This window comes from Miniopterus natalensis, chromosome 1 (assembly GCF_054644295.1).
Source record: "Miniopterus natalensis isolate mMinNat1 chromosome 1, mMinNat1.hap1, whole genome shotgun sequence".
Taxonomy (NCBI): Eukaryota; Metazoa; Chordata; class Mammalia; order Chiroptera; family Miniopteridae; genus Miniopterus; species Miniopterus natalensis.
Window position 1 is genome coordinate 2,203,255 of NC_142081.1, and position 117,987 is coordinate 2,321,241.

Genomic DNA, 117,987 nt, shown 5'->3' on the forward strand with positions numbered 1-117,987 from the left:
ACACGAATGTTTTCTCCGCATGAAAAGTGGCCACTTCATCAGGGCACGTGGTCAACTAATTTCTCTTGAAGGCGTTTTGCTTACAGCGTTCAACCTGTCCTGAAGAACACAAATGAGGTCACCTGGAAAGGTTTCCTCAGCGGAAAGACAGGAAGAACAGGCTGCAGCCACACCTGTGCTGGGCAGAGGTCCACGTCATCTCACAAACTGCAGGGTGACAGGAACACAGGCCAGAGCTGGGCTAGCAATGCCTGACACAAAGGCCAGGGCAGGGGAAGAAAGTGGAAATGCCCCCAGAGGAAAGAGGAGGGGAGGGGTCCTATTTATTTACTTAATAAAGAAGGATCCAAATGCTCCAGTAGATGAGTAAGATGTGGTCTACACTCAGCCCTGCCATGCTTCCCAGTGTGCCCCCCTTCTCCCAGCTCCAGTGGCCCCCAGGCCTGGGCTCCAACCCCCTCCCTGCAAGCTCAGCCTCCTCTCCCCAGGGTTTCCCTCAGGGTACCTGGGGCTCAGGACTTGTCCTCTCTCTTCAAGTGAACTTCTCTCCCAGCTTTAAACAGGAACCAAACACCTGCTGAGGGCTCCCAGGGTCTCCAGTCTCCACCTGGTGTCAAAACCTGCCCTCCTTCCCCGCCCAGACCAAACTTCTCCACAGCCACCTGCTGCCATGCAAGAGACAGCAACCCCATTCTTTCTGGTGCTCAGGCTAGAAATTGAATAGTTGCCTTCGGCTTTTTCTCACTCACCTATATCCAACCCTAGAGCAAATGCATTTGACTCTGATTTCAAAGCATATCCATAAACCAGCCATCGTCTCACCAGCCAGCATCTCTTGCCTAATCACCACCAAAAGCCTCCTAATTCCCTGGCTTCTCCTTGCTCCCTAGGATGAGTCCTAACACAGCTGCAGTGCAGCCCTCTGAAAACCTGAGGCTGTGCCACTCTTCCGTTGGAAACCCCCAGTATCTCCCATGTCAGAGTGAGACATATCTGTAATAACCTTCAACAAGGTTCAGTGGGTGTCTCAGTGCCATCTCACACCACTCTGCTCCAGCACACGGGTGCGCTCTGGCCTCGGACCTCTGCTGGGTGCCTCCCTGGAAGCCCAGTCCCTGCTCAAACTTCCCACCCAACCCCACCCATCCCCCTACTGCACACAGCGCCTGTCCAAACCCCAGGACCTAACCCAGCACTGCGATTTTTTCCACGGCATTGACCACTCTGCTCCACATCAGGTACTTTACTTACTACTGCTGACTGCCATCTTTTCATAACATAAGATTTAAGAGACTAGGGCTCTCTGTTTTGTTCATGGATGTGTCCCAAAGACATTAGAACAGTGTCCTGCCATGGCAGACATAAGTGTCTGTGACTGAGTGACTGTCCAGACTTTCCTACTGTGACCAACAACAAACCCAGAGGCCACACAGCACACCAATCAATATGACAATTTCCCTGAGAGAGCAAAGCGTCAAACTGACCGATGAGTTCATCACCCCTCTTATGACCGGGGAGGTGCTGGAAAAAGCTGTCGGTGGAATTCATATACTGAATCACAAAAACTAGAGGAAAGGGACATACTTCGTGGAGAGGAAATCTGGAACCATCAGACCGTGCTGCACACAGGAGTGCTGGGCTCCTGAGGCTGAGGCCGAAGCTGCAGCCACTCCCAACTCCCTTCCTTCTCAGGTCACCAGGAGGCCGTCTTCTCCCTTTACTGCCTTTGGGGAAGAAAGATGCTCATAATCCTAAGATGTAAGGATCCTGCTAAGGACAAAGTGGCCCCAGGCCTCACACACTCTCCATTGGCTCTGTTCAACTTGCTGGTGAAGGCAAAAACTTGGATTCTCAGTCACTGCCTTAAACTGAGTCTTAAATACAGTACAATGCGAGGTTTTACTGAGAAAAAGTGAATTTTTAATTATCTTGTGAATCTACTTAGAAAAACACACAAGCAAGGTTCACAACTATAAATTTAAACCTTTTGCACTAAAAAAAACACACGAAACAACAAACACAAAACCACAGGCATGAACTGTAAACCTGTATTAATTATCAACTAGTCTTAAGGTTAATTCTTGGTAGTAGTTCAGTTACTTTCCTCCTTGGCAATTTTAACGTTTTAGCACCAATGGCCTCCCACAGAGGCACTGGGACAACTCTGGCAGCCAGGGCAGGGAGGTGCTTCCGTGTGCTACCCCACGCTCGCGGCCCGCTCATACCCACATGGGGCACATGGAGATGAGGTCACACGCCGACCTTCAGGGCAATGCAAATAAGACAGAGGGCACACGTGTCACACATCTTTAATGTAGTGCATTCGTAGAAAAGAGGCCAGCTTTCGCTCCCAGGCGTGCTCTCGTCCTTATATTTTAATATCATGATTTAGAAGATGCAGACGTTATTGCCTAAGTATTACCCTATACATTCCCATCAGTGTTCAGGAAAACTTTAGACTGCTACTTTAATTTACACCATAATTACTGCGTTACAGCTTTAGCTCATTGGCAATTTTGGAAGCAATATTTTTGAAAGCTATGGATGTCCCTGATATCCGCTTGAACCGGACCCCATTCAGAGACAGTCTTGGCAGCTTGCACACCTCCATCTCCCACTGCACGAGGTTTTCCGCGTGCCCGTCGCCGTGGACACAGAAGAGTAGGAAGCGCTCTCTCTGTTCATAGTCGCAGTTATTGGCGTCCAGCACTTTGCGGATTTCCCGCATCATGTCATTGGGATCCATGGAACTAGTGGTTTTCATGCTCCAGGTAAAGCGCAGGGAACGAGGTTTTGCTTCTTTGTTTTCATCCTTTTGCTCAGCAGATACGTTGCGACTGAAATGCACAGTGGCAGGTTTATTTTTATTTGCACGGGACAGCCTACCCTTTCTTTTCTAGCTAGTGCCCGGTTGACTCTCCACACAGCAAGAGAACCGACCCCCACATTTTCCTGCACAGGCTCACGTGGTTATCTGCTCCTTTTCTAAGAAGAACTCATCTGTTTGCTCCCCCCCAAAACTATAAGCCACACATGCAGAAAATCTACCTGGCTGTGAAACCTCACCGGTCATGTGCTTACTAAAATTAACAAGATAATTTGTTAAATCAGGCAAAGTAGAAAGAGAGCCGAGCATGCATCCAAGAGCTCAGCTCTGCCCTCCAGGCTGAGTGCAGGCGGCAAGGAGCCACCAGGGCCTCTCACAGGCCCAGCCCCGCTCAGCTCCTGTGATGTTTCTTTTTAACTTATCACAGCTTGCACTGTAACTACTACTTTGGATAACTGGTGATTCAACAGTTTAAAACTGCTTTCCCACCCGGCCAGGCGTGGCTCAGCGGTTGAGCATCGACCTAGGATCCAGGAGATGGAGGTTCGATTCCCAGTCAGGGCACATGCCCAGGTTGCGGGCTTAATCCCCAGTTGGGGGCGAGCAGGAGGCAGCTGATCAATGATGGCTCTTTCTCATCACTGATGTTTCAACTCTCTCTCCCTCTCCCTCCCTCTCTCTGAAATCAATAAAGGTATATTTAAAAAACAAAAACAAAACACTGCTTTCCCTGCAAAAGGCTCCAGAGGCTGAGCACATAGCCACTCTTTCAATCCCCTCCACCCACCTCAGTATTTTTTCTATTTTAATGTCTAGCTTCAGTTTAAAAAAATTCTTAGGTGACATTATCTTACCACTGAAATAAAAAAGTGAAGTGTTAAGGCTTATTTGTTGCTGAGTACTAAAGTGACCTGTTTGAATGCAAACTATGGATTCACAAATACAAGCTGTGGTCCCCAGGCAGGTTTCTCTTGGGAACCCCAAGAACAGACCTCTACTACCTTACTGTTCCAAGGAACTTAATCATTACTGACACAGACCGTTACTTACATGCTTCTGTATGTATACCTGGATGGTGAATACCTAACACTCTTGTGCATTAAAAACATCCAGTATAGGATATTAAATACACTTAATCTTATGGCAAATATATCAGAGCTGAGGGTAGGCCACAGAATTTACTGTGCATACAGTTCTCCCTGTTGCCAACCTGCCAGGAGAATATTCCATTGGAGTCACATCCACCAAAATTGATTGGAAGCTTCCTATGTATAAAATGCTGTGTTGGATACTAAAAAGGTTATAAAAATGAGCAAAAGCTCTCAAACTAATTTGGGATTAGGAGAGAAAAGACTGCCTCATAAGGAAACAGCAGTGACACAGGAAAGGCACAGGCAGTCACTAGACTAGGGTCCCAGGAGAGGGACCCGGCCCACCTCCTGGGAGGAGTGCCAGGAAACGAGGGCAGGATAAGGAGGAGATGCTTCCTGGAGGGGGTGGCATCTGGGAAGAGCTCTGAAGAGCCGATGGGTTTCACCAATACTGAGGAGGTGAGGGAAGCATTTCCGTGTCGAGCAGAGGGAGTGTCAGCAGAGGCCAGGAGGCTGGAAGGCACAGGGTATTTGGAGCTGATGTGATCAAGTGTACAGACTGACTGACCGGGGGCACAGTGCTCCCATGCTGTTGTTACCACACCAGGAGGCAGGGCCTATCACGGACTGGGGAGCACGCTCTGGACGACTAGAGCCTGCTCCAGGCTGGAATGGGCGGGCCTGGGGTAGACTGCTGCCTGGCTCTTACCCCAATATTCTGCCTCAACCGGGGGTGGGTGGCTGCTGAGGCCATATAGGGCCTTGCATGGACATGGTCAGGCAATGGGGCCACTGCAGGTTTTCATTCAGAAAAGTCACATGACCAGAGCTGTGCTTTAGAAAGACAGGAAGGGGGCCGATGGGCCAACGAGGACCTGAAACAGCAAATGGCAACCACCAGAAAGGGCACAGAGGGTACCAATCACGGAGATGGAGTTCTAGGCCCAGCTCTCTTGCCCCACACCTGAGCAATGACAGCTACACAACATGTAAAAGCAAAACACTCGACTACATAATCCTCCTTCTAAAGATCTAACCTGAAATATGTGAACATTCTACTCACTGCTTTCATTACTTGAGACCAGAACTATGTGAGGGGTCACTGAGGTATCGGGAGTGCTCCCACCAACTTCCAGACCTAAGTTCCGGTCGTTAGGGCAAGACAGGGGGCACTGTATTTTAACGCCCATACGCCAAGGTGAAGCCCAGGTCAGTTGGGACCAGGTGGCAGCACTCTGGCGCCCTCCTGTGGTCCTGGAGGGCAACGCAGCTCTGGCCCAGGTCCACCGCCAGGGGACAGCAGTGGCATTTGTGCTTCCCAACCACACAGTGCGGACCCACCAAGCAACCCACAGGGCAGCAGGAAACAGCACTGCCTCTGCCACAGTTTTCAATATAAAATATATTAAAAAAATAATTTCCCTCACCTGGAGCCCTCATATCTCCCGTTCCTCTCATATTCGGTCGGAAGCCTCAACGAACAGAACGCAGAAGCAGAGAAGTGGGAGAGAGAAAAGAGGTCTTACACAGCAGCACACGACGCGCAAGACAAACACAACACCGCAAAAACAACAAACCCAAAGTCACCAGTGAGCTTAGGGCTCTTTCAGTGGTGAGCCAGCCAGCGCTCCACCTCTCCAGGCATCTACAGGCCAAGCAGGTGGCAGGCTGCACACCTGCTTCCCAGATGCGACAGGTATCCTGCCCTGCTCTGCCCTGCCCTGGCAGCAGAGCACTCATGGCCTTTGACTGGAGCTATGCTGACCAATCACTCCCCAAAATATAATGGGTTTCCATGAAAGGGAAAATGGATTTATCAGTTGAATTCTACATTCAAATGCAATTTTTTTCCCCCAAGGAAAAACCTGGCAACTGGGACAATCAATTCAAAACCACCACGGAGTGGACTTTCCCTCAGGAAGAAAGCAGTCTTCCCAGTTTTTGAAAAAGAACTCACATTAACCAAGTCTCTCAGGGAACCACTGGTTTCATCACCAGAAACCATAGCCCAGACTTCTGGTGAGCGGAGAGGCACAGGCACAGTGCAGCTTCAATGGCAGATTTTCTGCCTCAGACGTTTGTGGGTTTTTTCTGAGCAAAGTTAATCTTTTTAAATTTTTTTTATATTTTTAAATTTTATTTTTGTTTAAAATACTATAGATGTCCCTTTTCTCCCCAATGACCTGTTCTCAGATGTGTGTATTCCAAGATAGTGAGCAACACTATTGGTCTCTCGACTGTCAGCATAAAAAAATAGTCATCTTGCCTGGCAGGTGTGGCTCAGTGGTTGAGCACTGACCTAGGATCCAGGAGATTGTGGTTCGATTCCCGGTCAGGGCCCAGGCCAGGGTTTTGGGCTCAATCCCCAGCAGGGGGCGTGCAGGAGGCAGCCGATCAATGACTCTCATCATTGATATCTCTACTCTCTCTGATATCAATAAAAACATATATATTTTTTAAAAAGTTATCTTGTCCTGGATGGTGTGGCTCAGTGACTATATCATCGTCCCGCACACTGAAGGGTTGTAGGTTCAATTCCTAGTCAAGGGCACATACCTGGGTTGCAGGCTCGATCCCCATCTCTCCCCCTCCTTCCCTCCCTCCCACTCTCTCTGAAAATGGAAAAAATATCCTCAGGTGAGGATTAACAAAACAAAAACAAACAAACAACTCCTGGCCCCAACGCTCAGTTGACTGGGCACCAAAAGGATGAGGGTTTGATTCCCAGTCAAGGGCAAGTACCTGGGTTAATGGGTTTGGTCTCCAGTTGGGGTGCATATGAGAGGCAACCGATCTATGTTTCTCTCTGACATCAACGTTTCTCTCTCTTCCCCTCTCCCTTTCTCTCACTCTTAAATCAATAAATTCTCTGGGTGAAGATTAAATTAAAAATAAAGTCATCTGGTAGGAACAGCATTTACTAAAGCGCTTTAATTAAAAACGAGATGTGCTTTCGTCAGTGGCTGGTGGGAAGTGGCTTTCATATATACTACTACTTACTTTTCAACTCTGAAAACATTACAACATTTCTGCTATGCAGCTTCCCAAGCCCAGACCTAGTAGGCTGTAAGTTTGAATTTTATCACAATACTAGCTCATTCCCTTCCACTTCAGAGCCTTTTGCTAATTCAACCCTCTGTGAAATGAAAATGAACACAATCACCACTTACCTTTGCCCACCCATGAAATGTACATCAGTGTTACTGCACATCTCATTCCTCAAACAGAAGCATGCTAAGTGTTATTAGTATGAAGACAGAATTATTTGGATGCTAAATAATTCTACCGAAGAAAGAAAATGCACAGAGCATGCGTAGGCCTCTTGTTACATGGGTGCCACATCCCTTTAAAAATGCCTGAAAGAGTTAATCTATTTCTTTCCAGTTTCCTTTCAAAGAAATAAGTATTTAGTTCTCAGCAGGAAGTTTAGTTTAAAAAAAAAAACACAACAACAACAAAAAATAAGGCTAGAAAGCCAAACCTGATGTTAATTGCAGGAGCCAATTTGGGGTGAGGATTGGAAAAAAAAAAAAGTGTATATATAAATCCTACCTTTTGATAAACCTGAATGACATGTTTCTAAAAGAAATTAAGCCAAAAAAAAAAAAAAAATTACTTGCACAAATAAAATATAAAATCCAGTCAGTTATAAAGAGAAACAACAAATAAAACAGGGCTCCTTCTCTGTCCAATGAACAATGAAAAATGAAACAGTGATATATGTTGAAAAAGCAAAATTATTACAGATAATTGAGTATGTGATCTTTTAATTATAAATATATCTGTACTTGTAAACAGAAACTTAGCAGTGAACACTGACATTAGCTGTAATGAATTTTTTTAAGGCTCTTCACATGGATATGTTTTATGATCATAAAGTCAACATCCTGTTTTAAATAAATGACTTAAGGCATTTGCAATGAACTAGTAATAAGACAACATTTCTCAATTTTCTACAGAGTATCTTATGAACAAAAATTTCATGTTCTTATACAGAAACATTAGAAATTTCATTATAAAATGTTTAACCATTAAGAGAATCATTACTTCAGGAAGATGATTTAAACATTAACAGTAGTTATGAAAAAAATAAGTTATTAGGGTTTAAAATGAAGCAAGCTTTTCAGTTTTAGATACTGAAGTGAGTGAAAATTACATGACGATATAACAGTAGGCGATGCATTCTTATGTTTTAGTAATGAACTGAATTTTTAAAAAGTGCTTTGGTTGTTAAAAATTTTTAAGAAGATGCTTAGGGTGCACTGGACATTTCACACTAAGGGTCAGGCTGGTGTGGCCATGTTGTCAGCGTTCCTGAGCACGTGTAGCCTGGGCTTGTCAAACTACCTCTAATGCCCAGTTCTGTGACTGAACACAGGAGGCACGTGTATGTATCTGCTGACTGAATGAATAAATCCCTGGATTTTTTTTTCTAACTCGGGTAACTTTGGCATTGCTTGAGATAGTGACCAATTAAAAAAAGTTTCTAACTACTCTAGGTAACCACCAACCACTTCATAATCAGATCAAAAGTGGTACACAGCAGGAAGAGAAGATCATGCATTGAAAATATTTTTTAAATAATTAAGCACTACATAAAGGCAGTATTACTCAAAAAATTGTTTTAGCTGAAGGTTGATTAAAAAGTCTTTAAAAAAGATACTTTCATTTCCAAGTTTTCTACATGACGAAAGGCAGTGTTATTGGTTAAGGACCATAGGACTGCTTCTCAACTTTTCCTCTCATGAACCCCTGAGTTATAAAGAGCAGGAAGCTGCGGTCTGAGATCCTGCCTCGCTCCTGCTGACTGCACAGGGCCTCAGAGGTGGCAGGGCCCACAGCTCTCCCAAACAACAGGGCATCCAGGGCAGAGCAGGGTGCAGAGAGCAGGTGTGCTGGCGCCGGCTCTCTGCCCACCACGTCAGGGCAGGTCTCCTTTGCAGTTCTAAGTGCAAACACCCAAACTTTTCAGGCACCAGAACGGCAGTGCTACAGTTACAGCTGGGGAGGACCAGAGGCTGACAGGACTAAGGCAGCAAGGACTGACTGTCTTTAAGAATGAATTGGCTACAGCTGAAGTATAGCACCAAGGAGACTACAGACCTCAGCCTGCAAACTTTCAAACAGAAGATGACCTTTCTGGAAAATGTGGGGGTGGAACTGTAAAATAAGATGACCCCCTAGATTTTTAAACAAGAAACCTTAACCTCCAATTCTGATTCAGATACATGAAATAAATTTAATTAGAAAATGCCTACAACAGTCCCTTTACAGTTTTCTGTAGGGAGCACAACGTAGTGGCTTCAAGAGATCCGGCTCAGCACTTTTTTGCTGTAGGGTCTTAACCAGGTGCCTTAATCTCTCTGAACCTCTCCGTTTCTTCTATAAAATCGGGTAATATCTACTTCACAGGGTAGACTGTGGAGATTGAGTGTTTGAGAATGTGTGTACATACACTTAGTGCACAGCAAGCATTCAATAAATGGTAGCAGATACTATTTTTATCAATGATAGTACATATATTAAGATGAAAAAGAAAAAAAAAGGAGCACAAAGGAGACAAATAAATTCAAGGGTTTTAATGATGAGTCTACTAGAGGGCTACCAAGCTGACTGCTGTGACCAGCACTCAGCCAGACCTCACTGCTGCATGTGTATTCCATGCTCAAAGGGCAAAACACCAAGTGATACGAAGCAGAGTCAGGACGGTGAACAAGCAAGTGAATGATACCCAGGCTCCACATCCTACCATCCAAGTTTCAGAGACAGATTCCATTTCAACCTAGTCCCCAAGGAAGGAGCTGGGGGACAGGGCAGCCTGGGATGACATGGAAAGGAAGAAGTGAATTACTCTGGGGAGGGGGGGGGCAGCAGGCTCTTCTTGGATGGAACTCCAAATCTGGCAAGACCTTTTAAGGCATCTGCTCTTCTGCCCAGTCTGGAGCGAGGTGTCTCAGCAAAGGGGCCGAGAAGAGAGTAATAGGTAGACCTTTTGACTGCTCTTACCTCTGGTCAATGCTACTGGATGTCAGAAGTCCTGCCTAATCTAGTACTCAATGTCCCGTCAACAGATCATCTGGGGAAACAGTGTAATGTGACTCATCTAACTTTTAGATGATTGATCTAATTTATAAAACTATGGGAGGAATCAAGGAGACTGAAAAAGTGGTACAGTACTTAGCTTACAGGTTAAATACAAAGATGGCGTGAAACTAAGCAGCAAGCTAATGGGCCAGAGGGAGTGCAGAGACAGGAGGAGGCGTCAACCACTCTAGACTCTGAGAGGATCCACTGTTGTGCTGAGTGAGACACAGGATGAACAGGAGGGTCTGAAACAGGCAAACCTGCAGGACACTCAGACACACTAATCCAGAGCAAGGTGCACTCTCAGTTTCTCTGGGCATCCTGGACATGCAGGGATCTCAGCTGTCCTGGGCAAGATTCTGGATAAAGGTGCCTTTGGCTATTTGCTAATGGTACAAAGTGGATCTTTTCTTTTTCCTCTGGAAGCAGCCAATATTTCTAGGCTTTTGCAACCTCTAGCTAGATAATGGAAATAAAATTTAAATACTTCAAGGGCACCATAGAGATTTCCAGAGATTCCCAAGGCTCCAAATGACAGCCTACTGGACACATGAAGATTTTATACACAACCAGATACTAGTTTCTTTCTGAGAAGAAACCAGGATTTTATCTCCATAACTCTATTTCAGAAAGTTGCCTTGTTCTCACTATAACTCACTGAGACCGAGAGCACAATTTCAAGATTCCTCAGTGACAATGAGATGAGAGAAGAGGAAGTGTGTCTTCCTCAATGGCCGCTCACGGGGCGCCAGCCCATCTACCCTGGTCTGGGGCCCTGCTCTGCCGTAGAGACCATCCATGCAGACAAATGTGTGATGCAAAGAAATAGCAACTAAAGACACCCCCACCCCCCAAAACTTTTACCAGGATATCTCTCCTAAAAGATTTTAAAGTCTAGTTAGATACATAAACCAGAAAAACATGAGCTAAAGACAAAATGAACCGCAGCCAGTAGTGGCTTCACACATAGAGAAGACAGGTCTCTTTTTGCTCCAAACCACCAGTTCCACCTGGCACTTACCTCCTTGTGAGTTTTGAGGTTAGTTTACTGAAAAGATTAGTGGAGCCTCGGCTTCGAGTCTGTGACAATGGCGTGGCTTCATGCGACAGGCTGGGTGAGGCGGGTGGGCCGTTATACGTGGCAGTCCGCCGCTCCCGGGGCTGGCCATGGAAAGTGCTACGACTGGCAGTGCCTCTTGGGAAGCGGATTCGATCCGGGGTGGCCGCACTGCTAATACTGTGTGTGGATGCGACTGGAGTTCTCTGATCAGGAATAGTGCTACGAAGTCAGAAAATACAGATCTTTACATTTTTGTTTATCAAATCTGGCTTTGTGGCAAACATGGCACACAAAAATTACAGTCACAATATACCTTTTATCTAGAGTGGAGAAAACCAGTTTTAATAAATCCAGACCCAAAGAGTATTTCACAGGTCTTAGGAGCAAAATAAGTTAAATGGGAAAGGGGACCAGCGGAATCACATATAATGGAACAAAGCCTTGTGAACTTTAAAAGAACAGCAGACCTATTTTCAGGACAAGATAATGCAGGGAAATTCTAGGACATAGAATGGCTTGAAACTCAAGCTTTTTTCCTTTGCTTCCCTCTCAAATGGCTCACATGCAGAGAACCTTGCCGATATAAAGGAAAGAGAGGCTACACAGGTGAAACTGAAGAACAGGCAACTGAAAGTTTTGGAAGCACACAAATGGCATAAATACTGTAAAGCTCCACATGCTGATAGCAGCCTGCAGAGGAGGGGAACTCTCATCCCCTCTGTACTATGCAAAGGCACGAAGACAAACGGATGACCGAGGACACCACGAGGGAGGATGTGCGGAACTAAAACCACACATACGAGGAACACTGTGGATAACCACAAGGAAACTTTGGACTATAAAACCCACCCATGAAATTAAGCAGTAGTGGGCACACGTTAGCTAGGAGGGATATGCATTTTTCTTACACAGCCCCGACGTTATCGCCTCCACTGTCTACTGGAGCTATTGCCATCTTGGGGTGACCAGAGGCCGACATGGACATTGACGCCTAATGTCTCAGCCGACAGGTGGAAGGTGTGGTACAAACCGAGGCAGGGCTAGCTGCGTTAGCCAACATTTATGCCAGGCTGGGAGGGGGCTTGGGTTCAGGCAGAGGCAGAAACAACAGGATGGTGGACCAGTGACAAAAAGAGCAACCTGGGGTTTAAAGCACTCACCTTCCTCCCCAAACCATCTCATTTCTGTCAAAATACAAAATCTTAGACTTGTTTTGCGGATTGTGGAGCAACTGCTAATTTGTAGCTGCTTTTTTAAGCAATAATTTTAAAAGTGTTATCAGCTTTAAAGAAAAGAAAATATCTTACATGTTTGGCTATTTACGCCAGAGGGACAATATCTTCTGAGCTGTGTATAAAATAAAACCTACCCTAAAAGTCTCCATGCAAACTGAAGTGGTCACGTCAATCTAGAGCACAAACACACTGTGCTCCCGATCTGTTCCCAGAGCAGTGACTAGTAAAATGAAGGAGACTAGTAAGATCACGAGCCTAGTAACTAGTTATTAAATAGAGCTGAAAATCTTCCTACTCAATGGACATTCACTTCATAAACAAGCCAAAATTCCTTAGGGGTCAAGGGGCTCCCCTTTTCAAGGTGGAACTAAATGAGAGAGCAAATGAGCCGTTTACAGAGAGAGAGGCAGAAGTGGCCGCACGCCTGCAGTGGCACCTGGCACACACAGCTGTCCTTAATCCCAGCTCATCCAGTGTGTCCTTGGAATACCCAAGGGACAGTTTCTTTCCTTTAAGGACAATCAGGATGTATAATTCTGGCTATACTCTTTCAGGGTCTTTCTGCAGAAATACTTTCAGGAACTGCTGGTTCTTTCCCTCCTGCCCCACCCTCCAGAGCAGCCAGAGCAGCTGTGGCATCTTGTGGGTGTCAACCTCCGAATAGCGGCTTCAGCCAGCCCCACCCACCTCTCCGATCCCTTCACAGGCAGGGTCTGAGCGCAGAGCCTTGTCTGTCACAGGTCCATTCCAGTTTTCACTGGTACCCTGGCCTTCGCCCACACACCCTCCAACCTGTCCACCACACAGCTGAGCTGCCAAAAATACAAACCCAACCTTGTCACTCATAACCTTTCAAAATCACAGTCTTCAGGATGAAGTTCAAACACCTTGCCCTGGCACCCAAGTCGCATCCTTAAGCACCCACAGCCTAGGCCCTGCCATCTCTCCAGGCTCTACCTTCTGCATCACCTCCCAGAACTCGATTCTCTGGCCCTCTTGGCAACATGCAGTCCCTTGGTCATGCATTATCAGGTCGAAGAACTTGTGCAGAAACTGTTCTCTGTGCCTGGAGGTGGGCATCTTTCTATTTTCATTCCATTCTGTGCAGCTGGTGAGCACACCTGCTGTTCTGCACCCGTTTCTCAGTGACTCTTCCTGCTTAAGTGCCCTGAAAGGCAAGGCCTGCACTCCCACCTGTGTCCCGTGTCAGCAGAGAGCCTTGGCTACAGCAGGTGCTAAGTGTTCTCCTAACTGAAAAGGGAAGTTAATGAAACGAGCATTGGAATTTTGAAAGTCTCAGTATGAGGGGGGCGGGTCTTTACAATAAACCGCTTAATAAGACCTGCTTGTCCCTGAATTTTTGTTTGAGAATTCTGCCCTCTGACTTGGGAGAGTGGCTCTACCATAGTCCTAGAACTACTGGAAACAAATGCCTTAGAAACAAAAATAGATCTGGTTTTGTGTTTTTGTCACTCAGCACTCACTCTTTCTCTGTGGCAACAACACTTGAATCCTGCTCTGCGGGGGAAGGCTCCCGGGCCCTATATGTTGCTGACTCTACCCCAGACTTTCCCAGCCTTCCTGGCCAGTGACAGGGTTAGAGCCAAACCAATGGGGATAGAGGACACACCCCTAGGCTCCTGTTTGAGCAGAGCTGAGTGTGGGAAGATAGTCTGATACTGCCGGGCCCAACCAGGGACCGAGGACAGGAATCAGAACAGAACAAGGAGCTGTGCCCTGACTCCTGTCCCTGAATTTTCAAGTTGCAGGGACTCACAGATGACCTGTTTCATTAAAGCTTGTTCACCTGAAACATACCTGGCTTGTTCCCAATACATACAGACAGACATATACATATATACATATAATTTTATTTTAACAAGTTAAGATAAATACAACTCTTTCTGCTCTATTGTCTGTTCAGGACAAGGCAAGGGGCAACACACTTTATCCCTTCTGCCAGCTGCTGACACTCCCTTGTCCAAACTGGCAGCTGGATCAATGGATGCATTAAGGAAAGCAGGGCAAGAAGGGGAGGTAGGGGTTGTTTGGCTTCTTCCCTGGGGAATTATAAATGGTCCAAAGGCTCTGGGGAAGGACAGGGCTTTGAGTGAGATACTGAGCAAAAGCTGCTGGATCTATTCCCCACAAGGCACACTGCCACTGGTTGAACAGTGCATGCAAGGTCTACAAGGCATGTAAGCAAGGCAGGAGTCTGGATAGACACCTTGCAGCAAAACAGAAGCTTGATGAAGTTAGAGATCTTCCTAAAAAGGAATTGTAAATGGATATTTTCATGAAAAATTATTAAATTTTTTGACATACTAATCTTAAAGGCAAATAGTGAATTATTTTTTAGAAATTTAATCCACGTTGCACCACAAAGCAAGCAACAAAACAGATGAGTTGCAGGCTCAATCCCTGGCACCCATCAGGCACGTGTGGGAGGCAGCCAATCCATGTGTCTCTCTCACACTGATGTTTCTCTCCCCACCCCCCTCTCTGCAAAACAATGGGGGGAAAAAATCCTCAAGGATTAAAAAAACAAAAAACAAAACCAAAAAATCATCATCCCATGCTCAAAGTAGAATGCTAAAGACAGCTAAAGAAGAGCTTGTCTAAGATTATATTTAATCTTCCGTACAGTTTTTATCAGCCATAATCATTCTCATGTTGGAATTCTGTATAAACGTTCACACATATAAGAAAACAGTCAAACATATTCAAGGCTAAAAAGAGAACTTAATGTCCTTTTAGAAGTTAGCACAGACCCAGGCATCGTGAGCTCACTGGTATTTTGTCAAGGACTAAGATGTCTATGGGACAGGAAGAAGCATCCCTCGGTCTAAGAAGTCACCTGTCCACAGAGAAGGCTCAGTGCATCTAATTGATGACTCATGCATCTACTTTAAGGGTGAGAAAGTTGCCACATTTACTGCCTTAAGTGGAAATCCGCTTTCAATTCATTTGTAAGATAGAAAGAAAATCCAGTTATTATTAAAATTATGGGCCCCGTCTCGTGTGGTTTGGCGCTGAGGCTCTGTTTGGTTAAAGGTAAAGACAACACCTTGAGAAGCAAAGTGTTGTGATGACTGATGCTATTAGAAGCAATGAGGCCCAGTCAGGACAAGAAGTAGTCGGCCCCAACAAGGACGGTACCTGCAGGTAAAACATAGTCAGGCGATGATGTCTCCAAAAAAAATCTGAGAATTCTTAAAACTATTTCCAAGGAGTGAACTGAATCACTATAGGAAAGGGGAAACAGAAGAGCATGTGCACAAACATAAAAAGGGGGGAGACAGATCCTGATCTTAACAGCCTCTTTAAACAGTGGCTGTACCTCAGAAAATTAATTGTACATTTTAAAGTTCAAAAGGAATCTGATAAATAGCTCAACAACTTCAAGAACTCATGAAAAGAGAGGGTCATGAAACATTTTTATAGCTCTGTAGACTAAAATATATATTAGAAGCTTCTAAGTGTTTTATTGATATCTTCTATTAAATACTCTGAACTAGAAGAAATTTATAGATTTGAGAATGTAACTGTAATAAAAAAAAATTTACCAGGACAACTATTTAATAAATATATCAATCAGTATTTGTAAGCTGTCTAGCCCAGTTGCCATATAAGTCATTACTAGTTTTTAATCATAAGGAAAGAGACAATGTTAAAACAAGCACACACATAGGAATCAGCAAAGAGAATACTGGAATGTAAGTATTTCTAGAAATTCAGTGAATAATTTACATAACCTTACATAACAAGCTTTTACCTTCATATCAATTCAAATTTAAGTGGTCTGTGGAAGAGGGAATGATATAAAGCATAGTCTGGTCTTAAGGATGGAGGAGAAAAGAACAACTTTACTTAGGCTGTCACAGAAGTTAGTGATCCAACGTTTCATGTGATTAATGAGATCTACAGGAAAGAGAAAGCTTACGGTGCCATTTCAGAAAGTAAATGGAAGAAAAAAAAGAACCAATTTTGATGCTGGACCTGGGAATGACCAAACAGTGCTCAAGTGAAGAGGTCGGGGACGACCAGTGACGCAGACTGATCTAGGCCTCCATGCAGACGCCGCATCTGCTCAGCACACTGGGTTTGGTGTGAGCAGCCGCTCGTCTGGGCGGAAGAGGACCCACGCCGCCTGGGAGCTGTGCTCTGTACAGGACTAGTTACCTGCTCTACCCATCCATCTTCTCTCCTCCCCCCCCCCCCCCCCACAAACTAGCGCTACCCTCAAGGTCTCTGGACCCACTTCCTCTCACTTTTTCAACTCTATTTATTGTGTGACCCCAAGAAAGCTGCATGACGACTCTCTCCTGACATATTACCGTGTGTTCTAAATTATGCTTGTTCTAGGTCTGCTCGCCTTTCCACCAGGTTAAACACTCAGAAGATACACACTCATTACTCTGCGATTCTCGAGTAGGTCTCTTTTAGGGTGGAAACTATGGTAATACTCATCTACCTGGCACCTTTGGCAAACTGCTGGCCTAGAGCTAAAGGCTCACACACCCCTGTCTCCACTTCATGATCTACGGCCCTCAGAAGCACGGCTCCTTATTGTTCTCCCTTTTGGTCTTGATCAAGTTTTATTAATGTGCACAAAATAATCTTGACTTTACTATTCTACAATTAAACCATAGCTTACTATCTACCTCCTGCAGGAAAGCTCCCTGGTTTAACTCAACCCTTTTAATAATCATCAACAGCCGGGCGGAGGATAAGCTCTGGACGAGAGGAATTTGGAAATCTAGTATCTCACTAAAAATTCACATTCAAATTTAACTTACCATTAGAGAATACTTACCACTATTATTTGAATTTTGATTATAAAAACTGAGAAGTAAATACTATGCTTCTATTTCTCTTGGGAAAAACAAACTTCTTGCAAACAGGTAAAATTTCCTACCTGTTTTCTTTGCCATTCTGAATTACTGAATGTCTGTCAGCTGTCGTTCTTTCACTGCAAACATAAGTATTTCGCCGAGTCATTCCGCCAGATGCTGTATTACTCTATTTAAAAAAAGGGGGCATTTTTGTCTTAAACTGTTTAGTAAGCATAGTACGAGAAAAAAATAACTCGCTTAAATAAACATGAATACCCAGTCTTTAAATAAACCTACACTAAAATATCAACAGTACTGGCTAAAAGATCAGAAAGGGAGTGAAGGGAGCACCACGCCCCAAGGCAGAAAAGATGAAGAGTGGCTATGCAGAGTGACTGTGAAAAGCTGGCTGCTATAATCCATCAATAATTCACAGATTACTTAGAGTACAAAGACAGATCCACTGTTTTCAAAGCTAACACTTTCAAACAAATTAAAAAGCAAGCGTTATAAATGTAAGGTAAATATACAAATAAAAAATACGTAAACAAAAGAGTTAAAACTATAAAACTAGCCCTGGCTGGGTGGCTCAGTTGGTTGGAGCATCGATCGTCCTGTACACCAAAAGGTTGCAGGTTCCATTTCCAGTCAGGGCAACATGCAGGTTGCGGGTTTGATCCCTGGCTGGGGCACATACGGGGGGCAACCAATTGATGTTTCTCTTTCACATCAATGTTTCTCTCTCTCTCGAATCAATGAAAAAAATATCCTCCAGTGAGGACGGGGGGGGGGGGGGGGATATTATCAAGAATGTGAAAAGAACCTACAGAAGAGGAGAAAATATTTGCAAATCATATTTTTGGTAAAGGCTGAATATCCAGGCTATATAAAGAACTCTTACAACTCAATCACAAAATGACAAGCAAACCAATTTAGAGATGAGCAAAGGACTTGAATAGATGTTTCTCCAAAGAAGGTCTACAAATGGCCAATAAGCACATGAAAAGATGCTGGACAAGCACTGGTCACTAAGAAAATGCAAATCAAAACCACAACGAGGCACCACTTCACACCCACTAGGACGGCTATAATAAAAAACAGAAAATAAGTGTTGGCAAGGATGTGGAGAAACAGGGATTCTCATATAGGATAGGAATGCAAAATGGTGCCACCGCTGTGGAAAACAATTGGGCTGTACCTCACAAAGTAAATACAGAATTACCTCATGACCCAGCAATTTCATTCCTAGGTATAAACCCAAGAGAAATGAAAACTAAGTCCACATAGAGACCTATACATGAATGTTTATAGCAACATTATTCATAATAACTAAGAAACAAGCAAAATGTCCATCAATGAAAAGCAGTCGCTTGTTAAAAGGAACGAAACACTGACAGAGGCTATAGCTTGAATGCTAAAAACATGATGCTGAGTGAAACAAGCACGTCACAAAAGGCTGCCTATTGTCTGAGTCCAATTATAGGAAATGCCCAGAACAGGCAACTCCACTGGGAGAGAAAACGGCCAGGGGCTGGGGGGAAGGGGGATAGAAAAGTGATTACTTAATGGGCACTGAAAAGTTCTGTGTTTCTCTGCTGTGCTGAAAAGTCTGGGAACCAGAGGTCAGTGGTGGTCGCATAACACTGTGAATGAACTAGATGCCACTGAATTGTACATTTTAAAATGGTTAATTATATGTCATGTTAATTCCACACCAATTTTAAAAGCTTTACTTTCAGGCTGGCAGGTGTGGCTCAGCAGTTGAGCAACCATCCAGGAACCAAGAGGTCACAGGTTCGATTCCAGGTCAGGGCACATGCCTGGGTTGCAGGCTTGATCCCCAGTAGGGGGCTCTGCAGGAGGCAGCTCAGCATTGATGTTTCTGTTTCTATTTCTCTCTCCCTCTCTCTTAAAATTAAAATAAATAAATAGATATAAATAAATAAATAAAAAAGCTTTACTTTCAAAATTAAAAAGGAACAAAAGTTATAACTAAGGAATTTTATCAAATAAGAACAATTTTTAAAAAAAGATAAACCCTGGCCAGGTGGCTCAGTCAGTTGGAGCATCATCTGGTACACCAAAAGGTTGCGGGTTTGATTACCGACCAGTCAGAGCACATATCCAGGTTGTGGGTTCGATCCCTGGTCAGGGTACGTACAGGAGGCAACTGATCCATGTTTCTCTCTCTCTCTCACACTGATGTTCCCCCCCTTCCTCTCTCTCTAAAAGTCAATGAAAAAAACATATTCTCAGGTGACGATTAAAAAGAAAAGAAAAAAAAGATAAAAGCAGTCACCTTTAATTAGCTCAGCAGACCATGTATACTAAACTCCAAAGACTAATGGAGAAAATAACAGTAACGTTAGCTTTTCCTTTGTGGATAATCAAATGTAGGTGACTGATAATGCTTGGATATAATCTTCAAAAGGGAGGTGTGCAGATGAGTAGGGCAGCAGGGAGGGAAAGTTATGAAGGCTAAGAACAAGGTTCTTACCTTCCTCTGGAGACTGTCACCAAGAGTTGGAGGCTGAATTTAAACTGCAGGGCTAAAGAATAACAATCCAATTTGATGGCATTAGGAAGCCAAAAGGAAAAACCCTTTTCACACAGGGTTTGCTGGGATAAAGCCCAAGATCAGAGGATGAGCAGACAAAACCCTCTGGGCTCCTTTATGAGTACTCATATCCCAGAAGGCACAGACAAGACTCTCCAAGGGAGCAGCAGAGCCCCCCTGGTCCTCACTCTAAGTTTTTATCTGGGGTGGAGGAGGGCTGTGTTAACTGTTCAGTTTGTAGAGAAGAGCATGGTTATAGAATATCCTTAAAACTGTTCTTTCTCTGTGACTTCTTCCTAAAATGCCTTTAGAAGTGCTAGACGGAATTACTACATTGGGTCAGATAAGACACATTTTAATTAATGGAAAAGTTTCTAAAGCTGAACAGATTCTATTTAACAAATACTACTTGCTCACTGGGGAGATTTTATTAAAGGCAGGGATTAACAGGTGGATTCAGGTGATTTTAAGCAATAACCTAACTTTTCTTCACCTTAAAATTTAGCTAATACACAAAAAAGCACCTAGCACAGCTCCCAGCACATGGTAAGGATGCAGTCAAAGTTCTTTATTGTAAGAACTCTGAAAATGCAGTGGAAACCCCCTCCCTGGCCCACAGGCAGGCAGAGCCCTCAGTGCTGTGTATGTGATCACCTGTCTGCACTATCATTTGGTTTTCTTTCCTGTTCAACTATGAGGTCTTTCCATTTCTCAGCCTCTGACACAGCCTAAAGCTCAGCAAATGTTTGTGGAATAACTAGAAACCACCCTTGACATAAAGGTCTGACTGTTCACCTAGGGGGCAGATGAGCACATAGGAACACTTCACCCTACCATCCCCGTGGTGCTCTAGAGATCAAAAGCACTTACACTAGGGACAGTGGAGCTTGTCTTGCGTTCAGGAATGTCCGCCTTGTTGGGATTGCTCGCATTCCCAAGCATGGGACTGGCTGGAGCGATCCCCTTCCCTCCAGTTGCACTGCTGCCTGACCTCCTGGAGGGAACACCATCTTCTTTAAGGTCACTGTCCGCAGTGCTGGTCTGACTTCTTTTTGGATACGCCACAATGGAAGGAATAGCTGGTCCAGCTAAAATAAAGAGTTCACTCTTTAAAAGTCAGAATATAGTTTCACATTTTATTCTGTGAAAATAAACACATTGTATAAGATGACCTAAGATTGCTATTCATCTAAAAAATATAAGACGGTAAAATCCATTAAGATGTGTCCCATTCATGTATAATGTTTTCTCTATGTAATGAATTCAATTTTGAAATTTCACTATTAGTCCCTAACTTTCTACGTAAAGTTTTTTGGTTGGTTTGTCTTTTGTTAATGCTCGCTTGAGGATATTCTTTCCATTGATTTTTTAGAGAGAGTGGAAAGGGGGGGAGAGAGAGTGACATTGATATGAGAGAGACACATCGATTGGCTCCCCCCCCCCCCCGGCCAGCCCGAACCTTCTATCCAGGTACATGCCTTGGACCAGGAATCGAATCCATAACCCTTTGATGGGTAGACCCACACTCTAACCAATGAGCAAGATCGGCCAGGGCATCTATGTAAAGTTTTAAAAACTGATTATTAGGCATGTACAGTTATCCTTCAGAAACCTCTGGAGGGACAGTTACTGTACAGATAACTAATCAAACTGACTTTATGCACACAGCCCATCCAGAATGAACTGACTCACTTGGTACACATGAGAGCACTACATCCTTCTGTACAAGAGATGCCATCACCTTCTGAAACAAAACAGTCCAGATTTATGGGCCACTCAAGCCTTCTAAATCAGGGGTGGAGAACGTTTGGCCTGTGGGCCACGTACAGTCCTCAAAATCATTTGGTCTGGCCCTGCCAAGTCAACTGCAGGTGGGACTAGAAATAAATCTAGGAGCTTTATTCATAGCTAATTTTTAAGTTGATAATTTTGAATGGCCAAGAATGATGTTATAAATATCCAAATGGCCTTTAGCAGAAAAAAGGTTCCCTACCCCTGCACTAGAGGTATGAGAAAACTCCATTACCAGCTTTCTTCCAGGATTGAGGAACAAGTCCCTTTAAATTGGATGGTTTGGAGCAATATGTAGGCACTTCTGCTAATTTCCCGGCAGTCCACAGGCACTGAAAAACCCTATTAGCAACCAGTATGAACACAAGAGACAGAGACCCAGATGAATACTTGGTCTACAACTGCCATGAGCACAAATCCTGGAGCCAGATGGGTTCCAAGCTCTCAGTTAAGACCATCAAACTGCAGACATATAGGCAGTTTACTGGCAGTATCAGTATAACGTGCTGCTTCAGCCCAAACCATGTGGACAGATGGCATCAGCAGAAAGAGAAATGGAAACCGATCAAAGTGTCATCACTTTTCGTACCAAACCCAAGCTGTCCACACCTGGAATGCTCTGTGCAGTTCTAAGTGCCAGCTCTCAAAGTGAAAAAACGGAGGTGACAACATCCAGAGAAGGGAAGTGAACTGAACAGAGATAAATGGATGCTCCATGTGAGGATGTATTTTTAAAAGTTAGGACCAGGCCAACATAGGTTTGGTTCCTGAATCCTAGAATAATGGACTTAAAGGAAATACCTGCAACATTAACATTCACAGTTACAGGCAAATAAACACCCAAATGCTACAATGTCTGGATTCCAACACATGGGACTGCCTTGAAGGCAGACTGTCAAGTTGGGTAACCATACCCTTGAGGGTCCCAAGTCTTATAAGAGATTCACTTCTATGGTGAAAATTTTAAGAGTGAGGGTGTTTAGACACATCAACAGCTAGAGTGTGGCTGAGAATGACGTGTGTCAAAACTTTAAACCACTAAGAAAAAACTGGGGTACCAAATATTCTTCAGGGCCATGCTATCCAATATGAGCCATTGGTCAGATGTGGCTGCATAAATGTAATTATTAAAAAAAAACCCTGAAAACCATTTCCTCAGTTTATGTGCTCAGTAGCCACATGTGGCTAGTGGCTCCTCTACTGGACAGCAAAGACAGGACATTTCAACACTGTACAAAGTTCTACCAGACAGCAGAGATGGAGGGAATGAACAGAGAACTACAGACTGCAGCAGGGGTCCCAGAGGGGCAAGTGGTAAGGTTTCCACCCAGCTAGGTCTTATCCATCAAGAGGCACAGAATGCACCAAAGAGACAGAGCCTGAGAGAATCATGTCAGCACCTAGAGGACGGCGGAAATCAAGCCCAACCCAGCCCCAGGAGGCCCTGCTCAATGTGAGAAGGCCTCTTGCGTAAGGGGAGACGCCCGGAGAACACATGGGGATGGTCTCAACTTACCATGGTCACTGTATCGCCTCTGCTTCTGGCTTGAGGAAACACTTCGCTGTACTTTGTGGTGAGGAGACTGGCCAGTGCTGTTGTTGAGGTCACTGCTTGGCCTAACCTTAGCAAGTGAAAGATTGCTGCTAGAACTGGAGTCACTAGCATCCAGCTAAGAGAAAATGAGAAAAACAGAGCAAACCACACACGAATCCAAATGGTTGGTTAGGAAACTAAACTCATAACACACAAACCTCTCATAAACAGATCATTTAGAGAGAAGTCTCAAACATACAAATACGATAGCCCTCATCTCAGGTAACAGCATTGTTCTGACTGCTGGAGAAACTCACAAAAGGACAGGAGGTATTTACCATCTTCTTTCTAGGCTTTTCTGAAATGACTTAAATGCTCTATTTACTTCATCTGATATTTTACACCATTTCTAAACTATGAATAGCTATAGGTTAACCTATGGAAGCCAAGTTTGTGACAATATCACCATTAAGATTATTGTTATTATTTTTAACAGTATAAACAACCCTTATTGGTTGCAACGGGAAGTGGAAAAAGGGGATACAAGAACTCTGGCTCCTAGGGCAGCTTCACAGACATTGTGGCTGCGCCCTGAAAGGCTATTATCTTAAAGTTAAAACAGTAGCTCATAAAGGTCAGAAGAGTTGATTCATTTGCAGATGAACTAAAAAATGATATACCAAGAGTAAGAGATATTAAAAAAATAAAAACTAAGAAGACACTTTACATACACTGGTAATTTACACAAAGAATATTTTAGTTTTTTCTGATTACTCTTACCTCTGAAGATTTTCTCCCCAACAACAAATACGTAGCTGTGATTTCATCATATTTCATTTTACTAAGAGATTCTTGAATTTCTTCTTGTGAATATCCCATTCCCACCATAATATCTAAAAAAAAAAGGCATATAGTTTATGTGTTTTGTTGGGTAAGAAAGCACTGTGTTATAAGGTAAAATAATTTCCTTTATTTGACCCAAAAGATTACACATTTCCTAACAAAGATGGGCAGCTGGCTTATTTCTAAGGTACTGAGTACTGTTATAGGAAACAACAGAAAAGTTCCCAAACATTGCAAAACAGATAAGCTGATTCATATAGCATGGGAGTAAACAGAATGTCACTGCGCACACAGTATGCAGTACAGAGTGATTACCTATTCTCTTCTGGTCTGAGATGTCTAGTTCTGGCTCGACAAATGGTTTAAGTTCGTCGTCCTCGTGCCCTGCGTTGATCCACCTGTCCTTCATGATTTGCTGAAAGGCGAACTATTCATTAGTAGCAGAAGAGAGACTATTCTCATGATCACAATATTTAGGAAAACTTACTTTCAACATTTCATTGATTACAGCTCAAAGGGTAACTTAAAAAAATGTTTTTAATGTCTCAAATCCTGCTTTAAAAGCCCCAGGACAGTTTTTAATACAGTTTTCAAGCCAAGCTCTAAAAATATTTTAGAGAGTCTCCAAAGTTGTTATATATTACCACTTATGCGATTACCTCCAGAGTGCCTCGTTTTATTGGATTTAGCACCAGGAAACGTTTGAGAAGGTTTTCACAGTCTGTAGACATGTAGAAAGGGATTCTGTACTTTCCTCTTAATACTCTCTCTCTCAGTTCCTTTGTGAAGGTAGAGAGGAAAGAAAACTAGTGAGTCGAGTTTGAGGTTAAAAAAGAAACCCCATGCTCCCATACTGACATAACATTAAAACAGTAACAGTCATCATTTTATAAAATCCTTCCAGCTTTCTCATGAACCTGGATGCAACTGCTTCTTATACCTTTAGGTTCTGTCCATCAAAAGGGAGCGACCCGCTGACCAGAGTGTACAGAATGACACCGAGGCTCCACACGTCCACTTCTGGCCCGTCGTATTTCTTGCCCTGGAAGAGCTCTGGGGCTGCATATGGAGGACTACCACAAAATGTATCCAGTTTACTGCCAACAGTAAATTCATTGCTAAAACCAAAGTCAGCTATTTTAATGTTCATATCAGCATCTAACAATAGATTTTCAGCCTAGAGGGAAAACATCAAGACAAAAATGAAATTTAACCAAAATATAATTAGAACTATGATAGAATTAGGCATTTCATAAAAGCCTTTTGTAATGATATAAAGTTAATACATACTAATGAGTAAAATGAGAAAACATTCTTTCCAGAAAAAAAGAATATAAATCAGAATTTCTACTTTTTTAACATTAACAACCAATAAGAGACGAGGTATAAATGAATTGTAGCACTAATTTAAACAACAAATGCCCCGTGATAAGAAAAAACAAAAAACTTTTAATAAACAGCCTTTTAAATTAAGAATAGGAGGCTTTAAAAAAATGAATACTAGCTTTAAGTGGATAGCCACCTTTCATAAAACCGCTAAACAGCTGTATAATGGCGATTATTGGGGGACATAGGGATTCCTAAACCTTACTCAAGAATCAGATCACGGTGATTTCAATTGTTTCAACAAACATTTGCCTATACAACTACACACCAGGGGTTATGTCAGTGTCTGGATATATGATGACAAACAAGGGTCTCTGCCCTCAAGAAGCTCAGGGTTTAGAAGGATGAAGCCGAAAAATAAGCGGCTGCACTCTCAGATCTAACTGCTGTGGCAGAGGAGGTGGGGAGCCGTGGCCAGCCCTGAAAGGGGCAGGACAGTTTCCTTGAGGGGGTGAAGTCAAAGCTGCGTCTGAAGGTTTAGTTGACAGTAGTGGGTATGTTGCCGAGAGATGAGAGATATTTCAGGCAGAACAGACAGCCTGAAAACCCAGAAGGTGAGAGAGAATGTTTGCTCAAGAAACAAAGACAGTGTGTGGGGGAGAGATGCAGAGAGAGATGGCTGGGGACGCGGCCGTGGCTGAATCACAAAGGGCCAGCAGAGTGACCAGTAGTCAGAAATTTGGGTTTTCAACCTCAGGGAAGAGTTTGTTTAAGCAGGGAAACAACAATCTTATTTGTGTTTGCAAAAGACCATTCTAGCTGCAATGTGGGAAACACAGGAGGGAGACACAACACTGGAAGCGGGGAAGACCAGGCAAGAAGCCAGTGTGCTAATCAACTTCAAGGCGCTGGTGGTCTGGACCAGGACAGTAGAAACAGGCACAGGAAAGAACCGGTCAGGAGACATTTAGGGAACAGTAGCAAAAGGACCTGGGGACTGAGGAGATGGTATGGCAAAGGAAAGAGAGGCACCTGGATGAGAAATTAATATTCCAGTGTAGGAAGAAAGAGCTTTAGGCTGTGAACTTGCTGAGCCTGAGGTGCCCAAGGGATGCTTAGGTGAAGGTGTCCTTTTGTCAGCTAGATATTGGATAAGAAGGGAGCTCTGGCTAGGAATGGATTGAGGTCAACATACCGGCAGCCACTGCAGCTACCAGAGCGGATGTGAATGCAGCAAGGGTGGGTGTGGAGAGGAGTAAGAGAGTTGATCACAATTATATGAGGAGAGAGGAAGTGAGGACTGAGTTAAAACAGAATCTAGACAGTGTTCAGAGAAATATGGCTGTGAAGGTGAGAAGAGAAAAGGCGGATCTAGAAGGAAAATTGGGGCAGAGAGGTTTTTCGGTAAAAGATAGAACAGAATTGAGCATGCTTTTGTAAATGCTACTGCTGAGAATGTAGCCTGGGGGGGGGGGGGGGATGGGGGACAGGAGACAGGGCCCAGAACACAAAGGTAGGGCCAGCCCCATTGTCCTGTAACAAGACAATTCTGAGAGGTGAAGGTGGGTGCAGGTGCAGCTAAGTGAGGGCCTGCTGGGAAACTGAGGGAGTTTCTGCCCAATGTTTCTAGTTTCTCTGTGAAACAGGAAACCGTATCCTATGCCAAGAGCGAGGGCAGAGGTGGAGGACTGTGAAGGGGGTCTCAAACAGCCACTGCTGCTGACAGCACAGAAAGGGGTGCCAGGTGGCACTGAGGCCCTGTGTCCAGGTGAGAGCGTGCATGTTGGGAGGCCACTATCTGCTGGTGATAATTTTTCTCCAGAAACCAACTACAAGCTTCTTTAGCCGTGATGCAGAATACTTCTAAGAAACTGATTTTTCTTTATTTTTAATGCTGCTTACTGTAACTGGATTAAAGGATTCAATTACTACAGGATGTATTTTGTTGCACGTAACGGCTCAGTTTAATTCATGCCTTCTCCGTGTCACAGCTGCCAGGAGAAGTGAGCCTGCAGGAACAGAGTGCTCTGGTAAGGGTCCTGGGGCTCACCTTGAGGTCTCTGTGAACGATCCGCTTTTGGTGGCAGTACTGGACCGCAGACACTATCTGGACAGGAGAGATGCAATGTTAACAGTAATCGCTGGTGCAGATTTGTAGTTGAGATGAAAATATGTCACTAATGTTCGCACATGCTAAACACTCAGTGAACACTTGAACGTCTGTGTGGATCTCTAAATATAACCTGCTCATGCTCTGAACTTTTTAGTTTGAAGAAGTTCAGGAGTGAGGGCAAGAGATGGGTGCAGAATGACCCTACTGCTCTCTCTAGTTTAACTGGAAATTCTGCCTCTTCTGGGGCCCTGCCCCTCAACATTCCAGTACTTTTGAGTGCGGCACCAGGGCCCAACAACCCACCAGGATCTGGGGGACCCTGGCTGCCCCTGGGCCCAGGACCAGATGTCTCAGGTACAACCTTACCACACCCCTGTAATCAACTCCAAACCAAACCAGCAGTTCTAGGCATGGCCAGGTGCTCACCCAGGTTGCTTCTCCTGTTAATTACTTTCCTTCCAGCCACTCTACTCCCTACAACACTCTCCCCTCCTTTTAGCTGATGTGGGTTTAAGGACAGCAAAGTTACTTCCCTTCTCTGAAGATCAGTTTTCTCTTCCTTCAAGTAGAAGGGTGTGTGATATACGTGAACCTCAAACCATGAAAACCATTCCTGCTCCACCAACAAGGACCCCTCCTACTCTCAGCAGATGCTATGCTTTCAGAAAGTCAGCTTTTCATTAGTCCTATGACTAACACTGTGAAACAACTGTTTTGCTAAAATTTTACACTTACTAGTAATTCTTTCAAAAGTCTCCTTTTCTAATTATAAAAGTTTATATGCTCATTGTAGAAATTTCATGAAGTACAGAAAAGTTTATACAAATATGTAAAACACTACAATTAATAAATAATAAAAGAATACACTTTCATGTGCTCACCACTGTAAACCTACTTTTGCCCTACCCTGTATATGCCCGTACTACCACCAGATAGAGATAGCTCCTGTATTTTGGTGCATTTGCTTAAATAAACAAAACTGGGGTTATAATGAAAATACTACTACTTCTCCAAATCGTTTTCTAATTTTAATTGTAAGCCTCATGCACTCACCTACCCTGGACATACAAACTCAGAAGGTTGTGATGTTTTGGTTTCGTGGGACAATACGAAGTGAAGGCCTCAATCAGCAGCTTCACACTTCATCACAAAGTGAATATTCAGGAGCTCAGAGCTCATCAAATCAACATAGGCACTAAGACTCCAATGCCAAAGTGTGGGTTTAAGAGCATCGGATATTTTGGAAATGCTGTTTCTACTCTGTCAGCAGGAAAACTGGGAAAGTGAAATAGCTTTGTTTTCCCAAAACATAGTAACAGGTTTATTTCCTAGGAAACAGGTAACTTTTACCTGACTTCTGCCTGACCCAATTTCCCTCGGATTTCCCCCCATACTGACATTTCTCTCGAAGGTCTGCTTCTGAATCAGATTTCGCAATATCCTACACGTTCTCAAGAGATCAAAAAATTTTCTTCTTTTACCAAGAGCTCAAAGCTAAAATAATGCCACAATAACCTGAAAATACTAAATAAATCGGTGTGGGTTTTTTTTGGCGTTCTACCTTTAAGCTAGAAGCAGTTACTTCCAAAGCAGGCTGAGAACCCAGATGTTCTCCAGGTTGGAATCTGAACACAAGCCTAATTCACTCCCAGTAACACATGACAGGACACAGGCAGCAACGTCACCAACCCTCCAAGGTGGCGGTGAGGGGGGACGACAGAACCAGGAAGCTAGTCTCCTCATTTGAAAAGAACAAGAACTCAGCCAAAAAGTTAAAACAGCATAAGCGAGCCTGGCTGGGCGTCGCTCAGCGGTTGAGCGTTGACCTAGGATCCAGGCGATTGGGGTTCGATTCCCCGTCAGGGCACATGCCTGGGTTGTGGGCTCGATCAATGACTCTCTCATCATTAATGTTTCTCTCTCTCTTTCCCTGAAATCAGTAAATATATATATATGTTTAAAACAGCACAAGCGATAACTAGGATGGGACTGGTGAAGGACGCGGGAAGAGGAAACCCATCCGCTGATAAATAAGGAAAGAAGGGCAGACTTTATACAGAAAACAGATCGTGCATAGTGTACTTTGTGCGAGGCATACCTTCCACTTTGTCATAGATAGAAAACTTTTAATCTAGTCATAGTAATGAGGACTTACACACGTTTGGGAAGCCTGGCAATTAGAAACAGAGAAAAAGAGAAACACCCTTATCATGCTCGGTCCTTCCAGGTCTGAATAAGCCATCGTAAGGAACTACTTACATCTACATCGTAAGGAGAATTACTATTCACTGTAAGCACTATAAGTCATGTTGCTAATTGTCAAAGCCCAGAAACGACCTTTCCTGGATGTAGAGAGCAAGAGCAAAGTAGACTTTTTGGACACTTTTGACAATGCAATATGGAGTCACTGTCAGCCATGATAGTTACATCAAGTGCTATGTCAAGACTGAGGTAGTGGGGTGTAACGGGAACACCCTTATGAGGGCTGGAACACCCAAAACCATAAGTCTGGACACTTAGATAAGGACTTCATCTGGACATGGATATGAGTGGGACCTCTGCTCGATGGGCTATAGGAAATCAGAGCTCCAACCACCCAGTGCTCCAGCTTGGTTGTACCATGGGTCATGCTCAGAGTCTTGCCAGACCTCCACTCCAGCAGTCACATGCTATCATTATAGCTACCTGGCTTGAGACCAACACCCACCCCTCCACCTGTAGATGCCACCAGGGACTGGGACTTCGTGCCAGACACTCACTCTGCTCGTTTCTATCACATAAGCTCCCCCCCTCTGTTAGTAACCTGTGTGTGACTCTATTAGCTTATTGGGGAGATCTCCCCTAATAAATTTGACATTATGGAAAGACACAAATGTGTGTGTGACTTGTTTTGGGGATACTCCCTTGCTCATGACACTGGACCATTAAGGTTCCTCAAATAAAGGCTTCAGAATTCCTGAAAGAAATTAAAAATCAAAACCTGGGGCCCAGCCAGTGTGGCTCAGCAGTTGAGCGTCAAACCAGGAACCAAGAGGTCACTGGTTTGATTCCTGGTCAGGGCACATGCACGGGATGCAGGCTAGATCCCCAGTGGGGGGCATGCAGGAGGCAGCCCAGCAATGACTCGCTCATCATTGATGTTTCTATCTCTCTCCCTCCCTCCCTCTCTCTGAAATCAATAAAGGCATATTTTAAAAATAAATAAAATGAAATAAAAATTAGGAGTACAGCTACAGAAAGGGCCAAACAGACTTGTTTTGTAATCAAGAGCAACTGGAGTTTCCTTCCATAGACAACAGAATAAAATAACAACTGAAAAGAACTTCAGAATTCATCAAGTATAACTTCCTTTTTTTATAACTAGAAAAACTGATGATCAGAGACGTCAAAAATGATAGCCAAAACTTAGTTTCAACTTTGATATTTAATAGGTTTCAATTCCAAGTACCATTAGTATTTTTAAGCTTTTTAATTTAAACTTAAAGAACAGCAGAAGTTAAGAAACTCATAAATAAGCCCTTAACCATAAAGACTAGACTAAGCAAATCAAGAGAAATCCTGAAAATCAGCTAACAGTGCCTTTGCAAACACTGTGAAACCCTAAAGGCTCCTGTCTGTACCTTCCTGGACAGCCTTGAATGTGAATAACACAAAAACTCCAAAGTGCTAGAGAAGTGAGGCTACTGGCCACCAAACAAAGAACTTGTAGCCATGGGAAGGCAGAGCCAGTGTGAAAGTAGAAAGTAGCCTGCTTCTTCCCTTTCCCTACATCAGGATGGACAAATCATGCCTGTAGGCTAACACCGCCCACCACTTGTTTTGGTAAAGAGTTTTGTTGGCCTGCCCAGTGTGTCTCAGTGGTTGAGTGTCACCTGTGAACCAGGAGGTCAGGGTTCGATTCCCAGCCAGGGCACATGCCTGGGTTGTGGGCTGGATCCCCAGTAGGGGGGGTGCAGGAGGCAGCTGATCAGTGATTGGCTCATCGATGTTCCCCACCCCGGAAATCAATAAAAACATAAAAACATTTAAAAAAAAAGACAATGGACTTTATTCAGGTGGTAGATTTTACCCCTAGCAGCAAGTCCTTTAAAAAAAAAAAGAGAGAGAGAGAGGGAGGGAGGGTGGGAGGGAGGGTTTTGCTGGACACAATCAGGTGAACAAATCATTTACATGTTGTCTAAGGCTAGGTCTACACTACAACTTCTGAGTTAAGCTGTTGCACAGAGACTGTATAGCCTACAAAGCCTGAAATAGTTACTCAGTGGCCCTTTACAGAAAAAACTTGCTGATTCCTAGTCTATTAACAGCACAACATAATGAGTAAAAATTTGAGTTTCAAAATCACAGGACCTGGGTCTCAATCAATGGCACCTCTGCTATAAAATTTGGGGGAAATTATTTAATCTGCCAGTGTTTCAGTTTCCTTATTTTTTAGCAAATGGGCATAATATTCCTTAACTCACAAGGCTGCTGGATTTATGTTAATGTACGTAAAACACCTATCCCACTGTCTGGCAGGTAGTGATCAATCAATAGTAATTATTATTAATAAAGAGTTAAGTCACCTTTATCCTTAAAACCTGCTTATTAAAATGAGTGTCTCTTTAGAAGAGCAGGGTAAAGAAAAAACTAATGATAAGTTTTGGACTGTGACACTTATTGTTAAAAACTTGGAAATGGTTTTAATTAGTATAATCATAGATACTGTGAAAGGCTCTGGTTTTTAAAGGCTCGACTATCAAGAACTAAGGCGAAGTGTGAGGCTGAAATCGCAATCACAAAGCCAGAAGAACCCAAGCTTCTCCAGCACAGTGCCTTAGGCACCGAAGGCACTGAAAAAATTTTTGTTGAACAGAATACTGAATGGCCAACTGCCTGCTCCATCTAATGGGCCCTATAACCATTTATATGTGCAAACACTTGTTTGCTTCAGAGTTTAAGTGAGATAACTTTACCAGATTAACACACCAGAGGCAGGTTAGTTCATACCTGTCTAAATTTAGCTCTCGCTTCTTTTTCCTTCATTCTTCCATGTGCAACCAAATAGTCAAACACTTCACCTGTAATTGAGAGAAACAAAAGTAAGCAGAAGTCCTACTTCTGAGCATTAATTTTCCACAAATTGATGATGTTTCATTTTTAGCAATGCCTTAATTTTATTTTTAAATATAGGTATGAAGATAAACAGAAATATGTGGAATTTAAACTAAGCCTTTAGTTTAACTACAAGCAAAGTTCATCGACAAAATCTTGAAGCTAGAGAAAAGCCCTGGAATTAAATTATCATGTTTAAATTGTACAACTTTTATTCTAAAGATTGTTTTTAATATGCTTTAATAAAAACTTAGCAATGAAAATTGAAAGTTAAAATGGGTAAGTTATTTGTGTTAAAAGAGGATGCCTTCACTATAGGACTATAACAAAGTAGGAGACTTCCTAAATATATTTGTCCATTCAACAAACATTTATTGAGTGCCTACTAACTGCCAGGCACTGTCCCAGGCTCTGGGGAAACAGAGCCGTGAACAAAGCAAAATCCCTTTTCTCATGGAGTTTACATTCTAGTAGGGGAGGGCGAGAACAGACAGACAAATGAATATACAGCATGTCAGATGATAAGAAGCACTGTGGAGAAAAATGGGGAAAGGAACAGGGAGTGTGTTGTGTGCAAGCATTTTGTTGACCACTGTGAGCACAGAGCAAGGGTGGCAGTGGATGGGCAAAGGAGCGGGTAGGAGGTGAGGTGCTAAAGAGTCTGATGGGCTTTGGTAAGGACTCGGGCATAGCTCCAAGTGAGAGCCGAGGAGAACATGAAACGACTGGCCTCTTACAAGGGCCACTCTGGCTGCTAGAGGGAGGAGCAGGTTAGGGGTGGGAAAGGGACAGGATGAGAGTGCTGGGCCTAGACTGGGACAGAGAAGTGATGGTGAGAAAGGGGGAATCAGGACAAAATGTGGGGATAAAGCCTAGAGAACGCGTTGGTGGGCATTGACATGGTAGTTCCCACTATTCATTCCTTGGGGAAGAGAGGTGACATTCAGAGAATGTATCAGTACTGCCAATTGGTTATCAATCTGGAACAAATGGAATACTACCATCAGTGACAACATTTAACTAAAATATTTTGATACTTAAAAACAGCTCATTCAGAACTTAACAAATATTTTTGAGGAAAAAGTCATTCTGAATTGTAATTAATATCTCTGATTTTTAAACTTTTAGCCCTAACTCTGAATAAATTTTTAAATAATGGAGAATAAATATTTTTAAGTTATCTAACTTGAGTGCATAATAATATTTTAAAAGGTATTACATATTGTTAATTTACACCAAACGATTCATTTAACTCTGATGACTCATGAAGTTAAATGTCAGCATTTCCTAAGTAAATGGCCTTTCTATTTACAGAATAGTATACAATGTCAAAACAAGTAGTTAAAAAAAATGAATAGATTAGCTCCACTAGTTGTAGTAGGTCTGTCCCTTCTTTACCTCTAACCTGCTTCTCCCTCTAGCAGCCAGAGTGACCCTTGTAAGAGGTCAGTCATTTCATAGTCTCCTCTGCTCTCACAGATAAAGTCCAAGTCTGTCAATATAACTTAGAAACATTTCTATAAATTCAAATACAATATAAACCTCTTAAGAGATTTAAAAACCATTAAAGTCATACTCACAATTACTAAGTTATAAATCAGGAATTCAATCCAGATGTTTTTTTCTTATTAAAAATGTATAAGCTCTCAGATTAAGCACCTAAACTGAAAACCTCTAAAGGCTATCTCTTAGAGAAAAAATAGCAAATGGTGCTCTCTCCACCCAGATCAGGGACCCTGTGGTTGATGGAATGACACTAGACAGGACAGTTGAGAAAGACCTTGGATGAAGGTTCAGGTCCTGCCACTAGCAATGGCAGTGTTAGCATAGAACCCCTTTCAAGGCTTTGGTTTCATCTGTAAAAATTAGGTAGGTGTCCTGGATGATTTCTAAGATTCCTTCCAATTCTATAATTCTATGACTCTACTAAACTGAAAAATACCAGGCTGAGAAGTAGGTAGTAGATCTAATGAAACACATAAACAATCAAATAGAGGTCCTGAAGATTGACAGCGCTTTGTTGAGCTGATTAAAACAAACAGCCCAAGCCAATAAACTAACACCATTGATTAACGCTTTTATAATGCTCCTCAGAGGAGGGCTATGTTAGCAAGTCACTGAGAAACTCAAGAGATACGTAACTTATGTCACTCTGCCACCTTTCTTTCCCAAAGCCCATCCCCTTTGTACTAAAACTGGATGCTCCTCAGATGTTTTTGTTTTGCCCCTATAGAAGAAGCACCTCTACAACACTGTTACCTACAATAGATGGGAACAGAAAGCCATGACCAGCTAACAAAACCAGGAAAGGTTACATAGTGCCAGAAGGCTGGGCTCCAGGCCTAGCAGAGAGATCACAGCAAGACTTCGCGGCCTCCTTGCCTCAAAGGTAAAAGCCCATCACTTCCTGCCAGGCCACAGTGCAGAGTCTTTGTGAAAGTCAAGGAAAGATCAGTAAGAGAAGGCACTTGTGCACAGTGGAGGCTACACAAATGAAAAGGTTATGAATATTTACTCTGTAAGATGAGTGGAAAGTATTAGAACTCCATACAGATTTTTGGTTCTTCAATTAACCTTCAGTTCTTTCTATTACTATTCAATTGTGAAAATCCCAACTAAATTCTCCAACCACACATTTAAAACAGAAATCACACAACTTATAACGAATTAGGAGTATGAAAAAGTGGTGTCAGAGGTGTGCCTACTAGAACTTATTCTTGCTCACAACAGGCTTATTATCTGTTATTTAATGGTTAATTCACTACAATGGGGCTGCAATTCAACTTTCAGTCTCCAGATTTTCTAACCTGGATCAAAGTGCCAATGAAAAACTGAAACTCTAACCAAAACAATTTAAGCTATACTATAGAGTCAAACAGACTATGTCCCCAGTAGTTCATAATTTTATAAATTCAATTCAATTCTTATTTGTTGAGAATCTACTGTGTGCCAGACACTGTGCTAGAGGCAAGGAATACAAAGATAAGCAGGAAAGCTTTTGACCTCCACAGACAAACTCACGCATGGTCCAAAAACTACAAGCCTACCTCAAACCAACCCTAAAATGAGAACCTTCATAAAAGAGAACCGCTATATATATTCATTTCAGAAAAATGTCTACATTGACATAACCCTGCAAGCAAATAATTACTAGTCCCTAATGTTTAAGGAAAATCTATATGTATTACACCCACTTCTGGCCTAGGGAAAGGTGGACACCAATGACATTAAAATCTGATAAGGAGCCTGGGCAGCATGGCTCAGTGGTTAAGCATTGACCTATGATCCAGGAGATCCAGGTTCAATTCCCGGTCATGGCACATGCTCAGGTTTCAGGCTCAATCTCCGGGGGGGGGGGGGGGGGGGGGGGGCGCGCGCATGCAGGAGGCAGCCGATCAGTGACTCTATCATTGATGTTTCTATGTCTCTCCCTCTCTCTGAAATTAATAAAGATATGTATTTTAAAAATCAATAAAAATTTAAAATGAGCAAAAAAAAAACTAATAAAGAAAAACACATTTATTTCAAACAAGCTAATGCAGTGTTTTATTTAAAACTCCAAGTACTTGGAATAAATGGTGGTGTACGTGTGTGTGTACACACACACACACACGAATATTATTCAGACACACACACACACACACACACACACACACACAGGAATATTATTCAGCCTTAAAAAGGAAGGAAATTCTGTCACATGCTACAACATAGATGATTCTTCAGGACATTATGCTAAATGACACAGGCAGTCAAAAGGACAAATACTATATGATTCTACTCATATAAGGTCCCTAGAGCAGTCACATTCATAGAGACAGAAAGCAGAACGGTGGCTGCCAGAATCCGGAGGGGGGAGTAGTGTTTAATGGGACACAGCTAGTTTTTGCAAGATGAAGAGTTGTGTGGATAGATGGTGGTGATGATTACACAACAATATGTATTATTTAATGCCACTGAACTATACACTTGAAATGGATAAAATGGTAACTTTTATGTTATGTATATTTTACCAGATAAAAAAATATATAAGTATTTGGATATTATCAATTAAAAATGCTAATAGTGAAACAACAGCAACCCACAGAACTGCTCACAGTCAGCTTTTCTGATTCTCATTCTAGCATATTATGACTGGATATGAAAGAAACCTCAACAACGATCAATGTGGGCAGCGTGACTATGGCTTCTTCCACGGGGAGAAAGAAAAACATAGAAATTTCTTACCTCCACTTGCATACTCCATGATTAGGTAGAGTGTTTTGTCAGTTTCGATGACTTCAAATAACTTCACTGGGGGAGGGGAGAGGACACAGGAGAAAAAGGAACAAATGTTTATACGCATATACCATGTACATATGAACTGCAACTACAAAAAGTAACGTTTTTCTGTTTAAGATTTTAATAGCTGGCCCTCTAAAAATTGCTTTCAGGGCATTTATCATATATTACAACAGAAAGGATTTTGTAAAAGCATGGAATTCCATAAAAATAAAATATTATTTCTGGGTGCTGGGACAATGTTCCTCAGCATGCACTCAGAAGCCTGGTGGAGAGTGTCTGGCCCATCCCTCCATCACTGTCTGGTAGTGGGTCCAGACTGACTAGCTGCCTTCCCACCTCAGGAAAAGCATTCTTATTTCACATTTAAACTGCAGCGACTGCTCAGATCTACTCTACTCCTGCAAGTGCAAGTCCATTCACTTGTAGTTCTGGCTTCAAGGGTATATATAATTCCACCTGAGGCTTTTGTTGCTTGAGAAACATCACAATTCTCCCAAAAACAAGGTTCCTTTGTTACTATTCTGAAGCCAGAGATGGAAAGAGGTAGAAGGGATTATACTATAATTAACTGAAAGAACTTTTAAAAGAATTATTTTCAGTGGGTAATTTTGCTGTACCAGATTCTGTGACAGAGAGAAACAATATTCCTATTACTGCTAATTCTTAAAACCATTTTAAAATAATCAAATATATATATATATTTTAAATAAAAATGAAGTAAATTTCTAAAGCCATAAAATCACTATTTTGCATATCTACTTAATTTTGGTAATACATACTTTAAAATTAAATTTACCAAGGGGAGGGGGAAAGCTAGTCTTTTTTATTTTGGGCTATTTTCTCATGTTTTAACATAGAGTAATAGACCAAATAAAGTGCCTAACATAGTATTTAATATATGTTTGTTGAACTAATGAATAAAATGATATTACTAAGATAATATGTTTGGTTGTTAAGAAAAATCACTGAAAGAAATCTTTAAGACATATATGCTGGTAAACCATCAACATATGAACAAAACCTTTCTAAAATTCCAATGCAAATATTAGGTCTCCTGGGAAAACTATTTTAATCCAACAGGAATTTAAATCTTTTATCAAAGATACGTCAGTTAGTAATACGTAGAGAGAACTCCAATCAGGGTACAACTTAATTAGTTAAAAAATAAAATAAATATGTTTAAGTTTGCTAGTTTTAGGAAATAGTAATAAAGTGTTTTGGATGAAAAGTTAGAATTTAAAATCCAGAGTTGGCTAGCTAACCCAAAGGGTTGAAACAAAAGTGAAGAGAGGTTTTCTTCCCACTATTATATCCCTTGTTATTTTTCTTTTCTCCAAACATCTCACATTTTACTGATTTTAAGTTGTACATTTTTTCACATTCTAACTACTATCACACTGATAATGGGATGATGGCTTGTGGCATTGTTTTTTTCTTAGTAGTTAGTAAAACAATACTGCCTTTTAAATACTGACGGCTCAGACAGGATGAAACGGGGTATAAGCTGCTTCTTCCTTCCTGCACCTCCAGGGTTCTTACAGGAGATCCTTAACATCAAACGTCCACCCCTCCCACCGCCCAGGAGCCATGCTAATAGTAAACTGGCCGTCTTAAGAGATATTTCATGTTTGCTTTTTGTATTTCACTATTCTTCTAATCGCTTTTACTAAATGTTCATTATGTATACGATAAAAGAGGTATTTCACTCTTGAAGTAGTATTTTTAGACTGCAGGAGCTATCACTGTAAAACAGCAGTTATATTATTTTTAAAGGTCTATTATGATATGAAGGATCAAAAGGTCAGGATTAGGTAATCTGCATACTTTTATCCTGGTCCTACAATTATGATGAGGGCAGGACCATGACCCTTCCTCATCTTTAAGCCCACACATCACACTTAGCAGAGCTGTGCAGAGACGACACATAAAACAAACCTGTGCCATATAAAGCAATTCATGGCAAAATTCCAGTAGATAATTATGCTGTCTTTAAAACAATTCAGTGTACAAATATTTTCTTAAGATACACAGCTACAGCAAAAGGCATTGTATCTTTGAAAATCTTAATTCTGACTTAATAGAATTCCCTTCTCTCTATGAATTAAATACAATTATATTTTCCAATATATTAAAAATTAGAATATTACGATCTAATTATAGATGTTTCTACTGTATTAAAGCTTTAAATTCAGAAGTTTAATATCTAAGCTTTTAACCTGTCTTTAGTAATTTCAAAAAGTTAATACAAATGATAAACAATCTGGATATATACTTTATCAAAAGTGTACCTGGGCTGGGAGGAGGGAAATCTCCTCTCCCTCCTGGACTACATGTTTAGCTTTAAGACATCCTTTTAAGAATGTGTTTAGACCCAAAAGTATTTAAGAAAGCAGAAAGTACCTATGTTTGGATGATTTAAAATCTTCATTATTCTTACTTCTCTGAAGAGCTAAAAAACAAACACACAATCCCCCCAACACAGGTTAGTACACAGGTTATTCCACTGTTGCAATATAAATTTAAATTTTTACCTAGAGAACCAATGCATTGGTAAAGTTCAGTAATCCCACCTCTAAAACTAACATGAAAGCACAACTATGAAGTAGCTTTATATCCCAATACCAAGCGCTTCAACTTTATCTTGTGAAAAAGCAGAGGTGCCAGAGGAGAACGATACCACAGTTTTAATTCTAATTTGCTATCTTGAACACATAAGATCGGAATCAGGCAAGAATAGTTTGTGACTAAACTTAGTTTGACTCAATATCTAGCCAAGGGTTCTAATTCTGCAAATAAAAACTTGTCTAGTCCCAGTGAACTACATCATGAGTGTATTAGATTTACAATTCCAAGTAATTCTAAGAGAGATTTTAAACAAAACTACTACAGGAAATCCCCACTGGAGTTGGTAATTTAGCAGGGACACTGAGAGACTTACATTAATGGCTCTAACCAGTACTGCCTCACAGGCTCACACTTTTGTACCGGCTGTGTGACTTGCTTTGGCCAATGGGACACTACAGAAATGGAAGCAAGCAGGGGCAGGATAAAATGCTTGCAGAGCGAGGCTTGCTTTCTTGGATGTCGCCATAATATGAAGATGAAAGACTGTATATAGAAAGAGGCCCACTGTTCCAACTGAGTGCAGCCCCCACCAACTCGCCAACTGAATGCTGCCACACGAGTGAACCCAGGGAAGACCATGAGATAAACTGCCCAGTCAAGACCAGCAGAGCCGCCCAGCCATCACACAGAGTAAGGAGAAATATTAAATTGCTGTTGTATAAACAGATGTTGTGAATTCTGAGGAGGATCACAGCATTATGGCCTGGACTAATATAAGATGACCTCAGAAAATAACAGAAATTTAGAGGCCATCCTACCCAACCCTCTTGCAAACAAGTAGAAACTAGAAAAAGAGAGGAAAGTCTGTGGGAGTCTGGCCAGACCCAGGTCGGTCTCCTAACACACAGGTGAGGAGGCTGGCTATGTGGAAAGGAAGCTGTGAGAAATCACAAGGCTCTCACTGTGCTTCTCCTCGCCCACCAGATCTAATCTAGAAGTGAATTAGCAGCTAACACCTGAGAGCATGGAGAGAGAGAGACGGATATATCTGACCTATGAACTGAGCTCAGAACTTAAAAACATGGAATCAGATGCACAGACTTCCTGTCTGGAATACTGAATCATCTCCAAAGGCAGGGGCACTTTCATCACCAACACAAATACCTCTGGTTGCTACTGCAGTCATTCCCACATTTCATGTTTCAGATGAGAAGACAGCCACCCTGACAACCACTCAGCATGGTTCTTTCTTAGCTCCCCTCTGCCACCTAGCACAGAAATCCTGTTCCCACCTGTTGGAGTTGAACCTGTAGCTACAGTTTGAATTCCGTTATTCCCACAACAGCTATGTTAGAAGAGCTCCAGGTCGTACACCACACCACAGCTTAGGATACTGCATCTGGCAGGTTTCTCTGAAAACCATGCCCAAGTTGGTCCCCTCTGCTTTGCAGCATTCTTCCCTAGGATGCTTCCAAGCTGTGACGGTACATTTTGGGGTATCTGTCTCCTTTCCTCCCATAGGTGAAACCAAGCCTGGAACACACACAGGGACTCATCTGCTTGATAAATGCCTGCAGGAAAGTACTAACTCCCGAGAAGTGTGGTGTGAGCAAGCCTCCTTGGCAGTCTAATGAGAACCCTGTTCTTACAGAGCTATTATAGTTCTGCTGGAAGGAGAGCAGAGGGAAAGAAGGCAATTGTTTTTTAAAATTTCTACTAGCAGTACAGCAGTGAAACAAAGTAATTGGAACTAAAAAGCAAAAAAAAAGACGCACTATAAGAGGAGTTCAACAGAGGGAGAGCTCACGTGTTAGAGGGTACCATGTAGGTAACTGGACTTTGCAGGACCTAAAGAAGGGTGCTACAGTAGAAAATGGGCTGTGTGCTCCGGGTACCTGAGCAGAGATGGAAGTGTGACCAGTGAGAACTACTTACGGAAGACCAAGTGACCTGTCTGGCAGACAAGTGTGTTTCCAACGTGGGCCCAGGCCACCTGCATCAATCATTAGGATGATGATATAAACTGCAGGTTTCCAGGCCCACCTGTCACTAGATCTGAAGTGGGCCTTGAGAATCCTATTTTTCAACAAACACCCCAGGTGTGGTAGTTTTTAAGTATGTCCACAAATTCCTTGACAATTCTCCCTCAAAAGGAAGAACTTCATGTCCCTCCCTTTGAGTGCAGGGGGACTCAGTGACTTGCTTCTTTTTTCTTTTTCTTTTTAAATATATCTTTATTGATTTCAGAGAAAGGAAAGGAGAGGGAGAGAGAGAGACAGAAACATGAATGATGAGAGAGTCATTGATTGAGCCCGCAACCCGGGCATGTGCCCTGGCCGGGAACCGAACCCCGATCGCCTGGATCCCAGGTCGATGCTCAACCGCTGAGCCACGCCCAGCCGGGCTCAGTGACTTGCTTCTAAGAAAGTAAAGCAGAAGCAATGGTGGGGAGCTTACAACTGACCTGGCCAATAAAAGGTACTGTGGCTCCCTCTCTGCTCTCACAGATCACTCGCTTGTGTCATGAGGACATTAAGCTCCTTGATGGACAGGCCCAGATGGCAAGGAGAACTCATGCCCACAGCTGGTGAGCAACTGCAGTCTCTTGACAGCAGCCAGGTGAGAGGGCCCTTTTGGAAGCAAACCACCAGCACCAACCAAATCTTCGGGTGCCTGCAGCTGTGGATCTTACCAGAGAGCCCTTGAGCCAGAACCATGTAGCTAAGTCACTCCCAAACAAATGACTCAAAAACTGCGAAATAATACAACATTCTGTTTAAGTTGCTAACTTCTGGAGTAATCTGCTAGAGAGCAGTAGATAACTAAAAGACTACAGACAGCACATGGAAGTGTGAGAACTCCTGAATTACAGCACAGGTCACACCAAGGGATGAGCTGCGAAAACACAGAGGAAAGGTGTTGAGATGAGGAGTACAAGCTTAACCGTGCAAGCAGAAAGAGCAAAGTTTCCCTAGTAGGGCAGTGTCCGGACATTACCTCTATCAGAATCACGTTATCAGGAAGAAATGAGTTAATAAACTCTACACCAAGCTAACCAAGAGGGGGAGGAAGCAAGAAGCTAACAGTTACCAAGTGCTGACTGTGCCTGAAGCAGAACCAGATGCTTCACACCTATTATCACATCTAACTGAATTTTCCCAACCCTGTCAGGTGACTCTTAGTTAAGAAACTTGTCCAAGGACTTCCCCCAGATTGGAGGTGCCAGAGCCAGGACTCTGAGCTGTCTGACTCCAAAGTCCACACGCACCCCAGGATTCCACGGAAACCCCTTTGAAATTTTCATGTAAAATAACTGACAGAGAACAAGCTGCTGATATAGAAAACACAGCAACAGGTGGGCTGGCATAGAACTTTTTTTTTTTTTTTTTTAAATATATCTTTATTGATTTCAGAGGGAGGAAAGGAGAGGGAGAGAGAGAGAGAAACATCAATGATGAGAGAGTCATTGCTCGAGCCCGCAACTCGGGCATGTGCCCTGACCGGGAATCAAACCCCGATCGCCTGGATCCCAGGTTGACACTCAACTGCTGAGCCACGCCCAGCCGGGCTGGCATAGAACTTTTAAAAAAGTCAACAACTTGTGCCCTAGCCAGTTTGGCTCAGTGGTTAGAGCATCGACCTGCAGACTGAAGGGTTCCAGGTTCGATTCTGTCCAAGGACACACACCTCAGGTGCAGGCTCGGCCCCAGTCGGGGAGCATGCAAGAGGCAACCAACCGATGTGTCTCTCTCACATCAATGTTTCTCTCTCTGTCCCTTCCACTCTCTGAAAAGCAATGGAAACGATATCTTTGGGTGAGGGTTAAACAAAGATGGTGATCATTCTTACTTAAATACTGACCATCTGTCCTATTAACTGCCTGAGTGTATCTTCTGATTATTTCTACTAGGTTCTATACTCCTGTTTCTTATCAATATACAAGACCTTTATATAAACAGTTGGTCTTTGAATGCGGGGTTAGGAGCACCGACCTCCCCACAGTCAGAAATCAACATGGAACTTTATTTTTTAAATTTTTATTTATTTATTTTTTTACCACTTTTTGTCATAAAACTTTTTTATTTTAACAATGTGTATATATTCTAGGAATAAGGAAAAATACCAGTAAGTAGAATTTTTTAAATCACTCATAATCCTACCAATGAACTTTTTTGCATTTCATCCCTCACACGTTTTTCTGTGTATATATGTATATACAAACATACTCTTCCCTTTTAAAAATATGATATTCACATATTCCTTAGTAACATTTTTCATTTTATATCCCATCAGGAGGACCTCCTTCTGTAAAATGAGTAAAGCTCTCTCTCCCATTAAATTGCAGAAACTTGGAGATTGGTTCAAAATATGATAACGAGATGTAGAAACGAGATGCATCTAAAAACCACTAATAGCAACAAGTTAGTAGTAGAAAAATGGACAAAGGTTTATCAGAAAAATGCAAATCACATGAAAGCTATATGGCAACGCTAATATCAGAAGAAATAAAAATCAAGGCAACTACATTAAATAGGGGTAAGGATGGTTCCCGGTCAACCTTCCAGCGCTTCACCCCAAGTGTGTTTCTTACTCTCCTTGTCGCATCAGTCTCATTCACCTCCCTGAACACTCATCCCTGCTTCAGTGCCCGCTGCGGGAGTCTTCTTTAGATGCCTGGAGAGACTCAGTCCGCCTTTCTCTAAAAGGTCCTTCTGGCTCCTCCCCCTCCGGCCCCTCCCCTGGCTCCTTCCCCTCTGCCCCTCCCCCTCGCCGGCCCCTCTTCCTCCTCTGACCCCTCCCCTCCTCCTCTGGCCCCTCCTCCTCCTCTGACCCTCTCCTCCTCCTCCTCCTCCTCCTCCTCCTCCTCCTCCTCCTCCTCCTCCTCCTCCTCCTCCTCCTCCTCCGGCCCCTCCTCCCTCTCAAGCTTTGGTTCGCTCTCGTTTCCCGGTTTTCCTTCCATTTCCGACAGGGCTTCTCCCGCCTGTCCGCTGCTTCCCGGGTCTCCACTTGCTCCTGACTACAATTACTCCAGTACTGACTCAGTCGGATCCTTCCCGTCCACTCCAGCCTCTGGGCAGTGCTGTGAACGACAGACTTGCAGGTCTGCCAAGTCCAGGCCAACTGACTCTTTCTCCTTCCTTGGTCTCAGGCCCGCTGTCGAGCCGCAGAAGGAAGCTGGTACCCAGGCGGGAACTCAACATGGAACTTTTTAAAAAATTTTATTTATTGACTTTAGAGATAGACAGGAAGGGGGAGAGAGGAAGAGGGAGGGAGAGGGAGGGAGAGAAAGGGAGAGGGGGAGGGGAGGGGGAGGGAAAGGGGGAGGAAGAGAGGGAGAGAGGGAGGAGGGAGAGGGGGAAGGTGGAGAGGGGGAGGGGGAAGGAAGAAGAGAGGGAGAGAGGAGGGGAGGAAAAGGGAGGGGGGAGAGGGAGAGAGGGAGGGGGAGAGACTTGTTCTGATGGGGGCCGGGGATTAAATCTGCAGCCCAGGTACATGCCCGTAACTGGTAATCGAATCCGAGACTCTTCCGTGTGCAAGCTGACGCTCTGACCACAGAACCATACCAGCCAGGGCCACGGGTTGATTCTTTTATGTGTCCTGACCGGGGACTGAACCCGCAACCTTGGTGTATCAGGACAGTACTCTAACCAACTAAGCTACCTGGCCAGGGCCTGGGAAATTCACTTCTAACTTTTGACCCCCCAAAACTTAGTTTTCCCTCTGTATCTGTGGGGGATTGGTTCCAGGACCCCCAGTGGATACCCAAATCCGCAGATGCTCAAGTGCCCTATATAAAATGGTATAGATCAAAGCATACAGTAGGCCCTTGGCATCTGTGGATTCCCAACCATGGATGGAAAATAATACGGGTGTTTGTTGAGTGGACCTGCCCAGTCCAAACCTGTGTTGTACAGAGGTCAACTGCATGAGGAAATAAGACCTCTGTCTGCCACAGCAGACGATGTTGGGTACTTATCCAAAGCCACCAGGCTCCCCCTTTCCTCGCTGACTTTGCAGGAGCAATCCTTTCAACTGCTGTCACTATTTTATCTACTATTTACCTACATATTACTAAAAAGCCAGAACACACTGCTTTCTTGATTTTCCAGTTTTGTGTCCTCCTACTTTGGATTTAGCTTTCCTAAGCCCTCCCAGACACATTTATGCTTCCGTTTCCCATCCTCTTCACGAGGTTCTATCACATTTTGGCTAAATAGATACTGTTTTCTAACCTTTTTTAATCCTCGCCCGAGGACATGTTATTATTGATTTGAGAAAGAGAGAGGGCGAGAGAAAGAGAGAGAAACATCGCTCAGTTGCCTCCCATATGCACATAACTGGAGATCAAATCTACAACCTCGGTATGTGTCCTGACCGGTAATTGAACCCACAACCTTTTTGGTGTATGGCACAAGACTCCCACCAACTAAGCCACCCAGCCAAGGCACTTTCTAATTTTTATTTATAAAAATAGCACAAATTACAGTTTTAAAATTCAAACTATTTAATATAGTATCTTTCTCCACCCCCAATCCTTGTTCACAAGGGGAAGCACTCTCAACACTGGTATTTGCTACCTTACTTCTAAACAGCATGCTTGTGGTGCTTTTCAATGACTGTTTAGCCCCTGTCTCATGTTATCTACTGACTTCTTCATGTGGGCAGTGAAGATCTGGCTCTTATATCCTGTCGTCTGTCCAACCCACATAACCGTGCCTCCTTCCTCCTAATAAGTTATCATAATATTTGGCTAAATTACTGCTTACATCATATAAATATTATTTAGAGCCATGCTAGAAATTTATTTCCATTTTAAATTTCCTTGGAGCTAATAACTGCCTCAGTTATTTTATTCACTTAAGTTTTCTATATACCTGTCACTTCACTAATTCACCCTTAAACTCTGTGGCAGAGGTGTACCTCTCCTCTCAATAGTCAAGTAATCCTTTTTTCCCTTGTAGGTATTCATACTCTGGAGGCCTTGGTCCTGTGTTCTCCAAGGCCACTGTGTGGATTTTCTGCCCCGGGTCCCATGCTTTGCTCTTTCCTGGTACTTTCTCCTGTGGTGAAATCTGTATCACCAACAGCTACCGTGCAAGGGAAGGTGAATGGTTACTTTTAAGACCCTGCATAACTCCAGATGTTTTGATTCACGTGACTGGGTAAAGAATTCTAGGTTAGAATTCTTTTCTCTCAGAAAATCCCCACCCCCACTGCTTTAATGAGGTATAACTGACATAGAATACTGTGTTAGTTTACAATGTGATAATCTGATACCCCCTGCATATATTGTGAGACCTTTACCACAACAGGGTTAACATGTTCATCACCTTACAAATGACCATTCTGTTCTTACTGTTACGGTAAAAACATGTACGATCTACTCTCAGAGCAGCCTGCAAGCCTACAAAACAGTATTGTTAACTATCATCACCATGCTACACATTAGCCCCCCAGAACTTATCCATCTTATAACTTTAACCACCATCTGCCCATTTCACCCACCCTGCCACCCACCCCTGGCAACCACTCTGTTTCTATGAGTTTGGTTTTTTAAGAGTACACATATAAATGATACATATAGTATTTGTCTTTCTCTGACTTAACTTAGAATAATGCCCTCAAGTCCATCCATGTTGTGGCAAAAAGCAGGATTTCCTTCTTTTTTTATGGCTATATCAAGAATATTCCTGTGTGTGTGTACTTTTTGATTTCTGCAAATGAGTCCATGCTATGTCCTAAGTTTAACCTATTTAAAATATTGGCTTTTCAGTGACTTTTCTAAAATAGCGCAATGAATCAGTGGTACAATTAAAAATAAATTCTAGCTTAGCCGGTGTGGCTCAACGGTTGAGCATCGACCTATGAAGCAGGAGGTGCCCGGGTTTTGGACTGGATCCCCTGCAGGGGGTGAGCAGGAGGCAACTGGTCAATGACTCTCTTATCATTGATGTTTCTATCTCTCTCTCTCCCTCTCCCTTCCTCTCTCTGAAATCATTTTTAAAAATGTTAAATAAATAAAATTAAATACTAATATTCTCAATTCTCAGTCTACTCTAAATATCAAGCTTATTATTATTTCCTGCCAGAGAAAATAAGTCTGGCAATAATGAAAAGTTTCCCAGAAAGCAGCAGCAACGCTGAAGCTGGATTTTCTTCCATTTCTACTACCGCTTTTGAAATCTGACAATAAAGAAAGATACATTTTATTCTCAATAGGTTAAATATGTATAATCAAGAAGGGCTTGTCTTGCTTGGCTGGCGTGGCTCAGCGGCCGAGCATCGACCTATGATCCTAGCGATCACGGTTAAATTCCCAGTCAGGGCACATGCCCGGGTTTCAGCTTGACCCCCAGCAGGGGGCGTGTAGGAGGCAGCTAATCAATGTTGATGCTTCTCATTGATGTTTCTAACTCTCTATCCCCCTCTCTAAAATCAATAAAAACATCTTTTAAAAAAAAGACACGCTCCATTTAAAAAAAAGGGCGGGGGGGCTTGCCCAGCCAGCGTGGCTCACTGGTAAAGAATCGACCTAGGACCCAGGAAATCACAATTCGATTCCTGGTCAAGGCACATGCTCAGGTTGTATATACCCCAGTTGCATGCTCAATCCCCAGTAGGGGGAGTGCAAGAGGCATCTGATCAATGACTCTTGTCATTGATGTTTCTACCTTTCTCCTTCCCTCCCTCTCTCATTGAAATCAATGAAGATATATTAAAAAAAAAAAAAAAAGGGACTTGTCTTCAATTTCACTTACCATACTCTGTTTCTATCAGTGTACCAGATCCATTACACTAATCCGAATACAGATGCCAGACTGTCAGTAATATTCAGGACTCTAACACCCACCTTTTTAAAATATGTTTTTCCTAGGAATATGTTTTTCCTAAAATATGTTTTTCACAGGAATCAAACCGTGGCCTCCTGGTTCATAGGTTGACACTCAACCACTGAGCCACGCCGGCCGGGCTAATACCCACTTTTTCTAATGACCTGAACTGTTAGCCTGCTACAAGTCAACATGAAAAGAGGAAGGAGTTAAAACAGGAAAAGATGAATAGACTTGTTCAATGAAAATGATCTGTGCTTCACCTGACGGGGAAGGAAAGAAGTGAAGATACTGGGTATGAAGTCATTCCCAGGAGACTTGGAGAGAGTAGCAAACAGCCAGCAATGGCAGCAGTCTAAGACTTAGGACACTGGAGGAGATTAGCTTTAGGAAGGGAAGGGAAATTACTAACTTTAAGGGAAACCAAAGAAAGTCTAGGGGCCATTCGCGCCTGGGTTGTGCACTGGGGATCTCTCAGCCTCACCCTGGAGCCATCAAGCCAGGACCTCTGGGGGTCTTGAAAGGGGCATTTTGGAGAAAACATTTCTTTCAAGTTTGTATGGTAACTTCATTTATTTTTTAATTGAATTTATTGGTGTGACATTGGTTAATAAAATTATTTAGGTTTCAGGTGTACAATTCTATAACACATCATCTGTATATTATATTGTGTGTTCACCACCCCAAGTTGTTTTGGGTTTTTAAAATTCTATAGATGATTCTAATGTACAGCAAGGATTGAAAAATGACTGATTTAAGGAGACTGAAGCCAAAGTGCCCCAAATAGCCCAGTGGTGGCAGCAGCAAAAGTAATTCCATCATGGACCACATAAAAAGCATGAGCTGGTTCTCTGCCTTCAAATTATATAGTTTCCTGACTTGTTCCACGACTAAGATTTCCTTGAGATGCCAAAAAAGGCCACCACTGTTACAGAGCTCTAAGCATTAACAGTGGCTCCAAAACACACACTGGTTTTAAAAAGAAAAAAGCCTGAGTGGGTGTAAGTAGGATTTTTCCACAAAAAAAAAACCAACCCTCATAAAAGGAATCAGGAGTTGATAATGCTTCAATAATCATTTGGCAACCTACTATATACTTAGCAGACTTGAATTTAATGGTTTTTTATCCTCATTAATTTTGATTAAATTTTTAAAAACACAGTGACTTCCCTTTCTCTCGGACTAAAAGTCTGTTTTTCAGAATGGTGTCTGAACCTTACTCAAAAAATGCTTTATTATTGGGCCAGCAGGATCAACTAAAGGATGGGCTCCCACTGAAGAGCCCTGTCAGGTATTCTGACTGGGTGAACTCGTCCTTAGCCAATCTGTACAGCATCGAGCTAGAAGTGACAGCTAACACAAAGACTCATCACTAGAAATACCCCAACAGGTGGCTCAGCGGTTGAGCACTGACCTATGATCTGGAAGATCACAGTTCGGTTCCCAGTCAGGGCACATGCCCGGGTTGTGGGCTCGATCCCTGTACGGGCATGCAGGAGGCAGCCCCTCAATGACTCTCATCACTGATGTTTCTCCCCCCCCCCCTTCCTCCCTCTGAAATCAATAAAGATATATTTTTTAAATAAAAATACCCCAATAGGCTGGAATTATGGCAGAAAACCAGTATTAGCAGAAATCAAATGAATTCAGATTAAGGAAAAAAACAACACACATGAAATAAACTAGGCCTATGTTGAGGGCAATTCCTGTGGCTGTCCCAAGAAGCTGAATATTTACTTGGAAGACTGAACCAAGACCCAAAATAAGCATGCTATGTTTGGAGTAGTAGATTTAACCTCTATAAGCTCCATATAGCAGACTAGAGAACAAAAAAAAAGAAAAGCACTGTAGAAGTTTCTAGAAGACAGATGCTAGGGCAAAAGGAAAGAAGAAAATCTAGAAACTAGAGCATCTGACATTTGAACAAGATGGCATAGGAAAGAGCAGCCTTCGTTCTTAGATGGGTTTAGAGCTGCTAACTAGCTACCATAAATACACATTTAAAAAAATCAATTATCTCATTACACATTACAAATTTCTTATTTTTAATTAAGTGGTTGCAGTTTAAGAAAGACAGTACTATTTAAATTCATTGTGTCACAGTATGCTGACAATTAAATTTCTGCTACCAAGATGATTGATAACAAGATCTTAGTCATAAGAACCCAGGGGAATGTTAGGGGGGAATCACTGAAAAGTTTATTACACAGACGACTGTTCCTTAAAAGGGCTGAGGCATTCAAGGCGCCTGACCCAGCCAATGTAACCTCCGGCTCATATTCCTCCAGCTCAGGGACCTGCACTGCTCTAAAGATCAGGCTACGTGTACACCGACACTGAGAACTCCCATGTCAACACTGCAAAGACAGCTGCAACGGTCTTTCCATTCTTTGTTATTTGGTGAAAAATATTTAGATCCTTCCAGGCAGAGGTAAAATTTACTGCAGACCACATGGGTTCACTGAGTCGGGGGCCTTATGTATCTCTTCATCCACTGTTATCACATCCTTTACTATCGTTTGCAATAAATCAGTAATCGAATGAGTAAACAGCTTTTCTTGAGTTCTGTGAGCCAAAAAGGGGATCGTTGGAACCTACAATTTGTAGCTGGTCAGTCAAAAGCACAGGCACCTGAAGTGGAGGGCAGTGTGGTGGGATTAAACCCTTTACCTGCGGAATCTGATTCTATCTCCGAGTAGATTGGGTCAGAATTGAGCTGAACTCTCAGACAGTGCCTGGCATTCAGCAGGTGTTTAATAATAAGTGTCTGTTAAATAAATGAGTGCGCAAATAAACAAACCTGCATAAAAACATGGCTTATGCAATTTTTGGAAGGGTAGGTAAGGTAAAAGACCTGCCTCTTTCTTTTCAAAATTTAATTTATTGGAGTGATACTGGTTAACAAAATTATACAGGTTTCAGGTGCACACTTCCACAGCACATCTGTGCACTGTATTAGGTGCTCACCACCCCAAGTCAAGTCTCTTTCCATCACCATTTATCCCTGCTATACCCCCCTCCAGGCCTGCTCTCTTAAGCACTTGCAATACTCCTCCACACCTGAAACGGCTAACTTCTTTACAGCTCCTGCAAAGGACAGCCTTGGGTTAGTTCCCATCCAAGTTTTTACAAACCCTGAATGAGGGCAACTTAACTAATTACAGTAAAGTGGCATAATGGGATGAAGAGAGCCCATACTTCAGAGTCAGACCAGTATTTGTATCTTTGTTCCATCACTTACTGGCTGAAGAGTTAAGACTACATCCACTTCTCAGTCTGTCTCCTCACTGGAAAATCAACATGGTAATAACACTGAAGTAACACAGTATGAAGAAGAAAAGATCCCTATCAGATCAGCTGCTGTGGAAAAGTTTAACGCCTATATATGTATGAGCATGGGAGGCACAGGCTCTAGTATTGATGACGATGAACTCCTATGTACTTATATACAGTAGTGATGCCAGGTCACTGCTTAGCACAAGCGCTCCACCATCTGAACTGTGGCAAACATGTTTCATTTAGAATTCATCAACGCTTGACTCAATGCTAACTAAACCTATCAAAGAATGACTGACTAAGTATCCAGTTTGGGGACTTTGCACAGGTTAATTTATCTCCCTGGCATCTATTTCCTGAATAAAAGAACTTTACAACCTCATGAAACTGGAAAGATTAAATGAATACTAAGAATGAATTTTGTCTCCCACAAATTCACATGTTGAAACCCTAACTCACAAGGTGATGATATTTGGAAATGGGCATTTGGGAATTGAGTAGGTTTAGATGAGGTCATGAGGGTTGGTCCTCATGACGGGCTCAGTGCCCTTATAGTAGAGACACCAGAGTGCGCTTGTGTGCACTGGCACTGCGTTCTCCCAGCCTTGAACACAGTGAGAAGGCAGCAACAGAAAGAGCTCTCACCAGAACCCAACTATGCTGGCACCCTAATCTGTTAAATGAATGAGTGCATTCTAAAACTATGCAAAATAAATGTATGTTGTTTAGTCAGCCAGTGTAATGGTACTTTGTTATAGCAACTTGAGCAAACGAATACAATGAGTTAATACGGTAACACACTTAGAACAGTGCTCAGCATATAATAAATGGTCAAATATTAGCTGTGATTAGTAGTCTATAGCAATCAAGTCCCACAAAAGAGACCAAGGCAGAATCTACCATTCAATTCTTAAGCTTTACTTATTTCCTGTGAGGGGAAAATTGTAAATAAACAACAACATCTCCCACTACCGGAAACCAAGCAAACAAAAACCTAATTTTCAGTAGGATGTACAATAATGGCAAACACTCAGTCCCTACCCTGAGCCACACACTAGTCTCAGCTCTCCCACAAGGTTCTGAATGTTAACTTACTAATTCTCACTGCAGCCCTGTGAGGTAGTGATCATTCCCATCTTACAAGTGAAAGACCCATGGAGGCTAAATGGCTGGTCACAGTGAGGCCAGGTTGAAACCTGGCTTTGAATCCACTCAGCCTGGCTTCACTGTGTTCATAACCTACTCATATCCCTCCTCTTTATGTTAACGGTCTACTCCAAGACTGAAAAGAATGTTAATAACTTTATTTTTATTTTTTAATCCTCATCAAAGGATATTTTTTCCATTGCTTTTGGGGGGGACGGGACACATCAATGTGAGAGAGACATATTGGATTATTTGCCTCCCAGTCACACCATAACCAGGGCTGAGGATCGAGCCTGCAATGGAGGTGCCCTTGGCCAGAACTGAACCCAGGGCCCTTTAGTCCATGGGCTGACGCTCTAACCACTGAGCCAAACCAGCTAAGGCAAAATGTTAATAACTTTAGATGGGTTACACTTAGTGTACTGGCGTGTCTTAATAAAGACTAGTACTTTTTAAAAGGTAAACCACATTGTTAAAAAATGAGTCATGACTTGTCCTGGCCAGTATGACTCAGTGGTTAGAGCATCAGCACGCAGACCAAAGGATCGTGGGTTCAGTTCTCCGGCAAGGGCATATATCTCCATTGCCGGCTGGATCCTGGCCCGTCAGGGCACGTGTGGAAAGCAACCAATAGATGTGTCTCTCACATCGATGTTTCCCTCCCTCCCTCTCCCTTCCTGACCCCTCCCTTCCACGCTCTCTCTAAAAATCAATGAAAAAATATATATATTCTCAGGTGAGGATTAAAAAAAAAAAAAAAAAAAGGCCATTTTTTCATGGAAAATAAACTCAGTGAAGATTTTGAAAGAAATATAAACTGCTTCTAATTTATAAGAAAATAATACAAACTTATTCACACAATTTAAAACAATGCCCTATAAATTGAAAACATTACACCTACCAAGTTGTTTAACTTGGACAGATAAGTCTTTGTGGATGGCTCATACTTGAACTACATGACAACCTCAAAATCTCATCTATCAGATTATGTGCCAAAATTAGTGGTGATGCAAATCTGCATAATCACACTATAAGGCTAGTTACCCCGTACTAAACTGATAATGATATGACAAACAATAATTTTCAATAATGATAATAATAATAAAAATTAACAGCAATTAAAAATTATGGCCAAAAAATACTGAAAAAAGAAAGAAGGAAAAATTATAAGCAACACAAGAAAATATAATAAAATTCTCCCTAGAGCCCTGGTCAGTGTGGCTCAGGGGTTGGGTGTCGTGCACGGCACAGAGAGGTCACTGGTTAGATTTCCAGTCAGGGCACATGCCTGGGTTTCAGGCTTGATCCCCAGTGGGTGGGTGTGAGGGAGGCAGCCAGTTGGTGTTTCTCATCGATGTTTCTCTTTCTCTCTCTCTCTCTAAAAATCAATAAAAAAATATTCTCCCTAGAAAACTGCTAGAATTCCAGTTACCTGCAAGGACACTTGGACAGCGGAAGATTTGTAACATCATGTAAATACTGAACTTGAATACTCAAGTAAACTTACTTATATGCTAGTTTTAGTTAGTACCATGTCCTTAGCTATATAAAGAAATAAAAGTTTAAGGAAATAAATATAATTTCTTCTTCAGAACAAAGGACTGGAATTTTTGGAGCTGTTCCAGGGCCACTTTGAGAACCCGTAAGGCCCACTATGCCTTTCAGAACCACTTGTTTAAATACCATTGCAAGGTGAAGTCTACCTCCCTCTCCACCCCACACACATGAACAGGGCTTAAAAATTCTTATGACATAACTGGAAAATAACCATTAGGAATACACTAGGAATATACACAGGGAATTACACTTACAGTATCTTACATGTGCAGTGCTTTGCAGTGTACAAAGCTTTTATAATATGCATTACTTCATTAACAACCCATCCTGAGATAATGAAATTATCTGTATTTTAAAGATGAGAAACCTGAGGTCCAGAAAGTTAAGTGACCTGCTCAAGGTCAATTTACATATTTGGCTAAGTGTCACAGCGGGATTAAAATCCAGGACTTCTTGTCTAGTGCAATGTCTCTGTACCCCACACCTACTATAGGCCAAATCTAGAAATCAAATAAAGTATATAAAAAGGCTTTATTAAACTAAAAATACTAGAAGGATCTTATTATAAAGGCCATTAATCATTTGCAGAGGCACCAGTGAAATGCCTATGTCCAGGCCCTACGTGAGCTATTAAATCTCTCCTGTGGGCCAGTCATCAGGGCTTTGAAGAGGCCCAACTGATTCTAACAGGCACCAGGGTTGAGAAGTCCTGAGCTACATTAGGTGATACAGATGGCAACAGTGTATTATAAACACCTTTTTTCAACTATCATTCAGTGTCCCTTTTATATGAATTAATCAGCACTCCTTAATGTGACCTAGTGTGACATTTAATAAAGCCAAAATGCTGACTTGAAAGATCTCAGTATTAGTCATATGGTGTATAATGCTGACGAAGACTAATTACATGAAAATACGTTGTTCTGTCTTATTTTTAAAAACTCTAATCATCATTTAGAACATTCAATTTAAAAGTACAGCCTTCAGTTTGCTACTAAGAACATTAAAAAGCGTTATCTTCAACTGAAGGAAAAAATCCAACTACTACTACAATACTACATCTATACAATACTATATTTAAGTTGCATTCTTTTGAGAAATAGAAAGCTTTCCTGTACTAAGCACAATAAATAAAATACCAGTGGAGGTATTTAAGAGGCAAGTTAGATGGCAATTAGCACTAAAAATCATTTAAAAAGTACTGGATACTCGATCAATCTTACCTTTTGTAGACTTGTTGGATTCAACTGAGTTTTGTCAATTATTTTTATTGCAACCTAGAAAAAAATAAATAAAAATTTATGCATTTTAAGAATTTGGTACTTACAAACTGGTAATAGTTTTGTAAATGCCCAGACATGTGGCATTGTTAAAAAGCAAGTAAACAAACCTCACCTAAAACTCAACTAGTTACAATAATATTTTATATCTTATAAATATTTAAAAATTGAAAAGAGGGACTTTGTGCAAATAAGGGTACTATTATAACATTTTATATGAAAACACCTATAGACACAGGGGGGAAAAAATCTCACAAACCAAAGGATAAAAAAAAAAGAGATTATACAACGAAAACACTTCTAAAAACATATGGCAATGTGGCAAATCTATTCATTATTTACTGACATTTTAATTTTATCTGACTGAGTTGTTAAGGGCAGGAACCACAGCTTTTATAGGTTTATACAGTCCAGAACGCCTCCTAGAGTACCTTGCACACAGCCGGAACTGAGTAAATATACAAACAAATACGTTGCTGTTCAATCAGAAAATTTTAAAAACATTTTATTATAATATTCATTCATTTGAGAAAGATCAAACCTGAAACCTGGCACATCAGGAGGACACTAACCAACTGAGCTACTCTGCCAGGGCAAAAGATTTTATTATTAAAAAGTTAGAAAAGATATATGTACCCCTATGTTCACTGCAGCAGCATTTACAATGACCAAGTATAGAAGAAACCTAGATGTCCATCAATAGATGAATGGATAAAGATGTAATTACACACACACACACAGAAATATTACTCAGCAATAAAAAAGAATGAAATCTGCAACAGCATGGATGGACCTAGAGGGTATTATGTTAAATGGAAATGAGTCAGACAGAGAAAGACAGTATTTACTGCATGATTTCACTTGAATGTGGAACTAAAATAAAATAAAACAAATGAACAAAACAAAAAAACACACTCATAGAAACAAAGAACAAACGGATGGTTGCTGGGGAGGGCAGGTGGGAAGTGCAGGGATGGGTGAAAAAGTTAAGGGGAACTGTATTCAATAAGAGTGTGATAATTGCACAGTGACAGATGTTTACTAGATTTAATGTGCTAATCACACTTTAAGGTACACAAATGTGGAACCACTGTTATATACCTGAAGCTAATATCATATGCCAACTAAAGTTTAATTTTTTAAAATACAGAAAAGCCCTTCAGGCAGTTAAAGAAGGAAAGGTGACTAGCTCCAGACTGATCTGCAGACTAACCAAATGAAACACAGAGGCGACAAGTGAATCAACAGGGACGAGTACAGCACAGGCAGTCCAAAGACAAGCCATGCGATGAAACAAACAAACAGAAAACCCTATAGCTTCTAGTTATACACACCTCTTATCTTAAATATTTACTAAGTGGACCTATGCCAGCATCCTTACCTGTTCGGTTTGTCATTTCTTTTATAAAAAGTGATTTCTAGAAACTGGACATCCAGAAATGGAGGATGGGAGTGACAACAGAGGATGGGAGGGAACAAGTTAACAAGAGGCTTTGCCATGAACTAGGGGAGCATAATTAACTCAGCTTTGCACCTGAGGTCCAGGACAATAAATGATCTTGCTGTTTTTCCTACTGTGCATCCTTCAGAACACAGATCCAATAAGAAATACTAATAAAGAAAGGGGCTGTAGCCAAAGTCTGGGGAAAAAGCTTGAAGAGTCTCTGTCAATGGTTGTCCAATTTTTTAGTCCCCTTTCCACTCTTAAGATTACAGGTGACCCCCCAAACGTGAGTTATATATCTAGATATTTACCATACTACAAATGAAAACTGAAAAAGTGTAAAAATAAGTGAACAATTAATTTCAAAATAATAATATTCAACAAATGGTGCTGGGAAAACTGGTCATCCATATGCAAAAGAATAAAATTAGATCCTTACCTAACACCATATATAAAAATCAGCTCAAAGAGGATCAATGACCATAAATGTAAGGCCTAAAACTATCAAACCCTTAGAAGAAAACAAGGCAAAAGCTTCATAACATTGGCAGTGATCACTTGGGTATGACAGCAAAGGCATAGGTTACAGAAGGAAAAAATAGACAAACTGGACTTCACTACAAGTTTTAAATTTTGTGCATCAAAAGATAATGCCAAGCTCTTCATCACAGCACCTTGGAGGCAGTCTCTATGCTTTGAGATGAAGCTGAACACCTGCATCTGAGCCACTGACCGCCAGAAACTCACTGAGGTGGATGATAAACACATTCCTTGTACCTTTTATGCAAAGCCTGTGGCCACAGAAGTTGCTGCTGACATCCTGGGTGGAGAATGGAAGGCTTATGCGGCTCAACAGCAATGGGAACAACAGTTTCCCCATGAAGCAGGGTGTCTTGACCCATGTCCACCTGCTACTGAGGAAGGGGCATTCCTGTTACAGACCAGGGAGAACTGCAGAAAGGAGGTGCAAATCTGTTTGGAGTTGCACTGTGGATGCCAATCTCAGTGTTCTTGACCTGGTCATTGTAAAAAAAGGGATGAAGGATATTCCTGGTCTCATTGATACCACTGTGCCTCATTGCCTGGGACCCAAAAGAGCTAGCAGAATCCACAAACTTTTCAAACTCTAAAGAGGATGATGCGAGCAAGCCCCTAAACAAAGAAGATAAGAAACCTCGGACCAAAGCACCCAAGATTCCATATCTTCTCACTCCATGTGTCCTGCATCACAAGTGTCAGCACATTGCTCTGAACATACGGCACACAAAGAGAAACAAGAAAGAGGCCACAGAGTGTGCTAAACATGTTGAGAGAATGGAGGACAACGAAAAAAGCCTGAAGGTGTAGGCTGTCCTCTGACAGCTTCTACCCTAAGTCTGAGTCCAATAAAAAAATAAGATTTTCTGCCCGGCTGGTGTAGCTCAGCAGTTGAGCATCAACCTAGGATCCAGGAGATCACAGTTTGATTCCCAGTCAGGGCACATGCCTGGGTTGTGGGCTCCATCCCCAGCAGGGGGAATGCAGGAGGCAGCAGACCAATGACTCTCTCTCCCCTTTCCTCTCTCTCTGAAATCAATAAATATATATATTTTTTAAAAATGGAAAAATGGTTAAGATGGTAAATTTTATTATGTGCATTTTATTTTACTCTTTATTTTTTAAAAATCTTCACCCAAGGATATGTTTATTGATTTCAGAGAGAGAGGGAGGGAGGGAGGGAGGGAGGGATCTTCTGAGATCTGGTTAACTCTCATGACTGAACTCTTGATCACTGGTTTCTTCTGGTTCTGTTCAATATCCATCTTCTAATCTAAAGATTCTATTCTGATTCTGTTTTTGCACATTTTCAAATAGTGCTATTCAAATAGTACCTAAAGCAAAAACAGGAGCTGAAATATGTTGCATTCAACTAAATCAAACCGAAGTCATTTTATCAAAAGCAAGTGTCCTCAATGTGAAACACTGTCATTTAATATGGGGGGGGGGGCACTGAAGCCTCAGGAGGAAGCTCCTAATCCCCTCTTCCTTCCAGCTCCCGGTTGTGATGACTCAACTACCAAAATAACCTTGGTCCAGAGCTGGAGCCCGAAGAACACCTCAGACCTCGAGGTCACCAAAACAGGAGACAACTGTGGTGCATCGCTGACTCTGGAAGACGGAGACTGGAGAGAAAACCACCCACCCATTCCCAAGGTTGTGGATGTGTTGGTGTTTTTTCGGGCGGGGGGGAAGGGGGAGTACAGAAAAAGGGAGTTCACTAGGTGAGGAAGAGGAGTGTCCCTGCCACTCCTGTGAAGTTCTGGGAAATTCCATTGATTCACCCTGATGCCAGACGCACAGTGGAAAATTACAGAATAGAAATAAAGAGCGCTCATGCATGACAAGGGTTTCCCCCCAACATTCCTAAACCAAAAGGGCCCGACAAACCCATAGCACACACCCACTGGAGAAAAAATCTTATCTTCCACTTCCTGTCAATTCACTACTGGTCAAAAGATCCTAGTACCTAGCTCCAAACAGGTGTTAAAGCATCCACCACCACTAAAAGAGCAGACTACAAAAAAGATCCCAAGTCCTTGGGGACACAATAGCCTGTGAATGGCATATTACTCAGCTTGGGCTGCTATAACAAAAAATTATACAGAGCAGGTAGCTTAACAGCAGAAATGTATTTTTCCACAGTTTGGGAGGCTGAGATCAGGGTACCAGCATGATCGGTTCCTGGAGGACTCTCCTCTTGGCTTGCACATGGCTGCTTTCCTTCCCCAGCCCCCCCCATGCCCCCAAGCTCTCTAGTGGCTCTTCTTATAAGGACACGAACCCAATTGGGTGAGGGGTCTACCCTTATGACCTAATTTAACTTAATTACTTCTACAAAGGCCCCATTCTCCAAAGCTGTCACACTGGGGTTAAGGCTTTAACATCTGGGTTTTGGGGAACACAATTAAGTCCACAGCAATAAAGACCAAGCCAAACAACTAGAACAGGTGGCTACAAAATAAAATTTCAAATTAAAACCTAGTAATACACAACAACATGGGAGAATGTCACAAGCATAAAGTGGAGTAAAGAGACACACACGAAATAATATATACTGTATGATTCCATTAGTATAATTTTAAAAAAACAAAAAAATCATCTCTGGTGTTAGAATCAGGACAGCGGTTCCCTTAGAGAGGAATAGTGAAGAAACTGGAAGGAGGCAGAAGGAAGGCTTCTGGGGTTCAAGTCATAATATATTTTTGCCCTTAGTATATTTTAGGCCATTGTAATGCAAACATGATTACTTTGTGATATTTCATCAAGCTGTACACCTATGACCTAAGCACTTTTCTGGGATGTGTTGTATTTCAATAAAGACTTTATTTTTAAAGAAGTCAATGATGGCTTTAAAAACCATAATGAAAAAATATCAACAGATAATGCCTAAAACTGAAAAATCTATTATCAAGAATAAAAGCATGTTATTAAAGATATAAAATTAAAACCAAAGAATCAGTTTAAAAGACTAAAAGTGAATGTCTTAAAATATTAGAAAATGGGGGGAGCCCAGGGGACATTATTTTTTTAAACAAGCCTTGACTCTTAAAACTATGTAATATATAACAAATAAAAGTAACTAACTGAGAAGTTATTTTATAACCATAATAAGGACATTGGTTAAAGATGACATACTGATCCCATGCATTTCTCTTCTCCTACCTGACAGCCCAATTAAAGAATAAACAAACAAGGAATGGCAAAGAGTAATGGGAGGGGTGCCATTAGCAGATAAGCAACTTTAAGCAATTTCTGGGAGATAAAAATCAGAGGCACATGCAGCAGGGTGCATACAAACCCAGAGTGTGCTCACAGAGGGTACAATATAGGAAAAGTGTAACAGACCAAAAAAAGTAACTCTGTGCTGTGTATGTGGAAGGTCCCAGTGTGAAAGCCAACTTTCTTCCTAGCCACCATGAAGTTAAGCTGGGCACTCGGCCAACACCCTCCACGCAGCTTCTCCAATGTAGAGAGCTGTCAATTTTGCTTCTTAGTGCTCCACTCTTTTTGTTTGTCTTGTTAATCATCATCTGAGGTATTTTTTCCATTAACTTTTAGAGAGAGTGGACGGGAGGGAAGGAGGAAAGGAGGAAGAAGGGAAGAGAGAGGGAGAGAGACTTCGGTGTGAGAAACACTGATTGGTTGCCTCCTGCACACAACCTGACCAGGGCTGGGCATCGAACCTGCAACCCAGGTATGGGCCCTTGATGAGAAATCAAACCCGAGACCCTTCAGTGTGCAGGCCAGTGCTCTAACCACTGAGCAACACCAGCCAGGGCAGTGCTCTACTCCTGAAAACATTAACAGAGAATAAAAAATCATTAAACACTTGAGGAACACCTATAATTTTTTCTACCCTTTCTATATGTATCTGTTGTTAGAGAAAAACATCAGCAATAATTAAGTCCCATCTTTCAAAAAAAAAAAAAAAAAAAGGAGACGGCTGATTCTGTTATTGATAGTATAACAATGTTCTATGAAGTCCCTGTGTACACTGAATTAGTGAGCACTAAACCACACTGTTCCTAGGGGACATACAAGGAGGGGTAGGTTCTGGTGAGCCCTTAGAATATTTTCATCAACTGATCAATACATAACCTCGTTTTATGCATGTTTCTATTTAGGAGGCCTTATTTACTACGGATTATTGATTCATTAACACTGAACTCTTGCCTGAACGAAGCTTATCTAACATTTGTATTTTCTCTATGAGGTGATCACATCACATGCTTGCACACTAGCTAGTACTTCAGCCCTGAACAGCAAAATTGCCAACGAAAAGCACAAAAATGTGAAAAAACACAGACTAAACAGAGCACAGAAAGGACATTTGTTTTATGAAATCTGAAACAAGGCAGAGTATCACCTTGTATCTGTTCTGGAGACAGATAATGGTGACAGTTGCACAACAATGCAAACGTACTTAATGCCAACGAACTGTACACTTAAAAATCATTAAAATGGTAAATTTTATGTATATTTTACCATAATTTTAAAAAGTGTCACAACTGTAACTGAGTGATTGTTAATTTGTAGGAACTGGGTTTATGTGGGTTTTTCTTTTTCTGCACGTGAACTGTGAAGACATGACCTTGGGTTGTACTAAATGCACGACAGCCACCTTTATGCTTTTCAGTCACATCTGCCATCAGAACACTAAGGCTCTTCCACCCTCTGCTGCTCACTTCTGAATCTGCCACTATGAACTTCCAAATGAAGCAAACTGTTCTGGGTACTAACTCTTCTTTGTCAGTTACTATAGTTGTTTTGAATAAACATTCAACTAAGTACTGCCCCTCCTCAAAGAAACTACCATTTGTTGAGTTTCAGTAGACCATCAGAGACTAATATCTGCAAGCACCTGAAAGGGGATTAGGACACTCCTCTCTCTTCCAGCCATGTGCCTGTGGGAGGTCAGGTTTCTTCATACACTTGAACCAAAACAACATACCAAAGTAGTTTGAATGCAAAAGTAGGTATGAAAAATCTAGCTAACGTCCATTAAGCCAAACACTAAAGAGATGTGCAAATAATTGAAAGTGTTACTCTTTTCAATAACTTGTTTTGGAAGAGTTGCTTTTCATAAAAATACATTATTTATATTAACATGTAACAGGGGTTATTCTTTTAAGTGAGTTAATATATGTTTTAGGTTTAGTGTTAACTTCTATAGTAAATATCAATAAATACCACCATATAAACAAAAGCTTCTGAGAGTCCTCAAATTTTTCTTTTTTTTTACCCTCACCCATAGATATGTTTTTATTGTTTAGAGAAAGGTAGGGACAGACAAGGGAGGGGGTGAGAGGGGGAGAGAAGCACTGACTGGTTGCCTCCTGTACGTACCCCAACCACAGGTCAAACCCACAACCTAGGTATGTCTAGGTATGTGCCCTGACCAGAAATTGAACCCTCAACCTTTTGGTGTACGGGACAACACTCCAACCAACTGAGCCACCCAGCCAGGGCAAGAGCCCTCAATTTTAAAAGTTTAAAGGAGTTCTGAGACAAAAAAGTTTGAGAACTGTTGTTAATCAATGGAACTGCACATAACCACTGCCACCTAGTTAAGGTGGTTACGCAGCAACAAGCACAACTGCTTAGGATAAAATTGTGAGGGGGAAAATCAGGATACAAAATTATGACCCAAAGTATGTTAAGAAAACATACATATAAATACGGAAAATATACAAAGACAAGAATGGTGTTCAGGGTATTATGACTGGGATTGTTTTTCCTCTCAAGTTTCCAAACTTTCCCTTAAGCTAACATAGTCTTCACACACTAACAAAAATGTCATGACTAAAATATATAGCCATTTATGTAAAATCTCAAGTTCAGACACCCCAGGATGAAGAACTATGATTTCATCATCCTTACAATCAACAAAACATACTTTTTGATCACCAAGAGGCCAAGGGTAAATGAGGTTCCAGTTCTAATCCTTCCTCCTCCCTGCTCTGTCGTCTCCTCTAGTATAGGAAACAGGACACCTGCAGTTAAATGAGGACAGTAAAGGCAGACAGGAGTAAAAGTAACATGGTGAGAAGACACAGTGGGAAAGACATTTCAATAATTTCCTGAAAGAGAGCACAGAGGAAACTAAGAACCAGAAACAATGTGATTTGCCCAGCACAACTCGGAAAGGGTTATAGACTTGGAGGTCCCGGGGAACCAAAGGTGATGTGGGAGCTGCTGAGCTAATTCCAAGGTCACAAGCCTGTATACAGAATGTCTGCTGCTCCCCAAACCAACCAATAACTTACTGGTTCTTAAGAGGCTAGAAATGTACTCTGTGGAGAAGATGACAAGGCTCTGGACTAAAGGTCCCAGCAGAGGACAGGAGTGAGGCATGGTGATGGAAAATGTGAAACGAAGTGTCAGACTGCCCCTGACAGGTGGGACCACCACCTCCTCTCAGGCAGAACAGAGGAGTCTTTTTTTTTTTTTTTTTAGAAGAAATGCAGGGGCTTTATTATAATCAGTATTATTCTTCAAGTTTACAGCTGATAAGCTCATTCAAGAAAGCATTTTTGCTTTCAATGAACCAGAGCCCACAGACACTTGACAGATGCAGCTAAAAGTACATGAAGGGTCTTATCTAGAGAAACTGCATGTTCCCAGAGAAGAGAGCCAAAGGCTATCTAATGACATCTGGGGTCCTCCAATAAAAGCACTAAACAACTCCCAACAGGAAAGATTCGTGGTAAACATACCCTACACATGCAAACCCAACCTCTGATCAGCTTCTTAGGGCTCCCACCTTAAATACAAATAGACAACCACAGATTACCAGATTCCAAAGAAAGTGTCTGTATGAAAGAGAGACACCAAGAAAGAACACCAGAGAAAAGAGAAACAATGCAGGGAGTAAAAAGCTATTTTAAAAAAAGGAAGGAAGGAGGGAGGGAGGGAGGGAGGGAGGGAGGGAGGGAGGGAGGGAGGGAGGGAAGGAAGGAAGGAAGGAAGGAAGGAAGGAAGGAAGGAAGGAAGGAAGGAAGGAAGGAAGGAAGGAAGGAGGGAAGGAAGGAGGGAAGGAAGGAGGGAAGGAAGGAGAGAAGGAAGGAGGGAAGGGGGGGACGAGGGGGGGAGGGAATAAAGTGGTCACTACTCTCAGGGAGAGAGAAAACAGAACTGGATGCTATAAAGACAAATAATCAGAAGACAAGAAAGAGCTGGGATGAAAGGGAAGCACAGATTCAAGCACGCAAGACTGAACAATAAAATTAAAGACATCGCCTAGAAAGTAAAATAAAAACACAGAACAGAAAACACATCAAACAACAACAACAAAAATCAAGGATCTTTTCAAGAGTTCCAGTCTCTAATTATAATTCCAGAATGAAGATTTTTAAATAATAAAATGAGACAATTCTTCAGAACTGAAAAACAAGAATCTCTATATTGAAAGGGTCCAATGAGCACCAGGAACAATGAATGAAGACCAACTCCTGGGCACCTCACTGTGAAATTTCTGAACAACTAGAATAAATGAGAAGAGTCCTAAAAAACTTGTAGAAACAAACAAAGTCACATAAATTAGCCACTTACATTGTTATACTCTTGTCTTTGGAACTACCAATATCTGAAAACCCTTTATGATCTCAATTTTTAGTTTCTCACTTTCTAATCACCTTCTCCTACCTTTCCTACTCACTCACTCTGGGAGTCTGCAGTCACCAAGAGCTATAATTCATTTGGTACCACTGTAATTAGCTAATTATTAATACACAATAGGAAAGGAGCAAAAGGGAGGCCAGACATTAGAACCATTGCCATTTCGGGCAGCTTCACCAGGAAGCTGCAATTTCACACTCCCGAAGGGTCCATTCCCTGCAGATCACTGGGGAAGGGACTGGACAAAGGGGAGGTGGGCACATATGCAGTAAGTCGGGGTGATGCAGGGAAGGTTTCTGTCAGTCAAACCTGGGAACAGAGATCATTGGCTAGAAGGGGCTGGGCCACCGCAAGCCCACAAAAATTGGGGGATACATAATCCCAAGGCAAATGACTTCTCGCTCTTCTTGGCACTCTTAGCTCTCTGGTTCTTTTGGCTTTGCTCCTGATTCCTTGCATTTGCCGTGTTCCCTCCACAGCCACGTGGCCCTGCAGACCCCACATGCAATAGACTAATGAACTGCAGCGGGGAACAACAAACTAAGCTAGCCTGAAGCTGGAATGAACTGTCCCCCAACATGGAACAGAAACTCTGGGCAATGGCTTTAATCCTAGCTCTGCTGAAGTCACAGTTATACATCTTCCACGGCAGGACCTTGGAAACTCACAGAAATATCTCATCCTCTTGTGGGAGTCTCAGAAAAATCCCTTTTCTTGTGATATGGCAAGAAATCAACTCTCACCAGCAACCGGTGGGGAAAAGGACAGCTCTCCACCAATAACACAATGATCTCACCATCTTCTACAGACGAAAATAATCTACAGTCGTGTTGGCAAGACTGTAGAAAAATGGACACCCTTATTTGTTTTGGTAGGTTAATAAAGTAGTATGACATTTTCTGAAAACCAAACACCTACCACAATGCTAAACACTCATCCCCTTTGACCCAGGATTTCCACTTCTAGGAATTTATCCTACAAAAACACTCTTAACAAGAATACAGAGAGTTATGTTACAGAATGTTCACTGCACATGTTTGTAACAGCAAAAATCAGAAACCACCCAATAACCACTGACAGGATAAACTTTAGCACCAGCACCCACCTGGAAGATGATGTTCATTAAACAGACGTGTCGGATCTATGAGCACTAAGATCCAGACGTGGTCAAGCACATTGCCAAGGAAAATTACCATTATGTCCCATGAATCTTCCATTATTAAAATAAAAAACAATTGTCCAGCCGGTGTGGCTCAGTAGTTGAGCATGGATCTATGATCCAGGAGATCAAGGTTCAATCCTGGTCAGGGCACATACCCAGGTTGTGGGCTTGATCCCTAGTAGGGGGTGCACAGGAGGCAGCAGATCAATGTACTCATCACTGATGTTTCTATCTCTCTCTCCCTCTCCCTTCCCTCTCTCTGAAATCAATAAAGATATTTAAAAAAAAGAAGAAGAAAAAAAAAAGCTTTCTTCAAAAGTATCATTCCATCAGTCAACAATATTAAGTACCTGATATGTGCCAGATACTGATACCTACCCTGCAGACTGGAGGGGGAAGACAGGTAAACAGGCAATTCCAATAAATGGAAAACATGCTATCTACGGGAGTATCAGGATTTTTAACATGAGTCCCATGCCTGGGGAAAGGGAATCTGTTAACTACTTCCTAGAAGTGATCCTGACAAAAAGGCTGAAATGTATTTCAGGCAGAGAAAAAATAGGTTCAAAGACCTAAATGCAAGAAGCACAGCAAGCTGTGTACTGCCCAGGGAGAACGTGAGGAGGGAGTTAATTTAGTTTTGACAGAAATATTTTTGACAAATACGCAAAGTAGTTGAGCAGAAAGCTGGTATCACACGAGAGGAAAACACATGCCTTCCTCCACAATAACCCATCAAACATAAGCTGTGAAAAATGTGTTTGAGGAGATGAAGAAACTTCTTAAGGATAAATCTGTAACAAAACAGCACTATTGATCTGCAAGTACCATGTGCTTATACATGAAGTTAAAACAATATTTACTACAGTGGCACATACTACTAAAAAAGAATAAAACACTATCCATTTTTAAGGGCAGAAGATTATTCAATCAATCAATGTAATATTTACAACATTTAAAGAAATAGGAGAGCAAAAGAATTCCCAGATAATATACTTCTTGTTCTTCAAAAAAATGTTTAATTAGCTTAGAAAGGAGGGCAAATCTGTATATTTTCTTCCTCTTTCTCTCTTGTGGAACTAAACAGAGTAAGTGTGGTAACAGAAATTAAGCATAATTCTGATTTACCTCTCTGCCTGTAAGGATGTGTCTTGCCAATTTCACTTTTGCAAAATTCCCTTTGCCGATTGTTTTCAACAGTCTGTAGTTTCCGATGTGAGGTTGTTCATCTGCACAGGAAGCTATAGAGTTTCTACATCGAGCTCCAGAGCGCCCGGTGCGAGAAGTCACTTCTTGCCGCCCATCTCCATGTGACGTGTGCTACAACACAACATACAACAAAGATAAGGACATGAGAACACACAATACCTACCAAGTTTTAAGGGCCTCTAGCTGAGGAAACAAAACATTACTGCTTCAATTTTAATCCTAATGTATCCAGCACTTTGAAGAAATTTGCCCATGATATAAATTTATGAGGAAAATGAGAATACTCCGAAGGAGGAAAATACCCAATACCAAGTATTGTAGTTCAGCTGGGTGCTTCAAGAGAGATGTTTTCTATACGTGGCTGTAACATGAAAGAGGAGTAACAGGACTGCCGGCAGTCAGGAACGTAACTTTCCCATGTGCTATTTTAAATGCTCTGGCACATATGACCCTATGCCACAGTTTGTGAAACAGGCAAAAGGCTAACATTACCTTCACCAGATGAGGGTACCTCTGTGATTTACGCACGACCACATCACTAGTGAGAAATCCAGAGAGAATCTGGATTCCCAATTTCTTCCTACACTATGCTGCTAACAATAATTCAAAACAATGTGTTTAAATAAAGAGCCAGACTGTGTGGCCCTTGATGATATTCGTTGAATAGATGAGTAAAGTACTCAATATGCTCCATAAAGGTAAAACAAATTATATACACCTCTAACTGTGTTAAACATAGAAGTATCAGAGTTACAACCGCCAGTACAATTCTGCAGGTACAAGCTTCCTCCCTCACACATGCTCAGAGGATACCACGCCCCACGGCCTACCTTCCATGGCTGCTTTCCCCTACCTCCAGGAAGACTTCTCACTCTCACAGCACTCACACAGGCACTTTCAACCTCCTTCATTCTTTTCTCTTTTCTAACTTTTTTTCAGAACAATGCCCCTTCCTTCTAATGTTATCAACCTACCTATAGGTCCAAACAAGCCTGGGTCTAGCTGATAAACATCAGAAACTACTTTGTAATACACTGACATCAAGGAAAAAAGAAAAACAAGTCTTTTAAAGTAAAAGCTTAAGAATTTTGTCATCGAACTAGCAGGGTAGCTCAGTTGGTTAGGCCATCGTCCAGATATGCCAAGGTTGGGGGTTCAATCCCTGGTCAGGGCACACACAATAATCAACCAATACATAAATAAGAGGAACAATGAATCAATGTTTCTTTCTCTCTCTCTCTCACATCAATTTTTTTTTAAAAAGAACCTTAGCCGGTTTGGCTCAGTGGTTAAGAGCGTTGGCCCGTAGACTGAAAGGTCCGGGGTTCGATTCCAGGAAAGAACATGTACCTCGGTTGCAGGCTTGATCCCGGGCCCCAAGTGGGCAGCAACCAATCAATGCATCTCTCTCTCTTCGAGCTCTCTCTCTCTCTCTCCCCCTCCTTTCCTTCCACTCTGAAAAGCAATGGGGGGGTGAGGATTTGTGCCATCAACCTCTGATGTACTCAAAAGATGTCCTTTTCAGAATTTCCACATTAATTTCCATCTGCCTTCTCACATTCATCTAACTAAATATTTTTCCAGATGTACCAGATTTTGGGATAGGTTTCCTTCTGTTTTACTCTATCACGTAATACAACATTACAAACAACGATGTTTATGTTTTGGGTTTTTTTAAAAATTGATTTTAGAGAGGATGGGAGAGAGAAAAAGCCTTCCGTATCACCCCTAACTGGGGATTGAACCCTCCACCTTCTGGTGTACCGGACAACGCTCCAATCAACTGACCCACACTGGACAGGGCTGTCTTTGTTTTTATTTTAAATATATCTTAGTAAAACAGAATTTTATAACCTAGTTATAAATCTAAGCAACTTATAACATTGTCCCTATAGCAAAAAGGATTCTAATTTCCAAATCAGAATGTAGGGAAAATAGCCTATTATAATAAATGAGGTCTTGTTGATAAAAGACTAAAGCAACAACTAAATTATGCTATTAAACATTTTAACAAATAATTTTGAAGTCTTGTACCTTTAGTTAATCATTTCACATATGAAATTTTTTTCTCTATAGGGAGCCAATAAACAAGCTGAGGACACAAAAATGTTACATAAGCCCTAGCTGGTTTGGCTCAGTGGTTACAGAGTCAGCCCTCGGACTAAAGGGTCTTGGGTTCGATTCCAGCCAAGGGCACATACCTCGGTTGCAGGCTCCATCCTGGCCCTGGTCCAGGTGTGTGCAGTAGGCAACCAATCAATGTTTCTCTCTCTCCCTTCCATTCTCTCTCTGAAAAGCAATGGTGAGGGTTAAGAAAAAAAAAAGTTACACAATTCTTAGTCATTTTATAACATTTTGTAGCAGCACTAATCACAGAACAGGTACTGAGCTGCTGAATTTAATTCTTAAAGGTAAAGGAGTCCTGATCCTTCTCCCTCCCATGGAATAGAGCCGATCACTACCTTCATCCACCAAGAAAACTAGAATATGTACACTGCTACTAAAAATAAGGCAGAATCAAGCCAAAGACAAATTCATAAAGCGCTCATTTTCAAACTAAAACTTTGCTGTAATGCAAAACATTTAAGTTGCCATTATTAGGAAACAAAGCAAACACTGCAGTTATCTACTCAATATCCATTCCTTCCCTCTTCGTTTCTAAGAGATGCTGGATGTATTTGGGAAGGCAACAGGGCTAGCTAAATTCTTGTTTTCTAAAACTTCCCTGCAGCTAGAGGTAGCATATGGCTTAGCTCTGGCCAGTTCTCATTAGTGAACGTCTACTAAGAGGTTCTAGGAAAGTAAAGACAAGAGTATTTTCTAAAACCACCAGATCCAATATTATTGAACTGCTGAACCAAAAGCTACAAGTTGCCTAGATTTCTTTTGTGAGAAAAACAAACCCCTATTTGGTTAGGTTTTGTTACTTTCAGCCAAAGCACTATTTACAGGGGTCAGGGCTGTATCAATACTAATGTAAGAAGCAATAAGAAAATGAATGGGAAATGCACTCATTTATGTTATACCTATCAGTTCATTTAAGAAAATGTGTCCACATATTCAGTCATAAAATGAAAATCATCATAACCACAAGGCACGAATGAGAATACAGGCCTTCGAGACACAAAACTAACATAATAAATATGGTTCCAGGTTTGCCCTTACACCTATTTGGTAAAGCACCAAGTTGAAATGTAAGATAACTTAAAAAATCATGTTTAAAAGTTTTCAACAACTTTACGCTACGTTTCAATTCTGCCTGAAGGGAGCTCCGTCCCTTCTGTAAAACAAATGACATCCTTCCTAATCCTTAAAACAAGCCGCCTCATTAACATATGGGCAGGTTTTTCAATGTGTAAAAAAAACAAACCTATAAAGCCAAATTGTGAGAATAAAGGGCTGTTCCCCAAGTATTTTGTAATTCAGAGATATTCATAAAATCGATTCACTTTTGAAAAAAAGATAAGATTCAACAATTTGTGATTTGAAAAACTAAATCTTAGCAAACTAGGAACTTAGAACGGAACTTCCTTAAGCTGATAAAAATCACAGACCAAAAACCTTCAACAAATATTACACTGAACGGAGAAATTTTAGAATCATTTAAAATAAAAAACGAGACGAAACTGCTTAACATAATCCTGGAGGTCATGGCCAACACTTTAAGGAAAGAAAAAGTTTTAAAATGTAGATCAAAGCAAAGAGATAAAAATACCATTATTTGTACATTATATATCTACATACAAACCAAAAGAATCAAAAATACCACTGAAACTCATGGGAGAGCTTGGCAAGGTATAAGATCAACCTATAACATTTCTCTACACCAGTAGTGACTTACCACAAAATTTAACTGAAAGTAACCATTCATAACGGCAGTCCCTCTTATCCAGCTTCACTTTCCACAGTTTCAGTTACCTGTGGTGCACAGTAAATAAAAAATTCCAAAAATAAACAATTCATAAGTTTCAAAATTGTGCACCATTCTGAGTAGTGAGATGAAATCTTGCACCATCCACTTTGTTCTGCCTGGAATGTGAATCATCCCTTTGCCCAGCGTCTCTACACTGTATATGCTACTGGCCCCATTAGTAGCTGTCTCAGTTATCAGATCAACTATTCCAGTATCACAGTACTTGTCTGCAAGTAACCCTACTACTACTCCCGTGAACATACGAATGATAAGAAAGTGAAATAGCCTTCTTGTTGACGTGGAGAAAGTTTTAGTGGGATGAATTAAAGATCAACCCAGTCACAATATTCCTTTAAGCCAAAGCCGAATACAGAGCAAGGCCCTAACTTTCTTCAACTCTATGAAGGCTGAGACAACTGAGGAGGCTGGAGAAGAAAAGTTGGAAGCTAGCAGAGGTTGGTTTGTGAGGTTTAAGAAGCCGCATCCATAACGTGAAAGTTCAAGGTGAAAGGAGCAAGAGGCTGCAGCAAGCCATCCAGAAAATCCAGCTAACATAATTAATGAAGGTGGCTACTCTAAACAACAGATTTTCAATGTAGACAAAACTGCCTTAACTTATTGGAAGAAGATGCCATCTAGGACTTTCACAGCTAGAGAAAAGTCAATGCCTGGCTCCAAAGCATCAAAAGACATGACTCTCTTGCCAGGGGCTCATGCAGCTGTGACTAAGTTGAAGCCAATGCTCACTTACCACTCAAAAAATCCTAGGGCCCTTAAGAATTATGCTAAACCTACTTTGTTTGTGCTCTACAAATGGAACAACAAAGCTGGATGACAGTACATCTGTTTACAACATGGTTTACTGAATATTTTAACCCACTGTTGAGACTGCTCAGAGAAGAAAAAAGATTCCTTTCAAATTGACAATCCACTTGGTCACCCAAGAGCACTAATGGAGATATACAAAGAGATTAATGTTGTTTTCGTGCCTGCTAACAAAGCATCCATTCTACAGCCCATGGATCAAGGAGTAATTTCTACTTTCAAATCTTACTGCTTAAGAAATACATTTCATTAGGCTATAGTTGCCATAGATAGTGATTCCTCTGATAGATCTGGGCAAAGTAAATTGAAAACCTTCTGGAAAGGATTCACCATACTAGACGTCATTAAGAACATCTATGATTCATGAGAAGAGGTCAACATATCAACATTAGCAGGAGTTTGGAAGAAGTTGATTCCAGCTGTCATTGATGACTTTGACGGGTCCAAAACTGCAGTGGTGGAAGTAACTACAGATATGGTAGAAACAGCAAAAGGACTAGAACCAGAGCCTGGAGATGTGACTGAACTGCTACAATCTCATGATAAAACTTTAACAGATGAGGAGCTGCTTCTTATGGATAAGTAAGGAAAGTGGTTTCTTGAGACAGAATCCACTCCTGGTGAAAATGCTGTGAAGACTGTTGAAGTGACGACAAAGGATTTAGAATGTGACATAAACTTAGTCGATAAAGCAGTGACAGGGTTTGAGAGGACTGACTCCAATTTTGAAAGAAATTCTATTGTGGGTAAAATGCTATCAAACAGTATCACATGCTACAAAAAATAATTTACGAAAGGAAGAGTCAATTAATGTGGCAAACTTCACTGTTATCTTGATTTTAAGAAACTGCCACAACCACCACTTTGATTAGTCAACAGCAATCAACACTGAGGGAAGACCCTCCACCAAAAAAAGATTATGACTTCTGAAGGTTCAAATGATGGTTAGCATTTTTTAGCAATCAAGTATTTTTTTGTTTTTGTTTTTAATACGCACCTGAGGATATTTTTTCCATTGCTTTTTCAGAGAGTGTGGAAGGGAGAGAGAGAGAAACATCGAGCAGCTGCCTCCTGCACAGCTCCCACTGGGGAAGGAGCCCACAACCCAGGCATGTGCCCGACTGGGAGTCAAACCTGCGACCTTTCCATGCACAGGACAATGCTCAACAAACATAAGTCACACAGGCCAGGACTTGGTTTCACTTTTAATAAAATACTTTTATTGGTATAGCAGGTGAACTATCGTAATAATTAAATTATTTTGAAAAAACAATTTACTTGTATACTGAAAAATAATTTACTTGTCTAATCCTCAGAACTATAAGGAACAAATAAATTGTGGCCAAACAAAAACTCTGACTCAGTAGGTTTTGACCAGTTAACTATATGCTAAGCAACTATTAAGTGCCAGGTACTACAAGGGGATAAAAACAAACAGAAAAGTATGGTGCCAAACCTTTAAGTTATTCATAACCTAGCTGCAGAGCTAACATGGGGAAGAGTCACTGCCCCATGAGAAAATCTGAGTGCTGTCCATCAAATGTACTTTAAGTGCTGTCCACCAAATATATAAAATGTAAGCTACATATGTATTTTTCAACTTTCTAGTCGCAAAACTAAAAATAATACAGGATACATTAATTTTAATAACATTTTATTTACCACAATATATTCCCAAACATATCAACGTATAATATAAAAAGACTAATACTTTACATTCTTTTTTTCAAACTATCTCTGAAATCTGGTATAAGTCTTACACTTACAGAACATCCTAATTAATTAAGTCTAGCCACATTTCAAGCGCTCAGTAGCCACACGTGACTGGTAGCTCCTGTGCTCAGAGGATATGACCACATTTGAGTGAGATTAAAAAAAAGGTGTTCTAGAGGTGAAGGGACAGAGCCTCTGAAGGGCAAGCAGTAGACTTCTAATGGGAAATGAAGGTCATTTCAAGCCAGGTACTAGCACAAGGAAAGCTAAGAAAGCTTAGGGGATGGGAGGAAAGACCTCCCTTAACTTGCAGGTCTAGCCAGTTTCATCTCTCACAACTCTCTCATTTCATGTGCCACTAACACTAAAAAAATAAATAAATGAATAAAATGGCTTTAGTTCCTTAGCATCATGATTGCTAACAATGTCTTATCTTTATGCTCTTGACTAGGCTGTCCCTCTGCCTTGCTACCCCTCCCATCCCCAAACCTTAGCTTACTTAATTCCTATACTAAGTACTTGACTATGAACTCCTCGTGGGCAAGAACCATCTCATCTCTGTATTCTGAGTACACAGGATCTGGCAAACCAGCAAGCGTGAAATTGCTGGGTGAACAAATAGCCGAGCAGAATTGTCTGGCTGGAGTATCAATTTTTATAGGTGAGCAGTTAGAAATAGCAAAGATAGAAAAGTGGGTCAATAACTTTGGATACTAAACCAAAAACACTCTAGATTATCCAGGTCTTTAGAATACTACTACAAAAGCTACAGTAAGAGGAAATTAATGTTTATAGAACCCCCAACATGTGAAGTGAACTGGGCACTTTATAGGTATCATTTTCTTTAATCACAACTACCCTGAGTAGATGGTGTTATTCTCTTTTAGTAAATAAAAAAGATATATAGCATGGGACTAATTAATACTGTATTGTATATCTGAAAGTTACTGTAAGAGATCTTAAAATTCTCATACAAGAAAAAAAATTGAAACTGTGTAGCAATGGATGTTTACTATTAACTAGACTCACTATGGTGATCATTTCACAAATTATACAAATATGAAATCCTGATGCTGTACACCTGAAACTACAGTGACCCCTGAACAACGCGGATATTAAGGGCGCCTGACCCACTCCCCCATGCAGTCAAAAATCCATGTCATTTCTGACTCTCAAAAAACTTAACTACTGCCCAGTGTGGCTCAGTGGTTGATCATCGACCTGTGATCCAGGAGTTCTCGGCTCGATTCCTGGTCAGAGCACATGGCCAGGTTGTGGGCTTAATCCCCAGTAGGGTGCGTGCAGAAGGCAGCCAATCAATGACTCTCTCTCATCATTGATGTTTCTCTCTCCCTCTCCCCCTCTCCCTTCCTCTCTCTGAAATCAATAAAGATATAATTTTAAAAAACAAAACAAACTTAACTACTAATACCTGCTGCTTACTGGAATCCTTACCAATAACAGTCGATTAACACATATTTTGTATGTTATATGTATTATATACTATACTGTTATAATAAAGCAGGAGAAAAGAAAATGTTAAGAAAATCAGAGAAAAATGTTTTTACAGTATTTATAGGAAAAAAATCCATGTATAAGTGGACCTGCACAGTTCAAACCTGTGTTGTTCAAGGGTCAACCAGATTATATCTCAAAATTTAAAATAAAATTTTAAAAGATGAGGCACAGCCCAGCCAGGCATGGCTCGGCAGTTGAGTGTCGACCTAGGATCCAGGCGATTGGGATTCGATTCCCGGTCAGGGCACATGCCTGGGTTGCGGGCTTGATCCCCAGTCGGGGGCGTGCAGGAGGCAGCCAACCAACGACTCTCGAATCACTGATGTTTCTCTCTCTCTCTCTCTCTCTCTCCCCCTCTCCTTTCCTCTCTCTGAAATCAAATAAAGATATATTTTTTTAAAAAAGAGAGAGACCGATGAGGCACAGACAAGTGAATTAACTTGCCCACAGTTCAGTTACTTGTATTTGAGGACTGGTTTCAAATGCAAGTCTCAAACTCCAAAGCCCAGTTTCTCCTTTTTGTGTTTTGTTGTTGCTCCTTCTTTTGTGCTTCACATCTTGTCCACTCAACCTCAGCAGTGTCTTCAGAATCTCTCCTCTCCCTCAGTCAGTCTTTGGCTCCCATCCTTATCTCTCTCTTTCAGGCCCAGACTCTTTCCATCAAGCCTTCCTTTAAGAAAGCTGTATGAGGTTTTAAGAAAGAAGAGGGAAAGGAAGGAAGGGAAGGAGGGGAAGGAGGGGTAAAGAAAGAAGGAAAGGAGAAGGAAGGTGATCTCACTGTAATGAACTACGGGGGGGAGGGGGAGGCTGAGCACACAGGAAAGACATAAGACATTGTTCCTTAACAATGAATGACAGCTAACATTTATGCTTTACTTATTATGTGTCAGGCACTGTTCTACTAAATATGTTACCCATATTGTCTCACTAATTCAACCAATATTTATTTATTCATTACCTGTAATAAATGACCAGCATGTGCCAGATATATGGAATAGTTTCAGCAGACAAAACAAACAGTCCTGCTCTCACAGAGCTTTTAGTATACCAGAGGAAACTAACAAAACACAATGAACATAAGAAATATGTAAATTATATAGCATATTTAAAGGTAATAAATGCACTGGAAAAAAGAAAAACGAGGTCAGGGTCAGGGAGACTAGGAAGTCCATGGTTGGGCAGAGTGAGCCTCACTGAGGTGATGTCTAAAAACAGGAGGTGAGGTAGGTATCTGTGGATATCTGTAAGAAAAGCACAAAGGGAAGATCCATGCCAAGGCCCTGAGGTTAGAATGTTCCTGGTGTGTTCAAAGAACAGCAAGACGACACCTGAGTCTATAAGTATAGTAAGTGAGGAGAGGTAGGAGCCGAGAACAGAGGTAAAAGAAGCTAGAGCATGGAAGGCCTTATCCTTGGAACAATCCTATGAGGTCATAACTATTACCAATGCCATTTTACAAATGAGGTAACTGGGGCACGAAGAAGGTAAATAATTTGTCCAAGGTCACAAATAAAATACCAGGTCAGGTTATAAACCCAAAGAGCTACTATTTTAGTGATCTGAAAACATGACCCCAAAGTCTTTGACACACCTTCCATTAAGAGGTAAGATCCACATCCCCTCTGCTTGAATCTGGGTGCGAGATTGCTTTAACCAAGAGAAAATGACAGAAGTGATATTATGTGATTTCTGCAAAGGCAGGCAGCTTCTGTCTTGTTTGCTGAGATACCCAGCCTCCGGGAAAGAAGTCCAAGCACACTGAGGCCTCCGTGCTAGAGAGGCCCATGCAGCAGCTCTGACCTACAGCCCCAGCTGGGCCCAGCCTTCTAACCATACTTGCCAAGGTGCCAGATATGTGAGTGAAGAAACAGTCAAGGAACTGTGGATCTTCCAGCCCAGCTGTTCACAACCCCCTAGCCTTTCAAGACTCCCCAAACTGAAGTCCCAAACATAGTGGAACAGAGATAAGCCATCCCTGCCTAAATCTGCGAGCATAATAAAATGGTGGTTGTTTTACACTACAAGTTGTGGAGCGGTTTGTTCCACAGCAGTAAATAGAACTACATAACAAGTAGGAAGTAAATGCTAAGAACCTAACTAAGCTAACAGAAATGAGAAAAAATATTAGAATACATTACCATGGTATGTGGAAGGTTCTCTATCACCAAATATCTTTGACATCTAGACGACAACCTTCTTTTAAGAGAAGACATAAACTCCTTCAGTCCACTTCACGAGTATGGCTAACACGTGCCTACGGGCAGGCATACCCAGGCAGGCCTAGGCTGGGGGGGGGGGGGGCAGCGGAGGACAAGGAAACTGTGGAGATAGTATGTGGACAGAAAGTCAAAGACTTCAACCTCAAATACTTCAACAACAAAAGCTGCTGTCCCAGTTTAAGTTATTCTTCTGGATAAAGAAGAGTTAAGTGTAAGGGCAGAAGGTTGAGCTAGGAAACGGTTCTAGGTCTACTCCTCTACAGGATTCTCATTCTAGAATCTGCTACTGCAGTCAATGAAATCATAAAGGTACTGACTGCGTAAAGAATAGGGTTATGTAAAATTCTGGAATAAAAACCTTTGGCCTCAGCTTACTCAAATTTCGTATTAAATTCTACAATACAGACTTTCATGTAAAATGTCTGTAACACAAACCCCACAATATTTAACCTCCACCCCAAAGCAACTATTAGCAAGAAATACAAACAAAATAGCTTCTTTGTTCAAGCTTCAACTATGAACACCAAGATTCCTCATAACCTACAGAAAAAATGCCTTATCTAGTCTACATAAAATTATGTAAGACTATCCATGGCTGACCAGCTCAGGTGGCTAAAGTGCAGTGCTAAAGAACTCTAGCTTGAAGAAAAAGTTGGACTCCCCCCTAAGAATCCCCTTTCTTCCAGGGCCCTCCCAATTATTACTATACAGGCAGGTACATATGGGTCAGCACAAACCCGTTGCAGACCAACTCTAAGCACATACTTTAAATTCTTGTGGAAGATAACATTAGAGCTAGGATTTCCAGGGAAGAGATGTGTTTTCTTCTTCAGGTTTAATTTGAAAGTTTAAAATGGATGTCAGACAAGTGACTTTCTGCTTTAGTTCCCCCAGTGGTCATATCAGAAGAGGCTGCATTCCCTGACCCTTACTCCAGCTTGGAAACAAACTCCAGATAAATTTGACTATAGCCAGAATTCTCTGGAAATTAAAGATACATTATACTACTTTATATTAAACTGTATAAGCCTCTTATAATTACAATATAAATAATCGTGTGCTACATAAATAATTAAAAAGACTAATATTCTACTCACTACAAATTTCCACCTTCACCTAATTTACATACAGAAGAAATGAAAATGACTCTCAAATTGAAGTCCCTAAGATCTTCTCCCAAACACTTTGACTAAGTGAAAATTATTAATTCCTGGTCCCAGCCGGGTGGCTCAGTTGGTTGGAGCATCGTCCCCTACACCACGAAGGCTGCAGGTTTGATGCCTGGTCAGGGCACATACCTAGGTTGCAGGTTCAACCCCCAGTTGAGGGGGAATACGGGAGGCAACCAATCAATCAATCTCTCTCTCTCTCTCTCTGCCTTCCCCCCTCTCTCTAAAATCAATAAACCTATCCTCAGGTGAGGATTTAAAAAAAATTAATTTTTCAGAGACCAACTTTTTTTAAAGGCCCCAACAGCTTAATAGATAGTTGTGCTTGTTAAGTTAAAAAGCAGGTTAATTGATATACTATTAGATGTTTTAAATGAGATGTTACATAAAGTCCTTAGTACTACTGCTTGAGGTAGTGAGTCAAGTAAGTGATTATTCCCCACACAGCCACACTCTCTTACCAAGAACCAATCTTAAAAACTCATGGAACCAGAAAATTTTATTGAATCTACTGGACATCTCTCTTCTATAGTCACAATACAATCTAAAGGAATAGTTTAATTGGCAAGCCTTCACTGAATACTAAGGCAGCAGCAATTCTTAAAGTGTGGTCCCTGGACCTGCAGCACCTACATCACCTCGAACTTACTAGAAATGAAAACGCAAGGGCCCAACAGTAGAACCAAGGTCTTGGGTGGGGTCCAGCAATCAGCACCTCAGCAAGCCCTCCAGGTGATTCTGCTGTTTGCTCCAGTTTGAGAGTTTAGCTCAGGGTGTTTTGATCAACAGAAACCGGAAGCCCTAAAGAGCAAGAGCAACATGGTTCCTAGGTATATCCTTTATGGCACAGTGTCATACACATAGCAGGTACTCAAATCTGAACAGAATAATAATATTCTCATATAACCAATAGCTGGATAGAAAAATAATACCAGCAGTTTAGTTCACAGAGAAAAGAAATTCTGATGACTGTTAGCATTAACTAATAATAAGTAGGTGGTGTACACACACCGGGAGCTGTTAAATAATTGGCAAAGCCCTGGGGCCTCCGCTACTTTGGCAAATAACCCAGGCTTACTAAGTGTCACACACTTTGAAACTTAAGTGAAAAATACATTTCTAATTTTACCACTCTACAAACAGGATTTGTCCATGGCTCTATACAAATTAACTGTACAACATAAATTAAAATGCAAACTTTTTAAAAAGCATCTTATCTTACATATTAGCCAACTGTAATAGATGGACCCAGGATAGATTCTAATTTGAACAGAGTGTTTACAAAGTAAACAACCAAGGAAATTTGAACACTGACTAGATATCTGATATTAAGAAATTATGATAAAGGGATTATGATTACTTTTTTTTTTTTTTAAAGAAACGTTATCTCTTCTAAAAGCGTTAGAGATGAAATGATAAGATGTACTGAACTGGCTCCTTGGGGAGAGAACAAATGAAATTAAGACTGGCCACAGAGCTGTTGCGTACATGGGGGCTAACAATACCCCAGGGTTTCTCAACCCTGGCACTAGGGACATTTGGGGCCAGAGAGTTCTCTGTTGGGGAAGAAGAGTACTATCCTGTGTATTGTAAAATGTTTAGCAGTATTCCTGGAGGTCAGTAGCAACCTTCTTCAGTCACAACAACCAAAAATGTCTCCAGAGACTGTGAAATGTCCACTGGAGGGCAAAAACTGTCCCCAGCTGACAACCATTGACAAATACTTATAAAACTTTCTCTACTTGTTTGAAATTTTCCATAACAAAACTTTTTTTTTTTAAACTCTCACCTGAGATTATGTTTTTATTGACCTGAGAGAGAGAGAGAAAGGGAGAGGGAGAGAGAGGGAAACATGGATGTGAGAAAGATTGACCAGTTGCCTCCCGTACTCATTTCGAGGGGGGATCCAACCTGAGACCTTTCAGGGTATGGGATGACGCTCCAACCAACTGAGCAACACTGCCCAGGGCAACAAAACATCTTTAAGTCTTAATCATACTCTGTACTGGTACAACTACATCTCCCTAAAAGAATAATCAGTACATAAGTTTTCGGGAAATAGCCTGATAAACAAAAAAGCAAAGGGGACTGAACTGGAGAACTGGGACCTATTGGAGGTTCTGCTACTAAATAGTCAGAGGTCACAAGCAGCTCCTGTCACCTGTGTGAGCCTCATTAAATCAGACTGTCTGGCCAGTCCTTTGAGTTATAAAATATTTTATGTACTCATCAGCTAAAAGTGGATATTCATATATGAAAACAAATGAAAACGGAATATTAGACAAGGATGAATATTCTCGCAATTCTCGTAACAAATCACCTGCCTTTTATAATTCTTGACAGATTGTTAACATTCTTATCTCAATACATGTAATTACTTAAAATTTGCAACAACATGGATAGATCTTGAGAGTATTAAGCTAAGGGAAATAAGCCAGAAGGACAATAGTATGACTTCACTCATGCAGGATATAAAACAAAAAGCAACAGATGAATGAACAAACAAACAAACTCATAGACAAAGGCAACAGAATGGTGGTTACCAGAGGGGAAGGTGGGTGGATAGAGGACTATGAGGGTAAAGGGGCTTAACTATACAGTGATGGAAGAAGACTAGACTTCAGGTGAGCACACAGTGGAGTACACAGATGTCCTGTTATAAAGTTGTATTCCTGGAATTTATATAACCTTATAAACCAGTGTTACCCTAATACATTTAATGTAAACATTTAAATAAAATTCATTTGTAGGGTAAGCAAAATAGAAAGTCTTTTTACAAGATAGAAAGACAAAGCTGTTCTAGACATAATAACCAAAATGTCCATCAACTGGTGAATGGATTTTAAAAAACTGTGATACACCCAAATAATGAACCACTGACACACACACAAACATAAATCAATCTCAAAACTATTATGTAGCCTGGCTAGGTGTGGCTCAGTGGTTGAGCATCGACCTAGGATCCAGGAGATCGTGGTTCAATTCCCAGTCAGGGAACATGCCCGGGTTGTGGGCACTATCCCCAGTCGGGGGCCTGCAGGAGGCAGCGATCAATGACGACTCTCTCATCATTAATGTTTCTCTCTCTCTCTCCCTCTCCCTTCCTCTCTCTGAAATCAATAAAGATACTTTTTTTAAAAAAAAGAAAAGAAAAAACCTATTATGTAGCCCTAGTCCGTTTCTCAGTGGTTAGTGTCAGCCCCAGAGTGAAGGGTCTCAGGTTCAATTTCAGTCAAAGGCTACCTCGTTTGCAGGCTTGATCCCCAGCCCCGGAGGGCACGTGCAGGAGGCAACATGGAGGTCTCTCACATTGATGTTTCTTCCCCCACCCCACTCTCTCTGAAAGGCAATGGAAAAAATATCCTCAGGTGAGAATTCAAAAAAACAAAAAGTATGATGCTAAGTGAAAAATGCCAGACTCAAGATTGTATAAGCTTTGATTCCATTTATACAACCTTCTAGAAAAAACTGTAAGTACAAACAACAGGTCAGTGCTTGCCAGGGGCTGGGGAAAGGGAGAGGGGACTGATTGTAAAGTCACAGGAACCTTTTTGGGCAACGGAAATGCTATATCTTGACTGTGATGGGGTTAAATGGCTATACATTTGTCAAAACCCACCAAACTATGCATAAGAGTGAATGTTCTATCTCAATAAACCTGACTTTAACAAATGAGCTGCTCAGCAGACTGAGAGCTTTCATTCATTCTGTACCCTCACCACGAAAATTGGCAAGACTAATATTTAGCAGTTCAGTGATGGTAGGTAAATGATATGGTACATGCCAGACGTGTAACACTGACACAAGGGCACCGCACTGTAAAAGACACCCAACCACTTCCAGAACATGCCCATACCCGAGTTAAAAATGGAACAGGGTATGATAAATTAACACATGATGTGCTACAAACCTGACTGTAACACTGTCAGAAATCCAATTTTAAATACATTCCCTGAGAATAAGGGCACTCTCTATACCCTACATTGTTTTTAAAGAATAAAACTAGTAACTTCTAATGACACACAAAAAGATTACAACACAATTCAACAAATTCACCAGAGAACAAGGAAAAGACCAGTGGGTGTAAATCCTTCATTAGCGCACATCTGCTACAAAGGTGTCTGTGCTTCAGTTTGTTTACAAAGTACGGAGCACCTGCTCTGGCCCCATGTAAGATTCTGCTTCTGTGAATGAGAGCCAATGATCAAAGTTAACCAACTCACTTTTTTGCAAAGGACAGTCAAAGAACAGGTTGGTCAAGTCAGAAGTAGGTTCAAAAGGCCTGTAAGAGAATGAGCTCGTTGACTCACCTCCCTCTTTAGGTAACTTTCTAACCCATCCCAGCTGAGGCCCGGACCACTGTCCCACTCACGGCCCCGGTTCCACAGCCCGGACGCCGCGCACCCACGTCCCGCTGCAGCGGCTCCACAGCGCGGGCCACAGGGACCGGTGAAGCCGCCGACCGCGGCCCCGCAAACGAGCGGCCTTCCGGAGACTAAGCGAAGGCGCCCGGTCCCACCCGCCCGCAGCCGTCCCAGGACGGGGCTCGAATCGTGGCCGCGGGCGGCGCGGGGAAGCTTTTCCTAGGCGATGGCCTTTTCTCGCCAGGAATTACCTCATCACACTTACAATGGAAGCGCAACAAAGTTTCTCCACCGGCTGCTTTCGCGACGCTCTGCAGACCGCACAGCGGGACCCGGACGGTCCCGAGCCCAGGGGCGCGCCCCGAGCGTGCCCGCACGGCGCCAACGCGGTCTCCACCGCAAGCTGTCATTCCCGCGAAATGCTGCTCCGGGCTTTTTAAGAAGGTGTAGTGGACAAAAGCGGAGGCTCCTTTTATAGAACCGCGGGGCGCGCGCCAACCCCGTCCTGGAAGCGAGCGCGGGGCGGCGGGCGGCAGCTCCCCGGGCTCCCCCCGGCGCTCCCGCAGCCCCGGCGGCCGCCGCTCGAGCCCGCTCACCTCCGTCCCAGACAAGTTTAAGGAACGAGGCACAAAGCACAGTCCGCTCGGCCCCGTCGGCGCCTTTCCACCGGCACCGCGAGCGTGTTTCTAACCCGACGGCCCCTCCAGAGCTGCGGGGCCGTTTTCAACGGAGTTGGGTTCGAGCCCCGCGCGGCCCCGGCCCAGGCTCCCGGCGGGCAGGGCTGCAGCCCACGGGCGCGACCGCGGCGGCGCTTCCCGGGTCCCCGCAGGAAGCGGGCCTCCCGCCGGCCCACCGCGCCCACGGCGCCACGGGCCAGGAAGCGACGAGAACGCCCGGGCCACTTACGTTCTCAGCGTCCCGTTCGTTCACCGTGGGCAACGGGGTCCTCGTGGACATTTTCCTTCACTCGGCTGCTGCACCACGCGAGGGGGAAACAAAACAGCTCGGCCGCAGGGGCCGGCGACGGCGTCCTCGCGCGGCCGGCGGTTCTGGAGCGGCGCCGCGGGAGGGCGGCTCCCCTCCCCCACGGCCGTCTAGATCCCGGGCCGGGCCCGGGCCGTCCCCCGGGGGGTCCCGGGGCTCATGCTCCCCCGGCCCCGGCGGCCGCGCCGAGGAGCCCCGCGGGCGGCGGTGGCGGGGCCGGGCCGGCGGCGGCGGCGGGCTGCGGGTCTGCCCGCCGGCGTCCCCGCGCCTCAGGGCGCCCCGTGGGCTCGGAGCCCCTCGCCGCCTCCTCCTCCGCCCGTCGCTCCGCGGGTTTCAGGGCCGGGGCCTCCACACAGCGCCGCCCGCGGCCCCTGAGAAGGCGGAGGAGGATGTGCGGGCGGGGGAGCGCAAGACAGGCCGCCGCGGGCTGCGGGCGCCGACCATGGAGGGGGCTGCGGAGGCGGCGCCTGCGCCCAGCTGCTCGTCTCGCTCCGACTCGCTTTCCGCCTCAGCCTCCGCCTGGTGGCCGCCACCGCCGCTCCCGGCACCTCGGAGCCTCACGGACCCAAGATGGCCGCCCGACGGCTTCCTCTGCTGCCTCCGGAGGCCGGAAGTGACGACACCGCCGCCTCCCGGAGCTCGGCCAATCGGCGCGGCCGAGGAAGCCGCCCGGCTGCTGTTGCTAGGAGAGCCTCGGTCCCGGCCCGGGCCGGGGGGCGGGAAGGGACGGCGCGGCCCGACGGGGCGGACGGGCGGCGGGGCGGCCGGGGCCCAGCGTCCAGGGCGCGCGGGCGCCCCTGAAGGAGCGGGGGGCCCGGGCCCTGTGGCTGGGTCGGCATTTACAGTGCGGATCGAGGGCCTGCTCTGCGGCCAAGTGAGGTCGCGCCCCGGCCGCGCTGCCCCCAACCGAGCCCCGGCGGCAACGACAGGGCGGGGGGCGGGGGCGCCGGGGGCCGAGGACCCCTCCTGCCTGCCCCGGCCCTGCGCCCGGCTGGGCTCGGCGTCGGGGTGGCCGCGGGAGCCCCCCGCCCTCCAGGGGCTCCCCCCCAGGCACGTGGGCCGGCGCCCCGCTGATCCTGGTCCCCCGAGGAAGGGGCGGGGGGAGGGGCTGCGAGAGGTGGGGGGCGAAGCGAAACCCCGGAAACCCCCGGGGGCCAGCTCCTAAGTGCCGCCCGGGGCTTTCTGACACCCCAGGGTGCAGCCGCTGGAGGGCTGAGCGCGGCAAGCATGCCGGGGTCCCTCCCCGGGCGCTGCCAACGCGGCCCCCCCCCCTTCACTCCTCTCTGCGCGGGCCCGTGTCCTGCCCAGGGCCTGGCCGGTGGCCGAGGGCGCCCATGGGTGCAGGGTTCTGAGGAAGGGGGTGGGGGTGGGTTGGAGCGCCATGAGCTGTCGCTGAGAGCCTGCCTCGCGGGTCCCTCCCTTTGGTGAACTCCTTTGAGCCCCAGGGTAACTGCGGGAGGGGCAGGGACACCTTGAGATCTGGTGGAAACAGGTTCCCAGGACTTAACCAAAAAGTGCCCACGTTGGCCAACTGCAGAGCTGGGGTTTGAACCCGTGTCCTAAACCTTCCCTTCCCAGGTACGCCCCTGTAATGGGTATCGCCTGCTTTTCCTTTTCTCTTATTTTTCTCTTTTGTGCCCCCAGCCTGCGAACAGTCTTGCCATGTCCTGGACGTTTCCTGCTGGGTGAAGCTCAGTGAAACGTGTGTCTTTAAACACCAGAATCATCCCAGGGTGAACAGGCTCCCAACTTAAAATCACGAGAGGTCTGAGATGCGCGTGGGGCTCCCATCTCCGCCTCTCTGGCAAGTGGTCGCCGGGCCGAGGGCAGTCCTGTTTAAAAATGTTAGTCTCCCACCCTCTTTGGCCAAGCAGCAGTGGTTGAATTCTCGTTAGTTAAACGTGTGAGTCATACCGTTCACCTGCAGTGTGGGTTAGGGCAAGATTTGGGGAACCCCAGCAGGTAGGTATGTGGCCCAACTTGGGTTGGGTCCGGGAAGCTTCCTGAAGAGAGGTGTTTGTGCTGAGCCTGAAAGCATGAGCCGAGTTCGCCAGGCGAGGAGGGGTGGAAGGGCAGTCCGAGCAGGAAGGATGGCCTGCACGGGGCCCAGAGGTGAGAGACAGTAGGGCGGGTTTGCATCAACGTCAGGAAGACACGAGGTGAGCCTGGAGGGGTGGGCAGGAGCCAGGCCAGGTTAGGACACAGCGTGGCACTCAGTTCTGCATCCCCGTGACTGGAATGTCATCTAGGTCAGCTGGGAAACACCCGCAGGACCCATAAAAGGGAGTTACCCTTGGGCAGGAGTGCTGGGGAATGAAGTTTCCACCTAGATGGTTTGTAACCGAAGCTGAAGCCACGCATTAAATAGTGAGTCAGTGAATGCCAAAAGGCAGGAAATTAAGCTGACACATCTATCACTCAAGGTGCTCCTAGTTTTCATAAAGGCGGGAATTAAAGAAACACTGCATTTTTCATGGCACTTATGTCGGATGACATCGGGGTACTGTAAAGGGCGGGGATTCAGAGGCACGGTGTACCTGCTACATGCGGGGAAAAGGAGCCGCAGGATGAAGAGAGGCAGGAGCAAAGTGTTGTTCTGCCTGAAGGACGCTGTGTGGCTCCAGGTTGTGCCCGTCTGTGGATCCGTGGACTGGGAGTCGTTCTTGAAATGCTTTCTCTTTTTTCATATTTTTAATCCTCACCTGAGCATACATTTTTATTGATTTTAGAGATAGAGAGGAAGAGAGAAAAATATCGATGTGAGAGAGAAACAGCAACCGGTTGCCTCCGCGGACCAAGGGTCAAACCCACAACCTTTTGATGCTCAGCATGACACTCCAAACAGCCAAGCTTCCCGGCCAGGGCCACGTTCCTTGTTTCTTAACTTCATGTTAAAACCAGGAGGGCACACAGGGTAATGGGGACATCTGTAACCGTGTCAACAATAAAAGTAAAGAGTAAGATACCAGGGACATAACAAACAAAAAAAATTGGTTCTATCTCAGTCTCCTGAAACAAAAGAGATGTAACTAAACATACTGAGCTGTGTACATGCAAAGGTCGTGCTCTGTCACATCAAGGTCAGCCCGAGACATGGGGAGCTGAAGATGACACAGGCCTACCCTTGCTGCAGTAGGACAGAAGAGGAACAGAGCCTCAAAGAGCTGAAGTGGCACCGCCAGTCAGCAGCAGAGCCAGAGTGGGGCCCTGACCTCCCAGCCCCAGACCTGTGCCAGGGTGTTCCTAATCAGCACCACCCCACCGTGTGGAGGTCAGATCTGACCTCCGCCCGTGCTCCTGGCACCCTGTCCAGTTTGGACAGGGGTGGAAAGGCGGGCTTCAGCCCGGCCACCACACCACAGGACTCACGAGCACAACTGCCCCGTCAGAGTGTGTGGGAACTACTGGGATCCAGAAGCTGTTCCTCAGTGCATGTGTGTGTGGAGGGGAGGGGGGTTTGCTGAGTAATTGATAGGGAGCTGACAGAGAGATGACCACTGACAATAAACGAAGCCACAGAGACCAAGAAGAGAAGAGGTATGATAATTTCGGGTACCTGGGGTCATCAGGCCTGAGGTCAGTGGAAAAGTTGGGGCTGGGCCAGGTGTGTCCCCAAGTAGGCCACAGAAGCTTGGAGGCTCTGGGAAATATGAAGTGCATTCCAGATTCCACCCTCAGGCTGCCCCCTCCTACAGGCATTCCTCCCTCAACTGTCTGTGGCATGTGAAAAGGCCCAATGGCCAGCTTGGCTTCCCTCTTATCTTCCTGGCCTCCCCTGCAGTGAGTGAGTTCCCATTTCACAGATGAGAAAACAGATACTCATAAAGGTTAATAAGTTTGCCAAACCCCCAGCCGGTAAATGCTGACACCGAGCATTGGCAACAGGCCCACAACTCCATCTTCTGTGCCCCGGAGTCCATGTGGGGTCTGGAGCATGCCTGAGCCAACCAGGGGGATCTCCTATCCCAAATCACATCCCAGCACCAGCCGGCCCTGGGAACAGCAGGCTTGGGCAGATTTAAGAATCTGGTACCCCTGAATCTGAGCAATGAGAAATGAAAATGATGAGTGACTGACTTATCTGTCAGAGCTGGAGGAAGCCTCAGAGTTTGCTCATGTGGTTATCCCCTCAGCTGACCAGGAGGAAGCCGAGGGTGGGGACTTGTCAGGGACAGAGGTGCTGGAAAGGCCTGGCATCATTTCCAGCTCTGATGATGCAGGAATTTGAAAGACCTCCCGGAGGTCGCCTGGGGCTTGCTGGGCCTGGGCTGCTTACAGGACTCCTTCTGTCTGGAGGAAGGGGCACCAGCTGGGTCTAGAATGGGGAACCCCAGCAGCCACATCAGCAAAGCAGAGCTATGGATTCTCCACGGGGACCGGTGTGCAGCATCTCCATGGTGCCCTGTGGCGGCATTCTCCCTGGTCTCGGCATATCAGTTTCCTATGGCCACTGTGACAAATGACCACCGACTGTGTGTGGCCTAAAACAACCGAAGTCTATTCCCAGTCTGGAGGCCACACGCGCTCCAGGGGTCTGTTTCTGGCCTCTCCCAGCTCCCGATGGCCGCATCACTTCAATCTCGTCTGTCTGTGTAACCAACGTCCCTCTACCTTCCCTTTGTTTATAAGGACACTGTGATGGCACTTTGGGCCGACTGGGTAATCCAGGATAACCTCCCGTCTCAAGACCCTGCACAGAATCACGTCTGCGAGATCTCCCTTCACAAGGCGACACCCATGGATTCCAGGGTCGGGACCTGGTATCTTAGGGACCACTGTTCAGCCTGCTATACTCCAGCTTAGAGGGACTAGCTTGCCCAAGGTCACCAACTTGAAGTGACAAGATGACCGAGGTGTGGCTGAAATGGGTGGGCAGTTTCTATGGGCTATTTCTGTGGTTTTGAAAGAAGGGAGGGTAATTCACTCGCTGGTAATGGGTTGAATTTTATCTTGAAGTCGGTGCGCCGGGGCATAATTAAAGGCTGACCCACCACGCCTCTGTCCCTCGTTAAGGATTCCGTGTGGGAAGCTGACACCCTGCCCCGGCCCCCAGCTGGCTGAGTGGCCTTGCCTAGGGCCCTTCCTGCCCTCCCTGCACCTGCTGGCCACAGTGATGTGGATGGCTCATCATATCCCCCGGCACACATCAGCCGGGAAAGCAGCTGTCTCAACTGCACTTGGAAAACATTTGCTGCCAGTATAATTCCAGGTAAAAGACAAGGGCAGAATTGAAAGAGCAAAACCCTCAAAGGTCTAGCCCGCCCTCCTGACAGACCTGACCTCACCCGGGCCGCTCGGGAGGGAGCTGGGCATGGCGAGGCAGCACAGAGCCGGCCGGGGCTGTCACAACAGGGTTCTGTCCCGGCCGGCGGGACCTCAGCCACGAGCTGTCCGGGGCTGGCCGCCTGAGTCAGCCTCGAGTCCCACCTACACGCCCTCCCTGGGGGGCTGCCGGCTCAAAGCTGCCTTTCACAAGAGGGCAGGGGCAGGGATGACTCGGGGTGTGCAATGTGGCCAAGCTCGGGTGAATAATTGATGTGCTCGGATATTAATAAGCAGGAACTGGTTTCTGTAGTCAGGGAAGCCCAGAAGAGACTCTGTTAAAGCCAACTCCTGAATGTAGACCGAAGGCAGGCAAATAAACACAAGAGCAAGCAACTGAACCCCAAGACTCCCCAAAGCTACCCTAAAAACAGAAACCTAGACACACGTATACCCGGGTAATTTACAGGTCAGAGAGATCAAATGTAAAATTGAATGGTAATGAGAACTTCACACATCAGAACGTGTGGGATGCAATGAAAGTGGTATTTAGAGAGACAATTATAAGTCTGATACGTCAAATAACAAAAAAAGGGCTAAAAATTAATGAGCTATGTGTTAATATCATGTAGTTAGAAAAAAGCACACCCTATACCCAGAGAAAGTAAAAACGACGCAACGAAGCCCTGGCCAATGTGGCTCAGCTGTTTGGGGCAATGTCCCATTCCACAGAAGGTGGCGGGTTCGATTCCCGGTCAGGGTGCGTACAGGAGGCGGCCGGTCGGTGTCTCTCACGTCAATCACTGTTTCTTTTTCTCTCTCTCCCCCCAATAAAAAATTAAGCATGTACAGCTGTATTCTTCTCACCACTGCTTTTGTTGAGTCCCATTATTTTGGTGGTGTTTTTGTTTTCATTGATCTGTATTTTGTTTTTTAAATCCTCACCGGGGGATATTTTTTCCCTTGCTTTTCAGAGAGCGCGGAAGGGACAGAGAGAGACATCAATGTGAGAGAGACGGATCGGTTGCCTCCCGCACGCGCAACCCGAGCGGGGATCTGGCCTGCCACCGAGGTACGTGCCCTTGGCTGGAATCGAACCCAGGACCCTTCAGTCCGTGGGCCGAGGCTCCAACCACCGAGCCAGACCAGCGAGGGCTCATCTGTGTTTCCTGTGTTCCCTTGCAATTTCTGCTTCGATTCATCGGTTAAGGGGATTTTGTTCCACGTCCCCGATTCTTTTCCAGTTTTACTTGTTGTTGAGTTCTGACTTCATCCCATTGTGGTTGAAAATACTTTGCGGGGTATCTTTTAAGATCCGTTACCGTGTCCTAACATACGGTCTGCCCTAGAAAGCGTCCCACGTGCCCTTGAGAAGACTGCGCGCTGCTGGGCAGCACTGTGTCCACGCCTATTACACCAGCCGGCTTGCTGTGCTCAGCTTCTAGGCCCTTCCTGTTCATCACTGAGTGCAGCGTTTTGGTCCCCAACTGCTATTGTGGAATTCTTCTTTCAATTTGGTCAGCTTTTCCTTTGTATATATTGCTGCTCTGTTAGTATGTATGTAAATGCTTATAATTGTATTTTCTTGCCGTATTGAAACTTTTATTAACATGTCATGTCCTCCTTTGTCTCTTGTAACCTTTTTTGATTTAGGTCTATTTTGTCTGATACTAGTACAGTCACCTATCGGCTACGACTTGCATGAAGTGCCTTTCTCCATCCCTTCACTTTCAGTTGTTTCTGGACCTCAAGTGAGTCTCTTGCAGACAACACGTAGCTGGATCATGTTTTTATCCATCCTGTCAATCTCAGTCTTTTGAAGTAATTGTGTTGATTTCTGTATGCCATATAGCTTCACTGTCCCTCATTACCTGCATCACTGTGGCCTTTTGTGTGATTTGATCTTTTATGGTTAAATGCTTAAATTCTTTTCTCATTTACTTCTTTATATATTCTATATTCTTAGTGGTTACCATGGGGATTACATTTAATATCCTAAAGTTATAAAACTGTAATTTCAATTTATACCAGCTTAACTTTACAAAAATACAAAAGCTTCGTTCCTTTACAGCTCCATCATTACCCGTCAGTTGTTGATAGCACAAAACTACATCTTTATACAGTGTAGTGCCCTAAAAGATAAATAATTCTTTTAAGTGCATGTCTTTTAAGTTGCATAGAAAATAGTTTGGAGTTACGAACCAGTTATACCACCATACTAGCTTTTAGATGAACAATTGTCTCTTAAATGTATTATTCTCTTAAATCATGTAGAAAACAAAAAGTTATCATTTTCTGTTAAAATACTAGCTTTTGTAATTTCCCACGTACTTACCTTTATTGAGATCGTTTTCTCTTTATGGCTATGAGTTACTGTCTAGTGTCCTTTCACCCTGCAGGACTCCTGTGAGCATTTCTTACAGGGCAGGTCCAGAGGTAACAAACCTCAACGTATATGAGAATGTCTTAATTCTTCCCCCTTTTTTTTTATATATGTCTTTATTGATTTGAGAGAGAGGGAGAGGGAGAGAGAGAAACACCAATGGTGAGTCACTGACTGGCCACCTCCTGCACACCCCCGGAATCCAACCTCCACCTCCCGGATCCTAGGTCGATGCTCAACCCCTGGGCCACACTGGCCGCGCTTCCCTCACTTTTGAAGGGCAGTTTTTCCCTTTTTGTACTTTCAATGCATCAACCCACTGCTTTCTGGCCTCTAAGGTTTCTGAGGAGAAATGATCATCTTACCGACAAAACAAACAAAAAAACCCGTATGCTGCCTTCACGGTTCTGTGTCTTTCAACTTTGTGTCTCAGAGCGAATCTCAGTTGATTATTTTACCAAAGCGTTTGTTGAGCCTCATGTCTTTCATTGACTTTGGGAAGTTTTCAGCCACTATTTCTTCAAATATCCTGCCTGCTCCTTTCTTGTGAGATTCCAACAGCATGAGTGTTGGTCTTCGCGGTGTCCCAGGGGCCACTCAGGCTCCACTGGCTTTTCAATCGCTGTCCTTCAGAATGGGTAACAGCCATTGCCCTAGCTCTAAGTCCACTGACTTTTTCCCTTCTGCCTTTGATTTCCTCTAGTGAAATTTTTGTTATTGTACCTTTTAGTTCCAGAGTTTTTTCTGTTTGGGTGGTCTTCTAACACTTGATATTCCCATTTGCTTCAGACATTTTCTTCTTTACTTTCTCCACATTTTCCTTCTGTTCTTCATCATGAAGACAGGTGTGGATCCTGTTTGTTGATGTTTCTTTGATGGGCCAACTTCTGTTACATTGTACACCTTGTGAGTTTTTTATGTTGTTGTACACTGGACACCTGAATCTAATGTGTAACTCCGGAAATCAGATTCTCCCATTTCCCCAGGGCAGGTGGGTTTTATTACTATTATTTTAATAGGCTGTGTCTGCGCCAAAGGTCAGCCTGAGGTATAAACTGAAGGTCTTCTGGGGCCTTTTCCAGGCCTTTGCCTTTCCCTGGGCATGCGTGGTCAGTCTCTAATTTTCCTCATACAGGTATATGCAGTTGCTCCTGAATGTCTTCAATGCCTGGTTCCCGAGTGAAAATGAGAAAAATTAAGGGGCAGGGAGTAGGGCACCATGTCTTTAAAAATCTCCCGGAAGTCACTAGCCTGAGAAGAGGCTTGCAACACTGGGGAGAGGTGAAAGAATGGCTTCCCTCCTCTTTACACTGTTATCAGCCGCAGCGTTCTGTCAGCAGAAGGGTCTTTATGGCCCACACTAGTTCCTGAAAGCTGTGTGCATGTTGCTCCATCCACCCACCCAATGCACCTAGTCATTTACCCACCCACAGATCTATCCGCCCATGACCCATCCAGTCGCTCAGTGATTTCCTTTGCACCTCAGTGTTCAAGCCCAGTTCTGGGAACTTGGGGTACAGATAGATTTGTCCCTGCCCTTGCAGATGTCTATGGGGCAGAAAGAAATGGAAACTTCTGAGCACTCCGCTGTTGCCTGGACAGACACGGCCCCCAAATCAGGGCTTCCAGCTCTATCCTCATATTCAGCTGCCTCCTGGATATGCACACCGAAGGTCCCAAAGGTGAATCTTTTTCCCTTTGTGCAACTTGTCCCTCTCCTGATGTCCTGTGTTGTGTAGCCTGGTCACCACAGCCTGCTTAAGTTCCCTTCACACAAAACGCTCCTCTTTGAGTCTGTCTGGCTCTACCATTTGGGGCTCCCCAGGGCCCAGAGATTTTCTAACTCAGTGACTCCACAATGCACCCCCTAGAAAACCCTTCCTGACAGCCTTTCCCTCTAACTGAACAAAACGGCACGACCACCTCTGACACTCCCAAAGGCAAACCGCGCCTCCCCTACCAGGTTGTAAGACCCCAGTGGGTGTGCTATTGGACCATAAACCAGCGCAACCCCTCCTTCTCTGGGCTACCTAATCTCCGTGCCAACACCCCACTGGATGTTTTGGAAGCACCCCTTCCCTGTGCATTATGACTGCTGGGACCAGACTCAGTCCAGCCGTATCAACTGGCCTTACACCCATCAACCCTTCTCACTGTGGGCTGGGAAGTGAATGACTCCAGCACCAGTTCACTGCCCCATTGTGGTGGCACATTCTCTGCCCTTCGGCCCTGTACTTCCAGAGGAACTCTGACTAGCTGCCCCAGCGAAGCATTACCTTTACTGATTGCAGCATTAGGATCCAATCAAAACTGTTTCACACAGGATTCCCATTCCCATTAGGCAGGCATGGGGAGATGCTCTTCCAGTGTTACAGACACCCTGGCCAGAACCCAGTTCGGATCCCAAAGCCTGAGTATCTCCCTTCAAGAGAGCTCGCTGAATGGACAAACAGCAGGCACCAGGGCAACTCAGACGCTGCATGCTATCTGCTTTGAGATCTCAACACCGTACCCCCTGGTCTAGGTTCTGGGGAAAAGAACTTCTAGTGGTTGTTACTCATTTCCACACCCTGGCACACAGGAATGGTTCCATTTCCTGGCTGTAAGCAAGCAGACACAGGGTTCCTAAAGACTTCTTTGTTGGGCCATAGGCTAAGCCTGGAATATAGAGCCCTACTGCAGATGAACATAAAGCACAAGCTCCCAACTTCCTGTGGACAGCAGCTCCCAGGGCCAGACTCAAGGCTTTACACAAGCCAGGCACAGACCTCTGGCAAATCACCTGTCCACATCACTCCACTTATGAACTGCCACTCAAGTCAAGGTGTGGGCAGTACTGGGGACAGAGAAGACTGTCCCCTGAGGAAAAACAGCACACACTACAGGATAGTGTGTGCTATCCTAAGGGCAGACAGAAGTGCAGTCCTGTTCCTGAGCACACTGCTTTCAAGTGGTCAAATGAGCCGGAATTTGAACAAAGTGACAGTGCAGACTGGGCTAACTCTGCATTTTTTGGATTATGGTTGAATTTTGGCAGGTAGAGCTACAGCAATTATTTACGAAGAGTTCACTAGCTAAGGACTGTTTGCAGAGCTGTGCAGGAATTTACAATCTCACTTGTTGCCCTGGCCAGTGTGAGCTGCTTGGTTTGAGCATCACCATGTACACCAAAGGTCCTGGGTTCAATCCCCAGTTGGCAATTGATCGATGTCCCCCCCCCCCCATTCAATAAAAACACCTCCTCCTCAGGTGAGGATTTAAAAAAAAACAAAGGAGAGAAAAAAAAAAACTTAATAAAATATATCATCTCACTTGTGGTTTGGTTATTTTGTTCCAAGTAGATTCCAGAATAACCTTCTAGATTGTCCACTTTCCTGGGGAAAGAGAGCTTTCGTTTTGAAGTTACCTCCAAGCCACAGGCTTTTACTCAGCGCATGGGGAGGGATCCCTACATACCCACCCCAAAGTAGGAAGCACTGAACACTGATTTAGAGAATACCCCTCACCCCCCAAACCTTTAGGACCTAAACTGGTACCTTTTAAGTTCACCTGCTTCAGAAAAGCCTTTCTTAGAAAGCAATCCCAGGGCTTATCCCCAGTTGGGGGCGTGCAGGAGGCAGCTCAGTGACAACTCTCATCACTGATGTTTCTCTTTCTCTCTCTGAAAACACACACATTAAAATAATAAAGCAATCTTCCCTACTTCCCTCTTTCTCAACTAAAGATACATACTGTGTTATGTAACTTCAGGCACACTTTGTTTTTACTGGGCTTCACAGACACTTTATTTTTTACAAATCAAAGGTTAAGACCCTTCACCAGCAAAATGATTACAACTCACTTTATTGGGGTGGTCTGGAACCAATCCTGCAAACCTCTCTGAGGTATCCCTCCATATAACTTGACGTCTGCATGACCTAGTTAAGTGCCCATAAGGATTTCATGAAATCAGATTAAGGCAGACCTTTTCAGTTTAAAACCAACTCAAGTTGCAGAACAGGAACACAAGACCTAAGGAAAGCCCCGGACCCAAGGTAATAAGCAACATGTTTTGAGAGTCGGGCTGGTAACTGCAAAAGGCAAAGTCCAACACAAATCCAAAGCAGCAGCTACAAAACAGGGCAGATTTTAATACTTCACTATCGTATGAAAATGTAGGTTAATTTTAACATTAAAGCAGAGACAAAATATAATTTTAACATTGTTTTAATCAAGTAATGTAGCTGTTTAAAACAAGAAATCTTAAGACAGTTGAATAGAGCAAACTGAAGGATTACTCTATTAGGATACCTCTGTACGTGGATTTGAGTCTACTGGAAGTTTGGCACCAGACTGAACACCGGTCTAAGCCAAAATTTTCTCTTTAGTGTTTAGAAGCCCTAAACGTGGCTTCCTTCAGATTAAAAGGAAAAACTAAAAAAACCCACCTCTATAACAGAACCTTATTAGCTTGACACTGGGTATGCTGAATGCCCACCAATATCGCACAGGATTTCAGATAATGAAATTAAACTGGCCAATAGCAAAGAAATTCGAAACCTAGGTGAGATGTGAGTTTGCAAAAACCTCCTCTCTTTGGTGTGACAAAGCACATTCCCTCCTGGTACACTGCTTCTGCTTCACTCTCATCAAAATCTATCAAAAGGCAGCTGGAGACCAATTCATCTCTCTCCAGCAAAATCACTAGATCTTAATTTCTTAAAGTATCAAGCTAACAAGGTTTTATTATATCAAATGTTTGTATAATTTCAATGTGAAAAATGTTTACATACATTTGTTAAGGTCTCATTATAATGAGATGGATCAAAGAAAATCAGAGGTGAATGAAAACCCGTGCTCCAAATAAAACCAACCCCATGATTCTTGATTCCCATAGTGCACTTTTTATGGAAAGCAATAAATTCAACAAGTTTCTACTTTGAAAACAATTTCTCAAATATAGTCAGAACCCGTAAGAGTGAGTTTAGATCAGCTACTTGGGCAAAGAATTCACAGGAAGTTATTTCCAAACCTAAAGACCAAGAAGGGTTGGGCCAGGCCCTAGTCACCTGTATTCAGTGGCCATCACCAGACTTCATGAGTGTCTAACTATATTCAATGTGAAATAAAAGACACCCAAGTCTCCTGCCAAAACATAGGCTGACTTAGAAGCACAATTTTAGTTTTCTTTTTATAAATAAGACATTTTGAAAAAAAGAAAAGAAAAAAAATCAAGCTTGAGACACAGCAGCACTAATTTTGGCAAGATAACCACCAAAACCTGTGTGTCCAAATGTAAAAGGCATTAAAGAACAAGCCATGGCATCAGGGAGAATCCACACTAAACAAAAGATACAGGATGTCTAAACATTTTGAAATTTTAATTTAAACCGTCTTTCAGAGTAAAAGCTGAAAAATTATGCTGGTTTTTTTTGCTAGAGATTAAGTGCACCTTTTCCTTCCCCCAAATAAAATCATGGAACTTTTTCATCACACCCCAAAACTTGAGAGTTTTCTCTCAGCACAAAGCAACAGCTACATACACATAAAATGCTTATTTGTTAATGTAATAATTCCCCTGGCTCATCCAACTTGCAATTCACGTGACTTCAAAGACTACGATTTGGGGGAAGTGTTAAGCGAGCTGGGAAAAAAAATTCAAGTTTCAAAAACTGCTTTTAAAATTACTTATAGGACACTCAGGTCATTTTTACTCTTAGTAAGATAAGGTGTTATACTGCCCGCCTTGGCATGGTAAGAATGTACGTCACCAGATGCCAACTTGAGGGACTAGAGATAAGACTTAAAAAGTACTGTATTTCTTAATGGCTGAGTAAGGTAATTACAAATAGGTTTATGCTTACATTCTGCTGAAGACCTCTTTACAGTCTCAGCACCTAACAGTGTCTAACAGGCTCCAAGAATCCTATCTGGTTAAAAGATGGTACGATGTTTTAAAAAGGAGCCAATTGTTTCAGCTTAAGTCATTCAGAGCCAAAAAATTTAAGAATGACCAAAATCAAATCTTTATTTTTATAACTGTATAAATGTGATCCAAATGTGTCCACCACTAATTTTTCAAAAAGAAACATGCTATAAATAAGCAAACTACATCTGCTCACTGATATGTGTATGGACTCCCGAGGTGTCTTGTTGGGCTTAATTACAGACCACTCACAGCAATGTTTTTAGCAGAAAGTGTAGCATGATGTTAAGCCATTTTAGCTTTTGCACACGCATGTTGCACTTCTGGCTGATGATGCAGAAGGATTCTTAGCATCACAGTTAAGCTGGGCCGCACCCGTCCCTTTAAATGGCATCAATGTCAATGTCGTCGTCCTTGCTGTCCGACTTCACAGCTTCCACTTTCGGCACACTGGCCGTCTTCGAATACACCACCTGATAAAACATTTTTTAATTGAGTGTAAGTGGTAAATTAAAGTAAATAGAGGAGAAAGTTACCTAGATGCAGCTGCCGTCCTCCATGTACGTCCCACCACCCAGTAAGCTCTCTCCCACACTAACAGTATTCCGTGAATTTTTACAGACCACTAGCAGCTCTGAGCAACCCGCACTATTCAAACCTCAGACATTTGGAAATCATGTCTGGAGACACGAGAGATTTCCACCACCCTTCGTGTTAAGGGTTATTTTCCACACTGCCGAGAGACTGCGCCTGCCTGCCTCCCTCCCGCCTCGCCCAGCGCCAGCTGGCCCCCCCCCACACTTACCTCGATGTTCTCATCCTCATCATCCTCTTCACCCCCAGAAGATTCCTCCTCTGCTTCCTTCAACCACTTTATAAATGGTTCTGCTTTCACACGAATCTCTTTGGCAAGTTCTTTTGAGACATATTTCTTTGAGGCCTAAAAAACATCAGGTACAATTGTCTCATAGGAATTTAAAACAAGTTATTGCCCGGCAGGGCGTGGCTCAAAAGCTGAGCATCGACCTAGGATCCAGGAGGTCAGGGCACAGGCCCGGGCTTCGGCCTTGATTCCCAGCAGGGGGCGTGCAGGAGGCAGCCGATCAATGACTCATCATTGATGTTTCTATCTCCCCCCCCACCCCCCTCGAAATCAGTAAAAGTATTAAAAAATTAAAAAACAACAACACAAAAACGAGTTATACAGTTGCTCAAACTGAGATCTTTGAGGATACTGGGCCACACCGTACTCTTTAATCCTCAACAGAACACATGCATGCCACAAAAATTAGTCTGAGTAGTTTCTTGTCATTACTAACAAGCTGCTATGGTGGGGAAGCCCCTACAAGTTACATCAGTCAAACAGAGGAACTGCGTTTTCATGTAGAGAAAGACCAGGGATTAGAGGGTACACAAACAGCCTGTTTGCATATTCCCACCTTTTCCGACCAGCTGATGATGACCTCTTCCTCTAAAAGGTCTGCGTCATACATCTCCTTCAAGATATGTGGAATCTTGGAGATGAGCTGAGCTTGATGCATCGCTACCACACACTCGAAACCATGAAGGAGGTAACGTTGAGCTTTTTTGTTGTTGTGACAAAACTGCAAATAGATTATCTTTGTGTTAACAAGCTTTTACAGATTTATTCTAAGTTGATAACTCTAATATTCAATGACTCTCTCATCATTGGTGTTTCTCTCTCCCCCTTCTCCCTTCTTCTCTCTGAAATCAATATATATTTAAAAACAAACAACCCAGAGAAGGTCAACACATGAAGAGCTCTGCATTACTTTATCTGTAAGAGAACACATGCAGTTTTCAGATAGTCCCAGACTTTCAAATGTCCATTATCTCCATTTTCAGGATGACAGAGAACAAGCAGGCAAGAGGTTAACGTGATGTCCTCCAAGGCCACACAGCTTTAATAATTTCATTTACGAATCTCAAATTTGCTTACTCGTAGGAAATGGCGCCTGTATTTTTTAATCTGTTCTCTAATCTTCTCATTAAAAAGAACTTCAGTCAAAACAAGAGGGCCCATAGCTTTTACGTCCAGTCTTTCTGCTTCGGCAACAATTTCTTTGTCTGATGAGTCGATAATACCCTCTTCCTTCTTTTTCTGCAAATACAAGGAAACAATTCAATAAAATGGAGGCACATAATGCTCCAGAGATATAGGTTAGTCCCGACTCTCATGGATGGCTCTCCTAATTTGACAGATTTTATGATAAACAGCCACCAAAGATAGTGCCTGGGATCAAACTCAAAAAAATATTTGCACCCTAGCCAGTTTGTCTCAGTGGTTAGAACGTCAGCCCACTAACTGAAGGGTCCTGGGTTTGATTCCAGCCAAGAGCACATACCTCAGTTGCAGGCTCAATCCCAGGCCCTGGTGGGCCTGTCAGCAGGGAGGCAACCAATCAATGTTTATCTCTCAATGTCTCTCTCTCTCCCCCTTACACTCTCTGTGAAAAGCAAAGGAAAAAATATCCTCAAGTGAGGATTAAAAAAAATAAATACTTGAGTGAACACACAGAAAAAGTAAGAGCAAGCCTTGCATTTCAATATTCAAAAGATAGCACTGAAGTTCCTTGCCAAGTACCAGCTTAAAGTAATAAATATCTAACAAAAGCCTGAGGCCAGGCTGAAACTAGCTCTACAGGTCAAGAAAATGTCTCACCTCTCATAAAGCAAATAATTTTACCTTAACAAAATCAAACAGGATGTTGACCCGTTCTTCGACAGTCCGTTCCAAATCATCACTGAGCGTCAGGACTTTCGCATGGTCACTGATTTCGTCCATCCTGCGCCGCTGAGCCTCCTCGGTTGTATCCTCCCCCCAGTCGTCATCTTCCTCTTCCTGTTTCAAGAGCAAAGACATTTCACCAACAGCCTTAAAGATGTACAATGTTTCAGATTTCCAGTCAGGTTAATGACATCTAAGTTCATTTTCCACTAAATTGGGTTCACCTCAATTCAATCAACTCCACCTGGAACCCAAAACCCTGCTGCTGTTCACAGCATTTCTGTTCACAACAACAGGCCCCGTTCTAAACAACCTTGGCACCTGCTGCACCAGCCCCGCACTCACCACAGCGTGCGGAGGGCTGACTTCATGTGGCGGCGGCGGCGGTGGGGTCTCACTGCTGGACACAGAGCCGTTCTCCTTGTCCTTGCCCTTCCTGTTTTTCTTTTCCTTCTCTTTCTTTCCTGTGCCACTGTCACTGTTCTCTATCGGGCAACAAAAGGAAAGCTGAGTGCCACAACTGACTACACCTCACTGCCTGTCATCAGCATTTAAAACCCTACTTGTTTGCTCCTGAACCCTCCTCTCAGAAAACCAAGCACAGTGCTACCTAAAATTTTAAGAGGATTCAGACCAAATTCATTCACTGTATTTCATAGAAGAAACTTGGGTTAAGGACGGAATGTTCCAAAATACTAGTGGTACTATTGGGTAAAATTAAGACGAAGTGATGACTCAGAGGACCCATCATTCATGAACTTGAACAAGGGCACAGCTCAAATGCACTTTAGCCAACAGCTGGAACACTGTCTAAGTCTATATAACGGCTTGTCCCATGGAGGAGAGAGCACCGGAATAGGTTAGACTCTGTTGCTATAGCAAGCTCAAATTGTGTCAGACAGCTTTGATCATCTGACACAGAGTGTTGCTTGCAATGCTCTAAAGCCACTTAGGCCCTCCATTCTCCTTATATTCATTTTATAGCAACAAGGAAACATCCATTTTGTTTCCAAGAATCAGGTGCTTTATGGTTAAGATCTTAGAAGTTCATCATGAAGACTTACCAGGTGGGTTTTTGAGAATGAATGTGCAGAGTTTATGATGTGTGTCAAGCATGCCTCGATAACCACAGGCTTTACAAGAATTACCTATTGTTTGCTTCTTTGGATTGACATGCTGCCAAAAAAGTAAAAACAAGTATGTCATCCATAATATATGATGAAAATTCTGTGAGGAACAAGAATGAAAATATCTAACCAACAGAAGATGTCTGAAACACCAGCTTAACACATACCAAATAACGGGATCTACCTCAGAAAAAGTATGTGAGCATCTTCATAATTTATAGGTTTTGCGTTATACTTCCAATTACATCTGCTCTGCCTTGTTAAAACATCATTTGGTGCTACAAGACTGATCCCAAAAGCAGGTACCCAGCTGCTGCTTCTGACAAACACCCCAAAGGCACTCACCAGCTCCGTTTCGGGGTTCTCACACTCAGGACAAAGAACGAACTTCTTAATGAACCCGTCCAACATGTCTTGCAGCTTATTTGCCTCATGAGATCCGTTGACAATGTAACGGTCATTCTTAACATCAAACTGGGTCTGTGCTCCCAGCTCGCAACCAAAATATTTGGTGGGATCTGTTTGGAAAAAAGAGTTTGACTACAGTTAACTAAATTAACTGTCAGCTACTCAGCCACATTTACAAAATTGTCACTGCCTGTGTTTTTAAATTATTGAGTGAAGAACCATGTTGCCCGCATAGTTTTCTGTACCAATGGCAATAATCAGTTGGCTTTAGGTCCAGCGCCCCACTTAACCCTTAGGCCAATTAGCGGGCTGCCCAGGCAAGACCCCTAGACCACTGGCGGTGCCTGTCAACACCAAGCCTCTCAGGCTCCCCCAAGGGGCATTACTTACACGTTGGAGGCCGATTAAGCGCCTTTGCAACGTCAACCATGTTGACTATAACTGTCTTGATTCCATTTCCTTTGCCCTCAACCTAAAGGAAATAAGAATTTAATTTTGCACTGTCTACCCAGGAGACGCAGTCTTTTAATAATCTACGAAGAGCGCTTTAAGACTTGCTACTAAAATGAAGAAAAGTTACCACCTTGGCAATCAGACGGGGCATCTTGTAGCGATAGAACTGGTCTGACACGCTGCGGTTGACGTTGACAGACATTTTGGCTTATTAGTGGCTTTATCGATAAGATGAAGAGATCTTTGATTGCAACTTTTTGGTATCTTCTGTCTGGAGAAGAAGGGATGACATAAACGGCTGCAAGAGTTCTCGGTCTCTGACATGAAAAAGTTTTCGCCACTGAGGCTGTGAGCTCCTTGCTTGTACGCTATGTTGCCCCAATACAGGTACCAATGGCTGCGCAACAGCTCTGCAGGGGAAGCAAACACACGGGCGCCCACGTTTAACATCCCCCCTGCGCGGGGCGCCCCCCGAGCGCTCGCCTTCGCCGGGCCTCCTTCCCCAACGTGAAAAAGCGCCCGTGTCATGTCACGTGGGAACGAGCTGCCCTAACACGGGGCACCTGTGGCGGCGGAGAGGCCTCCCCGCGGCCGAGACGGGCGGGCAGGCAAGGCCGGGCCCAAGGCGGCGAGCCTCAGCGCCACAACCGGGAGCGCAGACGCCGCCCGCCCCGGGCCGCGGGCCGCCCCCGGACGGCGGAAGCGTCCTTCACAAACTGTCCCCCCGGCAGCCACGCTTACTTCCCGGGAACACGCCCGCAACAGCCCGCACACGCGCGCCCGCCGCCGGCGAGCCGGCCAAACCCGCGCTTGACCTTCGCTCCCGTGCCCGCGGCCGCGAGCCCTCGCGTCCCCGGCTGGGGAGGGCCGCCCGCGCCGGGGCGGACGCCGCCGAGCCGCGCCATGGCAGGGCCTCGCCGGGGCCGCAGGTGGCCGGGGCCGCCGAGCCCGAGGCCTCAGCGCCGCGGGGCGGGGGAAGCGAAACCCGCCGGGGGGCACCGGCCCGCCCCCGCGATGACTCACAAATGCAGCGCGGAGGCCTGACTCAGCCGCGCCGCGCGTTCCCGCGGGGCGGGGGCGGGGCCCGGAGGGGGCGCGAAGGGGGCGCCCGCCCGCCCGCCCGCCGCCCGAACTGCGCCACACGCGCCGGGTCACGCGGCGCGCCGCCATCTTGTGCGGCCGCCATCTCCCCGCCGGCCCGCGCCGCCCGCCGCCCGTGGACTCACCGTTTTCGTCAAATAAAGACATAAACCCAACGCTGCTCGCCCGGGACTGGGATGAAGTGAGGCGCGCGTGAACCCGAGTCCGAGGAGGGGCGGCGGAGGAGCGCAGCGAGCAGCGGCCGGGCAGGCGCCGCCGAGCAGCGGGGAGGGGCTGTCCCAGCGACGTCCGGGGTCCACACCCTTCAGCGCCCGGGGCCTGGCGACCTGGCGCGGAGAGAGGGCGCGGTGAGCCACGGGCGTCGGGGCGCCTTCCCCGCCAGCCAGCGGCCCGCGGGAGTGGGGGGGGCGGGGGAGGCTGGGGAGGAGGCGCGGGGCCGCCACCTCCTCACCGGACTCACCTCTGGAATGTTCTCGCTCTGACTGAACAACGCCGCCGCCGCGCTCAAGCTACCCTCGGCCCTAGCGCCCGCCCCCCGCGCCAGGCGGCACAGCCCATTGGCGGCAGGCCCGCCCGAGCTCGCTCGTCATTGGCTTGCACGCCGCGTCGATCGCATCTTTCCCCGCCCCTTCTGCTTCTTGAGCCTCCACTCGCCGCCTCAGCTGGGCCCCAGCCCCCGCGTCCCGGCTTCCTTCACCTGCTTTCCCCTCCCCCGCGTTTCCCAGAGGCCCTCGCGGTATCGCGAGAGCGGGCGCGCCGCGGCGGGGTGGGGGCTCGGCCGCGGGGCCGCGCTCGGTCGGTTTGACCGCGGGGGAAGATGGCGGTTGGCTCCCGTCCCCTCCCCTCCCTGCCGGCCGGTCCTGGCCCCGTTCCCGCCCGAGTTCTTCCCGCGGCGGGAGCGCAGCCCCGTCTTTCTGCCCCCCCGGGGTCGCCCGTCGTACGCTCGGGGAGAAGACGTGTCGCCCCACCCCGTAGGCCCGGGCTCCGGGGGAAGGCAGGAGGGCCCGGGGCTGTCACTCTAGCGCCGCCCTTTACCCTCCCGGGCGCGGGTCTGCGGGGACCGGGCCCCGCTGTCCCCGTGACGGGGTCGCCGTGAGGCCGGGTCGCTGGCCGCCCCCCCGCTCCCAGCCCCCCGGCCCGGGCCCCCGGCGCGCACACCTCGGGCGGCAGGGCCGGGCCCGCCGACAGCGCCCCGGGAGGGGTGGCCGCGGGTGACGCAGCGGTCACCGGCCCGGTGTCCCCGGGCAGAGCACAGCCCCAAGCGGGGGCCCCGGGGGCTCACCTGGAAGCGAATGCGCTTGGGCAAGGGCCCGGCGTCGTAGTTCCGGCGGCCGCACGAACTCCCGTCCTCTCGGACACGTTCCGTGCGACGTTCGGGTGGCGGCTGGGGACGCGCGACGGTCCGCCCCGAAGTCGGAAGGCGGCTCGGCCGAAACCAGCCCCGTGACGCGGCCGCCGGTCGGCACCTGCCGCCCTGCGGTCCGAGCCGCATGTAAATGCCCCTGGGCTGGGGGGGGCCCGCATGTAAATACCCCCGGGCCTGGGGGACCCGCGTGTGAGCGCCCCCGGGCCTGGGGGGGGCCGCGTGTGACTGCCCCCGGGCCTGGGGGGGGCGTGAGAGCGCCCCCGGTTTTTGGGGGGCCGCGTGTTTGCTCCCCCGGGCCTGGGGGGGCAGCAGCGCTGCGAGGGCGGGGCCGGGGGGGCCAGGGCTGCCCCCTGGCTTAGCCCCGTCCGCTTTGGAAGGTTAGGGTGGGAAGACGGGGTTTTTATCAGGGTCAGGAGGACTCTCCCGTGACTTCCCAGCTTCACACACCATTTTTAAACTGGGACGGCGTCGGTGGGGAGCAGAGCTCGGCTCAGACCGGGAAATGAGCTGCGGCCTTGCGAGCAGGTGCACGCGCGGTGGGTGCACGTGCGTGTGACTTGCTTCGTGGGTGCCGGGGTTCCCCTGGGACGCACGGGAGAGGTCGGTCCGGAGACGCCGCTGCGGGTTCACCTTGGAGACGGCGAGCTGCGGACGCGCCGCCGCTTTTGCGGGGCTGCAGGCAAATGAGGTTATTTTAGAAACTCTGCAGGGAACTGTGGGCGTGAAACTAGCCTCAGGTGAGAGGCCTGCCGCCTCCGAAAGGTTTTTAAGTAACTAAATACAAAGTGATTACTTTGTTTTTGTAAGTGTGGTGGCCCCGTAGTTACATTTCATTTAAAAAGTTTCTACTAATTTTAACTTTAACTTTTCACTATGTGTACTGTGGACAAAAAGTGTTTCGTGGAAAGTAACCTGCAGGCTGCTCGGATCATTCTCGCTAAGGGCAGGTTGCTGGTCTGGTGGTGGTGAGTCCGCAGCCCCAGGCTTGTAACTTTTTAGGAAAATGTTATCTTTGCCTTAAGCAGCCACTGTCCATGGTTTTTGGTCCTCTAGGTTACCACCCTCTGAAATTAGCCTAACTAGAGCAAGTAATCTTGTTAGCGCTCCTGCAATCCAATTACTGCCTCGCTTTCTCCCACCTCCACGCAACCTTCCTCACATTCCCTCAGTGTCAAATGCGCGAAAGAAACGGCAAAACTGTCGTTTTCCCAAAGCATTCGAGACCTTGCTGCCTGGCGATTGTCATCAGTTTTGGCTCAAATAAACTCGTAAAAATTCACTCCAGGTTTGGATGTTCTTACATCTACAGTACCACTCGTTTGTATCCCATCACAGACCATACTGTTTGTCGAATGCTTCTGTCACCTAGGACTTTGCCACGTCCTTTGCATGTAACTATCTTATTTCCTTCTTAGCCCTTAGGAGCAATTTTTTATTCCCACTTTACAAATGAGCAAACTGAGGCTTAGTGGGGGGATGGGGGAATTAAGAACTTGCCGGAGATCATGTACCTGTTAAGTGGCAGAACTAGAACTTAGGCCGAGATGTGTATGGTCCCAAAGTCTGTTCCCTTAATCATACGCACCACAGCCTGTCCAGATAAATATAAAACCAGGCAATTTCCGTGTGTAAACTTAATAACGATCTGGTGAGGGAGTGTTGTCATACCCGTTTCACAGGTGAGGAAAGAGACTCAGGAAGGTTAAGTAATTTTCCCAGAGTCACCTGCCTAGTAAATGGTGGACAACGTTTGAACTTTGGCTTGTTTGATGCCAAGTTCATTGCACAATTCCGCCTCCCTTTCCTGGGTCTCCGCCTCATTTGGCTGCATTATTTCCCCGGCAGGTGCTCACAGTTTACTAAATAATGGGCACTTGGTGCTTACAGGGTCCTCGCAGAATGAGACCCTGAACTGTGCAAGCCCTGGACGGCAGACGTGAATAGCTGCCAGGAAGGTAAATCAGAAAACTGGCTTTACAGTTGTTTAGATATTGGTGCCTGTTTAGCAAGAATTAGCCCCCTTGAGCAACATCCAGTTTGTGTGGGTGAGAACCTTGTGCTGAGCTTCGGGCGACTCGGGGGCCAAGGCATCGGGCTACCTGACAGGCCTCGGGGTTGGCTGGCTGGCCTCCCGCTATGACATTCCTGTCTCAGCTTTCTCTAACCTCCAGCATGTTTCAAAGTTGCACACTATCAGCCACGCAAGTTGCTGTCCCCCCTCCTTGAGGATGAACTACAGGGGATGAGCTCTGTTTTTCTTCTAGCCCTGGCCTGTGCTGGGAGGGAACTGAAGGTTATCTGGTGTGTACAGGGGTGCAAAGGGCGTAGGCGGTGTAGAGGGGCAGTGTCCCGCACCACGGTAATCTGAGGCACCCATTTCGGTAAACACTTCTGAATTGCTGAGCAGCGAGGATCCAGGCCCCACCTACAAAACAGGCCCTGCCCAGGGAGGCCACACGTAAACAGGCCTAGTGGACACCCCAGGAAGGCATGCCCCCTCCGTGGCACCTCTGAGCCTCTGGGCGGGATGTCCCCCCACCTCGGTCGCCCCCGCCTCCTCCACACCACTGGCATTCGTGGAACTTTATTGCAGTTGCCTGTTTACTTGTCCTTCCTCATTAGGCTGAACATGCAGGCCGGGGACTTGCCCTTGAGAGCAAAGGAATCTGAAATTTGAGGGAGGACTGGGGGCCTTCAGTTTCGAAGGGGACAGAGGCAGGAAGCAGAGGTGTCCCCGAGAAGCAACCAGGCCAGGTGTTGCTGGAGGCTGACGGGACGCCTTCCTCCACAGCAGACAGCTCCCACCAACCTCCACCTCGTGTCACTGCTGGAAGGAGAGAAAAGTGCAAAATGGTTTTGATTCAGCAAACGATGGAGAAGTGTGGAGGACTCAGAGGGCAGGTCCTGCTCATGGATGGGTTGTGTGTCGGTCACAGGTTCGATTCCTGATAAAGGGGACACACCTGGTTTGATTCCTGGCCCCAGTCAGGGTGCATTCAGGAGGCAACCAATGTGTGTGTGTGTGTCTCCCCCACCCCCTTCCACTCTATTTTTTTTTTTAAAGGTACTTCATTTCATTTACTTTATTTATTTTTTAAGTATATCTATTGATTTCAGAGAGAGGAAAGGTGAGGGAGAGAGAGAGGTAGAAACATCAATGATGAGAGAGTCATTGATCGAGCAGGCAACCCAGGCATGTGCCCTGACCGGGAATTGAACCCCGATCTCCTGGATCCTAGGTCGATGCTCAACCGCTGAGCCACGCCCGGCCGGGCTCCACTCTTTCTAAAAATCAATAAAAAAAATATCCTCGGGTGAGGATTACCCCCCAAAAATCTGAATTTCTCGTTTCCTGGGAAATTGGAGGCCCTGGCATGCTGGGACATAGTCCCATGTGGCAGCTCTTTCAGGAGCAAGTCTCTGTCATTCGGAGCCTAAGGTGGGGCTTGAGTGGTCCCAGACATGAGCCCTTGTACCCCACCCCCTCCCCTCTCCAGCTGTGCATGTACACCCACACCTGCCTGGTTACTCACCCCCACTGCCTGCTTCCACTCCATGCTGGTCTTCACTCATCTATTCGTTTGCTCATTCATCCAACCCATATGTATGGAATGCCTTCTGTGTGCCAGCTTTAGGGAATTTAAACATTTAAGACATTGTATTAGTTTCCTGTGGCTTCTGTAACAAAGTATCACCAACGAACGGCCTGGCTTAAAGCAACAGATTTATCCTCTTACAGTTCTGGAGGCCAGAAGTTCAAAATCAAGGTGTTGGCAGGGCTGCGCCCTCTCTCCTGGCCTGGATCCTTGGTTCCCGGGCTCACAGCTGCATCACACTGAGGTTAGACACCCGACACACTGGATTTAGGGCCTGCCCTACTCTCCAGTCCAGCATGACCTCGTCTTACACCCACAAAGACACTGTTTCTGAACGAAGTTGCTCTCACCTCTTTCGGGGGATGCAGTTTGACGCACAACAGACATTAAAGAAACAAAGCACCTCAAACAAACCAACATTTAAAACATGGCCCTTGCTTGGGGACACAAGACACCTAACCTGTCAGCTAGAGCCTGGGGACGAGCTGTGCTTGTGGAGTGCGCACAGCGAGAGTCCCGTGGCCGCCTGTTTCATGCGCATGAATCCATTCAGTCCCCTGAACAGCCCTCCCGGGCAGATGTTGCTGTTATTCTCCTTTGCAGGCGAAGAAACAGGCACAGAGAGGTGACCTCGCCTGGCCAGAGTCGCCAACGGAGCAGAGCGGGGTGTGGGGACAGGACAGCGAGGGCGCCCAGCGGGTGGAGCCCAGGAAGCTGCTCTTCCCTCCCCACCAGGGTTCCCCCTCGTGACAGGGGCTTCGGTAGCTAGCCTTGGTCTTGGCCACAGCCGGGGAACCTTGTTTATTGCCACCCCCCCCATGAGGTGACCCAGGCTGCCCTGTCGGCTTCCCAGGGCAAGTGCAACGGCTTCGGGTAGGAGCTTTCTCAATCCACAGGGTGATATTTCTATACTTCCACTTAAACTTGAGGTGTGGTCCCTATTTAGGGTAAATTTCCTATCTGTCTGTCATACTCTCTAGAAGATGGAAGAGCCATCCCGAAGCCACAACAATATGCTCTGAATAACCTTTATTTTGTGGTGCTGGTCTCAGTCAATATAGTTAGTCCCAGATGGAACCTCTGCAGCGTGAAGCTCTGAATGAAAGAATGGATTCATTTTGAGTTTCCTTAAATTAGGTGAGAGATTTTCCCCCCCAGGCAATCGACTCCCACATTCGGTATTCTCAGTGTGACATTTCGTGCTGTTATACTTGGTAAGGAGGGCTCAGCTATTCTGAGTGCTACAGGCCGGGAGCTCCTTTTTTTAGCTTAGCTCACAAAGGCTGCTTGTATGTTTGGGTTTTTCACGCAGAAAGAAGTCTTTTGGCCCAGGTCACTCACTCACTATATTCTCTTGCTAGATATTTACAGGTTTCGGGCTATTTTTAACACTCACTCTTGCTGCCTCGTAACCACAGTTAGAATTTAAAGCCATAACTGGCTTCTCTCACGGAGCATAATGCCTCCAAGGTTCATCCATTACACTCGGTGAAAGAAGCCAGTCCCAAAAGGACAAGTCCTCTTACAGGGGGCGGCTGGGATAGGCTGTGGAGACAGGAAGGGGGTGGAGTGGTGGGTGTCAGGGCCCCGGGATGAAAGGGGACAGAGTTTCAGTCTGGGACGATGGGAGAGCTCTGTAGGTGGTTTCACAGTAATGTGTATTACCTACGGACACCAAACCATGCACTCGGAAACGGTTAAAATGGCCCTGGCTGGTGTGGCTCTGTGGTTAGAGCATAGGCCCCAGCACCAAAGGGTTGTGGGTTCAATTCCAAGCCAAGGGCTCGTACACGGGTTGCAATTTCTATCCCGGGTCCTGGTCAAGGTGCATGTCAGAGGCAACCAATCGATGTTTCCCTCTCTCTCCTCCCTCCCTCCCTCTCTTCCATTCTCTCTAAAAATCAATGGAAAAAATACCCTCCAGTGAGAATTAACAAAAAAATAAAAAATAAAAATAAAAAGGAAACTTTATTTAAAAAGTGGTTAAAATGGTAACCTTTATGCTAGGTATATTTTACACCAATAAGAATAAAACCCTGCAATACCTCAAGTGACTATAAAAACATATCCAAAATGATAGTAGGTACATAAAAGCTCACATTCCTGCAATTAAATGTGACATACACCGTAAATATTTCTAACAATCGTTTCTGTATCTCTATGAAACTTGTTTCCTGTTTTGTGCTTTTCCATATTTTTCAAGTTAAGAAGTTTCTTGGCAAATATAACTGTAGCTGTCTGACTTCTTTTTAATTAACTATGTCTTTATTGATTTCAGAGAGAGGAAGGGAGAGGGAGAGAGAGAGAAACATCAATGATGAGAGAGTCGTCATTGATCGGCTCCCTCCTGCACGCCCCTTGCTGGGGATCGAGCCCACAACCCCTGCATGTGCCCTGACTGGGAATCAAACCGCAATCTCCTGGATCCTAGGTGGATGTTCAACCTCTGAGCCATGCCCGGCTGGGCTCCTTCCAGGATTTTTATGGTTTCATGACTTATGTTTAAGTCTTTTATCCCTTTTGAATTTATTTCTGTGTATGGTGAAAGTTGGTGGTATAGTTTCATTTTTTTGCATGGACCTGTCCAATTTTCCCAGCACCACTTATTGAAGAGGCTGTCTTTACTCCATTGGATACTCTTGCCTCCTTTGTCAATATTAACTGACCATAATGGGTTGGGTCTATTTCTGGGCTCTCTGTTCTGTTCCATTGATCTATATGCCTGTTGTACCAATACCAGGCCATTTTGATTACAATGGCTTTGTAATACAGTTTGATGTTCAGCAAAGTGATCCCTCCCACTCTGTTCCTTCTTCTCAAGATGGCTGCGGCTATTTGGGGTCTTTTTTGGTTCCATATAAATTTTCAAAATGTTTGTTCTAGCTCTGTGAAATATGCTGTTGGTATTTTAATAGGAATTGTGTTGAATTGGTAGATTGCTTTGGGTAGTATGGACATTTTAATGATGTTAATTCTCCCAATCCATGAACATGGTATATTCTTCCACTTGTTTATATCTTCCTCTATTTCTTTTTTCAGTGTCACATAGTTTTCCGAGTACAGGTCTTTTACATCCTTGGTTAAGTTTATTCCTAGGTATCTTATTTTTTTAGTTGCAATGGTAAATGGGGTTGCTTTTTTAGTTTCTCTCTCTGAAAGTTCATTGTTTCTCTCTCTGAAAGTTCATAAGAATGCCATTCATTTCCGGATGTTGATTTTGTATCCAGCTATCTTGCCGAATTAATTTATCAAATCTAGTAGTACTTTGATGGAGTCTTTAGGGTTTTGTATGTACAATATCATGTCATCTGCAAATGATGACAGTTTTACTTCCTCCTTTCCCATTTAGATGCCTTTTATGTTTTCTTCCTGTCTGATGGTTTTGGCAAGGACTTCCAGTACTATGTTGAGTAAGAGTGGTGAAAGTGGACATCCCTGTCTTGTTCCTGTTTTTAAGGGAAATGGTTTTAGTTTTTGCCCATTGAGTATGATGTTGGCTGTAGGTCTGTCATATATGGCCTTTATTAAATTGAGGTATGATCCCTCCATTCCCACTTTGCTGAGAGTTTTTATCAGAAATGGGTGCTGGGTTTTGTCGAATGCTTTTTCTTCATCTATTGATATGATCATACGATTTTTGTCTTTCATTTTGTTTATACGGTGCATTACATTTATTGATTTGCAGATACTATACCAGCCTTGCATCCCTGGAAAAAAATCCTAATTGGTCGTGGTGTATGATCTTTTTAATGTATTGCTGGATCCGGTTTGCAAGTATTTTAGTGAGGATTTTAGCATCTATGTTCATTGGGGACATTGGCCTGTAATTTTCTTTCTTTGTAGTGTCTTTATCTGGTTTTGGGATTAGGATGATGCTGGCCTCATAAAAAGAGTTTGGGAGTTTTCCCTCATCTTGAGCTTTCTGGAATAGTTTGAGTAGACTAGGTGTTAATTCTTCTTTGAATGCTTGGTAAAACTCCCCTGTAAATCTGTCTGGTCCAGGACTTTTGTTTGCTGGGAGTTTTTTGATTACTGCTTCAATTTCATTAGTTGTTATCGGCCTATTCAGGTTTTCTGCCTCTTCTTGATTCAGCTTTGGAAGGTTGTATGTTTCTAGGAATTTGTTCATTTCCCCCATGTTGTCCAGTTTGTTGGCATATAGTTGCTCATAGTATTTTCTTACAATCCTTTATATTTCTGTTGGGTCAGCTGTTATATGGCCTTTTTCATTTCTGACTTTGTTTATTGGGTCCTCTCTCTTTGTTTCTTAGTGAGCCTGGCTAAAGGTGCATCAATCTTATTTATCTTTTCAAAGAACCAGCTCTTGGTTTCATTGATTTTTTGTATTTTTTTTTAGTCTCTATGTAATTAATTTCTGCTCTGATCTTTATTTTTTCCCTCCTTCTACTTCCCCAGGGCTTTCCTTGCTGCTCTCGTTCTGGTTCTTTTAGTTGTTGTGTTCTCTAACTTCTTAACTCTGTGACTTTGAGCTGGCCTTTTTAGCATCCTGAGCTATTGCTGTTCTGTAAAATAGGAATGATAACTCTACGGGGTTGTCGAAGTGGAAAAAAGAGATTTAAATACATGAAACTTACTCAGCGGCACAAGTAGAGACCAAAGTAAACAGGAACCACCTCTCATTAGCGTTTAAGTGGTGACAGGATCAAGTGCAATGTCGGAAATTCCTTAGCCTTGTAGAACAAGAGTTGTAAACCCAATTCCTTCAAGGGCCAGGCAGATGAGAGCATAGTGTGAGGCAGGCTGGAGCAAGGCAGTAAGGCATGGCAGGGACTGTGGCCAACTGGAGAGCCCCACTATGAAGGCATTCTCATTCAACAAAACAAAACAAAACATGCCCTAGCCAGTTTGGCTCAGTGGTTAGAGCATCAGCCTGGGGACTGAAGGGTCCCGGGTTTGATTCTGGCCAAGGGCGTGTGCCTCAGTTACAGGCTCAATCCCCTGCCGGTCAGGGCATGTGGGGGAGGCAACCAATTGATGTGTCTCTCTCACACCTATGTTTTTCTCTCTCTTCCCCACACACTCTCTCTGAAAAGCAATGGACAAAATATCCCCGGGTTGCCTGGCCGGGCATGGCTCAACGGTTGAGCGTCGACCTAAGATCCAGGTGATCAGGGTTCGATTCCCGGTCAGGGCACATGCCCCGGTTGCAGGCTCGATCAATGACTCTCTCATCATTGATGTTTCTGTCTCCCCCCCTCTCCTTTCCTTTCTCTGAAATCAATAAAGATATATTTAAATATATATATATCCCCAGGTGAGAATTAAAAAAAAAAAAAATTTAAAACAAAACACCACAAACAAACAACACAAAAACCCCACGCAGGCAAAAATGTGAAGGGGTTGTGTCTGGCCCAGGGCCAACAGATTGCAATTTCTCCTTTAGAGGGAGAGAGACAGATCTGGACAGGACACCAGGGGCCTTTTGTAGTCCCAGCCCCTAATTTTCAGAAGGGTGAGATGCGACCAGTCTAGGATCTAGGTCTTTAGACCCATTTCAGGTCTCTCTTCTACCTCACTACTGGCTAGAAGCATTTTCTTCCCACAGGTACTGTATCCTTCCAAGTTTGAATTTGAAAATTTTTTAACATAGATACATTTGTGGAGTTTAATCTCACTGCCCAGATCAAGTCAGTCCCTAGCACTTTCCTGTTTCAGTAACAGATGCCGCTTCCCAACAAAGTCCAACACTCAAGGTTGAGCAGAAATTCTGATAAGGATATTATGCCTACTAGCCTTTTAAAACTGCCATTGTTTTTGTTTTTTTAAATATATCTTTATTGATTTCAGAGAGAGGAAAGGAGAGGGGGGGAGAGAGAGAGATAGAAACATCAATGATGAGAGAGTCATTGATCAGCCATGTAGCCTGCAACCCAGGCATGTGCCCTGACCGGGAATCAAACCCCGATCGCCTGGATCCTAGGTCAACGCTCAACCGCTGAGCCATGCCCGGCCGGGCAAAAACTGCCATTATTTGTATTTGCTTCTTTGTATTAAAATACCAGAGGAATTTATTTGTGAACGTGTTCCTATCTCAGATTCTTCTGGCTTTCTCTGAGATTTAACATATCTTGAGAAAGATGGATTTTTCTCTGAGAATTCAAGTCATTTTAAGAGAACTCTGACCCAAGGGCAGGAAGTGGCAGACCTAGGATGTATATGGCCCCTGCAGATGTCTGCTTGGCCACCCATTTTTGGGAAAGGAGGGGAATGAAATGTCTTTGGGGCACTGTGTGATCCGGGGAGCGCTGCACGCTCCCCCAGTCTCCCGCTAGTGACATCTTCATTTACCGACGGGAACAGCCCCTCCCTGGCCCCTGCAGGTATGTGAGGCTGTGATTTGTGTCACTCAAGGGGGATCACAGCGCAAGGCTGGCCATGGGAACTTGTCCAGGAAATGTGCTCAGAGGTCAGGAGTTTCGGCGGACGTTACTGGGACGGCCACGTGTGCGGCCAGCCGACTCGGCCTGTGTGACAGGGTATAGGCCCATTCCGTCGCTCTGCCTCTGGCCACGTGCAGGAAGGAGTGCCCCGGGGTCCTCCAGCCAGAACGTTAGGAAACCGTTTCAAGGCTGGAATTCAATACCCGTCCAGGCCAGCAATCCAGTGAGCATTTATGGAAAACATCCGCCCTGATGTGAGTATGAACACGGAAACAGTAGCCCAGAGTTACTCTGCAGCTGCCCCATGGCAGGTTCTCAGCGGCGAGACATTGTATATTCATGTGCTACATGTTGGAGTCAGTGTTACTAACACCGCCGGCTCTGAGGGCGGCTCAGGTGACAGACTGGGTCCGGTTTGTCGTGACCTTCCTGTTTTTTAATATTGCAAGTCCCTTGTCTGGGAACCCGGTGAGGCAAACCAGAGCCAGAGCCCTTAGTCACTCTGGGGAAGGATGCACTTCTTACCTAAATTACGCAACAGAAAGCGGAATGAAAAGAAATGAGCGGGGAAAATGTGGAATAAGAAAGAATGGGCCCCCCAAAATGCTCAAGATCAAGTTCTCGACCCCACGGAGCTGTTTTTGGTGCCTGTTTACTGTCTACAGAGCCCCCCTCCTGCCTGGGAGCTTCCTGCCATTCCTTTGGGAAAGAAATGGCCCATTCCCCTCCCAGCCTGAGCAACAGAATTTGTTGCTCTGAGAGACCCAGACTTTTGAAACAAAAAAGCCTATTTATCACGTTTCATCCTTCCAAGGGCGACCGGGCACCGGGGAAAACGGAGCCCCACCTGCACCTCCAGCAGGTCCCTCTGCGCCCTGTTGATGTACCGTGGCTCTCTAGCGGGACAGCGGCTCTGTGACCGGACGCTGTGCACAGCGGTGTCTGGGCTTCTGTGGCGCCCGGCAATGTCCTGCTCAAATAAACATCGGGTATTTACTGAGTGATGAATATCAGGGCCTGCGACTGGAGCCCATCCCCTCAGGAAATGGCAGGAGGTAAAACTTCCTCCTCCCCCAGCTGTGCAAACGTCACCCCTGCTGCTGCTGCTGTGGGGACCCGGCCTCAGGAGGCATCTTCTCAGCATGAGATCGAGGGAAGGTGATGTGACCGTCCAGGGATATCCTCAAGGGCGCTGACTTCCCATGAACCCAGCAGCAGGTCCCACGTGCACGCAGGGCCAGACTCTGTGCCCCTGAGAAAGCCAACGTCATCCGAGCAGCGGGGCAGCTGGTGCACCGTGGGGCCTCCGCACTCTGAGAGGCAATGAGCGGAGTGGGCGGGGCGGGCAGGGAAGAGCCCTGCTCCTGCTCCGCACCTGCACCGGGCGTCTATCCTGGAGGAGGTGAATGGCAGGAGCAGACGTCTGGAGGTGCAGGTGTGGAGGCAGAGGCTGCATTTAGAAAACTGTGAGTAGGCCCTGGCCAGCAAGCTCAGTGGTTAGAGCGTCGGCCCACACCCACCAAAGGATCTTGGGTTCGATTCCCAGTAAAGGGCGCATACCTGGGTTGCAGTGTTTTTGTGTTGTTTTTTTCTTAAACAGTGTTCAACATCATTTTAATAGATTTTAAAAATATATATATCTTTATTGATTTCAGAGAGAGGAAAGGAGAGGGAGAGAGAGAGAAACATCAATGACGAGAGAGTCATTGATCGAGCACACAACCTGGGCATGTGCCCTGACCGGGAATCAAACCCTGATCGTCTGGATCCTAGGTCGACACTCAACCACTGAGCCACGCTTGGCCAGGCGCAGTGTTTTGTTTTTTTACAGAGAGTGGAAGGGAGAGAGAGAGAGAAACACTGATGTGAGAGACACACACTGATGGGTTGCCTCCTGCATACACTCCAAGCAGGGCCCGGGATGGAGCCTGCAAACGAGGTACGTGCCCTTGGCCAGAAACGAACCCAAGACCCTTCAGTCCAAGGGCTGACTCTCTAACCACTGAGCCAGACGGGGCAGGGCTGGGTTGCAGGTCTGATCCCCGGCCTGGTAGGGACGTGCAGGAGGCGCCAGTTGATGTGTCTCTCTCAAGATGCTTCTTTCCCTCTCCCACTCCCTCCCCCCTTCCACTCTCTCCCTAAAAATCAGTGGAAAAAATATCCTCGGTTGAGGATTGACTACAAAATAGAGTATGTGAGTAGCCCAGGCGTCTGCCTTGGGAAGGGAGGTGGGGCCAGACTCTCCGGGGCTGCGCCAGCTAGGGGGAAGTGTGTGCGGTGTTGTAGCCACTGTTTTCGATGGGTCAATATTCACCGGCCACCTCCTCCATGCAGGCCCCGTGCTCAGCACCTGGGTACAGTGCTGAGCTGGACAGACGTGGTCCTTGCTCTCGTGGCGTGGAAAGAGTAGCAGGGTGGACGGAGGCCGGATGAGTGGGCGTGATGGGTGAGTGCAGAGGGAAGTCCAGGGCGCCGCCTTGGGGTCAGGTAAGTGACCCCAAGTTCTGAGCAGGAAGTGGCCAGATGAACAGTGGGGGGAACCTTCCAAGCAAAAGGAATGGCCCGTGTGAAGGCTCAGAATCAGGAAGGGGGACATGGGCTCCTGGGAGCCGGAGGCGTGGTCACCCCTGAGGTGTGACTGCTGACTGCGGCGTTCCCACAGGCCTTGTGGCACAGCGGGGCTGCAGCCCCAAGAGGAGCAGCTGGAACCCTGGTGGCGAGCTCTGGGAGGCTCTGAGCAGAGTGGGGGCCCTGGGGCGCGGTGGGGGGGTTGTGTCCTGGGCCGGTTACCCCTCTTCTCAGGCATGAGGAAACAGGCCCCAGTCAGGGGGTGGCGAGGGAGCAGGAGGCCTGGGCAGGGGCTTCCAGTGGGTCCGGAGTGGCTTCTGGTTCGCTCACCTAGGGAACATTCCCTCAGCCTTGGCCCGGGGCATCCCTGCTCTCCGGGACCCTGTGGCCCCAGGGAACTGCGGAGTACCAGGGTGGCCCTGGGCTTTGTGTAGGGAAGCGGCACAAGGCAGGAATGACAAACTGTCGTAAAGGGCCCTGTGTGCCTTCTCTCTTTGTCATTGGAGATCCAGATCTTCTAACTCCTTCCCGCTTTTCGTCAATATCTGACCGATCAATATTTGAGGTGGAGTGAAAAGGGGCCACGCAGTCAACCGGACAGGCTCGGCGGCCACTGGCAGGCCTGACAAGCTCAGTGACCAGAGGTCCTCACACAGGACGGA

General features: G+C 44.5%; 2 protein-coding genes, 1 non-coding gene and 2 pseudogenes across 8 annotated transcripts; 1 reads left to right on the top strand and 4 right to left on the bottom strand.

The window, feature by feature from the left end:
* Positions 1–2,293: 2,293 nt before the first annotated feature.
* On the bottom strand, positions 2,294–84,103 carry MARK3 (microtubule affinity regulating kinase 3). Of its 6 annotated transcripts, none has more exons than XM_087817987.1 (18): positions 83,929–84,103; positions 67,221–67,412; positions 55,273–55,326; positions 39,075–39,123; positions 36,618–36,683; positions 32,286–32,356; positions 27,234–27,290; positions 24,798–25,034; positions 24,517–24,636; positions 24,173–24,272; positions 23,795–23,907; positions 22,997–23,102; positions 20,560–20,777; positions 17,216–17,319; positions 11,024–11,281; positions 7,471–7,497; positions 5,346–5,390; positions 2,294–2,837 (listed from the first exon to the last, which is right to left on the bottom strand). In XM_087817987.1, the coding sequence occupies exons 1-18, from the start codon at positions 83,977–83,979 to the stop codon at positions 2,492–2,494; spliced, it is 2,214 nt and encodes a 737-aa protein (XP_087674113.1). In that variant the 5' UTR covers positions 83,980–84,103; the 3' UTR covers positions 2,294–2,491. The 6 variants fall into 6 exon arrangements, with proteins under 6 accessions (XP_087674113.1, XP_087674092.1, XP_087674133.1 ...); XM_087817966.1 differs by having other exon boundaries at positions 22,997–23,150; XM_087818007.1 differs by lacking the exon at positions 7,471–7,497.
* Positions 42,779–44,497, bottom strand: LOC148093974 (transcription elongation factor A protein-like 9; annotated as a pseudogene).
* Positions 57,474–58,120, top strand: LOC107538595 (small ribosomal subunit protein eS6 pseudogene; annotated as a pseudogene).
* Positions 84,104–95,761: 11,658 nt separating the features above from the next.
* On the bottom strand, positions 95,762–103,704 carry EIF5 (eukaryotic translation initiation factor 5). Its single transcript, XM_087818034.1, has 11 exons — positions 103,520–103,704; positions 102,424–102,703; positions 102,231–102,312; positions 101,778–101,950; positions 101,370–101,481; positions 100,651–100,790; positions 100,264–100,419; positions 99,517–99,678; positions 98,996–99,160; positions 98,362–98,496; positions 95,762–98,029 (listed from the first exon to the last, which is right to left on the bottom strand). The coding sequence occupies exons 2-11, from the start codon at positions 102,493–102,495 to the stop codon at positions 97,940–97,942; spliced, it is 1,287 nt and encodes a 428-aa protein (XP_087674160.1). The 5' UTR covers positions 102,496–102,703; positions 103,520–103,704; the 3' UTR covers positions 95,762–97,939.
* LOC148093975 (small nucleolar RNA SNORA28) lies at positions 101,111–101,236 on the bottom strand. Its single transcript, XR_015716522.1, has one exon. It is a non-coding gene; the product is annotated as a small nucleolar RNA SNORA28 (small nucleolar RNA).
* Positions 103,705–117,987: the final 14,283 nt, after the last annotated feature.

Coding starts and splice junctions, on each gene's coding strand:
- MARK3 (XM_087817966.1), bottom strand. CDS start 83,979: ATGTCCACGAGGACCCCGTTGCCCACGGTGAACGAACGGGACGCTGAG. Junction 24,273..24,516: donor TAAAACGAGGCACTCTGGAG/GTAATCGCATAA, acceptor TTCGCCTTTCAG/CAAATCATGAAGGACAGGTG. Junction 23,151..23,794: donor TGGGGAGAAAATCTTCAGAG/GTAAGAGTAATC, acceptor ATTTTCTCTTAG/CTGGATGCTAGTGACTCCAG.
- EIF5 (XM_087818034.1), bottom strand. CDS start 102,495: ATGTCTGTCAACGTCAACCGCAGCGTGTCAGACCAGTTCTATCGCTAC. Junction 102,313..102,423: donor TGCCCCGTCTGATTGCCAAG/GTGGTAACTTTT, acceptor TATTTCCTTTAG/GTTGAGGGCAAAGGAAATGG. Junction 100,420..100,650: donor TCAGCCCTCCGCACGCTGTG/GTGAGTGCGGGG, acceptor CTCTTGAAACAG/GAAGAGGAAGATGACGACTG.